Genomic DNA, 112,684 nt, shown 5'->3' with positions numbered 1-112,684 from the left:
TCCTCTTCTAGGACAATATAGCGCTTCTCCAAGTGAAACTTTTGAGGAATTTGTAGCCTCAATTCAGCTTGAAGGAATTTACATGTTTTAATACTCTAAATGTAATAACATATCTAAGAACTCTGTCAATGCGTTACTATTACTTCTGCTAAAATATACTGGAATGTAGACCTGGGACAAGTGAACTGGAACAAAGTTGGTGTTTGGCAAATATTGAATATCTAATAAGGTGAAAGAAGTATGATATAAACTCATTCAGAGTATACCCGGTAAAGACCTTTACTGTACACAGATTTAAAATTGTTATTGATGACAAATGTTTGTCGTGGTTGTGACCCGGAAACTGACTGCTCTCATGTCAGAAGGTTTGATTTAGAATCCTTTAAGGGAAACCTTCTAGGTGCTGCCAGGTGGGATCAGGATCTGCACGGGGCACGTCTGAATACTGAATGAATGGTGACAACTGTATAAGCATCTGCAATGTCTTGTTTATAACAGTATGATGCTGTTATAACATACAGTTCAAATCAAGAGTTAGCTACAAAATATCCTTATTATACATCTATTTAATAAAGACCCCAAACCAATACCCCGAACTGATCCATCATCAGTGTTGACTTTACTTCCTTTGGAAAGAATGAGAGCAGTTTCCTTTTTAGGGAAAAAACATCTTGTTCCCCCTCTAATTGGAGCCATATGTTGGGCAATACATCCTAAACATTATTCCATGACTCTATAGTAAGCTGCTGCTACAGCCTGCTCCACAGGACACCCAGGGCTTCATGTTCACCTGCTAAACTTCTGTTTAGATGGGTGGCGTGGACTAGTGTGTGAGTGAGAGAGAAAGAGAGAGAGAGGGGTGGTGTAGTGTGAGAGAGAGGGGTGGTGTAGTGTGAGAGAGAGGGGTGGTCTAGTGTGAGAGAGAGAGGGGTGGTCTAGTGTGAGAGAGAGAGGGGTGGTCTAGTGTGAGAGAGAGAGGGGTGGTCTAGTGTGAGAGAGAGAGGGGTGGTCTAGTGTGAGAGAGAGAGGGGTGGTCTAGTGTGAGAGAGAGAGGGGTGGTCTAGTGTGAGAGAGAGAGGGGTGGTCTAGTGTGAGAGAGAGAGGGGTGGTCTAGTGTGAGAGAGGGGTGGGTGGTCTAGTGTGAGAGAGGGGTGGTCTAGTGTGAGAGAGAGGGGTGGTCTAGTGAGAGAGAGAGGGGTGGTGTAGTGAGAGAGAGAGGGGTGGTGTAGTGAGAGAGAGAGAGAGAGGGGTGGTGTAGTGAGAGAGAGAGAGGGGTGGTGTAGCTAGCCAGTAGTGTAGTGAGAGAGAGAGGGGTGGTGTAGCTAGCCAGTAGTGTAGTGAGAGAGAGAGGGGTGAGGTAGTGAGAGAGAGAGAGAGAGGGGTGGTGTAGTGAGAGAGAGGGGTGGTGTAGCTAGCCAGTAGTGTAGTGAGAGAGAGAGGGGTGGTGTAGCTAGCCAGTAGTGTAGTGAGAGAGAGGGGTGAGGTAGTGAGAGAGAGAGAGAGGGGTGGTGTAGTGAGAGAGAGGGGTGGTGTAGCTAGCCAGTAGTGTCGTGTTTACTCACTGCAGCCTAACATTATACAGTGGGTACATTATGTCAACATTGTAGAGTAAGTTTTGCTTAACAAAAGCTAGAGGGGCTCCTTAATACCATGCATTCATTGGTCTGTTATGTGCTTCCACTCAAGGAAACCTAAAGGTCAATGGTCTGTGTAGTGTACCCAATGTAATGACTACTTTATACACTGGGTACATTGTATCAACATTGTATCAACATTGTGGAGTTAAGTTTTGCTTTAATGGCAGACGTTTGGAAACCATTCAAGAAAATGTGTAGGCTACACGTGCAGTATTTTAAATTATGCAACACACAAAACTAAAAACCAGACAGCATTGTATGAAATCCATGCTTCCTGCTTCAACTTCATACTTTTGTGCGGTGATGTAATACCATAGTTCAGACGGTTTAGCTGACCGTCAAAGGGGCAGAAGGTCGGACATCGTGGTTCTGATCAGATACCGTAGCTCGCAACAAATCACGAAAAGCTGCCATTGTAAGTGGCTTGTTTCAGGTCGTTTGATCTTGTTCTTGACACGTCTTGTTTTGACTGATGTCACGTCTATGCTAATATGGCAAAACAATTGCTCTAAAATGGCAAAATTTAGCTAAATCAACAACTGGAACTATGTATTTGAGAGACAAGTGCTCATTGTGCAACTTTGTTTTAAATAAACATTGGAGATTAAACATAGTTTACATGTTATCACCAATCTAAGCCAACCTCGTCTGTTTTTGCCCCATAGTTTTACACGCGGCAGTTTTGTTTCTAAACAACCAACCTGTCTATTGGTGCTTTGCTGCAGGTTTGTGCCAAGACTATTAGCTGGGTTTCCATCCAAACATGCACTCGCAAATACAGCGCAGGTATTATTGTGGACAAAAGAGCAAGATTATTTTTAATTGTCAAACAGCTGCCAAGCATAGGTGATCATGTCACCAGAATAAGACCCTCGATATTTATTGAAAAGATCAAACTCATCACCGTGCACTTTCACCTCTTTGTGAAGTTGAAAACGTATTTCATATGTAACCTGTGAACTGCGTGGTTTCCCAAGTCGTAGTGGTTCAACCACACAATATTATCGCGTGACGCCAATTTACATCAATATTTCTGCATAAGAGTTTCCACAGCCATTTCTTGCATAACTCATTTTGCAGACAAAAAGTATACCGAATTTTGTGTTGTCTGAATTTGGAAATTTTACCCACAGATTTGCTGTTTCCATCATGCCTGTTGCGTTTTTTTTTAATAAAGAAGGCTTGATGGAAACATGGTTCTAGATGGTTATGCTGATTAGACTGGGGTAATGCTGATTAGACTGGGGTAATGCTGATTAGACTGGGGTAATGCTGATTAGACTAGGGTAATGCTGCTAAGACTGGGGTAATGCTGATTAGACTAGGGTAATGCTGCTAAGACTGGGGTAATGCTGATTAGACTGGGGTAATGCTGAGGGCACATAGTGGAGACAGACTAACATAGCTACAGTGGGGGAAAAAAGTATTTGATGCCCTGCTGATTTTGTACGTTTGCCCACTGACAAAGAAAGGATCAGTCTATAATTTTAATGATATGTTTATTTGAACAGTGAGAGACAGAATAACAAAAATATCCAGAAAAACGCATGTCAAAAATTGATTTGCATTATAATGAGGGAAATAAGTATTTGACCCCCTCTCAATGAGAAATATTTCTGGCTCCCAGGGGTCTTTTATACAGGTAACGAGCTGAGATTAGAAGCACACTCTTAAAGGGAGTGCTCCTAACCGCAGCTTGTTACCTGTAAAAAAGACACCTGTCCACAGAAGCAATCAATCAGATTCCAAACTCTCCACCATGGCCAAGACCAAAGAGCTCTCCAAGGATGTCAGGGACAAGATTGTAGACCTACACAAGGCTGGAATGGGCTACAAGGCCATCGCCAAGCAGCTTGGTGAGAAGGTGACAACATTTGGTGTGATTATTCGCAAATGGAAGAAACACAAAAGAACTGTGAATATCCCTCGGCCTGGGGCTCCATGCAAGATCTCACCTCGTGGAGTTGCCAAACGTCAGCCTCGAAACCTTAATGACTTGGAGAAGATCTGCAAAGAGGAGTGGGACAAAATCCCTCCTGAGATGTGATGCAAACCTGGTGGCCAACTACAAGAAACGTCTGACCTCTGTGATTGCCAACAAGGGTTTTGCCACCAAGTACTAAGTCATGTTTTGCAGAGGGGTCAAATACTTATTTCCCTCATTAAAATTCAAATCATTTTATAACATTTTTGACATGCGTTTTTCTGGATTTTTTTGTTGTTATTCTGTCTCTCACTGTTCAAATAAACCTACTATTAAAATTATAGACTGATCATTTCTTTGTAAGTGGGCAAACGTACAAAATCAGCAGGGGATCAAATACTTTTTTCCCCCACTGTACATACATTAACCCAGTCAGAACATGCTGAGGCACCAGACTAGCAATCAGAACATGCATACCATAGTATAAGTACAGTTATGGGAGTCTTGATTTACATCTGAAAATGAAAGCCAGCCATCAGTAGCAAGTAGAGTACTCATTTCATTAAATCCTTTGATTTAAGAGAGCGAGGAAGATCATTTTGTTTTGTGTGTGTATATATTTAAAGTAATTACATGGTGAACTTGCTGTATATACACATGGCTTTCTGGCAGTTTGAAAATAGGGACCACATGAGGAAACAAACATGACTGAACAAGTTTAGGTTTTATACTTATTTTTATTTTGAACTTTGATACATTTCAGTTCCTCCTCCACAGGTAGACGCATGGAACAGCCTGTCCAACAGTCACCCCAACCTCTGACCTTTAACCTTATGCCAGGGTCAGACACGGTGACCCCTCATAGGCCCAGCAGACCCTCCAAAATCAAGCAGCAACTCTGCCGTCTTGACCAATCGCGCCGTCCCTGTATGTTTCATGTAAAATCTCGTACATTTCTCTCCTTTTAAAAAATACAAAGTACCGTACTCTTATGTACAAATCAAAAACCAACAAACACAAATGTATTGCTTCTTCCAACCTTGCAGATCAGACACTAATCTGCAACCATTGACGTTCTCCGCTTAATACACTGGTTCTAAAAAAAAACTAACACGGGGATCAACATATCCCCATTCTCTTTTTATTTTGGGGGTTTCCTCAACAAAAAGTTTTTAAAAAAGGAAGTTGAAGAAGGTGAATGTGACGCATGCTGGTAGTAAAGGACCAATCAGACGTCAGAACAGAAGATAAAACAGTTCTCTCCACAGGAGGCAATGAGCTGCTGCTCAGATGTCCATTTCAAACTGGCTGTCATCTACAGAGGGAGAGAGACAAAAGGAGAGAGCAGGGAGAGAGAGAGAGGGTGGGGAAGAGAAAAGAGAAACATTAACAAATCCGTCATTACTTGTATCAGTCCACTAAGTCCTAACCACACCCATAATAATGGATTGACGGGGAGCGTGACAGTGTTGTGTTCATCCTTCTTACAAATGTGTTTTTGTCAACTCCAGACAGGCGAGACAACAAATCTCCCAGAGCAGACACACAATCACCTAACCCTTGTTTGTTTCTGTCTGGGGGAGAGAAAAGAGGTCATCTTTAATCTCCATCATATTTAGCCTCACAGAGAGAGGAGGGACAGAGGAGGAGAGCGGAGGGAGAAAGGGGGAGAGATGGACAGAAAGAGGGGTGCCTTCTCCCCACAAAAACAGTCATCTCGTGACCAATAGAAGCAGCTAAAACTCAGACCACTCCCTCTCTGCTGTTGAAACACACTCCATTTAACTGTTTATCTAGTATCCATGTGCTGACCTGACCTCAACACACTAAGATAACCAACCTGACACAGTCTGCAACTAGCCCACAGCTCAACAGCAGAGTAGTGTGTCGTCAGCTGTAAAATAGAACCATGCCCTAGGACAACAGATCGCCAGCTGATACCTAGAGATATCTACAGTCAAGAACCAGATAAGATACACACTGATAAATGGATAGCTGCAGAGCTTTTGGTATGACAACATTACAATGTCCTATGGGCAATTCCACAGAGATGGAATTGCGCTGAGACTCAGATTTTTCACTTAAAATGTACACCAAACCAAAACGTTTAACAAACCAGAACATTTTACAAAAACAGATTTACTGGAAGAACTGTGCAGATGCAAAGTTTGGAAACAGAGTTCTGGTAAAAACATTTAAATATCTGCTCCGAATTAATTTTCAACAATGTCTGCAGAAATAAGTGTCAGCTAGGCCATGACACATTGAGTTTGAAAAAAAAAAAGTATTTTGATTATTGAACTACAGTAAGTGAAATGAATTTAAACCCGGTAACGGAATTGTGGTAAGAGAATTACATCATAAATCCCTGATCTGTACTACACAATTATGGATATGAATGTCATTCTATTCATGGTGATGTATCCTAAATAGGTACACAAAAAGGTAGAAATATGCACTATCCTCCTTTGCATATTTGGGTATTATTCTACACACGGACTCTTATTTTAAATGAGCTCTGCCCCCAAACGAGACCATATCTGAACTATACTACTTCTCCGTTACCGTACACTACTGTCCAAATTCGTGAACCCAACTGTTCTTTGTGACCACTATCATTTCCCCATTGTAACCAATTAAATTGCAGAAATTCCATTTACTGATTTGGTAACGGAATTTCAAGTTTTAAAATCACTCAATAAAAAACAAAATGTGATATCTGTAAAAACACTAACTAATTGATAGGTCTACCTTCACTTGTTACTTCTCTGAACTTTCATTATCCTCCCTTATGAGGGAGAGAAATTAGAAAATACCTTGAAGATGTGGGTTTTTGGTAATGGAATTTCAAAGCACAAGGCAAAGTCTCAAACTTACAACAGGCAGAAAAAAATGATCCAAAACGAAATAGAAGTGTTGATATTAGTTGGCAGACACACAACATTGTGTTTATAGGCATTTATAATATCTTAAGACTTTAATGGTAGATGTTTTCTAAGACCTCTTGTCCATCTGTTTTAGGATGGACAGTTTAAGACAATGTTTACTTGCCTTAATAACAAAAATAAAGACCCAGCTTTCATTTGACTATGAACTTCACATGTTGGTGCTCAGGGCTCCTTAACTAATGTGAATAGGCTACTTCTAGGAAGGAAGCCTTGTTCTATAGTAAATGAACAGGGCCCAGGACTTGGAAGGCTAAGTCCTGACTGACTACTATTACATAGGCTCATTATGTCACTTTGGGTCCAAGGCTGCAGTGGTCTCGCGTCACAGTACTGTCAAGGGGTTAAGACCTAGTAACGTTCCACATACACGCAACACAGACAGGAATAACAGCAGGTGATAATGCCTGTAAAAACGCTGCTCTGAACTTCTTCTCCCCCTCATCCACTTCTTAAAACACTAGGTTCCATGAAGACATGGAAAGAACAAAGCTAGGTGCATGTCAACACGATCATATAGGTGGTGGAATGGACATAAAGCTAGGTGCATGTCAACACGATCATATAGGTGGTGGAATGGACATAAAGCTAGGTGCATGTCAACACGATCATATAGGTGGTTGAATGGACACAAAGCTAGGTGCATGTCAACACGATCATATAGGTGGTTGAATGGACATAAAGCTAGGTGCATGTCAACACGATCATATAGGTGGTGGAATGGACATAAAGCTAGGTGCATGTCAACACGATCATATAGGTGGTTGAATGGACATAAAGCTAGGTGCATGTCAACACGATCATATAGGTGGTGGAATGGACATAAAGCTAGGTGCATGTCAACACGATCATATAGGTGGTGGAATGGACATAAAGCTAGGTGCATGTCAACACGATCATATAGGTGGTGGAATGGACATAAAGCTAGGTGCATGTCAACACGATCATATAGGTGGTGGAATGGACATAAAGCTAGGTGCATGTCAACACGATCATATAGGTGGTGGAATGGACATAAAGCTAGGTGCATGTCAACACGATCATATAGGTGGTGGAATGGACATAAAGCTAGGTGCATGTCAACACGATCATATAGGTGGTGGAATGGACATAAAGCTAGGTGCATGTCAACACGATCATATAGGTGGTGGAATGGACATAAAGCTAGGTGCATGTCAACACGATCATATAGGTGGTGGAATGGACATAAAGCTAGGTGCATGTCAACACGATCATATAGGTGGTGGAATGGACATAAAGCTAGGTGCATGTCAACACGATCATATAGGTGGTGGAATGGACATAAAGCTAGGTGCATGTCAACACGATCATATAGGTGGTGGAATGGACATAAAGCTAGGTGCATGTCAACACGATCATATAGGTGGTTGAATGGACATAAAGCTAGGTGCATGTCAACACGATCATATAGGTGGTGGAATGGACATAAAGCTAGGTGCATGTCAACACGATCATATAGGTGGTGGAATGGACATAAAGCTAGGTGCATGTCAACACGATCATATAGGTGGTGGAATGGACATAAAGCTAGGTGCATGTCAACACGATCATATAGGTGGTTGAATGGACATAAAGCTAGGTGCATGTCAACACGATCATATAGGTGGTTGAATGGACATAAAGCTAGGTGCATGTCAACACGATCATATAGGTGGTGGAATGGACATAAAGCTAGGTGCATGTCAACACGATCATATAGGTGGTGGAATGGACATAAAGCTAGGTGCATGTCAACACGATCATATAGGTGGTTGAATGGACACAAAGCTAGGTGCATGTCAACACGATCATATAGGTGGTTGAATGGACACAAAGCTAGGTGCATGTCAACACGATCATATAGGTGGTGGAATGGACATAAAGCTAGGTGCATGTCAACACGATCATATAGGTGGTGGAATGGACATAAAGCTAGGTGCATGTCAACACGATCATATAGGTGGTGGAATGGACATAAAGCTAGGTGCATGTCAACACGATCATATAGGTGGTGGAATGGACATAAAGCTAGGTGCATGTCAACACGATCATATAGGTGGTGGAATGGACATAAAGCTAGGTGCATGTCAACACGATCATATAGGTGGTGGAATGGACATAAAGCTAGGTGCATGTCAACACGATCATATAGGTGGTTGAATGGACATAAAGCTAGGTGCATGTCAACACGATCATATAGGTGGTGGAATGGACATAAAGCTAGGTGCATGTCAACACGATCATATAGGTGGTGGAATGGACATAAAGCTAGGTGCATGTCAACACGATCATATAGGTGGTGGAATGGACATAAAGCTAGGTGCATGTCAACACGATCATATAGGTGGTGGAATGGACATAAAGCTAGGTGCATGTCAACACGATCATATAGGTGGTGGAATGGACATAAAGCTAGGTGCATGTCAAACACGATCATATAGGTGGTTGAATGGACACAAAGCTAGGTGCATGTCAACACGATCATATAGGTGGTGGAATGGACATAAAGCTAGGTGCATGTCAACACGATCATATAGGTGGTGGAATGGACATAAAGCTAGGTGCATGTCAACACGATCATATAGGTGGTGGAATGGACATAAAGCTAGGTGCATGTCAACACGATCATATAGGTGGTGGAATGGACATAAAGCTAGGTGCATGTCAACACGATCATATAGGTGGTGGAATGGACATAAAGCTAGGTGCATGTCAACACGATCATATAGGTGGTGGAATGGACATAAAGCTAGGTGCATGTCAACACGATCATATAGGTGGTGGAATGGACATAAAGCTAGGTGCATGTCAACACGATCATATAGGTGGTGGAATGGACATAAAGCTAGGTGCATGTCAACACGATCATATAGGTGGTGGAATGGACATAAAGCTAGGTGCATGTCAACACGATCATATAGGTGGTGGAATGGACATAAAGCTAGGTGCATGTCAACACGATCATATAGGTGGTGGAATGGACATAAAGCTAGGTGCATGTCAACACGATCATATAGGTGGTGGAATGGACATAAAGCTAGGTGCATGTCAACACGATCATATAGGTGGTGGAATGGACATAAAGCTAGGTGCATGTCAACACGATCATATAGGTGGTGGAATGGACATAAAGCTAGGTGCATGTCAACACGATCATATAGGTGGTGGAATGGACATAAAGCTAGGTGCATGTCAACACGATCATATAGGTGGTGGAATGGACATAAAGCTAGGTGCATGTCAACACGATCATATAGGTGGTGGAATGGACATAAAGCTAGGTGCATGTCAACACGATCATATAGGTGGTGGAATGGACATAAAGCTAGGTGCATGTCAACACGATCATATAGGTGGTGGAATGGACATAAAGCTAGGTGCATGTCAACACGATCATATAGGTGGTGGAATGGACATAAAGCTAGGTGCATGTCAACACGATCATATAGGTGGTTGAATGGACACAAAGCTAGGTGCATGTCAACACGATCATATAGGTGGTGGAATGGACACAAAGCTAGGTGCATGTCAACAAGATCATATAGGTGGTTGAATGGACACAAAGCTAGGTGCATGTCAACACGATCATATAGGTGGTGGAATGGACACAAAGCTAGGTGCATGTCAACACGATCATATAGGTGGTGGAATGGACACAAAGCTAGGTGCATGTCAACACGATCATATAGGTGGTTGAATGGACACAAAGCTAGGTGCATGTCAACACGATCATATAGGTGGTGGAATGGACATAAAGCTAGGTGCATGTCAACACGATCATATAGGTGGTGGAATGGACATAAAGCTAGGTGCATGTCAACACGATCATATAGGTGGTGGAATGGACATAAAGCTAGGTGCATGTCAACACGATCATATAGGTGGTTGAATGGACACAAAGCTAGGTGCATGTCAACACGATCATATAGGTGGTTGAATGGACACAAAGCTAGGTGCATGTCAACACGATCATATAGGTGGTGGAATGGACATAAAGCTAGGTGCATGTCAACACGATCATATAGGTGGTGGAATGGACATAAAGCTAGGTGCATGTCAACACGATCATATAGGTGGTTGAATGGACATAAAGCTAGGTGCATGTCAACACGATCATATAGGTGGTTGAATGGACATAAAGCTAGGTGCATGTCAACACGATCATATAGGTGGTTGAATGGACATAAAGCTAGGTGCATGTCAACACGATCATATAGGTGGTGGAATGGACATAAAGCTAGGTGCATGTCAACACGATCATATAGGTGGTGGAATGGACATAAAGCTAGGTGCATGTCAACACGATCATATAGGTGGTGGAATGGACATAAAGCTAGGTGCATGTCAACACGATCATATAGGTGGTGGAATGGACATAAAGCTAGGTGCATGTCAACACGATCATATAGGTGGTGGAATGGACATAAAGCTAGGTGCATGTCAACACGATCATATAGGTGGTGGAATGGACATAAAGCTAGGTGCATGTCAACACGATCATATAGGTGGTGGAATGGACATAAAGCTAGGTGCATGTCAACACGATCATATAGGTGGTGGAATGGACATAAAGCTAGGTGCATGTCAACACGATCATATAGGTGGTGGAATGGACATAAAGCTAGGTGCATGTCAACACGATCATATAGGTGGTGGAATGGACATAAAGCTAGGTGCATGTCAACACGATCATATAGGTGGTGGAATGGACATAAAGCTAGGTGCATGTCAACACGATCATATAGGTGGTTGAATGGACAAAGGTAGGGTAGAGCTAGCAGGTTATACCAGTGTGTACCTACCATGTCCCCTTTGGCCTCCTCTGTGTGTACATGTTCACATGCACGTTTATGTCAGTGTGCACATCTGTACAGAACGTGTGTGTGTATACACAGTACGCTTGTCTAGTGTGTTAGGTGTGTGCGTATTCCTACCTCCCAGGTCCTTCTCCTCCTCCTCCTCCTCTTTAAGTTCCTGTAGTTTGCCCAGAGGGTGGAGAGCGGGCACCGTCACCCCAGGGATCTGGGGCAGGCAGCATGGAGGTGTACGGGCAATGGGAGAGTTCCGACAGTCCAGGAGGAACTTCCTGTCGTAGATGATGCGTGTTCCTGTCAGGGGGGAGGGATGATGTGTTAGCTTGGTGGTGCAGACTCTGGGGCCTTTCAGAACACACACATACACATATATATATATATACACACACCTAGATCATGTGACACTTAAAGTCCACCTGTGTGCAATCTAACTAATTATGTGACTTCTGACGGTAATTGGTTGCAACAGATCTTATTTAGGGGCTTCATAGCGAAGGGGATGAATACATACGCACGCACCACTTTCCCATTTTGATTTTTTTTTACCCAAAATGGAGTGGGACAAAATCCCCCCTGAGATGTGTGCAAACCTGGTGGCCAACTACAATAAACGTCTGACCTCTGATTGCCAACAAGGGTTTTGCCACCAAGTACTAAGTCATGTTTTGCAGAGGGGTCAAATACTTATTTCCCTCATTAAAATGCAAATCAATTTATAACATTTTTGGATTTTTTTGTTGTTATTCTGTCTCTCACTGTTCAAATAAACCTACCATTAAAATTATAGACTGATAATTAATTTGTCAGTGGGCAAACGTACAAAATCAGCAGGGGATCAAATACTTTTCCCCCTCACTGTTTAACAGTTTTCAGTGTCCCGTTGGTAGGATAGTCTTAATCGTAGATCGTCCAGTTTGTTTTCCATGATTGTTGGCCAACGTGCAGGTTAGTGGTGGTTTACCTACTTGTCAACGAATTCTTACAAGGCACCTGCCCTCCTCTCCCTTTTCTTCAAACAGATGACAGACGATTTGAGCCTTGGCTCGACAAAGCAATATATCCTTCGCTTCAGACTCATTAAAGAAAAAAAATCTCTGTCCAGTTTGAGGTGAGTAATCGCTGTTCTGATGTCCAGAAGATCTTTTCGGTCATAAGAGATGGTAGCAGCAACATTATGTACAAAATGAGTAACAGTTGAAGTGGGAAGTTTACATACACTTGGGTTTGAGTCATTAAAACTCATTTCAACCACTCCACAAATGTCTTGTTAACAAACTATAGTTTTGGCATGTCGGTTAGGACACCTACTTTGTGCATGAAACAAGTAATTTTTCCAACAATTGTTTACAGACCCTAACCCTATTTCACAGTATCACAATTCCAGTGGGTCAGACGTTTACATACACTAAGTCGACTGTGCCTTTAAACAGCTTGGAAAATTCCAGAAAAGGATGTCATGGCTTTAGAAGCTTCTGATAGGCTAATTGACATCAATAGAGTCAATTGAGATGTACCTGTAGATGTATTTGAAGGCCTACCTTCAAACTCAGTGCCTCTTTGCTTGACATCATGGGAAAAATCAAAAGAAAAATCAGCCAAGACCTCAGAAACCAAAAATTGTAGACATCCACAAGTGTGGTTAATCCTTGGGAGCAATTTCCAAACACCTGAAGGTACCACGTTCATCTGTACAAACAATAGTACGCAAGTATAAACACCATGGGACCACGCAGCCATCATACTGCTCAGGAAGGAGATGCGTTCTGTCTCCTAGAGATGAACGTACTTTGGTGCGAAAAGTGCAAATCAAGCCCAGAACAACAGCAAAGGACCTTGTGAAGATGCTGGAGGAAACTGGTACAAAAGTATCTATATCCACAGTAAAATGAGTCCTATATCGACATAACATGAAAGGCCTCAGCAAGGAAGAAGCCACTGCTCCAAAACCGCCATAAAAAGCCAGACTACAGTCTGCAACTGCACATGAGGACAAAGATCATACTTTTTGGAGAAATGTCCTCTGGTCTGAGAAGGATGGCAGCATCATGGGGGAGACAGCATCATGTTGTGGGGGTGCTTTGCTGCAGGAGGGACTGGTGCACTTCACAAAATAGATGGCATCATGGAGGTAGGAAAATTATGTGGATATATTGAAGCAACATCTCAAGACATGAGTCAGGAAGTTAAAGCTTGGTTGCAAATGGGTCTTCCAAATGGACAATGACCCCAAGCATACTTCCAAAGTTGTGGCAAAATGGCTTAAGGACAACAAAGTCAAGGTATTGGAGTGGCCATCACAAAGCCCTGACCTCAATCCTATAGAAAATGTGTGAGCAGAACTGAAAAAGCGTGTGCGAGCAAGGAGGCCTACAAACCTGACTCAGTTACACCAGCTCTGTTGGGAGGGATGGGCCAAAATTCACCCAACTTATTGTGGAAGACACGAAACATTTGACCCAAGTTAAACAATTTAAAGGCAATGCTACCAAATACTAATTGAGTATGTAAACTTCTGACCCACTGGGAATGTGATGAAAGAAATAAATAACTCTTATTCTGACATTTCACATTCTTAAAATAAAAGTGGTGATCCTAACTGACCTAAAACAGGGAATTTTTACTAGGATTAAATGTCAGGAATTGTGAAACTGAGTTTAAATGTATTTGGCTAAGGTGTATGTAAACTTCCCACTTCAACCGTAAAAACGCAGAATAAAATAAATAAATAGCACAGTTGGTTAGCAGTCGGTAAATGTCAGTCATCCCCTCCAGCGCCATTATAGCCAGTCAGGCCCTATTGGTCATCCCCTCCAGCGCCATTATAGCCAGTCAGGCCCTATTGGTCAGGTGCTCCAGAGCCATTATAGCCAGTCAGGCCCCATTGGTCAGGTGCTCCAGAGCCATTATAGCCAGTCAGGCCCCATTGGTCAGGTGCTCCAGCGCCATTATAGCCAGTCAGGCCCTATTGGTCAGGTGCTCCAGCGCCATTATAGCCAGTCAGACCCTATTGGTCAGGTGCTCCAGAGCCATTATAGCCAGTCAGGCTCTATTGGTCAGGTGCATGCGATACATAAATGAGTCACGAAGAGAGCACGGGTTGAGGGAATGGTTTTCCTCAACAAATTAGGGATTTGGGCAAAATGTTCAGCAACACGGACAGCGCGATAAACACTGTTCTGTTGATGTTGAGGTGGTCGCTGTAGCAGGGTAAGAGAACGACAACGGTTGCTAGTTACAGTCACTCTGTCAATTTGTTTTTTAACACAGCGCAGCAAGTCTGAGGCTCAGTGATTAAAACACAGGATGTATCAATAAACGTAAAATAAATGTTGACCAATCGATTGGTCTGAAGAACAGACCACATTCGGTCGACCAATATTTTTATTTTAGTCAGGGACATCCCTAAAACTGGCTCATGTACCTTAACATCTGTTGGAGAGATTAGTTATAAACTCAACCACATTATTCAGTGTACAAAAATGTATGATTTAGTTCCCGATTTATCCAATATGCTCCTTGAAAACCAGCCATGAATCTTTTGATGTCAAAACTGCACAAATACAAGAGTGTATCTGGAAGAAACTGGGACTGCACCCCTCCCTGGCCTTAGGGTCAGGGCTGTTGGATGCATGCCAAACACACATACGGTTTTCAGCCCAAGGAGAAGAGAGGGAGGAGGAGGGAGGGGAGAAGAGGGGTCATCAGTTGGCCATTGTGAGTCAGGGAAGAGAGGAAAACTGGAGGATACAGAGAGGAGAAAGGAGAGGTTGTGGGTTGGCAGTAGTGAGCCAGTTCTAGGAAAGTGGAGAACATAAACAATTTCTCCTAGAAACAGGAAGTGGTGACAGGAGGCAGACCAGAAATATGTGGTCACCACCAAACATACCGAGCACTCTGGGTCGCCTGCACCGGGCACTCTGTCGCACTATGTAGTACGCTACAGAGCTGTACTGTAGTCACCAGCAGAGTTTTCCCTACATTATGTTTGCTTAGGTGGGTTGACGAGGCCTCCTGTGGTGATACCCCATTCCTGAGGTTGCCTGGTTGAGTGGAGGTTATGTTGAGTCAAACCAGATGTCATCTCCTCCTCAACAGGCCTAGACCATTAGGAATACAGTATGTAAAAGGAAACTTGACTTGCCACTCCATACAAAGTTTGTCTGCATGTTTCACTTTGCATGTCTACAGTAGAGACTGTTTGGTAAACAACTAGGCTCCGACAGGTTGCTGACAGACTGATGTCATCCCTGAATTGCAACAGAACATTGATAAACAGCCGTTCTAGATATTATATACTGAATATCATGCTGATGAACTGAAGTTTCACCTGAACCACTGTATCGATCATAGATTAAAAAAGTCACTAGCAGGCTGACAGAACATTTGATAAACAGTCGTTAGATATGAAGTCTGCCCTGGACAGGGTTACACGGAGAGGACGGGGGGGGTGCTGCCGTGCAGTATTTAATATTAGCAGTGGTGTAAAGTAATTAAGTAAAAATACTTTAAAGTACTACTTAATTTTGGTGGCATCTGTATTTTACTTTTAATATTTTACTTCACTACATTCCTAAAAACAATTATGTACTTTCTATTAAGTTATCTTTACTTTTACTCAAGTATGACAATTGGGTACTTTTTCCACCACCGAGTAGTGGTGCAGCACGCTGGAGTCGCCACCGAGTAGTGGTGCAGCACGCTGGAGTCGCCACCGAGTAGTGGTGCAGCACGCTGGAGTCGCCACCGAGTAGTGGTGCAGCACGCTGGAGTCGCCTCCGAGTAGTGGCGCAGCACGCTGGAGTCGCCACCGAGTAGTGGCGCAGCACGCTGGAGTCGCCTCCGAGTAGTGGTGCAGCACGCTGGAGTCGCCTCCGAGTAGTGGTGCAGCACGCTGGAGTCGCCTCCGAGTAGTGGCGCAGCACGCTGGAGTCGCCTCCGAGTAGTGGCGCAGCACGCTGGAGTCGCCTCCGAGTAGTGGCGCAGCACGCTGGAGTCGCCTCCGAGTAGTGGCGCAGCACGCTGGAGTCGCCACCGAGTAGTGGTGCAGCACGCTGGAGTCACCTCCGTGTAGTGGTGCAGCACGCTGGAGTCGCCTCCGTGTAGTGGTGCAGCACGCTGGAGTCGCCTCCGAGTAGTGGTGCAGCACGCTGGAGTCGCCACCGAGTAGTGGTGCAGCACGCTGGAGTCACTACAGAGTAGTGGTGCAGCACGCTGGAGTCACTACAGAGTAGTGGTGCAGCACGCTGGAGTCGCCTCTGTGTAGTGGTGCAGCACGCTGGAGTCACTACAGAGTAGTGGTGCAGCACGCTGGAGTTACTTCAGAGTAGTGGTGCAGCACGCTGGAGTTACTACTGATACAGTGCAGAACAGTTACATTTCCACACACACTATGCAACCTCTGCCAGTTGAGCACCCTGTCCTGAACAAAAGGGGAGCGGAGGGAGTGTGTGTGTGTGTGGGTACATTGGGGTAGGAATTCAGGCAGAAGCTATGCAGAGAGCAGGACAGCCAGCAGCTAAACTATAGTGTCCTGGCCCTGAGTTATGCAGAAAAGGCCCTGCTAAGTCCAGCACTGTGGCCAATCTCTCTGTTAAAACCTGTTAGGGACAGATGTTCCGCTAGCGGAATGCCTCACCAATATCCAAAGGTAGAGCGTGGCGCGAAATACAAACACCTAAAAAATGCTATAACTTCAATTTCTCAAACATATGACTATTTTACACCATTTTAAAGACAAGACTCTCGTTAATCTAACCACATTGTCCGATTTCAAAAAGGCTTTACAGCGAAAGCAAAACATTAGATTATGTCAGGAGAGTACCCTGCCAAAAATAATCACAGCCATTTTCAAAGCAAGCATATATGTCACAAAACCCAAAACCACAGCTAAATGCAACACTAACCTTTGATGATCTTCATCAGATGACACTCCAAGGACATTATGTTATACAATGCATGCATGTTTTGTTCAATCAAGTTCATATTTATATCAAAAAACAGCTTTTTACATTAGCATGTGATGTTCAGAACTAGCAAACATACCGAAAACTTCTGGTGAATTTACTAAATTACTCACAATAAACGTTGACAAAAAACAATTATAGATACAGAAGTCCTTTATGCAATCGCGGTGTCAGATTTTAAAATAGCTTTTCGGCGAAAGCACATTTTGCAATATTCTGAGTACATAGCCCGGCCATCATGGCTAGCTATTTTGACACCCACCAAGTTTGGCACTCACCAAACTCAGATTTACTATAAGAAACATTTGATTACCTTTGCTGTTCTTTGTCAGAATGCACTCCCAGGACTTCTACAACAAAATGTTGTTTTGGTTCCAAATAATCCATAGTTATATCCAAATACCGACGTTTTGTTCTCGCGTTCAGGTCAGTATCCGAAGGGTGACGCGCGAACGCATTTCGTGACAAAAAATGTCAAAATATTCCATTACCGTACTTAGAAGCATGTCAAACGCTGTTTAAAATCAATTTTTATGCTATTTTTCTCGTAAAATAGTGATAATATTCCAACCGGGCGACGTTGTATTCATTCAAAGGCTTAAAGAAAGAAATTGAGTCGTCTCGTGGACGCGCATCTCCAGTGTCAGGCTGGGAACAGTGACCACTCACAAAAACTCCTGCTGTTTTTCACCCAGAGACTGCAGACACCCCATTCCACTTTCTGGCGCCTTCTGAGAGCCAATGGAAGCTTTAGAAAATGTCACGTTACAGCAAAGATGCAGTATTTTCAATAGAGATACCACAGAAGGAGAACAAATTGTCAGAGAGGGCGCTTCCTGTATGGAATCTTCTCAGGTTTTGGCCTGCCATATGAGTTCTGTTACACTCACAGACACCATTCAAACAGTTTTAGAAACTTTAGAGTGTTTTCTATCCAAATCGACTAATTATATGCATATTCTAGTTTCTGGGCAGGAGTAGTAACCAGATTAAATCGGGTACGTTTTATATCCGGCCGTGAAAATACTGCCCCCTATCCCAAACAGGTTAACATGAAACCTAGCCCATCCCATGTAATGCTACGCTCTGTCAGTGGCAATGGGATAACACACACCCACCCTCCCCTCATCACATTGCAGCAGGGAGAGACTGGCCGGGGGACCGGAGCAATCTCTCCACACCATGTGTATGCTTGTTGTGCTCACATCAGCAGTTAGTTGCAGAAAATTAACTTCTGGTTATAGAAGTCATGTAAAACTGCTCTAGGCCATCTGTTATTATTTAACTAGGCAAGTCAGTTAACAAATTCTTATTTACAATGACGGCCTACCCCGGCCAAACCCGGACGACGCTGGGCCAATGGTGCGCCGCCCTATGGGACTCCCAATCATGGCTGGTTGTCATACAGCCTGGAATCAAACCAGGGTCTGTAGTGACGCCTCTGGCACTGAGATGCAGTGCATTAGACCGCTGCGCCACTCGGGAGCCCCTGGTGTAAGGCATCAATGAAGAATCACCATAAGCACTGTAATGACAGTAACAGAGCTGTTATAGATAGCTATGTTATAACTACTCCTTAAAGCTCATAACTAATTTGTTCTGGTCTGGCCTGGCCATGCCTTCCACGACGCAAAAGTACCATGAAGGATCCATAGAGGACCTGAAACCCCACTGCTTTCTGCTCTCAGCCAAATCACACATTCCACCACTCCCTCGCGCCCTCCCACGTCTCCTCACTTCAACAATTCTTAGAAAGGCCTCTCGTTGCAGTCCATTTATGCTTCCCAATCCCTCCCCCTCTCACACTTTCCTCTCTCTCCAATTCAAGGGGCTTTATTGGCATGGGAAACATATGTTTACATTGCCAAAGCAAGTGAAATAGATAAAAGTTAAATACACAAGAGAAAATGAACAGTAAACTACACTCAGTAAACAAAAGTTCCAAAGGAATTGAGACATTAAAAATGTCATTGTGTGACAGTGATGTAACGATGTGCAAATAGTTAAAGTACAAAAGGGAAAATAAATAAACATAAAAATGGGTTATATTTATATTGGTGTTTGTTCTTCTCTAGTTGCCCTTTTCTTGTGGCAGCAGGTCACAAATCTTGCTGCTGTGATGGCACACTGTGGTATTTCACCCAGTAGATATGGAAATTGCAGGCAGTGTGCACATAGCCCGTCTTCCCTTGAGAGCCAGGTCTGCCTACGGCAGCCACTTTTCTTTCAATAGCAAGGCTATGCTCACCATGTCTGTACATAGTCAAACTCTCCTTAATTTTGGGTCAGTCAGTGGTCAGGTATTCTGCAATGCTGAACTCTGAACTCTGTTTATGGACAATTAGAATTCTAGTTTGGAAAGAACAAAAAAACTAAGCAATGTGTCAAGTAATAATTTTTGTTTTCTCATGATTTGGTTTGGTCTAACTGTGTTGCTGTCCTGGGGCTCTGTTTGTGTTTGTGAACAGAGCCCCGGGATCAGCTTGTTTAGGGGACTCTTCTCCAGGTTCATCTCTCTGTAGGTGATGGCTTTGTTATGGAAGTTTGGGAATCGCTTCCTTTTGGCTGTTTGTAGAATTTAACAGCTCTGTATTTTTCCGGCGTTCCCTCTCACTCAGCTAGAACAGAATGTTCCTACAGTATTCCTGAAATGCACCAGGGAAGCTGTGGTGGTGCCCAGAGGGCGTCTTCCTCTCTCCTCCCCAATCATCAGCCTGAATCTGGCCCGCCCACCAATAGGTCATAGGTTAAGAGGAGCTTGTTGTCCACCATTCGGCTTTTCTGCTCCAGAATGTTGTGCCAAATTTGACAACCATAACTCCCATCACTATGACTACTTAGCTTACATAATGTGGCATGTTTTCCATATTATGAGATCTGATATAGAGCAGATCTCAACTGACAAAACATAGCTGTAAGCTAAAACTACATTTCGCCCCAGCAAAGTTAATTGGCAATTGGTTCCCAACATAGCACTTTACATGAGTTTTTTTGAATGTGAATTTCAGCAGCCAGTTCTCTCAGCGAGTTTACACAGGTCTGAGCTGTGTAGTAAACAGCCAGTTTCTTATCCCACCTTCATACTGCTCTGCACAGACTGCACGTAAACAGCAGCCATGCAGTTGAACACGTGATCCCCGTTATTTTCCACATTGCTTAACTCATTTTCGTCTATCAATAATAATATTGCCGTAACATTACGGGAAGAGTGAGGTCCCGTATTAAAATGACTGGATGCAATAATATGAACACATTTTTTAAAGATGCATTGAATGCAGTTGCATTTAAAATATCACATAGCATTCCGTACGCAATTTCCAACAAACACAGTATGCTGCAAGTCAGTCAGACAGAAACGAACCTAGTTTTAGCTAGCTAACAAGCACGTGTCACATTAGCGCATGTATTATATCCGAGCCGAATAAACCGGAGTCACAAGACAGTGAGGGTTGAGTAACGTTGATGAGAGGTTGCAAGATTTGGGGAAGTAATGCACGTTTCAATACAGCTATAATTAACTTGTTATTTCCTTGGACAACCTTCGTCAAGTACCTAGCTAGTTTAGTTCCCCTTTTCCCACAATATAAACGTTAGTTTTCTATATAACATGTTTTGCTGGCTAACCTTAGCTAAACTACCACTGGTACAAAACGTGTTGTGCGTGCTACATGGTTGATCGTAAACATCCTGGCCAGGTGCTCTTACCTCCGGGCGTTGTGGAGAAGAGAGTACCCCCGGGAGTCTGACTGTAGCAGTCCGGGAGCTGAGACCAGTCTTTCAGGGTGAGAACCCGGGTAGGGATGGGGCAACTCTTCGCCTCCTGAGCGTTGGTCGTCATCCTGGGTTTATTTGACGTCTTCTGATCAACCGCAGACAGATGTTTAGTGTGAAGATCGGTTGATTTTGCAAATTGGATTGTTTACTAAACAACAAGTAATTTGCTAACAAGATAAACAACAAAACCTTAGCTACTGTAGTTCGTTTTAACTAACAAAATAAAAGACGGAATCGCCTGCAGAGCTGTTCAGGGCGGACGGTTTTGTTGCCAGATAAGTGGAGCTGTCAGCTCAGCAACAACCGCAGCTTGAGAGATCGAACTGCCTATTGAACATGTTAGCGTGCATTTAACAACTATGAGGGTGACTCCGGTCATGTGACGTGTTGTGATCGCTACAGCCATATATTATACATACAAAGGCACCAGCCGAACCTGATCTCCACGAAGAAGGGTGACTGGTTGGTCAATCAAATATTAGCTCCGCCTGTGAAGGGTGGAGCTGTCCAAAACGGGAGTGACATGGTCATTTCGATCCGGAAGTAATCTAGTGGATCTAATCTGAAGCGATGGTGTCGAACAGAAAGCAACACTGACCAGAAACAAGTCCCAACTTGTTTCACTTGACAACAATGACAAAGCAAATACATTATTCAGCAGAAACACCACCAAGACTCCAAATACAATAAATTCCATCAAAAAAAGAGAATCAACTGATCTACATAAATTCACCACATTCTGATAATGTACCTACCTGAACGTCACTAAATGGATCTGTCTGTGTATTGATACCACTCTGAACAACATATTCACATGTGATGTGTACACAGGCTAGATATATAATACATGTCATGGGAACAGGGAGTGTGCTAGTGTATGACGTTTCATTTTTAATTGACACGAATTTCTCCCAAATTTCGTGGTATCCAATACAACATTTTATCTAGAATCGGCTTCCTATTTCGCAACAAAGCATCCTTCACTCATGCTGCCAAACATACCCTCGTAAAACTGACCATCCTACCGATCCTCGACGATGTCATTTACAAAATAGCCTCCAACACTCTACTCAACAAATTGGCCAACCGTTTTGTCACCAAAGCCCCATATACTACCCACCACTGCGACCTGTACGCTCTCGTTGGCTGGCCCTCGCGTCATACTCGTCGCCAAACCCACTGGCTCCAGGTCATCTACAAGTCTTTGCTAGGTCAAGCCCCGCCTTTTCTCAGCTCACTGGTCATCATAGCAGCACCCACCCGTAGCACACGCTCCAGCAGGTATATCTCACTGTTCAACCCCAAAGCCAATTCGTCCTTTGGCCGCCTTTCCTTCCAGTTCTCTGCTGCCAATGACTGGAACAAACTGCAAAAATCACTGAAGCTTCATATCTCCCTCACTAGCTTTGAGTAGCTCACAGATCACTGCACCTGTAAATAGCCCATCCAACTACCTCATCCCCATACTGTATTTATTTATCTTACTCCTTGGCACCCCAGTATCTCTACTTGCACATTCATCTTCTGCACATCTATCACTCCATTGTTTAATTGGTATATTGCAATTCCTTTGCCACCATGGTCTATTTATTGCCTTACCTCCCTTGCACGTACTGCATATAGACTTTTTCTACTGTATTACTGACTGTTTATTCCATGTGTAACTCTTGTTGTATGAGTCGAACTGCTTTGCTTTATCTTGGCCAGGTCGCAGTTGTAAATGAGAACTTGTTCTCAACTGGCCTACCTGGTTAAATAAAGGTGAAATAAAAACAACTCAATGAGAAACAAGATTCTCTGGTCTGATGAAACCAAGATTGAACTCTTTGGCCTGAATGCCAACTGTCACATCTGGAGGAAACCTGGCACTATCCCAACAGTGAAGCGTGGTGGTGGCGGCATCATGCTTTGGGGATGTTTTCAGCGGCCTGGGACTAGTCAAGATCCAAGGAAAGATGAACGGAGCTAAGTACAGAGATCCTTGATGAAAACCTGCTCCAGCAGGACAACGACCCTAAGCACACAGCCAAGACAACACAGGAGTGGCTTCGTGACAAGTCTCTGAATGTCCTTGAAAGGTCCAGCCAGAGCCTGAACCTGATCGAACATCTCTGTAGAGACCTGAAAAGAGCTGTGCAGCAATGCTCCCCATCCAACCTGAACAGAGCAGGAGAGGATCTGCAGAGAATGGGAGAAACTCCCCAAATAAAGGTATGCCAAGCTTGTAGCGTCATACCCAAGACTCGAGGCTGTAAAGAGTCTGAATACTTACGTAAATGTGATGTTTTTTAATACATTTGCAAAAATAAAAATAATGTTTTTGCTTTGTCATGGGGTATTGTGTGGATTGATGAGGGGGAAAAAAACATGAATCCATTTTAGAATAAGGCTATAAAGTAACAGGTTCTGAATACACTAACTATTTAGCGGTCTTAAGGCTTGGGGATAGAAGCAGTTCAGGAGCCTGCTGGGCTGTCCGCACCACCCTCTGTGGCGCCATACCAAGCAGTGATGCAGCCAGTCAAGATGCTTTCAATGGTGCATTTGAGGGCCCATGCCAAATCTTTTCAACCTCCTATGGGTGAAGAGGCACTGTGTGCGTGGACCATTTTAAGTCCTTACTGATTTGGACATCGATTGTGGGAGAAGTCGGAGCTCAGGGATGATAGACGCGTTTCCCACTAGTAATCACCAGTTGGAGGGGCGTTGAAGTAGATTTTCCCCAGTCATATGTGGTAAATACCACCTTCCCACGTGGTTATGAGCATTAGCTGTCAATGTCAGTATTTATTCAAATGTAACGCATCAGAGCCATGAGTCGAGTGTGCAGATTCTATTTTGTAAGATGACAATACATAACAAATACATTGTGCTGTAACTAGTCAAACATGCTAGTCATTTTGGGGAAATGAAAACAACGCCCTACCTACACAAACAAAGTGCACCGCCACAAGTACATTTCAATATGTTTATTGAATATTAAGGTAAATATTTCACATTAATACAGGCTACGTAAAGTAGAGCTACTATACGACGTGAAATGTACTCTCATTTTAACCCTTTTTAGTATGTAAACAAGTATACATGTATTTACCACTAAAAGGTATTCTGATTTCTTTCTCTCTTTAGGTAATCATCATCATCATCCTCTAGTTGTTGGCTGAGTATCATTAGCTACGTCATCACCTTCATCAGCCCTCCCCCCGAGGAGAGTGACAACTCTGTACGTGGGTGGAAGTCCTAAATCTAAGCTACACAGAGCATGGAGCCGGTTGGACAGTTTGTTCATCAGACATCAACAGGACTTTAAACAGAACTAGGGCCCAGAGTTTTCCCTCCCGAACCCACAACAGCCATCGCTGAAATGGTAGTAGATTTCTTTATTTCTTATTTTGAGTTAGGCACATTAAAGAACGGTGTCAAGATCATTTCTCTCCATTTCTCCAAACTCTGCTTTGCTCTCCGTTCTCTACTAAAGTTAACACGTTTTACAATTCTGTTGGTTTTTGTTGTCAGTTGGAAATTAAATTCATGTTTGTGGTGTGTGTGTGTGTGTGCGTGTTTGATTTCTGTCGATGCCGGCCGGCTAGTTGACGTGGTTCAGGTGCACGTGAGGAGCCCAGGTACCAGGCCACACCTGAACGAGGAGGAAGAAGAGAAGAACAGGAACATGAGAGAGAAGGAGATTCCATTAGCAAAGATAACTGTGTGTGTGTGTGTGTGTGTGTGTGTGTGTGTGTGTGTGTGTGTAGAAAAAGTCTCACCTGCTGTGGGTCGGTGTTGTCTGCGTTGTTGGGGACCACCTTGATGATGGGGCTCCATGCAGGGTCAGCAGCGTGCAGTCCGTTGAACATGGCCCCCCCCGGACTCTCCCCCATAGAGGGGTGGGGGGGCAGTATGGTCCCTCCATACATCGACATGGCCATACCCTGGAGACAACCAGGTCCACACATCACAACCAGGTCCACTAACTACCGTATATTAACATGGTCCTACCCTGGAGACAACCAGGTCCACTAACTACAGTATATTAACATGGTCCTACCCTGGAGACAACCAGGTCCACTAACTACAGTATATTAACATGGTCCCACCCTGGAGACAACCAGGTCCACTAACTACAGTATATTAACATGGTCCCACCCTGGAGACAACCAGGTCCACTAACTACAGTATATTAACATGGTCCCACCCTGGAGACAACCAGGTCCACTAACTACAGTATATTAACATGGTCCTACCCTGGAGACAACCAGGTCCACTAACTACAGTATATTAACATGGTCCTACCCTGGAGACAACCAGGTCCACTAACTACAGTATATTAACATGGTCCCACCCTGGAGACAACCAGGTCCACTAACTACAGTATATTAACATGGTCCTACCCTGGAGACAACCAGGTCCACTAACTACAGTATATTAACATGGTCCCACCCTGGAGACAACCAGGTCCACTAACTACAGTATATTAACATGGTCCTACCCTGGAGACAACCAGGTCCACTAACTACAGTATATTAACATGGTCCCACCCTGGAGACAACCAGGTCCACTAACTACAGTATATTAACATGGTCCCACCCTGGAGACAACCAGGTCCACTAACTACAGTATATTAACATGGTCCCACCCTGGAGACAACCAGGTCCACTAACTACAGTATATTAACATGGTCCTACCCTGGAGCCAACCAGGTCCACTAACTACAGTATATTAACATGGTCCTACCCTGGAGACAACCAGGTCCACTAACTACAGTATATTAACATGGTCCCACCCTGGAGACAACCAGGTCCACTAACTACAGTATATTAACATGGTCCCACCCTGGAGACAACCAGGTCCACTAACTACAGTATATTAACATGGTCCCACCCTGGAGACAACCAGGTCCACTAACTACAGTATATTAACATGGTCCTACCCCGGAGACAACCAGGTCCACTAACTACAGTATATTAACATGGTCCCACCCTGGAGCCAACCAGGTCCACTAACTACAGTATATTAACATGGTCCTACCCTGGAGACAACCAGGTCCACTAACTACAGTATATTAACATGGTCCCACCCTGGAGACAACCAGGTCCACACATCACAACCAGGTCCACTAACATGGTCCTACCCTGGAGACAACCAGGTCCACTAACTACAGTATATTAACATGGTCCCCCCCTGGAGACAACCAGGTCCACTAACTACAGTATATTAACATGGTCCCACCCTGGAGACAACCAGGTCCACTAACTACAGTATATTAACATGGTCCCACCCTGGAGACAACCAGGTCCACTAACTACAGTATATTAACATGGTCCCACCTTGGAGACAACCAGGTCCACTAACTACAGTATATTAACATGGTCCCACCCTGGAGACAACCAGGTCCACTAACTACAGTATATTAACATGGTCCCACCCTGGAGACAACCAGGTCCACTAACTACAGTATATTAACATGGTCCTACCCTGGAGACAACCAGGTCCACTAACTACAGTATATTAACATGGTCCCACCCTGGAGACAACCAGGTCCACTAACTACAGTATATTAACATGGTCCCACCCTGGAGACAACCAGGTCCACTAACTACAGTATATTAACATGGTCCTACCCTGGAGACAACCAGGTCCACTAACTACAGTATATTAACATGGTCCCACCCTGGAGACAACCAGGTCCACTAACTACAGTATATTAACATGGTCCTACCCTGGAGACAACCAGGTCCACTAACTACAGTATATTAACATGGTCCCACCCTGGAGACAACCAGGTCCACTAACTACAGTATATTAACATGGTCCCACCCTGGAGACAACCAGGTCCACTAACTACAGTATATTAACATGGTCCCACCCTGGAGACAACCAGGTCCACTAACTACAGTATATTAACATGGTCCTACCCTGGAGACAACCAGGTCCACTAACTACAGTATATTAACATGGTCCTACCCTGGAGACAACCAGGTCCACTAACTACAGTATATTAACATGGTCCCACCCTGGAGACAACCAGGTCCACTAACTACAGTATATTAACATGGTCCTACCCTGGAGACAACCAGGTCCACTAACTACAGTATATTAACATGGTCCCACCCTGGAGACAACCAGGTCCACTAACTACAGTATATTAACATGGTCCTACCCTGGAGACAACCAGGTCCACTAACTACAGTATATTAACATGGTCCTACCCTGGAGACAACCAGGTCCACTAACTACAGTATATTAACATGGTCCCACCCTGGAGACAACCAGGTCCACTAACTACAGTATATTAACATGGTCCTACCCTGGAGACAACCAGGTCCACTAACTACAATATATTAACATGGTCCCACCCTGGAGACAACCAGGTCCACTAACTACAGTATATTAACATGGTCCTACCCTGGAGACAACCAGGTCCACTAACTACAGTATATTAACATGGTCCCACCCTGGAGACAACCAGGTCCACTAACTACAGTATATTAACATGGTCCCACCCTGGAGACAACCAGGTCCACTAACTACAGTATATTAACATGGTCCTACCCTGGAGACAACCAGGTCCACTAACTACAGTATATTAACATGGTCCTACCCTGGAGACAACCAGGTCCACTAACTACAGTATATTAACATGGTCCTACCCTGGAGACAACCAGGTCCACTAACTACAGTATATTAACATGGTCCTACCCTGGAGACAACCAGGTCCACTAACTACAGTATATTAACATGGTCCTACCCTGGAGACAACCAGGTCCACTAACTACAGTATATTAACATGGTCCCACCCTGGAGACAACCAGGTCCACTAACTACAGTATATTAACATGGTCCCACCCTGGAGACAACCAGGTCCACTAACTACAGTATATTAACATGGTCCTACCCTGGAGACAACCAGGTCCACTAACTACAGTATATTAACATGGTCCTACCCTGGAGCCAACCAGGTCCACTAACTACAGTATATTAACATGGTCCTACCCTGGAGCCACGGACCAGAAGAGGAACGGCCATTTGAAAGTATCATATCACCTTCTCAAATAGGCAAAGGTGTGTGTGTCAAAGCAAATACAAAATGCTCAGAATAAAACAGGTGTAGACCTTACTGTGAAATGCTTACTGACAAGCCCTTAACCAACAATACAGTTCAAGAAAGAGTTAAGAAAAGGTTTACTAAATAAACAAAAACAAAAATCTAAATGAATCACAAGGTAACAAGACATATACATAACAATAACAAGGCTATATACAGGGGGTACCGGTACCGAGCCAGTGTGCAGGGGTACAGGTTAGTCCAGGTCGTTTGTGTGTTACCTTGGGGAAGTCCATGTAGTTGTTGGGGTGGTTGATGTGTTGCTGGTGGTAGTTGTTAGCGGGGTTAGAGATGCCGGTGTCGTCCTGCTCCATAGGCTGGTACTGGGAAAAGGTGTGGTCCGCCTGCAGCCCAGGGTGGATCATGTGACTGCCCATCAGGGGCTGAGACCAACCTGACATGGCTTCTAGAGGAGGGGGAGATGGGAGGTAAGAGACCGAGAGATACCGTGTGTGTGAGAGTGAGGGAGGGCGGTGGTGTGTGTGTGTACACGAGGTGGGGTGTGTATATACCCATTAGCTGTTCATCAGGGTTGTAGACTTTGGGGATGGAGAGACCAGCGTGGGTTAGTAGTTGTGTGTGAACACATCGATCTGGTGTGTGTCCGTCTGGTTTGTGTGACTACTCACCCGAGGCGCTGCCGACTCCGAAGGACCATATGCCTCCCTGTCCTACAGGAGCGGTGTAGGAGGTCTGGAGGAGAGGAGGGTTGACGGTGGTCTGTCTGATCCTCGCCAGCCTCTCTGTCCCGATGGGAGGAGGCACCTTCCTGTCCTGCTGGCTGCTGCCCTGGCCCTGCTTGGCCTGGTGGGGAGGGGGGGCCGCGGGGCCAGACGACGACACCTTGGAGGGAGGGGGCACCGCCTGGGACTCGCCTGGGGAGAGGAGGGGTTGAAGATTAGGGGTTTTGAGTCTAAAAGACAGTTATAAAATTTAAGAGAGTTTTGCCTTAGTTAAATCATTTATTTTCTGTGTGCTGAATTCCTGGAAAATAATCTTTGTGGGCATTTTAGATACATTTTACACATGTGTGTCAGTACCTGATGTGGCAGCGCTCCAGGGGTGAGGGGAGAAGTGCTGTCTGCTAAAGGAGGGGGTGCCCACAGCTGCTGGGCCGTGGAGATAGACTGGACTACCAGACATACTGGTAGCATAGCTGGTCAGACTCAGAGCTGTAAGACAAGGAGAGAGTTTGGGACATATAGAATGTAAGGTCAAACAAAGTCGAATATAAAAATGAAATAACATCTAAATGTCCCTTTCTTTTACCAATAGGACTGTTGACCATCCTCTGTGAGGCAGAGCGGTACCCAGGGGCCTTGGAGCTGTCTGGAGGAGGGGCCATCATGCCATCCATCTGTCCCATGTAGGCAGGGGGGGCAGAATACTGCTGCTCAGGAGGGGAGCGGGCAGGGAAGTGGCACGCACCCCACACCTGGTTGTTACCCACCTAATAGAGAGACAAGTGGTTAGTGAGCAACTGGGCCACAGGTGTGACCCGAAATTAGTAGGCACTGAAGTTTAGGTCACAACATTTTCTACATTGAATCTTAACTGGACATAGGTAAAGTCGGGGCAGTCTCTTTGGATCTTACAAAAGGCCTTTGATACTGTGATTCATGAGGTCCTCCTATCCAAACCGTCCTCCCTTAATGTGTCCACTGAAGTTATTAGTTGGATGTATTCCTATCTGACGAACAGAAGTCAAAGGGTTTGTTTGGAGAGTCAGTCTCTTTACTTTACATTGGGGTCCCACAGCGGTCAATATTAGGCACCCTTCTGTTTACCATCTATATACAGTTGAAGTCATAAGTTTACATACACCTTAGCCAAATACATTTAAACTCAGTTTTTCACAATTCCTGACATTTAATCCTAGTAAAAATTCACTGTTTTAGGTCAGTTAGGATCACCACTTTATTTTAAGAATATTAAAATGTCAGAATAATAGAGTAATTTATTTCTTTCATCACATTCCCAGTGGGTCAGAAGTTTACATACACTCAATTAGTATTTGGTAGCATTGCCTTTAAATTGTTTACCTTGGGTCAAACGTTTTGGGGAGCCCTCCACAAGCTTCCCACAATAAGTTGGGTGAATTTTGGCCCATTCCTCCTGACAGAGCTGGTGTAACTGAGTCAGGTTTGTAGGCCTCCTTGCTCGCACACGCCTTTTCAGTTCTGCCGACAAATTCTCTATAGGATTGAGGTCAGGGCTTTGTGAGGGCCACTCCAATACCTTGACTTTGTTGTCCTTAAGCCATTTTGCCACAACTTTGGAAGTATGCTTAGGGTCATTGTCCATTTGGAAGACCCATTCGGCCAAGCTTTAACTTCCTGACTGATATGTTGAGATGTTGCTTTAATATATCCACATAATTTTCCTCCCTCAAGATGCCATCTATTTTGTGAAGTGCACCAGTCCCTCCTGCAGCAAAGCACCCCCACAGCATGATGCTGCCACCCCCGCTTCACGGTTGGGATGGTGTTCTTCGGCTTGCAAGCCTCCCCCTTTTTCCTCCAAACATAACAATGGTCAGTATGGCCAAACAGTTCTATTTTTGTTTCATCAGACCAGAGGACATTTCTCCAAAAAGTACGATCTTTGTCCCCATGTGCAGTTGCAAACCGTAGTCTGGCTTTTTTATGGCGGTTTTGGAGCAGTGGCTTCTTCCTTGCTGAGCGGCCTTTCAGGTTAAGTCGATATAGGACTCATTTTACTGTGGATATAGATACATTTGTACCCGTTTCCTCCAGCATCTTCACAAGGTCATTTGCTGTTGTTCTGGGATTGATTTGCACTTTTCGCACCAAAGTACGTTCATCTCATACATTACAAAGGAACGTCTTGATTAGTACTATGTTAGCTAGCTACATAGTTGCTTTTGTATCATGATAAGGTGTAGTACTGAAACTATCGAGGTTACCTAGCCAGCTACACGTTCAAACAAAGTCAACAACGCAGCCACTGCTAACTAGCCTACTTCACCAGCCAGCAGTACTGTATCATTTTCGTCATTTTAGTCAATAAGATTTTTGCAACGTAAGCTTAACTTTCTGAACATTCGAGACGTGTAGTCCACTTGTCATTCCAATCTCCTTTGCATTAGCGTAGCCTCTTCTGTAGCTTGTCAACTATGTGTCTGTCTATCCCTGTTTTCTCCCCTCTTCACATGCCATACAAACGCTTCACACCGCGTGGCCGCTGCCACTATAACCTAGTGGTCCCAGCGCGCACGACCCACGTGGAGTTCCAGGTCTCCGGCAGCCTCTGGAACTGCCGGTCTGCGGCCAACAAGGCTGAGTTCATCTCAGCCTATGCTACCCTCCAGTCCCTCGACTCCCTGGCGCTGACGGAAACATGGATTACCACAGATAACACTGCTACTCCTCTCTCCTCGTCTGCCCACATGTTCTCGCATACCCCGAGAGCATCTGGCCAGCGGGGTGGTGGCACTGGAATTCTCATCTCTCCCAAGTGGACATTCTCTCTTTCTCCCCTGACCCATCTGTCTATCTCCTCATTTGAATTCCATGCTGTCACAGTTACCAGCCCTTTCAAGCTTAACATCCTTATCATTTATCGCCCTCCAGGTTCCCTTGGAGAGTTCATCAATGAGCTTGACGCCTTGATAAGTTCCTTTCCTGAGGATGGCTCACCTCTCACAGTTCTGGGTGACTTTAACCTCCCCACGTCTACCTTTGACTCATTCCTCTCTGCCTCCTCCTTTCCACTCCTCTCCTCTTTTGACCTCACCCTCTCACCTTCCCCCCCTACTCACAAGGCAGGCAATACGCTTGACCTCATCTTTACTAGATGCCGTTCTTCCACTAATCTCATTGCAACTCCCCTCCAAGTGTCCGACCACTACCTTGTATCCTTTTCCCTCTCGCTCTCATCCAACACTTCTCACTCTGCCCCTACTCGGATGGTATTGCGTCGTCCCAACCTTCGCTCTCTCTCTCCCGCTACTCTTCCATCCTATCATCTCTTCCCTCTGCTCAAACCTTCTCCAACCTATCTCCTGATTCTGCCTCCTCAACCCTCCTCTCCTCCCTTTCTGCATCCTTTGATTTTCTCTGTCCCCTATCCTCCAGGTCGGCTCGGTCCTCCCCTCCTGCTCCGTGGCTCGACGACTCACTGCGAGCTCACAGAACAGGGCTCCGGGCAGCCGAGCGGAAATGAAGGAAAACTCGCCTCCCTGCGGACCTGGCATCCTTTCACTCCCTCCTCTCTACATTTTCCTCTTCTGTCTCTGCTGCTAAAGCCACTTTCTACCACTCTAAATTCCAAGCATCTGCCTCTAACCCTAGGAAGCTCTTTGCCACCTTCTCCTCCCTCCTGAATCCTCCCCCCACTCTCTGCGGATTACTTCGTCAACCATTTTGAAAAGGTTGACGACATCCGATCCTCGTTTGCTAAGTCAAACGACACCGCTGGTCCTGCTCACACTGCCCTACCCTGTGCTTTGACCTCTTTTTCCCCTCTCTCTCCAGATGAAATCTCGCGTCTTGTGACGGCCGGCCGCCCAACAACCTGCCCACTTGACCCTATCCCCTCCTCTCTTCTCCAGACCATTTCCGGAGACCTTCTCCCTTACCTCACCTCGCTCATCAACTCATCCTTGACCGCTGGCTACGTCCCTTCCGTCTTCAAGAGAGCGAGAGTTGCACCCCTTCTGAAAAAACCTACACTCGCTCCCTCCGATGTCAACAACTACAGACCAGTATCCCTTCTTTCTTTTCTCTCCAAAACTCTTGAACGTGCTGTCCTTGGCCAGCTCTCCTGCTATCTCTCTCAGAATGACCTTCTTGATCCAAATCAGTCAGGTTTCAAGACTGGTCATTCAACTGAGACTGCTCTTCTCTGTGTCACGGAGGCTCTCCGCACTGCTAAAGCTAACTCTCTCTCCTCTGCTCTCATCCTTCTAGACCTATCTGCTGCCTTTGATACTGTGAACCGTCAGATCCTCCTCTCCACCCTCTCCGAGTTGGGCATCTCCGGCGCGGCCCACGCTTGGATTGCGTCCTACCTGACAGGTCGCTCCTACCAGGTGGCGTGGCGAGAATCTGTCTCCGCACCACGTGCTCTCACCACTGGTGTCCCCCAGGGCTCTGTTCTAGGCCCTCTCATATTCTCGCTTTACACCAAGTCACTTGGCTCTGTCATATCCTCACATGGTCTCTCCTATCATTGCTATGCAGACGACACACATTTAATCTTCTCCTTTCCCCCTTCTGATAACCAGGTGGCGAATCGCATCTCTGCATGTCTGGCAGACATATCAGTGTGGATGACGGATCACCACCTCAAGCTGAACCTCGGCAAGACGGAGCTGCTCTTCCTCCCGGGGAAGGACTGCCCGTTCCATGATCTCGCCATCACGGTTGACAACTCCCTTGTTTCCTCCTCCCAGAGTGCTAAGAACCTTGGCGTGACCCTGGACAACACCCTGTCGTTCTCCACTAACATCAAGGCGGTGACCCGATCCTGTAGGTTCATGCTCTACAACATTCGCAGAGTACGACCCTGCCTCACACAGGAAGCGGCGCAGGTCCTAATCTAGGCACTTGTCATCTCCCGTCTGGATTACTGCAACTCGCTGTTGGCTGGGCTCCCTGCCTGTGCCATTAAACCCCTACAACTCATCCAGAACGCCGCAGCCCGTCTGGTGTTCAACCTTCCCAAGTTCTCTCACGTCACCCCGCTCCTCCGCTCTCTCCACTGGCTTCCAGTTGAACCTCGCATCCGCTACAAGACCATGGTGCTTGCCTACGGAGCTGTGAGGGGAACGGCACCTCCGTACCTTCAGGCTGGACTGCTCGCCTCCCTACCTCTGAGGAAGCACAGTTCCCGCTCAGCCCAGTCAAAACTGTTCGCTGCTCTGGCACCCCAATGGTGGAACAAGCTCCCTCACGACGCCAGGACAGCGGAGTCAATCACCACCTTCCGTAGACACCTGAAACCCCACCTCTTTAAGGAATCCTGGGATAGGATAAAGTAATCCTTCTACCCCCCCCCCCTTAAAAGATTTAGATGCACTATTGTAAAGTGGTTGTTCCACTGGATATCATAAGGTGAATGCACCAATTTGTAAGTCTCTCTGGATAAGAGCGTCTGCTAAATGACTTAAATGTAAATGTAATCTCTAGGAGACAGAACGCGTCTCCTTCCTGAGCGGTATGACAGCTGTGTGGTCCCATGGTGTTTATACTTGCGTACTATTGCTTATACAGATGAACGTGGTACCTTCAGGCATTTGGAAATTGCTCCCAAGGATGAACCAGACTTGTGGATGTCTACAATTTTTGTTTCTGAGGTCTTGGCTGATTTCTTTTGATTTTCCCATGATGTCAAGCAAAGAGGCACTGAGTTTGAAGGTAGACCTTGAAATACATCCACAGGTACACCTCCAATTGACTCAAATGATGTCAATTAGCCCATCAGAAGATTCTAAAGCCATGACATACTTTTCTGGAATTTTCCAAGCTGTTTAAAGACACAGTCAACTTAGTGTATGTAAACGTCTGACCCACTGAAACTGTGATACTGTGAATTAGAAGTGAAATAATCTGTCTGTAAACAATTGTTGGAAAAATGACTTGTGTCATGCACAAAGTAGATGTCCTAACCAACTTACCAAAACTATAGTTTGTTAACTTCTTATGGCTGGGTGGCAGTATTGAGTAGCTTGGATGAAGAAGGTGCCCAGAGTAAACTGCCTGCTACTCAGGCCCAGAAGCGAAGATATCTACTAATAATATGCATTTGGATAGAAAACACTCTGAAGTTTCGAAAACTGTTTGAATTATGTCTGTGAGTATAACAGAACTCATATGGCAGGCAAAAACCTGAGAAAAAATCCAACCAGGAAGTGGGAAATCTGAGGTTTGTAGTTTTTCAAGTCTTGGCCTATCCAATATACAGTGTCTGTAGGGTCATATTGCACTTCCTAAGGCTTCCACTAGATGTCAACAGTCTTTAGAACCTTGTTTGAGGCTTCTACTGTGAAGTGGAGGGGAATAAGAGCTGATTGTATCAGGTGTCTGCCAGATGGGCATGAGCTTCAGCCTTGCGCACGCCCACGTGAGAGGTAGCTCGGGTTCCATTGCATTTCTGAAGACAAAGGAATTCTCCGGTTGAAATCTTATTGAAGAGTTATGATAAAAACATCCCAAAGATTGATTCTTTACATCATTTGACATGTTTCTACGAACTGTAATGGAATTTTTTTTGTTTTTGTCTGGCCTGTGCGTTGTGAATTTGGATTTGTGAACTGAAGGCGTGAACAAAAAGGAGGTATTTGGACATAAAGGATGGACTTTATCGAACAAAACAAACATTTATTGTGGAACTGGGATTCCTGGGAGTGCATTCTGATGAAGATCATCAAAGGTAAGTGAATATTTATATTGCTATTTATGACTTCTGTTGACTCCAACATGGCGGATATATTTTTGGCTTGTTTTTGTGTCTGAGCGCCGTACTCAGATTATTGCATGGTGTGCTTTTTCGGTAAAGCTTTTTTGAAATCTGACACAGCAGTTGCATTAAAGCATTATTTTCATCAACATTTATGATGAGTATTTCTGTAAATTGATGTGGCTCTCTGCAAAATCACCGGTCGTTTTGGAGGCAAAGCATTACTGAACGTAACACGCCAATGTAAACTGAGATTTTTGGATATAAATATTAACTTTATTGAACAAAACATACATTATTGTGTAACGTGAAGTCCTATGAGTGTCATCTGATGAAGATCAAAGGTTAGTGATTCATTTTCTCTCTATTTCTGCTTTTTGTGACTCCCTTCTTTGGCTGGAAAAATGGCTGTGTTTTTCTGTGACTAGGTGCTGACCTAACATAATCGTTTGGTGTGCTTTCGCTGTAAAGCCTTTTTGAAATCGGACACTGTGGTTGGATTAACGAGAAGTTTATCTTTAAAATGGTGTAAAATACTTGTATGGTTGAGGAATTTTAATTATGAGATTTCTGTTGTTTGAATTTGGCGCTCTACACTTTCACTGGCTGTTGTCATATCGATCCCGTTAATGGGATTTCAGCCTTAAGAAGTTAACAATACATTTTTGGAGTGGTTGAAAAACTAGTTAATGATTCCAACCCAAGTGTATGTAAACTTCCGACTTCAACTGTAAATGATCTCCCACTTGCTTGCCCACAAGTTAACATGCAGATGTATGTAGACGATACAGTTCTGTATGTACACCAAAAATGAAAAATTATTAACAAGTTAACTGAAGCTGTAGTACAACATGAAACATATAAATGGACAACTAATTCTTGCCTGCATTTAAATAGACAAAACTATGTACTTCTCCAAGAAATCCATTGATTCCTCCCAACGAGCTGTTCTTGTTAATGAGGAGAATCTGAAAGTTGTGTCTAACTTCAGGTATCTCAGAGTTTTTTTGGGGGACTCCAACTTGACATTTAAGAAACATGTGAAGGTGGTTAACAAGGTCAAGTTTGGATTATCCAACTTTAGGTTAATAAGACCTTTCCTTCTTCTGGAGGCCACCAAACTCTACATGCTATGATCTTCTCACATCTGAGATATTGCCTCACATGCTGGTCACAAGCAGGACCTACTATTCTGAAACCAATTGAATCACTCTACAAACAAACACTTAACATTTTTGATAAACTAAACAGTTACCACCATTGTCATATAATTTACAAACAATTTATGTAGTCTGGATAGCTTAAGCAGTATGTAGATGCAAGCCTTTAAGCAAGTCTTTAAGATCCTGCATGTTCTTGGCCCTCCACTCCTATGCCGGCATATGATGCTCAAGGAAAGCACCTCCAGGATAACAAGGGCAGTAACTAGAGGTTGATTGCATTGTCCCTTTTTGACACAGTAATTTTGATCAATCGCCCTTCTCTGTTAGAGCTACAATATACTGGAATGCAATGCCCATGGACTTGAGAAGCTGCACTGATTATTGTATTTTTAAATTGAAATTGAAAACATGACTCAAAACCTACAGGAGGGTAGCTCTCCAGGAACAGGGTTGGAGTGTAAACCTACAGGAGGGTAGCTCTCCAGGAACATGGTTGGAGTGTAAACCTACAGGAGGGTAGCTCTCCAGGAACAGGGTTGGAGTGAAAACCGACAGGAGGGTAGCTCTCCAGGAACAGGGTTGGAGTGTAAACCTACAGGAGGGTAGCTCTCCAGGAACAGGGTTGGGGTGTAAACCGACAGGATGGTAGCTCTCCAGGAACAGGGTTGGAGTGTAAACCTACAGGAGGGTAGCTCTCCAGGAACAGGGTTGGAGTGTAAACCTACAGGAGGGTAGCTCTCCAGGAACAGGGTTGGAGTGTAAACCTACAGGAGGGTAGCTCTCCAGGAACATGGTTGGAGTGTAAACCTACAGGAGGGTAGCTCTCCAGGAACAGGGTTGGAGTGTAAACCTACAGGAGGGTAGCTCTCCAGGAACAGGGTTGGAGTGTAAACCTACAGGATGGTAGCTCTCCAGAAACAGGGTTGGAGTGTAAACCTACAGGAGGGTAGCTCTCCAGGAACAGGGTTGGGGTGTAAACCTACAGGAGGGTAGCTCTCCAGGAACAGGGTTGGAGTGAAAACCTACAGGAGCGTAGCTCTCCAGGAACAGGGTTGGAGTGTAAACCTACAGGAGGGTAGCTCTCCAGGAACAGGGTTGGAGTGTAAACCTACAGGAGGGTAGCTCTCCAGGAACAGGGTTGGAGTGTAAACCTACAGGAGGGTATCTCTCCAGGAACAGGGTTGGAGAGACCTGCTCTATTGAAATAAAAAAGGATTCTGTGGAGAACAGAATGTGTGGGGACACCCACCTGGTTGTTGTTGTCGAACATGCTGCTGAAATGGTTGAAGAGGGCTGCAGGGCCGAAGTTAGGGGGCATCTGCTGGGGCTTGGCCCCACCATGGACCTGCTGCTGCATCTGAGAGCCGTTCATCAGACCCATGGAGGGGGGCTGAGGGGGCATGGAGGGGGGCTGGGACGCCTGGGGCTGCTTCTGTTTGAGGTGCTCATGTTGTTGTGTGTTGTGGGGTAGGAACGTTTGTTGTTGCTGGTCGAGGTGTTGGTAGTAGGGCCCTGTCGGGGGCTGCATGCGGTGTGAGACACGGGGAGCGGGAGCTGAGAAGTGGGGTACGGTGCTGGAGGAGGATGGGGGGAGGTGGGAGCTGGACTGAAGAGGGAGGAGAGGTGGAGGGGGGTCTGATGAGGAGGAGGTGGAGGTTAGGAGAGGAGGGGGTTGGTGCTGCTGGCGGGGCTCAGGTTTGGAGGGGGCAGTCATGACAGGGGCGGTGAAACCACCTGAACTAACCACATTGTTGACTGAGATGGACATGGCCTCCTGAGAGAGGGAGGGGGTCAGCTTCTCCTTGCCTGGGGGAGCAGTGGGGACGCTGGGGGGTGACTTGGGGGGCTGAGAGATGGGGGTGACCTGGGGTTGAAGAGGGTTAGGGGCGTTTATAGCCGTTAAGCCCGTGTGTTGGTGGGCGGGAGACCCTGTACCTCTCACCGAGTGACTACTACTACTACTACTGACAGTGGTGGCAGTAACCATGGAGACAGAGTTGACCCCTATGTGCTTGGGGTCAGAGGTGAACAGCTGTTTCCTGACTGAGAAGGATGTGGGGGTGCTGGGCTGGGCCCCAGGGGGGGGGTTAGGGGTGTGGGGTGACCCTGTAGTCGTAGCTGTCTGACTGTTAGAGGCACTAGGGCTGGAGACCGAGGAGCCCGTGGATGATGTGTTAATGTGATCATTATGACTAGACATGTTGGATCTGGCCTGGTTGTTCCCACTAATACCACCGTTGTGTTTGGGGGAGCTGTTGGCACTACCGGGACTCAGCGGCCGCACCGGGAACGGGCCCCAGGTGCTGGCGGCAGGGGAGAAGGTCCCACCGAACTGGGCCATGGGCAGCATGGGGTGTCTGATCTGATGCATGGTCTGGGCTGCCAGGAGGGCCAGCTGGGGATGGGCGTAGGCCAGGGGGAGAGACACGGGGAAGGGCTGCCTCACCCCAGACAGACCCTTACCCATCTTACCCCCTGTCTGAGAGGAAGAGGACTGGAAGGAGACCCCAGAGGACGTGACCAGGGAGCCCAGGGCCTTGGCCCCGACGCTGAGGTTAAGGTTAGCCCCAGTGGGGGTGGGGAAGGGGGCTGAGGTGATCTTGGAGCCCGGGGCCCTGATGTGGTTCCTGGGGATCAGGTCCTCGAGTTCCTTGGCTGGGTCCTGGATCAGAGAATTGATCAGCTGGACTGCGTGGCGTGTTGACTCCGTGCCACCTCTGGAATGGACATCACAACACAGGGGTCAGAGGCCACACAATGTATACATTCCACGGACATGGTTCCAACCAATCACAGTATCTCAACTCTTCACTGATATCCTGGAGATACGGCAGGAGAATTGATAAATCAACACATCTATTACTCTGTTAAATACTTAGAATCCCTCAGATAAAACAACATCTATTACTCTGTTAAATACTTAGAATCCCTCAGATAAAACAACACATCTATTACTCTGTTAAATACTTAGAATCCCTCAGATAAATCAACACATCTATTACTCTTTTCTCTGCTTCCTCCTGTTCAGCTCTAGACTCTGCTGACTGGTGTAATAATGGGCTGCTGCCACCAGAGGTCATGCTCTCCATCTCTCAGGTCCTACCTGATGGTGATCATTCGCTCTCCGTTCTTGTCTTTCTGTTTGTCCACGTCAATGTGTGCTCCCGTGACGTCCTGTATAGCTGTGATGTTGCAGCCTCCTCTACCCATGATCCTCGACACCACCGAGGCCGGCACCGACAGCTTCTTAGACCTGCAGCCCGGAGAGAGAGGGGTTCATATGGGGTTTAGAACCGGACCAAAGGACAAGATCCATGAGGAGCCACAGGCCTGACAACTTACTTTTCCTCATTGCCTAAAACAGTGGTTCCCAACCAGGGAACCTGGGGGTACTCCGGGCACAGAAACATTCAGTTGGTGGTACAGTAACCAAAAAAGGTTGGGAACCACTGGCCTAAAATATCCTATAGATTTACTTGAAGCATTTCTAGATGGTGTGTGTGTGTGTGTGTGTGTGTGTGTGTGTGTGTGTGTGTGTCTACCCACCGTCTCACCACCTCCTTCCAACCCTCCTCTCTTTTCTGTCCCCTCTTGGGGCTGGTGAGGCTCTTGCTGTTGGGGGATGTGATGGGTAGAGACATGGTCTTAAACTGAGACGGTACAGAGCTGCTGGGGGTCAACTCACTCATGTCTGGAGCTCTGAGAGGTTGGGGGGAAGAAAGAGGGGGGAGAGAACAAGGGGGAGGAAGAGAGAGAAAGGGATAAAGGTTAGATTGACATTTAATAAGGTTCTGGTTTTATCTATGTATTTGTAATAGAAATGCACTGTTGATGGGGTTTGATGGTTTCTTTTAGGAAACCTACAGTTGTTAGTCTAAGTCAAACCAATGGCTCTCCTCTAAAGCGCTGCAGTTCACTCACTTATGTGTAGGCTTGGAGATGGAGACGGTGACCTGGTTGCCTGGATGTAGCTGAAGACAGAGTTTCTTCTCCGGGCCTGGCAGCAGGCTGTGAGTGGGACCCGAGGACGAAGAGGAGGAGGAGGAGGAAGAGGAGGATGAGGAAGAAGAGGGGAGGTCGGGGAGGAAGTTGAGCTCCTGGCTCTTGCCCCCGCTGCTGCTACTCTCACTGGCACAGTCAGTGCTGTCCAGGGGGTCTGAGTCGCTGGTGCCCCCCGCCCCTGTCGCCCCACCACCCCGTGGCTCCCCATGGATCCTGTTGGCCTTGTGCTGTACCAGCACCACCTGCTGGACAGAGATGGAATCATCACTGATTAGACACCTTGATTGACAGATTGACTTATAGCTGAGTGGGAAAAAGACAAGTGGACATGTGTACATATTTGTAGCCACCCAGAAAATAACAGCTTCACTCTCGTCCTTAAATTTAGCTCGGCTACATTATATTCTGCAGTCATGTCACATTATACATCATATGGGGAGGCAGGTAGCTTAGTGGTTAGAGCGTTGGACTAGTAACCGAAAGGTTACAAGATCGAATCCCCGAGCTGACAAGGTAAAAATCTGTCCTTCTGCCCCTGAACAAGGCAGTTAACCCACTGTTCCTAGGCCGTCATTGAAAATAAGAATTTGTTCTTAACTGACTTGCCTAGTTAAATAAAGGTTAAATAATACATTTTTAAAGAAATACAGTACCAGTCAAAAGTTTGGACACACCTACTCATTCAAGGGTTTTTATTTATTGTTACTATTTTCTACATTGTAGAATAATAGTGAAGACATCAACACTGTGAAATAACACATATGGAATCCTGTAGTAACAAAAAAAAAGTGTTAAACAAAACCAAATATATTTTAGATTCTTTGAAGTAACCACTCTTTGCCTTGATGACAGCTTGGCATTCTCTCAACCAGCTTGAAGGAGTTCCCACATATGCTGACCACTTGTTGGCTGCTTTTCCTTCACTCCACGGTCCAACTCATCCCAAACCATCTCAATTGGGTCTAAATAAATCACAAACAGTGTCACCAGCAAAGCACCACCACACCTCCTCATCCATGCTTCACTGTGAAACCACAGTCACAGTAGTTAGAACCAAAAATCTCACATTTGTACTCATCAGACCAAAGGACAGATTTCCACCAGTCTAATGTCCCACACTCGTGTTTCTTGGCCCAAGCAAGTCTCTTCTTCTTATTGGTGTCCTTTAGTAGTGGTTTCTTTGCAGCAATTCAACCATGAAGACCTGATTCACACGGTCTCCTCTGAACAGTTGATGTTGAGATGTGTCTGTTACTTGAACTCTGTGAAGCATTTATTTGGGCTGCAATCTGAGGCTGGTAACTCTAATGAACTTATCCTCTGCAGCAGAGTTAACTCTGGGTCTTCCTTTCCTGTGGCGGACTTCATGAGAGCCAGTTTCATCATAGCGCTTGATGGTTTTTGTGACTGCACTTGAAGAAACCTTCAAAGTTCTTGAAATTTCCGGATTGACTGACCTTCATGTCTTAAAATGATGGACTGTTGTTTCTCTTTGCTTATTTGAGCTGTTCTTGCCATAATATGGACTTGGTCTTTTACCAAATACAGCTATCTTCTGTATACCAACCCTACCTTGTCACAACACAACTGATTGGCTCAAACTTTTTTGGTTACTACATGATTCCATATGTGTTATTTCATAGTTTTGATGTCTTCACTATTATTCTACAATGTAGAAAATAGTAAAATAAAGAAAAACCCTTGAATGAGTAGGTGTGTCCAAACTTCTGACTGGTACAGTATAGATATATACACATTACAAAAATGAAATGAAATCTATATTTTAAATACACCAACCACTTGTGGGTCCTGCAGTATGATTGGTTAATACCTGTGGGTCCAGCAGTATGATTGGTTAATACCTGTGGGTCCTGACATATGATTGGTTTGCTGGGGGACGAGTCCTTGGTCTTGTTCTTCTTAATTTTGCGGCTGGCACTGGTCGTCGTGGCAACACTGGCCCTCTTCTTGCCGAACACACAGCTGAAGGTGGCGGGGATACCGATGGTGGTGGTGGTGGTCGCACTGGGGGGATCGATGGGGGGGTCCACTTCTGAATAGTTCCACAATATTACATATTACACATTTGTTTCCTTACCTTGAAAACTGTCTATGGACACGGAGTGACTACAATCTACACCTTGCTTTTGTTAAACTAGCCACCGCAAACACATTTTATTATCAGCATTTTGGGAACAAATGATTAGATATTGAAACCAAGATATAATTTACCCTCAGCGGAGTCGTCCTGCTTCTGCATCTCACTGTCTTCCTCCTCATCCTCCTCCTTGGTTGTCTTCTGCTCCTCTTCCTCCTCCTCCTGCTTTCTCTTCTGCTCCTCCTTCTTCTTCTTGCGTTTCTCCTTGCGTTTCTCTCTCTTGGCGGCCAGGGCCTGCTTCTTGCTCTCCTCTCTGGACTTCTCCAGGTCGAGCTCCTTGAGCAGAATGCTGGCGTTCTTGTTGGCCTCTGCAGCCTGCTGGTCTTTGGCTTTGACGATGGTCTCCATGCACTGATGGCACTTCTTCAACAACTCCTGAGAGAGAGGGAGGGATGGAGAGAGGAGGGAGAGAGAACCATTAGGGTTATGCTTTGACGATGGTCTGCATGCACTGGTGGCACTTCAACAACTCTGAGAGAGAGGGAGGGATGGAGAGAGTTAGTGGAAACTCAAATCTTTCTAACCCACCGTCATACTTATACAAGCTAAGGCGTATTTGACATTCAATGACATCCAGCCAACATACAAGCTCACAGAGTGATCATTCCAAACCGGTGGAGGTGTTACCTTGTCAGCGATGGTGGCAATGTACCTCATACACTCAATGTCTGAGGGGAACTGGTTGACCTCTTTTACCAGGTACTGAACCACCTTTACATGACCCTGAGAAACACAGACACAAAGGGGGGGAGCGCTAACTGTAAATAGGCAAACATTGTTTCAGGCTGGGGGCAACAGGTAAAGGCAGGGGGAAGACTGCAGGGCCTTATAGTGGAACCAGATAGTGAGGGGGCCAGGTGTTGCAGAGGGGAAGGGTCATCCTGCGACACAACCTACCTTGCGGAAGGCAGCCATGAGCGGTGTGATCTTGCGGTTGTCTGCAGCGTCTACGTCGGCCCCAGCCTGCACCAGCAGCTGAACCACGTCAAAATGGCCGCCGTTGGCCGCCAGCCACAGAGGCGTGTTCCCTTTCTTATTGCGCACGTCAATGTGAGCCCCTCTGGAGAACGGAGGAAAACAGAGACAACAGATAAACACAGGATAAAAAGATGAACGAGAGAGAAAACATGACCTTTTAGGGAAATTCCTGGTTTCAAAATGAATACCCACTCAGACAAACACTTTGATTCATTCAGATTGATTGATTGGTTGGTTGGTTTAACACCCACCTATTGATGAGCAGCTCACAGAACTTGTAGTGGCCCTTGTCTGCAGCGATGGTGAGGGCTGTGTCCCGGGACGAGGGGACAGGAGGGGCGTTGACGTCAGCCCCTTTATCCAGCAGCACCCGGCCCACCTCAGCATAGCCCCCCGACGCTGCCTCCATCAGCGGGGTCAGACCAGTCTACCAGAGGAGGGGCAGGTCAACATCACACGTACAATATCACACACTGATGTCAATGGGAGACGGAGTGACAATTCTCAAGTTAGGATTCACCAGAGCCTATATGTACCTTGGCTCTGGACTTCCTTGATATACTACTATAACATGGACTGTGAACGGTCCCGTCTCCTCACCTTGGCTCTGTGCTCTACGTTGGCCTTGCGGTCCAGCAGCAGACTGACCACCTCAGCGCGGCCCTGGAAGCAGGCCAGAGTCAGGGCCGTGTTCCTGTTGGTCTCGATCTGAGCGTTGATGTCTGAGCCCATGTCCAGCAGCAGCTTGACCGCTGGCACGTGACCGTTCATCGCTGCCAGCATCAGGGGAGAGATACCCAGCTTACTGCCCGTCCTAGAGAAGAGCCACACACAGAGAGCCGGGCGACAGACAAACCGAGCAAGACAGACAGAGACACAGACAGACCGAGCAATACAGACAGACCAAGACAGACAAAGACACAGACAGACAAAGACACAGACAGACAAAGACATACAAAGACACAGACATACAAAGACACAGACATACAAAGACACAGACATACAAAGACACAGACATACAAAGACAGACAGACAGAGGAAGAGAGATGGAGGATTTCATCAATGAATGAGATATATGAGGAGAGGTGCTTTCACTACCAAAAGGTGCAATTATCACTTATTTTAACAACCCAGTGGAAGTTTGATGAAGAAATGTATTTGATGAAGACCTGGAAAAGTGAAAGTAGGGGTATCAGTTAAAAGAGAAGAGAAGATGTGGTCTCGCCCTGTCCTGTCTCGCCCTGTCTAGTACCTGGAGTTGATCTCTGAGCCGGCGTTGAGGAGGATCTTGATGATGTTGACGTAGCCTCCGGACGCCGCCAGGCTCAAAGGGGTGTAGTCTGACACGTTACGATGCTCTTTATTGGCTCCTCGCAAGAGCAACAACTCCACCACCTAGGAGAGGAAATTACAGTTATCTGTAAGTACTGGCAAATAGTCTTTACTATGTTTTAAATATGCTATTTCAGTCAGTGAATGGTGAGTCGGTTCAGTGAGTCATTTCAGTGTGGTGATTCATAGAAGGGAAATGAGCGTGTACCATAGAATTATTAGAAATAATAAAGTCATTTCAATCAGACCTCTGTGGTGTGCAATCAGACCTCTGTGGTGTGCAATCAGACCTCTGTGGTGTGCAATCAGACCTCTGTGGTGTGCAATCAGACCTCTGTGGTGTGCAATCAGACCTCTGTGGTGTGTACCTCTTGTCGTCCCCCTGAGCAGGCCAGGGAGAGGGGCGTGTCTTTGGTTCTCTCTGACTGGGCCTCTATGTCGCCCCCTTTATCCAGAAGGACCTCCACCACCCCTGCGTGGCCCGCTGTCGCAGCCAGGATCAGAGGGGTGAACCCTGGGGAGAGGACGAGCAGAGGGGGTCACAACCAGATATACCCAATACAATGCGAAGCACTTTCAACACTGTATAAATCCTGCCTTGTGTAAAATAATAATATATATATATATATATATATATATTCCTGATTAATCAGAAATGAATATACAGACCCTAACACTGGACAGTAACGTTGTGTGTGTGTGTTACCTTTCTTGTCGCGGTGCTCGATGTTGGCTCCTCGTGCGATGAGAACAGACACCAGCTCCTCGTGTCCTCCAGCACATGCCAGCGTCAGCGCTGTGTCATGATTACTCTCCGTCTGAAAGGAGAGGGACACTTACAACAGCGCTGTGTCATGATTACTCTCCGTCTGAAAGGAGAGGGACACTTACAACAGCGCTGTGTCATGATTACTCTCCGTCTGAAAGGAGAGGGACACTTACAACAGCGCTTTGTCATGATTACTCTCCGTCTGAAAGGAGAGGGACACTTACAACAGCGCTGTGTCATGATTACTCTCCGTCTGAAAGGAGAGGGACACTTACAACAGCGCTGTGTCATGATTACTCTCCGTCTGAAAGGAGAGGGACACTTACAACAGCGCTGTGTCATGATTACTCTCCGTCTGAAAGGAGAGGGACACTTACAACAACGCTGTGTGTAGGTGTGTGTCTCAGCCTTGAATGGGCTTTACATGAGCACTGATAGCCAGTGTGTGTGTGTGTGTGTGTGTGTGTGTGTGTGTGTGTGAGGAGTGACTTACGTGTGCGTCAATGTCCACAGAGGGGTAGAGGGGCAGTGGGGAGGGGGGTGAGCCCATGTTGGAGGGGGTCTGTGAGAGGGGGTCAGACAGGGGGGTGGGAGACGTCGTAGTGTTTAACATGGGTACTCTGCTGCTCACCGCTGCTGGAACAGAGAAAGAAGGAGAGAACGGAGGGGGAGAGAGAGAGAGAAGAGTTAGTATTTGTTACTTTTCAGGCCTTTCTTCTGGGGATTTTGTTCATCAGTCCTGATCTTTCAAATCAGTACAGTTGAAGGAAAGGAGAATTCTAAGGAAATGAGTTAAGACTATTGAGATGCAGCCACCCACAACAGGCAGAACAGCTGTAAGACAACGCCACACTACACAAACTCACCTGCCATGATGTCATCCAGTGTGTCTGTAAGCGTCTGAGCAGGCGTAGCCACCATGAGTCCGTCTGGGGCCTGCTGCCCTACCATCCCTGGTCCTAACCCCTGACCTTGACCCAGCATCTGCCGGCCCACTAGTACCCTCTGCAGCTCAGGGCTGGTAGTGCCAGGGCATGGGTAGTCGGCTGGGCACGGGCTGTACTCAGGTAGGGGCTGGATGGGCACGAAGGCGGTCTGGAGGGGGGGAGGAGGAGGGTGGAGATGGGAGTGGGGTGAGGACAGGGGCTGGGGGGAGGGCGAGGGGGGCAGGGGGGGCTGCTGTCCGTCCCTGTAGAGGATAGTGTCCACCTGGGGTAGCTTAGGGTAATCTTCCACCTCATCGTCGTCATCATCATCATCGTCATCATCATCATCCTCCTCATCATCCTGGAATAGAAACGAGGTAAACTTCTAAAAATCAAACAAAGCTTTTAAATAAAACAGTTCACAAAACACAGCAGGGACGGACCAGCCCGCTTCTATTAGATACGAGGGGACGGATCAGTCAGCTTCTATTAGATACGAGGGGACGGACCAGTCCGCTTCTATTAGATACGAGGGGACGGATCAGTCAGCTTCTATTAGATACGAGGGGACGGACCAGTCAGCTTCTATTAGTTACGAGGGGACGGATCAGTCAGTTTCTATTAGTTACGAGGGGACGGATCAGTCAGTTTCTATTAGATACGAGGGGACGGATCAGTCCGCTTCTATTAGATACGAGGGGACGGATCAGTCAGTTTCTATTAGTTACGAGGGGACGGATCAGTCCGCTTCTATTAGATACGAGGGGACGGATCAGTCAGTTTCTATTAGTTACGAGGGGACGGATCAGTCCGCTTCTATTAGATACGAGGGGACGGATCAGTCAGTTTCTATTAGTTACGAGGGGACGGATCAGTCCGCTTCTATTAGATACGAGGGGACGGATCAGTCCGCTTCTATTAGATACGAGGGGACGGACCAGTCCGCTTCTATTAGATACGAGGGGACGGACCAGTCCGCTTCTATTAGATACGAGGGGACGGATCAGTCCGCTTCTATTAGACACGAGGGGACGGATCAGTCAGTTTCTATTAGATACGAGGGGACGGATCAGTCAGTTTCTATTAGATACGAGGGGACGGACCAGTCCGCTTCTATTAGATACGAGGGGACGGATCAGTCCGCTTCTATTAGATACGAGGGGACGGATCAGTCAGTTTCTATTAGTTACGAGGGGACGGATCAGTCAGCTTCTATTAGATACGAGGGGACGGATCAGTCCGCTTCTATTAGATACGAGGGGACGGATCAGTCCGCTTCTATTAGATACGAGGGGACGGATCAGTCAGTTTCTATTAGATACGAGGGGACGGACCAGTCCGCTTCTATTAGATACGAGGGGACGGATCAGTCAGTTTCTATTAGATACGAGGGGACGGATCAGTCCGCTTCTATTAGATACGAGGTGACGGATCAGTCAGTTTCTATTAGATACGAGGGGACGGATCAGTCAGTTTCTATTAGTTACGAGGGGACGGATCAGTCAGTTTCTATTAGATACGAGGGGACGGATGAGTCTGCTTCTATTAGATATGAATGGAGGATAACGCCAGAAAAGCAGAAACTCCTGATTACCCTTCAGACCAAAATGACAAAAAACAGACCAGCACCAACTCCTAACCTCTTCTTCCTCCTCTCTGTTCTCCTCCTCGTCAGACCCTGTGTCTGACCCAGGCTGCGTGTGCACATTAAGCCCTGGTGATGCTGTGAGGGCCCCAGGCATGGTAGTGTTGGCCCCTTCCCCCGGCCCCGAACCCTGGCCTGCCTCCTGCTCTTCCTTCAGGCCCTTAGCCTCCATGTACTCTTTGGTGAACTGCTGCTGGGTCTTCAGCTGCAGCTGGCGCTCCACCTTCTGCAGCTCCTTCAGGATCTTCTTCTTCTTCTGGACCTAAAAGACACGTCGCCACGGGGGGGAGAAATCAGACTCATAGATCTATGGTCAGACCTCGCACATCCATTCGTTGAAAGACTAGATGGGTGGAGCTTATCGATCTATCTGTCCCCTGTTCATTAGGCACCAAACTAAATAAATTAAACAGGATGGGACTACCTGGACTGCCTGGAATAAGAAACGCACATTTTCGCTTTGTGTTGCAAAAAGCTACAGGTTTCCGTTGTGTGCCTTATACTTGTATTGAGGGTCTATGACAGTGTTTCCCAAACTCGTTAATGGGGACCCCAAGGGTAATGAAGTCATCCAGATTTGATTATTTGAATCAGCTGTGTAGTGCTAGAGGAAAAACCCCTTGGATCCCCAGGACCGAGTTTGGGAAAGTAATTCAATAGGATCTCTGTGGTCCAATAACTATGAATGATCCTCTCTGTCTGCTTTCACCTGCTCCTCCCGGCTCTTCTTCAGCTCTTCGATCTTGTCTTTGGTGAGCGGCTCTCCCTGGATGAGTTCCAGAGACTGCAGCTGGGCCTTCTCTATGGCTGAGATCCTCTGGCCCAGCTCATTCAGCTTCCCCTCCGTCTCCTCCACGATACACTCCAGGGGCTGGCACAGGTGGAAGGGGGGCAAGGCCTCTGCATCCCCGGGACCCGGGCCGGGACGTACCCCCCCTGGACTGGAAGGGCTGGGAGGGAGGGCAGCCTGTCTCTGCTTGGATGAACCTGGAGAGGAGGGATGGAGGAAGAAGAGGGATGAAGAGGATGGAGAGAGATGGAGGGAACGAGGGAGAGAGGGATGATTTGCAGGATTAGGTCGCATTACAACAAAGCCGATATAGATAATATAAATAAATAAAACAGGCCAGGCCCCTCCGTTCATAACAGGCCAAGCCAAGCCCCTCCGTTCATAACAGGCCAAGCCAAGCCCCTCCGTTCATAACAGGCCAAGCCAAGCCCCTCCGTTCATAACAGGCCAAGCCAAGCCCCTCCGTTCATAACAGGCCAAGCCAAGCCCCTCCGTTCATAACAGGCCAAGCCAAGCCCCTCCGTTCATAACAGGCCAAGCCAAGCCCCTCCGTTCATAACAGGCCAAGCCAAGCCCCTCCGTTCATAACAGGCCAAGCCAAGCCCCTCCGTTCATAACAGGCCAAGCCAAGCCCCTCCGTTCATAACAGGCCAAGCCAAGGCTCTCCGTTCATAACAGGCCAAGCCAAGCCCCTCCGTTCATAACAGGCCAAGGCAAGCCCCTCCGTTCATAACAGGCCAAGCCAAGCCCCTCCGTTCATAACAGGCCAAGCCAAGCCCCTCCGTTCATAACAGGCCAAGCCAAGGCTCTCCGTTCATAACAGGCCAAGCCAAGCCACTCCGTTCATAACAGGCCAAGCCATGGCTCTCCGTTCATAACAGGCCAAGCCAAGCCCCTCCGTTCATAACAGGCCAAGGCAAGCCACTCCGTTCATAACAGGCCAAGCCAAGCCCCTCCGTTCATAACAGGCCAAGCCATGGCTCTCCGTTTCACCTTTGCTGGAGACGGGTGGTGGGGACGTGGTGATGTTGGAGGGGGTTCGGTCTGGCTCCTGGGGGGGAACCACCATGGCCAGGGCCTGGAATGGGACACGAGGAACCTGGGGATAGATGAGTGTCTTTAACTAGTTGTTTTACGACCAATGTCCATGCTGGCCATTTCCTGTTTCAATAGGGTAAAACAATTTCATCAAAAATGTCTAACCTGAGAGAGGTCTTGTGAGGGGGGTGTGAGTTGGCAGAGCTCGGACGCGTGGACAGACAGGATGTTGTTAGGGAAGTCTAGCAGGTAGGACACCACGTTGGTGTGGCCGCCCTTCGCAGCTTCAATCAGCATTGTCGAGCCGTCCTATTGGAGGAGAAACAGGAAGTGAGTAAGTCTGGATGAGGCTTCATTACAGTTAACTTTCTATTATGATACTCTTGTTCTTATGGCTGAGTTAAACAGCTTCCTCATGAGTTTCATGTGTGTTTTACCTAGAGTCTGTGTGTGTGTTCTACCTTCAGTCTGTGTGTGTGTGTGTGTGTGTGTGTGTTCTACCTTCAGTCTGTGTGTGGGGTCAGCTCCGTGCGCCAGCAGCAGCTCCACCACCGCCAGGTGTCCTCCAGCGCAGGCCAGAGACACCACCGTGTGGTCCTTGTTAGCTGTCGCTCTGTTCACATTAGCACCTGGACACAAAACACAGGAAGTCAAATCTAAAACGCAACAATATTACAGAGTTAAACTTTATAGAGGGAAATAAGTTGATTGAAATACATTCATTAGGCCCTAATCTATGGATTTCACGACTGGACAGGGGTGAAATGCAAAGCACTCACTTCAACTTCTCCTTCCAGTGTCTGCCATAGTAGGACTTAGTTATAAAGGGCATCGTAGTGGTTTAAAAAACTGTCTAACCTAACCCACCCTTGCTGATGAGGAACTGCACGGTACAGAGGTGTCCTGCTCTGGCTGCCTTCATCAGGGGTGTCCTCCCTCCCTCAGACTCATGCTCCTGGAAAACAGACAAACAGGACGTGGATTTTAGGAGAGGACATGGGCGGAAGGGAAGAAAGAAGGAAAGAAGATAAGGACAAGGACATAAGGAAAGGAAAGAAGGAAAGGACATAAGGAAACAAGTAAAGAAGAGAAGGAAAGACGGAAAGAAGAGAAGGAAAGAAAATAAGGACACAGGAAAGGAAAGAAGGAAAGAAAATAAGGAAAGAAGGAAAGAGAATAAGGAAAGGACATAAGGAAAGAAGAGAAGGAGAGAGATAACAGCTGTGTGTGTGTGTACCAGATCGGCTCCAGTCTGCAATAGAACGTCAGCCACGTCAGTGTGCCCGTTCTCACACGCGTACGTCAGCGCTGTGTCTCCCGTCGCCGTGGTAGCGTGCACGTTCGCCCCTACAGAGAGAGTTCAGAGGTGAGCCAAAAGAAAAACTAACAAGCCCTGTTAAAAGGCTGTCAACTTTACCTACAACATCCATCTAGTTATTAGGCTAAGGCCTGGAGTCTCACATAAGTTCCCTACAAAAATACTAAAGATCAAACTAAGAATCTTCAATATGATTCCCCATCCCACCTGCAGCCAGGAGGTACTTGACCAGCTCCAGGTGACCCTCCTGTGCAGCCTCCATGAGAGGAGTGGAGCAGCCCAGCTCGATGTCGGCCCCGGCCTTGATGAGGAAGTCAGCCACCTCCAGGAACCCTCCACAGCAGGACAGGGTCAGGGCTGTCTCCTGGGTCTCCTCCGTCTGGGCGTTGATGTTCGCACCTGGAGAGAGAGAAGAGAGAGAAAAGAGAGAAAAGAGAAAGAGAAAGAGAAAGAGAAAGAGAAAGAGAAAGAGAGAGAGAGAGAGAGAGAGAGAGAGAGAGAGAGAGAGAGAGAGAGAGAGAGAGAGAGAGAGAGAGAGAGAGAGAGAGAGAGAGAGAGAGAGAGAGAGAGAGAGAGAGAGAGAGAGAGAGAGAGAGAGAGAGAGAGAGAGAGAGAGAGAGAGGAGAGAGAGAGAGAGAGAGAGAGAGAGAGAGAGAGAGAGAGAGAAGAGAGAGAGAGAGAGAGGGGAGAGGGGGGGGGGAGGGGGAGAGAGAGAGAGAGGGAGAGGGAGAGATGGAGGGAGGGAGGAAGAGAGAGATGAGAGGTTAGGGTCTATATTAGGAGTGAGACTCTCCAACAGGCCTGACAAAGCACTTCATTAACCACAATAACATAGTATACATGCAACAGCATTGAACAGTGGGCAGATGTCCATGTATCTGCCAGGTGATTACCCTGAGCCAGTAGCAGGGCCACCATCTCTTCATGACCTTCTCTGGCTGCCTCCATCAGAGGGGTGTAACCTTCATCATTCACCTGGACACATTAAAACACACTGTTACAGGTCTCAGTGGCTGAATCCCAAAACCCCCCATTCCCCTGGCCCCTCCATTTCAGAGTTCACGCACACCTCTGTCATTTACACAACTGTCCCAAAGCTGAAGGAGTGAAAACGATCCAGGGCGTAGGGGCTAACTATCCCCTCTGGTAGGCACTTTGACTGAGCCTGCATTGCTACCGGCTTCATAGCGAAGTGGAATCCCATAAGGCACCATGTTATTTTAAAATGTGTACAATTTCACACAAAATAATGGAAAGGGGTGCTATGACCCGTGCATTGGTTTGTCTGATGTCGAGACTTGGCATGTAAAAGATAAAATAAACACCTTTCAAATGAAAGGTTACTGAGGTTTATATTATGTAAAACGACAGGGTTTTTTACTATTTAAAAGCAGAACATGAATTGCATGACGTAAGCCAGGTGCATGTCCTGAAGTTGATGGGTAGAATGGTCCCCTCGCCACTCTCTGGAAGTCACCCTCTGAGTGACAACCGAGGGCCCTTCAGGGGGGTTGGTAAGGGCGAGGTGGTGGTTTGGGATTCATCATGTCTCACTCTGTGTTGGACGCTAACCCATCAGAGGGCTGTGCCCTCATCCTTCACCTAAACACACATGAAAACAGACACTCCAATAGGACTGTGTTGCTGCTCACCTCCTCTAGGTTGGCCCCTCTCTCTATGAGCAGAGCTGCTAGACCTACATGCCCACCGCAGGCTGCCAGGGTGAGGGGCGACTCGAAGGAGTCAGCGGGCATGTTGACTTGCGCCCCGCTGTCCAACAGCAGCCGTGCCACCTCCACATGCCCATCCTGGGACAGGAAGCACACACACACAGGGACAACATAAGCACCTGAGTAGGTTATGACACAGGGTCACACACACACACACACACACACACACACACACACACACACACACACACACACTGGAGAGAGGAGAGAGGGGCTGTGTGTTGGGTCATATGCTCACCATGCAGGGAGAGAGGAGAGGGGCTGTGTGTTGGGTCATATGTTCACCATGCAGGGAGAGAGGAGAGAGGGGCTGTGTGTTGGGTCATATGTTCACCATGCAGGGAGAGAGGAGAGAGGGGCTGTGTGTTGGGTCATATGTTCACCATGCAGGGAGAGAGGAGAGAGGGGCTGTGTGTTGGGTCATATGCTCACCATGCAGGGAGAGAGGAGAGAGGGGCTGTGTGTTGGGTCATATATTCACCATGCAGGGAGAGAGGAGAGAGGGGCTGTGTGTTGGGTCATATGTTCACCATGCAGGGAGAGAGGAGAGAGGGGCTGTGTGTTGGGTCATATATTCACCATGCAGGGAGAGAGGAGAGAGGGGCTGTGTGTTGGGTCATATGTTCACCATGCAGGGAGAGAGGAGAGAGGGGCTGTGTGTTGGGTCATATGTTCACCATGCAGGGAGAGAGGAGAGAGGGGCTGTGTGTTGGGTCATATGTTCACCATGCAGGGAGAGAGGAGAGAGGGGCTGTGTGTTGGGTCATATGTTCACCATGCAGGGAGAGAGGAGAGGGGCTGTGTGTTGGGTCATATGTTCACCATGCAGGGAGAGAGGAGAGAGGGGCTGTGTGTTGGGTCATATGTTCACCATGCAGGGAGAGAGGGGCTGTGTGTTGGGTCATATGTTCACCATGCAGGGAGAGAGGAGAGAGGGGCTGTGTGTTGGGTCATATGTTCACCATGCAGGGAGAGAGGAGAGAGGGGCTGTGTGTTGGGTCATATGTTCACCATGCAGGGAGAGAGGAGAGAGGGGCTGTGTGTTGGGTCATATGCTCACCATGCAGGGAGAGAGGAGAGAGGGGCTGTGTGTTGGGTCATATGTTCACCATGCAGGGAGAGAGGGGCTGTGTGTTGGGTCATATGTTCACCATGCAGGGAGAGAGGAGAGAGGGGCTGTGTGTTGGGTCATATGTTCACCATGCAGGGAGAGAGGAGAGAGGGGCTGTGTGTTGGGTCATTTGTTCACCATGCAGGGAGAGAGGAGAGAGGGGCTGTGTGTTGGGTCATATGTTCACCATGCAGGCTTCCATCAGTGCTGTGTGCATCTCATCCGTCTTATGCTCCTGATCTGCCCCGGCTTCCAGCAGAAACCTCACCATGTCCAGATGACCTGGAGGGAGGGAAATCATTTCATTGAAATTGACATTTTGTTGTCTGAGACTATGAATGATGCTTGGGGGGGGCACCAGAAAACGTAAATAAACAAAGGGAACACTTGAATACGTAGACAACAAGTGAAGAAGACCTTTGTAGCAGGCGAGTGTGAGGGCGCTCTCCTTGAACTCGTTGGAGTGTGTGTTGATCCCGGCGCCGTACTCCAGCAGAACCCTGGCCACCTCCACGTGGCCCGCGCTCGCCCCCTCCATTAGAGGAGTGTGTCCGTTCTCGTTGTGGTCCTCGATGTTGGCCCCCTCCTTTAGGAGAACCTTCACCACATCTACAAACCCCCCAGCACACGCATACGTCAGGGCCGTGTTACCTACAGAGGGAGGGGGAGAGACCGTACGTCAGAGCCGCGTTACCTACAGAGGGAGGGGGAGAGACCGTACGTCAGAGCCGCGTTACCTACAGAGGGAGGGGGAGAGACCGTACGTCAGGGCCGCGTTACCTACAGAGGGAGGGGGAGAGACCGTACGTCAGGGCCGCGTTACCTACAGAGGGAGGGGGAGAGACCGTACGTCAGAGCCGCGTTACCTACAGGGAGAGAGAGACCGTACGTCAGAGCCGCGTTACCTACAGGGAGAGAGAGACCGTACGTCAGGGCCGCGTTACCTACAGGGAGAGAGAGACCGTACGTCAGGGCCGCGTTACCTACAGAGGGAGGGGGAGAGACCGTACGTCAGAGCCGCGTTACCTACAGAGGGAGGGGGAGAGACCATACGTCAGGGCCGCGTTACCTACAGAGGGAGGGGGAGAGACCGTACGTCAGGGCCGTGTTACCTACAGAGGGAGGGGGAGAGACCGTACGTCAGGGCCGCGTTACCTACAGGGAGAGAGAGGACCGTACGTCAGGGCCGTGTTACCTACAGAGGGAGGGGGAGAGACCGTACGTCAGGGCCGTGTTACCTACAGAGGGAGAGAGAGACCGTACGTCAGGGCCGTGTTACCTACAGAGGGAGGGGGAGAGACCGTACGTCAGGGCCGCGTTACCTACAGAGGGAGGGGGAGAGACCGTACGTCAGGGCCGCGTTACCTACAGAGGGAGGGGGAGAGACCGTACGTCAGGGCCGTGTTACCTACAGAGGGAGAGAGATACCGTACGTCAGGGCCGCGTTACCTACAGAGGGAGAGAGAGAGACCGTACGTCAGAGCCGCGTTACCTACAGGGAGAGAGAGACCGTACGTCAGGGCCGCGTTACCTACAGAGGGAGGGGGAGAGACCGTACGTCAGAGCCGCATTACCTACAGAGGGAGGGGGAGAGACCGTACGTCAAGGCCGCGTTACCTACAGAGGGAGAGGGAGAGACCGTACGTCAGGGCCGCGTTACCTACAGAGGGAGGGGGAGAGACCGTACGTCAGGGCCGCGTTACCTACAGAGGGAGGGGGAGAGACCGTACGTCAGGGCCGCGTTACCTACAGAGGGAGGGGGAGAGACCGTACGTCAGAGCCGCGTTACCTACAGGGAGAGAGAGACCGTACGTCAGAGCCGCGTTACCTACAGGGAGAGAGAGACCGTACGTCAGGGGCCGCGTTACCTACAGGGAGAGAGAGACCGTACGTCAGGGCCGCGTTACCTACAGAGGGAGGGGGAGAGACCGTACGTCAGAGCCGCGTTACCTACAGAGGGAGGGGGAGAGACCATACGTCAGGGCCGCGTTACCTACAGAGGGAGGGGGAGAGACCGTACGTCAGGGCCGTGTTACCTACAGAGGGAGGGGGAGAGACCGTACGTCAGGGCCGCGTTACCTACAGGGAGAGAGAGACCGTACGTCAGGGCCGTGTTACCTACAGAGGGAGGGGGAGAGACCGTACGTCAGGGCCGTGTTACCTACAGAGGGAGAGAGAGACCGTACGTCAGGGCCGTGTTACCTACAGAGGGAGGGGGGAGAGACCGTACGTCAGGGCCGCGTTACCTACAGAGGGAGGGGGAGAGACCGTACGTCAGGGCCGCGTTACCTACAGAGGGAGGGGGAGAGACCGTACGTCAGGGCCGCGTTACCTACAGAGGGAGAGAGATACCGTACGTCAGGGCCGCGTTACCTACAGAGGGAGAGAGAGACCGTACGTCAGAGCCGCGTTACCTACAGGGAGAGAGAGACCGTACGTCAGGGCCGCGTTACCTACAGAGGGAGGGGGAGAGACCGTACGTCAGAGCCGCATTACCTACAGAGGGAGGGGGAGAGACCGTACGTCAAGGCCGCGTTACCTACAGAGGGAGAGGGAGAGACCGTACGTCAGGGCCGCGTTACCTACAGAGGGAGGGGGAGAGACCGTACGTCAGGGCCGCGTTACCTACAGAGGGAGAGAGAGACCGTACGTCAGGGCCGCGTTACCTACAGAGGGAGGGGGAGAGACCGTACGACAGGGCCGCGTTACCTACAGAGGGAGGGGGAGAGACCGTACGTCAGGGCCGTGTTACCTACAGAGGGAGGGGGAGAGACCGTACGTCAGGGCCGCGTTACCTACAGAGGGAGGGGGAGAGACCGTACGTCAGGGCCGCGTTACCTACAGAGGGAGGGAGAGAGACCGTACGTCAGAGCCGCGTTACCTACAGGGAGAGAGAGACCGTACGTCAGGGCCGCGTTACCTACAGAGGGAGGGGGAGAGACCGTACGTTAGGGCCGCGTTACCTACAGAGGGAGGGAGAGAGACCGTACGTCAGAGCCGCGTTACCTACAGGGAGAGAGAGACCGTACGTCAGGGCCGCGTTACCTACAGAGGGAGGGGGAGAGACCGTACGACAGGGCCGCGTTACCTACAGAGGGAGGGGGAGAGACCGTACGTCAGGGCCGTGTTACCTACAGAGGGAGGGGGAGAGACCGTACGTCAGGGCCGCGTTACCTACAGAGGGAGGGGGAGAGACCGTACGTCAGGGCCGCGTTACCTACAGAGGGAGGGAGAGAGACCGTACGTCAGAGCCGCGTTACCTACAGGGAGAGAGAGACCGTACGTCAGGGCCGCGTTACCTACAGAGGGAGGGGGAGAGACCGTACGTTAGGGCCGCGTTACCTACAGAGGGAGGGAGAGAGACCGCACGTCAGAGCCGCGTTACCTACAGGGAGAGAGAGACCGTACGTCAGGGCCGCGTTACCTACAGAGGGAGGGGGAGAGACCGTACGTCAGGGCCGCGTTACCTACAGAGGGAGGGGGAGAGACCGTACGTCAGGGCCGCGTTACCTACAGAGGGAGGGGGAGAGACCGTACGTCAGGGCCGCGTTACCTACAGAGGGAGGGGGAGAGACCGTACGTCAGAGCCGCGTTACCTACAGGGAGAGAGAGACCGTACGTCAGAGCCGCGTTACCTACAGGGAGAGAGAGACCGTACGTCAGGGCCGCGTTACCTACAGGGAGAGAGAGACCGTACGTCAGGGCCGCGTTACCTACAGGGAGAGAGAGACCATACGTCAGGGCCGCGTTACCTACAGAGGGAGGGGGAGAGACCGTACGTCAGAGCCGCGTTACCTACAGAGGGAGGGGGGAGAGACCATACGTCAGGGCCGCGTTACCTACAGAGGGAGGGGGAGAGACCGTACGTCAGGGCCGTGTTACCTACAGAGGGAGGGGGAGAGACCGTACGTCAGGGCCGCGTTACCTACAGGGAGAGAGAGACCGTACGTCAGGGCCGTGTTACCTACAGAGGGAGGGGGAGAGACCGTACGTCAGGGCCGTGTTACCTACAGAGGGAGAGAGAGACCGTACGTCAGGGCCGTGTTACCTACAGAGGGAGGGGGAGAGACCGTACGTCAGGGCCGCGTTACCTACAGAGGGAGGGGGAGAGACCGTACGTCAGGGCCGCGTTACCTACAGAGGGAGGGGGAGAGACCGTACGTCAGGGCCGTGTTACCTACAGAGGGAGAGAGATACCGTACGTCAGGGCCGCGTTACCTACAGAGGGAGAGAGAGACCGTACGTCAGAGCCGCGTTACCTACAGGGAGAGAGAGACCGTACGTCAGGGCCGCGTTACCTACAGAGGGAGGGGGAGAGACCGTACGTCAGAGCCGCATTACCTACAGAGGGAGGGGGAGAGACCGTACGTCAGGGCCGCGTTACCTACAGAGGGAGGGGGAGAGACCGTACGTCAGGGCCGCGTTACCTACAGAGGGAGGGGGAGAGACCGTACGTCAGGGCCGCGTTACCTACAGAGGGAGAGAGAGACCGTACGTCAGGGCCGTGTTACCTACAGAGGGAGAGAGAGACCGTACGTCAGGGCCGTGTTACCTACAGAGGGAGAGAGAGACCGTACGTCAGGGCCGCGTTACCTACAGAGGGAGGGGGAGAGACCATACGTCAGGGCCGCGTTACCTACAGGGAGAGAGAGACCGTACGTCAGGGCCGTGTTACCTACAGAGGGAGGGGGAGACCGTACGTCAGGGCCGTGTTACCTACAGAGGGAGAGAGAGACCGTACGTCAGGGCCGCGTTACCTACAGAGGGAGGGGGAGAGACCGTACGTCAGGGCCGTGTTACCTACAGAGGGAGAGAGAGACCGTACGTCAGGGCCGCGTTACCTACAGAGGGAGGGGGAGAGACCGTACGTCAGGGCCGCGTTACCTACAGAGGGAGGGGGAGAGACCGTACGTCAGGGCCGCGTTACCTACAGAGGGAGGGGGAGAGACCGTACGTCAGGGCCGCGTTACCTACAGAGGGAGGGGGAGAGACCGTACGTCAGGGCCGCGTTACCTACAGAGGGAGAGAGAGACCGTACGTCAGGGCCGTGTTACCTACAGAGGGAGAGAGAGACCGTACGTCAGGGCCGTGTTACCTACAGAGGGAGAGAGAGACCGTACGTCAGGGCCGCGTTACCTACAGAGGGAGGGGGAGAGACCATACGTCAGGGCCGCGTTACCTACAGGGAGAGAGAGACCGTACGTCAGGGCCGTGTTACCTACAGAGGGAGAGAGAGACCGTACGTCAGGGCCGTGTTACCTACAGAGGGAGGGGGAGACCGTACGTCAGGGCCGTGTTACCTACAGAGGGAGAGAGAGACCGTACGTCAGGGCCGCGTTACCTACAGAGGGAGGGGGAGAGACCGTACGTCAGGGCCGCGTTACCTACAGAGGGAGAGAGATACCGTACGTCAGGGCCGTGTTACCTACAGAGGGAGGGGGAGAGACCGTACGTCAGGGCCGCGTTACCTACAGAGGGAGGGGGAGAGACCGTACGTCAGGGCCGTGTTACCTACAGAGGGAGGGGGAGAGACCGTACGTCAGGGCCGCGTTACCTACAGAGGGAGGGGGAGAGACCGTACGTCAGGGCCGTGTTACCTACAGAGGGAGAGAGAGACCGTACGTCAGGGCCGCGTTACCTACAGAGGGAGGGGGAGAGAAGGAGTATGTTTGTGATGTTGTGACTTAATTCAACTCGATGGGGCTCGATGATTTAATTCAACTCAATGGGGCTAGATGATTTAATTCAACTCAATGGGGCTCGATGATTTAATTCAACTCGATGGGGCTCGATGATTTAATTCAACTCGATGGGGCTCGATGATTTAATTCAACTCAATGGGGCTAGATGATTTAATTCAACTCAATGGGGCTCGATGATTTAATTCAACTCAATGGGGCTCGATGATTTAATTCAACTCGATGGGGCTCGATGATTTAATTCAACTCGATGGGGCTAGATGATTTAATTCAACTCGATGGGGCTAGATGATTTAATTCAACTCGATGGGGCTAGATGATTTAATTCAACTCAATGGGGCTAGATGATTTAATTCAACTCAATGGGGCTAGATGATTTAATTCAACTCAATGGGGCTAGATGATTTAATTCAACTCAATGGGGCTAGATGATTTAATTCAACTCAATGGGGCTAGATGATTTAATTCAACTCAATAGGGCTAGATGGATGGAGCATAGAGACATATTATCCAAGCAGAAATCTAAACACTTTGGTTTGGACATAAAATTATGACAATAAATAACCACACACAAGCAAGGTGTGGAAAAGGAGTGTGTATTCGTACCGGTGGAGGACTGTGCGTTGGCATCAGCCCCGTGGACCAGGAGCAGCTTGACGATGTCGACGTACCCGCCGCTCGCCGCCGCCATCAGGGGTGTGATGTCACCTTTAATCCCCCGGTCCTCCACGTTGGCATGCATGGCCAGCAGCACCTAACAACCAATCACAGCAAGGGTCGGGGATCAGAGGTCATATTATGTAAATGTATGGTGTAGACACCAAAGTTACTAAAATTACTTTTTTCAAGGACCATTAGCTCTCTCTCTCTCACACACACACACACACACACACACACACACACACACACACACACACACACACACACACACCTGTGCGAGCTCATAGTATCCAGCAGAGCAGGCGAGGCAGAGAAGACTCTCTCCTTCCTCAGTGTGTTCGTTGACGCTCCGGCCCTCGTCTAGCAGCTTCCTCACGGCGTTCACGTCTCCGTCCGAACACGCCTCCGCTAGACTCCGGCTGAAAATAACCAGACTGCTACAATTACTGCCCCTGTGACAGCAGAACACACACGGCCCTTACATACTGTACACACACTGTACACACACGGCCCTTACACTGTACACACACTGTACACACACGGCCCTTACACACTGTACACACACCTCAATCACACTACTATTATTTTGAAAGAAAAACTACCAGACATATTGATCAGAGGTAACACACTGACAGATTGATCAGAGGTAACACACTGACTGATTGATCAGAGGTAACACACTGACTGATTGATCAGAGGTAACACACTGACTGATTGATCAGAGGTAACACACTGACTGATTGATCAGAGGTAACACACTGACATATTGAAATGCAGATATTGCTATATTCAGTGGGTCTCACATACTTGTCATCCTGGCCAGCGTTGAGTGGGTTTTCTGCTCTTGTGTATTGATAGATATATTGATGTTGCCTGTTTGATTCCCTCCGTAAGGCAATCAAACAGGCAAAACGTAAGTATAGAGTAAGTAGAATCGCAATTCAACGGCTCAGACATATGTGGCAGGGTCTACAGACAATCACAGACTACAAAGAGGTCTCGGACCCGGACGTTTTGCTCCCGGACAAGCTAAACATCTTCACCCGCTTTGAGGATAACAGTGCCACCGACGCGGCCCGCTACCAAGGACTGTGGGCTCTCCTTCTCCGTGGCCGCCGGAAGACATTAAAGCGTGCTAACCCTCGCAAGGCTGCCGGCCCAGACGGCATCCCTAGCCGCGTCCTCAGAGCATGCACAGACCAGCTGGCTGGTGTGTTTACGGACATATTCAATCAATCCTTATCCCAGTCTGCTGTCCCCACATGCTTCAAGATGTCCACCATTGTTCCTGTACCCAAGAAAGCGAAGTTAACTGAACTAAATTACAATCGCCCCGTAGCACTCACTTCTGTCATCATGAAGTGCTTTGAGAAACTAGTTAAGGATCATATCACCTCCACCTTACCCGTCACCATAGACCCACTTCAATTTGCTTTCCGCCCCAATAGATCCACAGACGATGCAATCGCCATCACTCTGCACACTGCCCTATCCCATCTGGACAAGAGGAATACCTATGTAAGAATGTTGTTCATTGACTACAGCTCAACATTTAACACCGTAGTACCCTCCAAGCTCATCATTAAGCTCGGACCCTGGGTCTCAACCCCGCCCTCTACAACTGGGTCTTGGACTTCCTGACGAGCCACCCCCAGGTGGTGAAGCTGACCCTCAACACTGGGGACCAACAAGGGTGCGTGCTCAGCCCTCTCCTGTACTCCCTGTTCACCCATGACTGCGTGGCCATGCACTCCTCCAACTCAATCAAGTTTTCAGACGACACTACAGTGGTAGGCTTGATTACCAACCACGACGAGACAGCCTACGTGGAGGAGGTGAGGGCCCTCGGAGTGTGGTGTCTGGAAAATAACCTCACACTCAATGTCAACAAAACTCGGGAGTGTGGACGTCAGGAAACAGCAGAGGGAGCACCCCCCATCCACATCGACGGGACAGCCTACAGGGAGGAAGTGAGGGCCCTCGGAGTGTGGACGTCAGGAAACAGCAGAGGGAGCACCCCCCATCCACATCGACGGGACAGTAGTGGAGCAGGTGGAAAACTTCAAGTTCCTCGGCGTAAACATCACTGACAAACTGAAATGATCCACCCACACAGACAGTGTGGTGTAGAAGGGGCAACAGCGTCTCTTTAATATCAGGAGGCTGATGAAATTTGGCTTGGCACCAAAAACCCTCAAACTTTTACAGATGCACAATCGAGAGCATCCTGTCGGGCTGTATCACCGCCTGGTACGGCAGCTGCTCTGCCCATAACCGGAAGGCTCTCCAGAGGGTAGAGGTCTGCACAACGCATCACCGGGTGCAAACTACCTCCCCTCCAGGACACCTACACCACCCGATGTCACAGGAAGGACAAAAAGATCATCAAGGACAGCAACCACCCGAGCCACTGCCTGTTCACCCCACTAACATCCAGAAGGCGAGGTCAGTACAGGTGCATCAAAGCGGGGACCGAGAGACTGAAAAACAGCTTCTATCTCAAGGCCATCAGACTGTTAAATAGCCATCACTAGGTATGTGATGGCTATGTAACCCTGCACCTTAGAGGCTTCTGCCCTACATAAATAGACTTGAAATCACTGGCCACTTTAATAATGGAACACTAGTCACTTAATAATGTTTACATATTTTCGCTTTACTCATCTCATATGTATATACACTGTATTCTATTCTACTGTATTCTAGTCAATGCCACGCCAACATTGCTCGTCCTAATATTTATATATTCTTTAATTCCATTCTTTTACTTTTAAGTTTGTGTGTATTGTTAGATATTACTTCACTGTTGGAGCTAGAAACACAAGCATTTTGCTACACCCGCAATAACATCTGCTGAACATGTGTATTTGAGCAATAAACTGATTTCATTTACAGACTGGGGTAGATACATACTTGTCGGCCTGGCCAGCGTTGAGTGTGTTCTCTGCTCTCATGCGCGTCAGGGCGGCAGCCGCCTCGTCCAGGGCACAGCTCACTGACGACGTCAGTCTCCGCAGCACCTCGGGATCTGCGAACGCTTTACCATCCGCAGTTGACAGTTTACCAATGCCTTCCAGGTTAAAGGTCATCACAGGAAACACAGGCATGGGGGCAAAACCACACCAATGAAGCCAGGCAGTTGATCGTAGAGGCAAGTCCAGCCACAGCCAATCCATGGTTAGTAGAGGCATTCATAAAAAAACACAGAAAACACAAGCATGGGTTAGATCCAAGTCAGGAAAACTGATTTGACAAGCTTCACTGTCTTGGGTGTATACACTGAGCGTACAAAACATTAGGAACCCCTGCTCTTTCCATGACAGACTGACCAGGTGAATCCAGGTGAAAGCTATGATCGCTTATTGATGTCACTTGTTAAATCCACTTCAACCAGTGTAGATGAAGGGGAGGAGACCGGTTAAAGAAGGATAAGCCTGGAGACAATTGAGACATGGATTGTGTAACATACAGAGTGTGAACGGGCAAGACAACAGACTGAAGTGCCTTTGAACAGGCTATGGTAGTAGGTGCCAGCGTATGGTCCACCACTCAAGTTGACAACTGTGGGAAGCATTGTAGTCAACATGGGCCAGCATCCCTGTGGAACGCTTTCGACACCTTGTAGAGTCCATGCCCCGATGAATTGAGGCTGTTCTGAGAGGGGGTGCAACTCAATATTAGGAAGGCGTTCCTAATGTTTTGTACTAGAGGTCGACAGATTAATCGGCATGGCCGATTACTTTGCATTCCACGAGGAGACTGGGTGGCAGGCTGACCACCTGTTATGCGAGTGCAGCAAGAAGCCAAGGTAAGTTGCTAGCTAGCATTAAACTTATCTTATAAAAAACAATCAATCAATCTCAACATAATCACTAGTTAACTACACATGGTTGATGATATTACTAGGTTAACTAGCTTGTCCTGCGTTGCATATAATCAATGCGGTGCCTGTTAATTTATCATCGAATCACAGCCTACTTCGCCAAACGGGTGTTGATTTAACAAAAGCACAATCGTTGCACGAATGTACCTAACCATAAACATCAATGCCTTTTCCCCCGTGTTTACGATGCTCTTATGTCAGGATTACCCCTGCCTGAGATAGATAAACCCAGACTTAGATGGGAAAAAGATCTGGGTATTCATCTTGATGAGGGACTATGGAGTGACCTATGCAGGGATGGTGTTACTTCCACATTGAAGTCCAGATACAGACTGATCCAGTTTCATTTCCTCCATGAGCTCTATATCACCCCATCTAGACTGCAGTTCAACCCTGATATCTCCTCCCTATGTTTTAGATGTGGCTCAGATGAAGGAACATTCCTCCATTCCACTTGGCAGTGTTCAAAACTACACAGTTTCTGGCAGGGGGTCTGCGATACCATATCCTCAATTCATGGGGTGGCATTCCCTTTAGACCTGGACGTCTGTCTACTGGGTAACTTTACTAACACCAATCTTAGGCAAAGTCATACTATAAAGCTAACAGAAATATTTCTAGCGATTGCCAAGAAATGTATTGCCTTGAAATGGAAATCGGATTCCCTCTGCCAGTTGCAATGTGGCTATCGGAAGTTAATAGTTGTATCCCACTGGAGAAAATCACTTACTGCTAAAGGATTAAGTTAGAGACATTTTACTGAATTTGGCAACCTTTTATTAACTACATGGAGAATCTCCCCTCCCATCACACCGATATGGAGAATCTCCCCTCCCATCACACCGATATGGAGAATCTCCCCTCCCATCACACCGATATGGAGAATCTCCCCTCCCATCACACCGATATGGAGAATCTCCCCTCCCATCACACCGATATGGAGAATCTCCCCTCCCATCACACCGATATGGAGAATCTCCCCTCCCATCACACCGATATGGAGAATCTCCCCTCCCATCACACCGATATGGAGAATCTCCCCTCCCATCACACCGATATGGAGAATCTCCCCTCCCATCACACCGATATGGAGAATCTCCCCTCCCATCACACCGATATGGAGAATCTCCCCTCCCATCACACCGATATGGAGAATCTCCCCTCCCATCACACCGATATGGAGAATCTCCCCTCCCATCACACCGATATGGAGAATCTCCCCTCCCATCACACCGTTATGGAGAATCTCCCCTCCCATCACACCGTTATGGAGAATCTCCCCTCCCATCACATGGATATGGAGAATCTCCCCTCCCATCACATGGATATGGAGAATCTCCCCTCCCATCACATGGATATGGAGAATCTCCCCTCCCATCACATGGATATGGAGAATCTCCCCTCCCATCACATGGATATGGAGAATCTCCCCTCCCATCACATGGATATGGAGAATCTCCCCTCCCATCACATGGATATGGAGAATCTCCCCTCCCATCACATGGATATGGAGAATCTCCCCTCCCATCACATGGATATGGAGAATCTCCCCTCACATCACATGGATACGGAGAATCTCCCCTCACATCACATCGATATGGAGAATCTCCCCTCACATCACATTGATTGAATCTCTATATAATCCTCACAATGTTTCACACGTAATGTATAATATGTAGCCTACGGCAGGTGACCATATGATCCAATGTCTCATTCTTTTTTATTATGACTTTTATTTATTGTATTTTTGTATAAACATTTACACTCGTCTGTTACTGTCACTCATATTGTTGTCTAATATCTTTTCATTTTTGTTTTGAATGTTCTAAATTGGAAAATGAAAAAATAAAATATGCAAAAAAAACAATGCCTTTCTTAAAACCTGTTTGGGATAGGGGGCAGTATTTTCACGGCCGGATATAAAACGTACCCGATTTAATCTGGTTACTACTCCTGCCCAGAAACTAGAATATGCATATAATTAGTCGATTTGGATAGAAAACACTGTAAAGTTTCTAAAACTGTTTGAATGGTATCTGTGAGTATAACAGAACTCATATGGCAGGCCAAAACCTGAGAAGATTCCATACAGGAAGTGCCCTGTCTGACAATTTGTTCTCCTTCTGTGGTATCTCTATCAAAAATACAGCATCTGTGCTGTAACGTGACATTTTCTAAGGCTTCCATTGTCTCTCAGAAGGCGCCAGAAAGTGTAATGGGGTGTCTGCAGTCTCTGGGCGAAAAACTGCAGGAGTTTTTGTGAGTGGTCAGGCAGGGAACAATGACACTGGAGATGCGCGTCCACGAGACGACTCAATTTTTTTTCTTTCAGCCTTTGAATGAATACAACATCGCCCGGTTATAATATTATCGCTATTTTACGAGAAAAACAGCATAAAAATTGATTTTAAACAGCGTTTGACATGCTTCTAAGTACGGTAATGGAATATTTGGAATTATTTTGTCACGAAATGCGCTCGCTCGTCACCCTTCGGATAGTGACTTGAACGCACAAACAAAACGGAGGTATTTGAATATAACTATGGATTATTTGGAACCAAAACAACATTTGTTGTTGAAGTAGAAGTCTTGTGAGTGCATTCTGACGAACAGCAAAGGTAATCAAATTTTTCTTATAGTAAATCTGAGTTTGGTGAGGGCCAAACTTGGTGGGTGTCAAATTAGCTTTCCATGATGGCCGGGCTATGTACTCAGAATATTGCAAAATGTGCTTTCGCCGAAAAGCTATTTTAAAATCTGACACCGCGATTGCATAAAGGAGTTCTGTATCTATAATTCTTAAAATAATTGTTGTTTTTTTGTCAAAGTTTATCGTGAGTAATTTAGTAAATTCACTGGAAGTTTGCGGTGGGTATGCTAGTTCTGAACAGCACATGCTAATGTAAAAAGCTGGTTTTTGATATAAATATTAACTTGATTGAACAAAACATGCATGTATTGTATAACATAATGTCCTAGGAGTGTCATCTGATGAAGATCATCAAAGGTTAGTGCTGCATTTAGCTGTGGTTTTGGTTTTTGTGACATATATGCTTGCTTTGAAAATGGCTGTGTGATTATTTTTGGCAGGGTACTCTCCTGACATAATCTAATGTTTTGCTTTCGCTGTAAAGCCTTTTTGAAATCGGACAATGTGGTTAGATTAACGAGAGTCTTGTCTTTAAAATGATGTAAAATAGTCATATGTTTGAGAAATTGAAGTTATAGCATTTGAGGTATTTGTATTTCAATACACAGAAGTATATATTTTTAAACATGCATATTTAGTTTAAATAAAATCATGTTAGCAGGCAATATTAACTTTGGAAATTGTGTCACTTCTCTTGCGTTCATTGCACGCAGAGTCAGGGTTTGGGCCGCCTGGCTCGTTGCGAAACAATTTGCCAGAATTGTACATAATTATAACATAACATCAAAGGTTGTGCAATGTAACAGTAATATTTAGACTTAGGGATGCCACCCGTTCAATAAAATACGGAACGGTTCCGTATTTCACTGAAAGAATAAACGTTTTCGAAATGAGAAGGATTTGACCATATTAAATGACCAAAGGCTCGTAGTGTTTATTATATAATAATTAAGTCGATGATTTGATATTTGATAGAGCAGTCTGACTGAGCGGTGGTAGGCAGCAGCAGGCTCGTAAACATTCATTCAAACTTTACTGCGTTTGCCAGCAGCTCTTCGCAATGCTTGAAGCACAGCGCTGTTCAACTCCTGAGATTAGGCTGGCAATACTATAGTGCCTATTAGAACATCCAATAGTCAAAGGTATATGAAATACAAATGGTATAGAGAGAAATAGTCCTATAATAACTACAACCTAAAACTTCTTAACTGGGAATATTGAATCACCAGCTTTCATATGTTCTCATGTTCTGAGCAAGGAACTTAAACCTTAGCTTTTTTACATGGCACATATTGCACTTTTACTTTCTTCTACAACACTTTGTTTTTGCATTATTTAAACCAAATTGAACATGTTTCATTATTTATTTGAGACTAAATAGATGTTATTTATGTATTATATTAAGTTAAAATATAAGTGTTCATTCAGTATTGTTGTAATTGTCATTATTACAAATATTTATCAATAACTAAATAAATAAATAGGCTGATTAAATCGGTATCGTTTTTTTGGTCCTCCAGTAAATCGGTATTTGTATCGCCGTTAAAATCCTAATCGGTCTACCTATATTTTGTACAGTGTATGTGTACATGTTAAAAAGGTCTTCACACTGTAAGAGCTGCTCCATCTTTCCCCCTGAGAGGCTAGAAGGAAATGTAGACATATTGCCTAAACCGACTGACCCAGTCCTCACAGATCTAACCCCTAGTGTCTGGGGTCTAGACTAGTCTAAGATAGGGATGAGGGTGCTACCTAAAGGGCCAGGGGCCAGCTGGCGTCTAGGGGGCCAGCTGGCGTCTAGGGCACGGTTAGGCAACTCCAGTCCTCGAGGGCCTGATTGGTGTAAAACTTTCTCCATCCCTAGCAAACACAGCTGATTAATCACATTGCTGAAGATCATGATTAGGTGATTATTGGGGTCAGGTGTGTTAGCTGGGGCAAAACTTTGGCACCAATCAGGCCCTCAAGGACTGGAATTACCCACCCCTGGTCTAGGGGGCTAGCTAGTGTCGAGGGGGCTAGCTAGTGGTGAATTATAGATGGGGCCTACAGGGTGGCAGGGAGGGAGAGGACCGAGACGCGGGGAGGGAGAGGACCGAGACGCGGGGAGGGAGAGGACCGAGACGCGGGGAGGGAGAGGACCGAGACGCGGGGAGGGAGAGGACCGAGACGCGGGGAACAGGAAAAAGACAAGACTGCTTGTTCTGTTAGCCTAGACTTTAGGACCTATTTAACAAGGAGCAAGACCAACTTCCCATCCAGGGAGGCCATCCAAGCCAAAATACTGTGTGTGCGTTGAGACCAGAGATGTGGGAGAAAGTGAGTGCAAGCTAGAATGATCCCAACTCTCCCCCTGATGTTTGCCTCTAACCTACATTAGTGGAAGTAGAAGTTTGAAGTTGTAGTTGCCACATGCATAAGTACAGTGAAATTGTTAACTTGCAAGCCCTACACAACAGTGAAGTAAAGATGAAATCACTCACAAGCAAAGCTGGATCAGAGTTCACAAGACACAGCCATACAGAACGGAACCATCTTTGCAACAGAAAAGTTTACAAGTAAAACTGTGTGTTAGTGGGTGGATCGTGCCAGTCAGTGTTTCCATCACCACTACCCTCTGCCTGTGTGACTGAGTCAAACCTTAGCCTACACCTGGCTGTCAGAAGGATTTCACAACGTTGCCCCAGGCGGGCAGGCAGGCCAAGGGAAGTAGTGGAGGGCTAAGGTCTGGGGGGTTGATGGTTGTATTTCCTGTCTAAACAACATCACATGGGCTTTTGACAACAAGCAGAATTAAGAGGCTGTTTATATTCATCTGGCTAAAGCCTTCTGTTAACCAGCGCATCTTGTTCAACAGTCAGCGATCTAGGGTTCTCAGAGGATTGTTCAGGCTGGTCTGAAAACCACTCACAACATGCCTTCTCTGACCTTACCAACACCAACAAAACTAACTCAACCTGCCTGCCCTCCTAACATTTCATCCTGAATGGGTCAGAGCTGGAGTATGTCGACTAGGGCTGTCCATGACACCCAAAAAAATATCGGTCGACCGAGAGTCGTTAGCTCTTTCGAACCGATCAGACAACATTTTCTAACTTGTATTTTTCCATATATAGACATCCTATGCATTTTAATAAAATCAACTACATGCACTGAGCGTGTCTGATGCTTTAAGCACACTGTCTGATGAAATCATTAAGGGGCAATTGATTTGATTGTGCGGGGCCGGGCTCAGACGTAGTGCGCTGTGTAAAACAAATGACAGCGAGTGACTGACTAGCACCCGTCGTCTCTCTCTCCTCCCTGCTGCAGCGACCACCACAGAACAGTGTTTATCACCCTGTCCGTATTGCTGAAGCTGGAACATAATTACAGCCATTTCTGACTGGAAACCTCAGTTACCGAAAACACTCATTTGTTTAGGAAAGAAACATTCGCTCAACTCTCTTTATGGGACTCATGTAAGCATTGCATGCAGGTGACCAATATGGCCAGACATATAGCATATCATCATCATATCAATAAATTGGTTATAAACTACCAACACATGACAGCAAAATGGACGCAGAGGATGTGACAAATAAAACTCAAAATGGGGGAATGTTTACTGGTTGCACAGGGGGTTAAGGGGAAGTTGGAGGTGTGGGATAAATGTGACTAGTTGTAGATAATTTGTGGAGAAGAAGAAAACACTACGTGTATATTATGTTGCCAAACAGCTGCTGTTAGATTACAATATCACTTCTCTGACCGTTTGGAACAATGGAAACACTAATTATAAGCATACCAGAGTGTTGTAACATTTTAAATATATATTTTTTAAGCCTTTGCGTAATAACAACTAAAACCAGTCGAATACATTCATGAATGTCATTTCTAAAATAGAACGGTTTATATGTTCACGCTAATTATTCAAGGGGTGCTTTGTTATTTTATAAATAAAATACTTGATTGCATTTCAAATCATGACTCGTATGCTGTGTGATGACATGAATGAATGATTGATACAATACCGTAGCATACATAAGTATTTACATATACAGTGCCTTAGGGAAGTATTCAGTATATAGAGTATTCATATGCTCACCATGCAGGGAGAGAGGAGAGAGGGGCTGTGTGTTGGGTCATATGTTCACCATGCAGGGAGAGAGGAGAGAGGGGCTGTGTGTTGGGTCATATATTCACCATGCAGGGAGAGAGGAGAGAGGGGCTGTGTGTTGGGTCATATGTTCACCATGCAGGGAGAGAGGAGAGAGGGGCTGTGTGTTGGGTCATATGTTCACCATGCAGGGAGAGAGGAGAGAGGGGCTGTGTGTTGGGTCATATGTTCACCATGCAGGGAGAGAGGAGAGAGGGGCTGTGTGTTGGGTCATATGTTCACCATGCAGGGAGAGAAGGGCTGTGTGTTGGGTCATATGTTCACCATGCAGGGAGAGAGGAGAGAGGGGCTGTGTGTTGGGTCATATGTTCACCATGCAGGGAGAGAGGAGAGAGGGGCTGTGTGTTGGGTCATATGTTCACCATGCAGGGAGAGAGGAGAGAGGGGCTGTGTGTTGGGTCATATGTTCACCATGCAGGGAGAGAGGAGAGAGGGGCTGTGTGTTGGGTCATATGTTCACCATGCAGGGAGAGAAGGGCTGTGTGTTGGGTCATATGTTCACCATGCAGGGAGAGAGGAGAGAGGGGCTGTGTGTTGGGTCATATGTTCACCATGCAGGGAGAGAGGAGAGAGGGGCTGTGTGTTGGGTCATATGTTCACCATGCAGGGAGAGAGGAGAGAGGGGCTGTGTGTTGGGTCATATGTTCACCATGCAGGGAGAGAGGAGAGAGGGGCTGTGTGTTGGGTCATATGTTCACCATGCAGGGAGAGAAGGGCTGTGTGTTGGGTCATATGTTCACCATGCAGGGAGAGAAGGGCTGTGTGTTGGGTCATATGCTCACCATGCAGGGAGAGAAGGGCTGTGTGTTGGGTCATATGTTCACCATGCAGGGAGAGAAGGGCTGTGTGTTGGGTCATATGTTCACCATGCAGGGAGAGAGGAGAGGGGCTGTGTGTTGGGTCATATGTAAGCGAGTTACAGTATTAAGACTAAACAGGATGTCCTCTAAGGTCTTCAGCTCCATGGTGGTTATAGGAGGCTTCTATACTAATAACCTACTAATGGTAATTACATGACTTATTATTATAATGAGGATCATAACAATAAGGAGATGGAGGGTTATTTTTATAAATATAATTTGACAATCTGGAAGTGTAAACCGTAAATAAATGATATATAATACCTGAGAGGAGGTTGTTCCAGTGGAACATGTACATGCCTTATCAGAGCAGAGAAAAGATTAAAACTGACTTGGTAAAACAGAAATATCCAGCATGTTGTGCTTGGTGCTCACTGAATCAGTACTCTACTGAACACACAGTCAAACAGGCAACAGAAGCAGGATGGGTCTTATTTCTGGAGATGTTTGTATGTATATGGATGATTTATAAAGCCAGGCCCATTTAACAGTTGGGCTACTGACTATAGACCTCATTTAAGTTGGTTTACTCTCTCCTCACTTTTCTTGGACGTGTAATTAAGGCATGGGCTGCTTTCTCCTCATTCTGCTGCCTCCACAGCATTGTTCCCTACACCAATATGCTGATTAACTTTGCACATAGAAACATGGTCTAGGAAAAAGGTGACGCGTTTCAGAACTATCCAAGGCGAGAGGAAGGGCATCAGTTGTGTAAGCCTATATATTCTATTAGTGTGACACCCTTGTGCCGACGTAATATAACCATATACAATTTCAGTAGCACATTACTTAGAGTGATGGACTGTACCATTCCCACGGCCTCCACAACGGACTAGTCCACTCAGACAGGTAATTATTATTTATTTATTTTTGCCGCTGATCGACAAAATAAAATGTTGGTCGACCAACAGCCCATCAACCAGCGGACTAAATGGGCTCAGCCTTAATGTTGACACCTATAAATATCTTGGTACGGCTGTCCCGGTCACTGTCATTCCATACCCACCTCACCCAGCTTCAGAGTAAAGTTACACCGCAGCTAAAACATCCCTCACCCACTCTGCCAAGCACAACCCTGGAACAATCAACATACTGCCAATCCTGGACAACGGCAATGTGGTTTAAAGGCCCCAAAACCTCCCTCAAACTAGATGTACTTTACCACACTGCCATCCGCTTTGTTACCAGCGCCCCCTTCATCACTGACCTTTACAGCCTGGTCAACAGGCTCTCTTTACATACGCAACACTAGACCTAGGGCTGGGCGATATGGACCAAAAGTCATATCCCAATATATTTAGGCTGAATATCGATATAAGATAGATATCCCAATATTTTTTCCGCAAAGTGAGAGCAAATGTTCAGTCAAAGTCAAAGCCAGATATGACATGTCTCAAGTAGTTTTATTGAAACCGGCTATTTCAGTGAACAGTTGAAAAATCAAATGAATAAATAATAAACAGGGCTCTTCACCTGGTTCAGATGAAATGCTCAGCTGTTCAAATAACAATAACATGTAAACATAAACACTGTATAACAACAGGAGTACCTTTTTGAAATCAAAGCTCCATAAGGTGCACATTTAAATAAATAAAAATATCTTAAACAAAAATAGCCTATAAAATAAAATAGGCCTATCTTTTTCTGAAATAAATATTATATATATTTATGAGAAAAGTCAACTTTTTTTTAGTTTGACAACTTTAAATGGCTTATTAAAATCAAATGACAGATTTCTTCTCCTTTCTAACAAATCCACAGATGCAAATAACGAACATTACAAAATAATAAAATATGACAAACCCTAGTAAGGGCAGCAATTATATATAAATAAAGAACAAAATAAAGTGCTCAGTTTGAGAAAATGTTTTTTAAACATCAGCCTGAGATTACCATTTTTTGCTTTTTGTTAACTCAATTTCTTATCTGAACAGCCTCAACCAGTTGCACAAGAAACAGACCATCAACTCAAACATTTCCCCCTCTTTTACTTTGATAAACATTAATGCTGTCTTGAGGTAGACATTAGGCACACTGCGGGAAAATGAAGTTTGCAGTGAGCTTTGTTTCGGGGCTGGAGCTTTTTCGGGTTGTCGACGGCTTGCGGCTGGGGCTTCTGCAGCGCGCAGTTTCACACACTCTTCGTATTGCAGTTTGTGCTTCCACCCCTGGCTGGAACTTTTTTATGGCACTGCCTACATATAACGTGATTTTGTTGCTCATCTGATACTTTGAATCCAAACCATCTCCAAATTACTGAGCCAATGCTTTTTCTTTTACTAACCAATTCCTCCTCAAAACGCTCCGCAGACGCTGTTGCTTCCTCCATGTTTGTTGAAGTGTCTGTTCCTGCCCCTCCCCCCTCTGTGCATGAAAGAGGAGGGGCGGGGAGCAGCGCAGAGAGCTCCGGGTCTGCAGCTTGCTTGGAGCAAGGACCAAAGCGCAAATTTGAACTATATCGATATATGCGAAATGGTCTAATTTCATATCACATTTAAAATATATCGATATATTTTTTATATCGATATATCGCCCAGCCCTAACTAGACCCCTCCACCAACAGCAACCTGCTCTCTGCTACATGTGGGGCTGGTTATTCTAAAGACAGCACTTCCTGTGGACATCAGTCATTCCAGTGTTCTGCCGTCAACAACTGGAATGAGCTGCAAAAGACCTTCAAAACTTGACATTCATCCCACCACACTCCTTCAAAAACACATTACCTGATCAATATACACCTGCTGATCAGTCAGTCTGACACCACACTCCTTCAAAAACACATTACCTGATCAATATACACCTGCTGATCAGTCAGTCACCACACTCCTTCAAAAACATGACCTGATCAATATACACCTGCTGATCAGTCAGACAGACACCACACTCCTTCAAAAACACATTACCTGATCAATATACACCTGCTGATCAGTCAGTCACCACACTCCTTCAAAAACACATTACCTGATCAATATACACCTGCTGATCAGTCAGTCAGACACCACACTCCTTCAAAAACACATTACCTGATCAATATACACCTGCTGATCAGTCAGTCTGACACCACACTCCTTCAAAAACACATTACCTGATCAATATACACCTGCTGATCAGTCAGTCACCACACTCCTTCAAAAACATGACCTGATCAATATACACCTGCTGATCAGTCAGACAGACACCACACTCCTTCAAAAACACATTACCTGATCAATATACACCTGCTGATCAGTCAGTCACCACACTCCTTCAAAAACACATTACCTGATCAATATACACCTGCTGATCAGTCAGTCAGACACCACACTCCTTCAAAAACACATTACCTGATCAATATACACCTGCTGATCAGTCAGTCTGACACCACACTCCAAAAACACATTACCTGATCAATATACACCTGCTGATCAGTCAGTCACCACACTCCTTCAAAAACATGACCTGATCTGCTGACTGATCAATGCATACCTTCTGATCATTCAGTCTGATGCGTTTTCATTTTTGCTGCCTGTTGTGGTATTTCTGCTCTAACCCAGTGTTAATGTTTCTCATTAGGGTGGCAGCTAGCCTAGCAGTTAAAGTGGTGGGCCAGTAACCTAAAGGTTGCTGGATCGAATACACGAGCAAGTCAAGGTAGAATATCTTGTCGATGTTTCCTTGAGCACTTAACCCCAATAAAATGGGGCCAATGTGTGAGAAAATGGTTTGAAACAAAAATAAAAGGACTTTCATGCAGTTCCACATGTATACTTCTAGGAATACAAGTGAATCGCAGAGTACGACCCTGCCTCACACAGGAAGCGGCGCAGGTCCTAATCCAGGCACTTGTCATCTCCCATCTGGATTACGGCAACTCGCTGTTGGCGGGGCTCCCTGCCTGTGCCATTAAATCCCTACAACTCATCCAGAACGTCGCAGCCCGTCTGGTGTTCAACCTTCCCAAGTTCTCTCACGTCACCCCGCTCCTCCGCTCTCTCCACTGGCTTCCAGTTGAACCTCGCATCCGCTACAAGACCATGGTGCTTGCCTACGGAGCTGTGAGGGGAACGGCACCTCTGTACCTTCAGGCTCTGATCAGGCCCTACACCCAAACAAGGGCACTGCGTTTATCCACCTCTGCCCTGCTGGCCTCCCTACCTCTGAGGAAGCACAGTTCCCGCTCAGCCCAGTCAAAACTGTTCGCTGCTCTGGCACCCCAATGGTGGAACAAGCTCCCTCACGACGCCAGGACAGCGGAGTCAATCACCACCTTCCGGAGACACCTGAAACCCCACCTCTTTAAGGAATACCTGGGATAGGATAAAGTAATCCTTCTAACCCCCCCCAAAAAAAGATATAGATGTACTATTGTAAAGTGGTTGTTCCACTGGATATCATAAGGTGAATGCACCAATTTGTAAGTCGCTCTGGATAAGAGCGTCTGCTAAATGACTTAAATGTAAATGAATCTATGCAAATTGTCCTTCTACTCCACCTACTGTATACAAAAACATAGGACTATACACACTAACCAGCAGAGGGAGCACCACGCTGTCTGTGTGGGTGGACCATTTCAGTTTGTCAGTGATGTGTACGCCGAGGAACTTAACTCTCCACCCTCTCCACTACTGTCCCGTCAATGTAGATAGGGGGCTGCTCCCTCTGCTGTTTCCTGAAGTCCACGATCATCTCTTTTGTTTTGTCGACATTGAGTGCGAGGTTATTTTCCAGACACCACACTCCGAGGGCCCTCACCTCCTCCATGTAGGCCGTCTCATCGTTGTTGGTAACCAAGCCTACCACTGTAGTGTCGTCTGCAAACTTGATGATTGAGTTGGAGGAGTGCATGGCCACGCAGTCATGGGTGAACAGGGAGTACAGGAGAGGGCTGAGAACGCACACTTGTGGGGACCCAGTGTTGAGGATCAGCGGGGTGGAGATGTTACCTACCCTCACCACCTGGGGACGGCCCTTGTCACCAAAAACACAGACTTTTACAGATGCACAATCGAGAGCATCCTGTCGGGCTGTATCACCGCCTGGTACGGCAGCTGCTCCGCCCATAACCGGAAGGCTCTCCAGAGGGTACTGAGGTCTGCACAACGCATCACCGGGTGCAAACTACCTGCCCTCCAGGACACCTACAACACCCGATGTCACAGGAAGGCCAAAAAGATCATCAAGGACATCAACCACCCGAGCCACTGCCTGTTCACCCCACTAACATCCAGAAGGCGAGGTCAGTACAGGTGCATCATAGCGGGGACCGAGAGACTGAAAAACAGCTTCTATCTCAAGGCCATCAGACTGTTAAACAGCCATCACTAACATTGAGTGGCTGCTGCCAACATACTGACTCAACTCAAGCCACTTTAATAATGGGAAAATTGATGTAATCAATTTATCACTTGCCACTTTATATTAGATAATGTTTACATAACCTACATTATTAATCTCATATGTATATACTGTACGCCATACCATTTACAGCATCTTGCCATCTTGATGTAATTAGATGTATCACTAGCCACTTTAAACAATGCCACTTTATATAATGTTTTCATAATCTACATCACTCATCTCATATGTATATACTGTACTCTATACCATCTAATGCATCTTGCCATCCTGATGTAATGTATCACTAGCCACCTTAAACAATGCTGCTTTATATGTTTTCATACCCTACAATACTCATCTCATATGTATATACTGTATTCTATACCATCTACTGCATCTTGTCTATGCTGTTCAGCCATCGCTCATTTATATATTTTTATGTACATATTCGTATTCATTCCTTTACACTTGTGTGTACAAGGTAGTTGTTGTGGAATTGTTAGGTTATATTACTTGTTAGATATTACTGCATGGTTGGAACTAGAAGCACAAGCATTTCGCTACACTTGCATTAACACCTGCTAACCATGTGTATGTGACAAATACATTTGATATTACAGACTGGGTCAGGGAGAGGTTGAAAATGTCAGTAAAGACACTTGCCAGCTGGTCAGCGCATGCTCGTAGTACACGTCCTGGTAATCCGTCTGGCCCGGTGGCCTTGTGAACGTTAACCTGTTTAAAGGTCTTACTCACATCGGCTGCGGAGAGTGTGATCACAGTCTTTCATTACAGCTGGTGTTCTCATGCCTGTTTCAGTGTTATTTGCCTTGAAGCGAGCATAGAAGTAGATTAGCTCGTCTGGTTCGCTCGTGTCACAGGGCAGCTCTCGGCTGTGCTTCCCTTTGTAGTCTGTAATAGTTTTCAAGCCCTGCCACATCCGACGAGCGTCAGAGCCGGTGTAGTACGATTCAATCTTAATCCTGTATTGATGCTTTGACTGTTTGATGGTTCGTCGGAGGGCATCTCGGGATTATTTATACGTTTCCGGGTTAGAGTCCCGCTCCTTGAAAGCGGCAGCTCTAGCCTTTAGCTCAGTGCGGATGTTGCCTGTAATCCATGGCTTCTGGTTGGGGTATGTATGTACAGTCACTGTGGGGACGACGTCATCGATACACTTATTGATGAAGCCAATGACAGATGTGATGTACTCCTCAATGCCATTGGAGGAATCCCGGAACATATTCCAGTCTGTGCAAGCAGAACAGTCCTGTAGTTTAACATCTGCTTCATCCGACCACTTTTTTTATTGATCTAGTCACTGGTGCTTCCAATGGAATTATGGTCAGATTTGTCAAATGGAGGGCGAGGGAGAGCTTTGTATGCATCTGTGTGTGGAGTATAGATGGTCCAGAGTTCTTGTCCCTCTGGTTGTACATTTAACATGTTGATAGAAATTTGGTAAAACTGACTTAAGTTTCCCTGCATTAAAGTCCCCGTCTACTAGGAGCGCCGCCTCTGGGTGAGCGTTTTCTTGTTTGCTTATGGCGGAATACAGCTTTTTCAATGCTATCTTGGTGCCAGCCTCTGACTGTGGTGGTATGTAAACAGCTACAAAGAATATAGATAAACTCTCAGCAGCTTATCATGAGAAACTCTTAGATATCGTGCACCAGCTGTTTACAAAATACATAGACTGCCACCCCTCGTCTTACCAGACGCCGCTGTTCTATCCTGTACATCGTATAACCAGCCAGCTGTACGTTGATATTGTCGTCGTTCAGCCACGACTCCGTGAAGCATAAGATGTTACAGTTTTTAATGTCCCGTTGGTAGTCTTTATTCGAGCGCCTCCGACTCCTCAGAAGGCAGCCCGCCCTCCGGCCTCTCTTTCTCCGCCTCCTCTTCACGCAGATCACTGGGGTCGGGGGAGGGAGCTGTATATCCTCCGCCTTGGGCTTGTCAGAGTCGAGAAGAAAAAGGATTTTGCTAGTCTGTGGTGAGTAATCACAGTCCTGATCTCTAGAACTTCTTTTCGGTCATAAGAGACGGTAGCGGCAACATTAAGTACAAAAACTGTAAAAAAAAAAAAAAATAGAAAATTACAAACAACGTAAATAAACAGTTGGGGGCACGTAAAACGTCTGGCTTCTGCTCCGGCGCCATCTTACACACAATGTCTCTATGTTCTCAAACTTACAAATGAAGTATTAAAGTAACTATATATAAAGCATTCGGAAAGAATTCAGACCCCTTTACTTTTTCCACAATTTGTTACATTACAGCCTTATTCTAAAATTAACAAAGTTATTTCCCCCCCTCAATCTGAACACAACACCCCATAATGACAAATGACCTGAAATACCACATTTACATAAGTATTCAGACGCTTTACTCAGTACTTTGTTGAAGCACGTGTGGCAGTGACTACAGCATTGAGTCTTCTTGGGTACGGAGCTACAAGCTTGGCACTACTGTAATTGGAGAGTTTTTCCGCAATCTTTTCTGCAGATCCTCTCAAGCTCTTTCAGGTTAGATGGGGAGCGTAGCTGCACAGCTATTTCCAGGTCTATCCAGAGATGTTCGATAAGGTTCAAGTCCAGGCTCTGGCTGGGCCACTCAAGGACATTCAGAGACTGGTCCCGAAGCCACTCCTGTGTTGTCTTGGCTGTGTGCTTAGGGTCGTTGTACTGTTGGAAGGTGAACCTTGGCCCCAGTCGGAGGTCCTGAGCATTCTAGAGTAGGTTTTCATCAAGGATCTCTGTACTTTGCTCCGTTCATATTTCCCTTGATCCTGACTAGTCTCCCAGTCCCTGCCGCTGAAAAACATCCCCACAGCATAATGCTGCCAACGCCATGAGTCACCATAGGGAAGGTGCCAGATTTCCTCCAGACGTGACACAGGCCAAAGAGTTCAATCTTTCTATTTTCTTTCTTTAAGGGGTGGATCAGATTTAATATTGCGGAAAGATTGTTGCTTCCATCAATGCAATAGTCTTCATTTCAAATCCCCCATATATTTTCTTGGTACATAGACATAAATAACCTGTTTTTTTTATATACCTTTATTATTCCCCGCAAACTCAACCACCCCTCTCCCAATTTGAGTAAACTAAAACAATAACTCTTAGGCTTCTACCTTGAGTTTATACATAATCTACTTTATGATCGTTATATTTTGTTTGTTTTTAGTCCTTCCTCTATTTCTGATGTCCATCCAGTTTGATTTCTATTTGCAACTGTACCATTTCACACCATTTATGAACCTATATACATTTTACAGACCCCGTATGTTTTACATTGGTTATCTTGTTATTAGTCGCACCCTTCAGCGCCATCCATTTTGGATTTCTATTTTACATATTTTTTCAACTGTGCTGTGATGCTTCACAAAAGTACTGAACCGTTCTATTCTCATAGCTTCTACAGATTGTAAATTAAAGAAACATTTTTGCAAAAATAATTGTATTATTGATTGACTATAACTTTTCAAATCACTCAGTAGTGCTATCTGCAGTGTTAGTTCTAGGCAAATGTTGTAATTCTTCATCCATTCCTGAACCTGTGACCAAAAACAAGCTACATATGAACAGTACCAAAATAAATGATCTAATGATTGTCTCTTCACAGCAAAATCTGCAGAGCTGGGAAGATTGTATCCCCCATATATATGACATTATTTTGGTTGCAAGAATTGTGTATAATAATCGAAAATTGAAAAATTAGAAGTTTTGAATCCGGCGTTGTTTTGCGTGTCAATTCATAAACCATGTGCCATGGAATAGGTACATGGAAAATCTCGTCAACTCTTTTCCAATTTATATGGCACATTCTTTTGGTAATGAAATTGGTATACGTTTTTATTTATCACAATTTCTTTATCCAATTATGGTCTTTAATGCAGGGCCGACACAAGTTCAATCTTGGTTTCATCAGACCCGAGAATCTTGTTTCTCATTGTCAGAGTTCTCCAACTCCAAGCGGAGTGTCATGTGCCTTTTACCGAGGAGTGGCTTCCGTCTGGCCATTCAACCATAAAGGCCTGGTTGGTGGAGTGCTGCAGAGATGGTTGTCCTTCTGGAAGGTTCTCCCATCTCCACAGAGGAACTCTGGAGCTCTGTCAGAGTGACCATCGGGTTCTTGGTCACCTCCGACCAAGGCCCATCTCCCCCGATTACTGAGTTTGGCCGGGCGGCCAGCTCTAAGATGAGTCTTGGTGATTCCAAACTTCATCCATTTAAGAACGATGGAGGCCACTGTTCTTGGGGCCCTTCAATGCAGCAGAATTGTTTATGTACCCTACCGCAGATCTGTGCCTCGACACAATCCTGTCTCGGAGCTCTACGGACAATTCCTTCAACCTCATGGCTTGGTTTTTTCTGACATGCACTGTCAACTGTGAGCCCTTATATAGACAGGTGTGTGCCTTTCCAAACCATGTCCAATCAACTGAATTAACCACAGGTTTCTACAACTTGATTGGAATCCACATCTCAAGGACAATAAATGGAAACAAGATGGACCTGAGCTCAATTTCGAGTCTCATAGCAAAGGGTCTGAGTACTTAGGTAAATAAGGTATCCGTTTTATATTTATTTATATATATATATATATATATATAAAAAAATTGCAAACATTTCTAAAAAGGTTTTTGCTTCGTCATAATGGGATGTTGTGTCTAGATTGATAACGACATGTTTTTATATAATACATTTTAGAATAAGTCCGTAAGGTAACAAAATGTGGAAGTCCAGGGGTCTGAACAATTTCCGAATGTACAGTACCAGTCGAAAGTTTGGACACACCTACTCATTCAAGTTGTATTGATTTTCTACGTTGTAGAATAGTAGTTTAGGCAGCAAAACTATGAAATAACACATGAAATCAAAATATATTTTAGATTCCTCAAAGTAGCCACCTTTTGCCTTGACAGCTTTGCACATTCTTGGCATTCTCAAAACAAGCGTCACTTGGAATGCTTTTACAACAGTCTTGAAGGAGTTCCCACATATGCTGAGCAATTATTGGCTGCTTTTCCTTTACTTTTCCAACTCATCCCAAACCATCTCAATTGGGTTGAGGTCAGATGATTGTGGAGTAGAGGTCATCTGATGCAGCACTCCATCACTCTCCTTCTTGGTAAAATAGCCCTTACATAGCCTGGAGGTGTGTTGGGTCAATGTCCTGTTGAAAAACAAATTATAGTACCACTAAGCGCAAAGCAGTTGGGATGGCGTATAGCTGCAGAATACTGTGGTAGCCATGCTGGTTAAGTGTGCCTTGAATTAAAAATAAGACAGCGTCACCAGCAAAGAACCCCCACACACCCTCCTTCTTGCTTCACGGTGGGAACCACACATACAGATATCATCCCCTCACCTACTCTGTGTCTCACAAAGACACGGTGGTTGAAACCAAGAATCTCAAATTTGGACTCAGAGCGAAGGACAGATTTCCACCGGTCTAATGTCCAACGCTCCTGTTTCTTGGCCCAAGCAAGTCTCTTCTTCTTATTGGTGTCCTTTAGTAGTGGTTTCTTTGCAGCAATTCAACCATGAAGACCTGATTCACACGGTCTCCTCTGAACAGTTGATGTTGAGATGTGTCTGTTACTTGAACTCTGTGAAGCATTTATTTGGGCTGCAATCTGAGGCTGGTAACTCTAATGAACTTATCCTCTGCAGCAGAGTTAACTCTGGGTCTTCCTTTCCTGTGGCGGTCATCATGAGAGCCAGTTTCATCATAGCGCTTGATGGTTTTTGTACTTGAAGAGTACAGTTTCTCTTTGCTTATTTGAGCTGTTCTTGCCATAATATGGACTTGGTCTTTTACCAAATAGGACTATCTTCTGTATACCACCCCTACCTTGTCACAACACAACTGACTGGCTCAAACGCATTAAGACGGAAAGGAATTCCACAAATGAACTTTTAACAAGGCACACCTGTTAATTGAACTGCATTCCAGGTGACTACCTCATGAAGCTGGTTGAGAGAATGCCAAGAGTGTGCAAAGCTGTCATCAAGGCAAACTGTGGCTACTTTGAAGAATCTCAAATCAAAAATAGATTTTGATTTGTTTAACACTTTTTGGGTTACTACATGATTCCGTATGTGTTATTTCATAGTTCTGACATCTTAACTATTATTCTACAATGTAGAAAATAGTAAAAAACCATGGAATGAGTAGCTGTCTAAACTTTAGACTGGTACTGTACATACATTAAAAAAAATATTTTGGATTTTTGTGCCCATGAAAGCTTCTCACCCCGTAACAGAGGCAAAATGTTAGGTAGTTACACTGCAATTCTGAGATCTCTATATAAATAAAGCTATCCGACAGCTAGTGCTTTCAGAAAGTATTCATCCCCCTTGAACAACATAACGCTTTGTATTCAGGACAAAAAGTTCATTTCTTGGCCACATTTTTTGCAGTATTCGTTAAGTGCCTTGTAAACAGAATGCATGTTTTAGAATATGTTTTATTCTATACAGGCTACCATCTTTTCACTCTGTCATTTAGGTTAGTATTGTGGAGTAACTACAATGTTGTTGATCCATCCTAATTTCTCTCATATCACAGCCATTCAATGCTGTAACTGTTTTAAAATCAACATTGGCCTCATGGTGAAATCTCTGAGCAGTTTCCTTCCTCTCCTTACAGATAATGGTATTTGTGGGGTAGTCATTCGAAAATCATGTTAACCACTATTATTGAACACGGACTGAGTCTTTGCAACTTATGTGATATGTTAAGCACATTTTTACTCCTGAACTCATTTAGGCTTGTCATAACAATGGGTTTTAAATACTTTTTCGCTTTTCATGTTTTGTTCATTTCTCAAATGTTCTATAAACAAAATTCCACTTTGACATGATAGGGTATTGTGTATAGATCAGTGACACAAAATGCACATTTTAATCTATTTCAATTCAGGCTGTAACATGTGGAAAAAGTAAAAGGGGTGTAAACATAATTAGTTTTAAATGATATGTTTGATGAACCTTCTCTGTATATAGTGTGTTATATGTTTAGTAGTATTGTGTGTTCTGTTCTCCGTTATACCTCTTGGCCAGGTCGTCATTGTAAATGAGAATAGGTTCTCAATTGACTTGATTAAATAAAGGTGAAATAAATCATTAAGGCAGCACAGAAACTTCGTCCGAAATGGCAGCCTATTCCCTATAGAGTGCACTACTTTTGATTAAGACCCATAGGCCTCTGAGATAGGGAATAGGGTGCCATTTTGGATGCGGGCCTGTGTGTGTGTGTGTGTGTGTGTGTGTGTGTGTGTGTGTGAGTGAGAGAGTGAAGACTACATTGACGTTTTCCTGTCATTTGCATTTTCTGTTGATATTTATGCTGAAAAATATTTTTACAGTAACATTTACATTCTTGAATACTGTAAAACCTAGAAACACACCCTGGTCCATATAACACACACAGAGAATGTTAACCCATAAGCACCTGCTCTAACACTACAACACTGAAGAGCCGGACACACGAAGGCTATGCACGCACACGTTGACATTAGAAACACGGACATCTCTCTTTCTAGCTTTCCAGGAGGCTGACGATCCCCTGTTTGAAATGCCTCCTTCCTTCCCCTGAAGTAATCAGTGCTGGTCAGATGATGGGTGAAAGCTATGCTGTTAGCTGCAGATAACCACATGTTCACTTCAACAAATCAAGCAGAACTGCAACAGACAGCAAGACAAGGTGGCAGGTATGGGGGCGGTACTAGATGGGGAGGGTTGGGGTCTGGTTGGGTAGAATGGGGTTGCTGGTGGGGTCCTTTTCGGTCAAGTAGGGTTGGATGGAATTGGTTTGGATGGGGGTACTAGGCCGAAGTCTTAGGGTGAGATGAGTTTGAATTGAGTTGAATTAAATAGAGGAAGGTTAGGGAAAGGGCTGAACCATGGGATCAGGCAGAGCTGGGTTCTGAATGACAGCGGCCAGGGTTAGGGCCCAGTGATGGATTCAGTGTCATACCTGCAGTCTCTAGCAGGGCCTTGAAGGCGGGCCCGTGTCTAGGTGATGGTTTAGAGGTCGTACCTGCAGCCTCTAGCAGGGCCTCGAGGCGGGCCTATGTCTAGGTGAGGGGTTAGAGGTGAGGGTTTAGAGCGCGTACCTGCAGCCTCTAGCAGGGCCTCGAGGCAGGCCTGTGTCTAGGTGAGGGGTAGGGTTAGAGGTGAGGGTTTAGAGCTCGTACCTGCAGCCTCTAGCAGGGCCTCGAGGAAGGCCTGTCTAGGTGAGGGGTTAGAGGTGAGGGTTTAGAGGTCGTACCTGCAGCCTCTAGCAGGGCCTCGAGACGGGCCTGTGTTTCTGGGTCGACAGTGCGGAGGTCCACTCCGTCTGTGGCGCTGGACAAAAGCAGCTCTGAGGCCGTCTTCATGATGGGGTTCTCCAAGTCCTCCTGGTCCAAGATAAATGACTCCACCTGGGGTAAGAAGTAGAGGGACAGAGACAAGTGTAAGCAACGCATAACATTAAAGCACATAACAGCAGAAGGGGAAATCTCACTTGATGTTGCATCTTGATCTGCAGCCGACCCCCAAAATGTGTAATATTATATTGCTTATATCTGTATCCATAGGTCCTATTCAACTCTGTCCATCAACAACTATGAGTCTAACGTAAACGAGCACAGCTCTTCAGGATGACTGGTGTCCTGAACAGCTCCACTCTTATTTCCATGACTGGATGTTTTTCTCCAACACCTCTTCATGAGTGAGTAAAACCATGTGGCTCAGATAACCAGCTGCAGCTGAAACGTATTGGCCGTGGCGTGTTGCGGGTAGAAAGGATCCGTCATCTACTCTGGACAATTGACCAATCAAATGAGGTGTGGTTCCATATTTATAACATATTTTCTAGAGAATTATGTCAGAGATTTTTATTGTTTATAAAAAGGGGAGGTTCAGTTACATGTCTCGCCATTTTGGTCCAAAGTTGTGTCTGTATGAGACTTAAGGCATCCGCATGCTTCCCATCCGGAACAGTTCAACAATATATTAGGAGCACATTGTGAAGTTTTTGTTCGTTTTGGTCTTCGGCAAGGGTTATTTTGGCCGAAGTCGGTAGCCGAAGTGTACGCCCCTTCGCCGGTGATTGGTCAACAGTAGGGATTCTTCAATTAAGTCTTTGTTGTCATTCAATGAGAGACTAATCATTTTCATGTACATTTTTTCACTTGAGAAACACTGAACCAAACATCTTAGTTAGATGTAACATTGTGCAAATAAGATCACCTCGGCAAAAATGTCAATTAATGAAAGATTTTAGCTATCGTAGATTAATTCAGACTATTTTGAGGAAGTGTATGAGTCGCTATGACATCTCGAAATGGACAAACAGTACTATTGCTGCTTTCTCGTTTTTCAAGCGAATGTCTTAAGGGAGTATGCGAGCCCTCGTTCGGAGCACACTCGCCAGCCGAACCGAAGCATGCGGAAGGCTTTAGTCCGAGCCTCAAGTTTTCCTGAACATGTGACCTGACCAGGAAAAAGACAGAAGCCACTCCTCAGTAAAAGGCACATGACAGCCCGCTTGTCCATTACGTGGCCCACCAAGCCCAGAGGTACAGCTGTAGGGTTCGCATGGGACAGCTAGAAGGCAGGCAGGAACAGTGAAAACTAGACCTCCCTCTGTCATTTCTCAAGGAGCCCCTGTCCAATATGTGAGTCTCAGGCCTGTGTTGGTTTTTCCATTTGTTGACCTAGACATTCAGTACACACCCAGATGTCTCTTAAGGTCGGAGTCCCTCCCTCCACCTGTAGCCTCTGCCTCTAGGGCAGCAATGCAGCCTGACACATTCACATTGGCCCAGAGGCCTCATTAATGACACGGTCTGGGCATTGAGGAAGATTCCGCCAAGCCAAGGCTTCAGATACATAAACCACAGTCTTATTTGAGGAAAAAGAAACAAAAACATTCTTAAAGAAGGTATGCATACACTGTGCTGTGACGCGCTTTAGATCAGGGATGGACAACTCCTGTCCTCAGGGGCCTGATTAGTGGCACACTTTTGTTCCAGCACCAGCTAACATGCCTGACTCCAATAAACAACTAAATATAATCGTCAGTTTAGAATGCAATTTTACTGAACAAAAACCATGAACGCAACATGTAAAGTGTTGGTCCCATGTTTCATGAGCTGAAATGAAAGATTGCAGAAATGTCTCAAATTTTGTGCACAAATGTGTTTACATCCATGTTAGTGAGCATTTTTCCTTTGCCAAGATAATCCATCCAGCTAACAAGTGTGGCATATTAAGAAGCTATGATCAATACAGCATGATAAATACACAGGTGCACCTTGTGCTGGGGATAATAAAAGGTTACTAAAATGTGCAGTTGTGTCACGCAACAATGCCACAGATTTCTCAAGTTGAGGGAGTGTACAATTGGCATGCTGACTGCAGGAATGTCCACCAGAACTCTTGCCAGAGAATGTAATGTTCATTTCTCTAGCATAAGCCGCCTCAAACTTAATCTTTGAGAATTTGGCAGTATGTCCAACCGGCCTCACAACCGCAGAACACGTGTCGGGCAGCAGGTAGCATAGTGGCTAGAGCGTTGGGCCAGTAACCAAAAGGTTGCTAGATCGAAGGTAAAATCTGTCCTTCTGCCCCTGAACAAGGCAGTTAACCCACTGTTCCGAGGCCATCATTGTAAATAAGAATTTGTTCTTAACTGACTTGCCTAGTTAAATAAAGGTTGAATAAAAAGTTATAAATTAATTTAAATTGACTAATTTCCTCATATGAACTGTACCTCAGTAAAATCATTGAAATTATTGCATGTTGTGTTTGTATTTTGTTCATTATAGTCTAAATCATCTGTGTGACTCCAGAGCATGTGAGTGGAGTGGAGCGAAGCAAGCCCACTTTGACTGGAGCGCTGAATGAGTTCCCGAAAGTTCCCAATTTCACTCCAGTATCGCTTCAGTGGCACTCAATTCATGAGCTCAGGGCATGCCCGGCCCAGCATGCATTTTGTAGGTTACTTGCGTGCTGCTATAGCCCTTTGCTTTAGCTACGTTCATGGAGTTAGCTAAATATTTTCATAAAGAAACTGAAAACACACAGGTGCAAAATCAAGGTGACTTAAAAAGATGAGGAAGACCAAGAGCAAGGCAGGGAGTGCAGTGAGTGTCCACAACTAAATAATCATTGTGGAATCAGAAAAGACACGTATCCCGAAAGCATGGTGGTGTACTGTGTGTACATGTTAACAGGAAGGAACGAGGTGGGTAGCTAGCTAAGTGTCATTCTAGCAAAGTATTTATAAACAAAAAAAATCTGATATCTTAAAAGTTTGGTTCATTTTTGTTCTGTTAGCTATAAAATAGGCCATCACTGATTTTGGTCCAATAGGCCTGACATATTAGTTCTTCCAAGGAGCTTTCAGTTTTGATAGAGTTATTTTGCCTAAAAACCTTTAGGCCTACCTATTAGGGCGGTCCCCGACAAAAAAATAAATATTGGTCGACCGAAAGTTGTCTGTTCTTTCGACCAAATCGATTGGTGTAAATGTTTAAACATCCTTTTCCATATATAGACAAGCCATATGTTTTAATTAAATCATCTAATATACACACACACACACACACACACACACACACACACACACACTACCGTTTAAAAGTTTGGCCTCACTACCGGCAGCTTCATTAAATAGTAGCCGCAAAACACCAGTCTCAAAAGTGAAGAGGCGACTCCGGGATGCTGGCCTTCTAGGCAGAGTTACAAAGAAAAAGCCACATCTCAGACTGGCCCATAAAAAAAAAAATGAAGATTAAGATAGGAAAAAGAACACTTGACAGAAGAACTCTGCCTAAAAGGCCAGCATCCCGGAGTCGCCTCTTCACTGTTGACGTTGAGGCTGGTGTTTTGCGGCTATTTAATGAAGCTGCCAGTTGAGGACTTGTGAGGCATCTGTCTAGTTTAGATTGTTTCTCAATGTACTTATCCTCTTGCTCAGTTGTGCACCGGGGCCACCCCTCTTTCTATCTTGGTTAGAGAACCAGTTTGCGCTGTTCTGTGAAGGAAGTAGTACAAGATCATCAGTTTCTTGGCAATTTCTTGCATGGAATAGCCTTAATTTCTCAGAACAAGAACAGACTGACGAGTTTCAAAAGAAAGGTCTTTGTTTCTGGCCATTTTGAGCCTGTAATCAAAACCACAAATGCTGATTCACCAGATACTCAACTAGTCTAAAGGCAAGTTTTATTGCTTCTTTAAATCAGAACAGTTTTCAGCTGTGCTAACATAATTACAAAAGGGTTCTCTGATCAATTAGCCTTTTAAAATGATAAACTTGGATTAGCCAACACAACATGCCATTGGAACACAGGAGTGATGGTTGCTGATAATGGGCCTCTGTACACATGTCGATATTCCATCATTTGTATTTATTTTTTATTAAAAATCAGCCATTTCCAGCTACAATAGTCATTTACAACATTAAGAATGTCTACACTGTATTTCTGATCAATTTCATGTTATTTTAAAATTGACAAAATAAATGTGCTTTTCTTTCAAAAACAAGGACACTCCTAAGTGACCCCAAACTTTTGAACGGTAGTGTATATTCATTGAGCTTGTCTGATGGTATAAGCGCACTATTTCATGAATTAAGCCACAAATGACTCGAGGGAGCCGGAGATTAAGATAACCAGAAGAAGAAAAAAATAAATACCTGACCATCCTTCCCGCTCTCCTCCTGGATTTCACAGATTCTGCCAGTAATAGGCTACACAAGGAGAAGGCAACCTTTCATGTGGACCGACAATTTATATCTTACCATTTCAACCGATCTGCCTGCCAGCTATGGTTTTCATCTGCACATTTTTATTTATAATAACATCTTGTAAAAATTGCCAATAAAGCCAACAAATAAAAACATTGCAGCCTGCAGGAAGAAAATATCCTGATAAATATCCTATAAATCATGTTGACTTAACATGGCCTGTCTGCAACGAACTTGAAACATTGTGTCAAGGATTAAGTTGGGTCCAGCCTGAAGCTCCTGCTAGCAAACTTGCAACACTGTATACAATATTCTGGACCCTCAGTTTCCTGGCTGCCAGCGAGCTCAGGACAGACACAGCTGTAGGCTATTTGCACAATGGATAAGAAGTAGTCAGGTAGGCCTATTTTATGACGTTTCCACTGGGTCAGAGTGTGACATTTTTTCCCTTTCACACTGAGTGGTTATCGAAAAGGAGAGGGCTGGAAAGATTTTTCAAAAACATTGAGGAACTAGTGTAATTCTCAGTGGATGTAAAAACAGACATTTGCTTGCTGTTTGAGGTGAAGAAAACAGTACTTTGACAGGATACACAGCTCATTAGTGGAACGTGAAGCTAAATCAGAAATACTATCAGATCCCCAAATGGGCACATAAAGTGCATTCGGAAAGTATTCAGACCGCTCCTTCCACATTTTGTTATGTTACAGCCTTATTCTAAAATGGATTAAAAAAAGAGAAAGAAAAAAGACGGAAGCCACTCGGAAGCCACTCCTGAGTAAAAGGCACATGACAGCCCGCTTGGAGTTTTCCAAAAGGCACCTAAAGACTCTCAGACCGATCAAACCAAGATTGAACTCTTTGTCCTGAATGCCAAGCGTCATATCTGGAGGAAACTTGGCACCATCCCTATGGTGAAGCATGGTGGTGGCAGCATCATGCTGTAGGGATGTTTTTTCAGCAGCAGGAACTGGGAGACTAGTCAGGATCGAGGGAAAGATGAATGCAAAAAAACAGAGAGATCCTTGATGAAAACCTGCTCAGGACCTCAGACTGGGACGAAGGTTCACCTTCCAACAGGACAACGACCCTAAGCACACAGCCAAGACAACACAGGAATGGCTTCGGGACAAGTCTCTGAATGTCCTTGAATGGCCCAGCCAGAGCCTGGACTTGAACCCAATCTAACATCTCTGGAGAGACCTGAAAATAGCTGTGCAGCGACGCTCCCCATCCAACCTGACAGAGTTAAGAGGATCTGCAACAAAAAAAAAAATGGGAGAAACTCCCCAAATACAAGTGTGCCAAGCTTGTAGCATCATACCCAATAAGATTCAACACTGTAATCGCTGCCAAAAGGCTCTTCAACAAAGTACTGAGTAAAGGGTCTGAATATTTTAAATTTGCTAACATTTCTAAAAACCTGTTTTTGTTTTGTCATTATGGGGTATTGTGTGTAGATTGATGAGGGGAAAAAACAATTTAATCTATTTTAGAAGGCTGTAACATAAATCGTAGAAAAAGTCAAAGGGTCTGAATACTTTCCGAATGCACTGTGTCTGTGTGTATATATATATATTTTTTTTTAACTACTGCTTGAGTAAAAAAAAATATTGGTCAACCAACAGCCTATCGACCAAACAAACGACTAATTTGGGTCAGCCATACTGCCAATAAAAAAATAAGTGTTTTAAAATTTAGTTCCATGATCTAGCCCTCTTAGAATAATTGAAAAGGCCATCATAATTCATGTTTTGTGGAGTTCATATGACTTTACATGTCTGACTGGGCATCTATCCATGGCTTTACATGTCTAGGCTTATTTTGATGTTATTTAATTAAGGTAGGCTATCATTAGGCTAATTAAACTTTAATTTGTATTTATAGAGAAGGAAACACAGCAGCAACGAACTTTGCAGAAGAAAGACACATTCCAAGCTTACTTTTCTGAACATAAAGCCCCGGCAGTGTCGCAGGAGAGAAAGAGGTAATTAGATGATGCCTTCTTTAAAAATGGTTTACTTTGACTATGAGCCCTAAACTAATGGATAATGGGAAAGGATGCTGTACTTTGTAAGCACAGCACAATCAGGCTACACACCGCCTTGCTATGGTACGGTCCGAGACACCCTCATGCCCTCCAAGACCTGGAAGCCAATCTGAGAGGCCTATTGCAATTAGTTGAAGGTTTTAATATCAAGGCCTCACAATGTTGATTAATTGCGAGCACATACAATGACACCAAACAGCAGGAGCCATTTAGTATTCATTTTTATTTACCTTTATTTAACTAGACAAGTCAGTTAAGAACAAATTCTTATTTACACTGACAGTCGACCGGGGAACAGTGGGTTAACTGCCTTGTTCAGGGGCAGAACAGATTTACCTTGTCAGCTTGGGGATTCAATCCATCAACCTTTCGGTGACTGGCCCGCCCCATTTAGCTTAAACCGGAAGTCAGCCGCACCAATGTGTCAGAGGAAACACCGTACACCTGGTGAGTGTCAGCGTGTACGCGCCTGGCCCGCCAAAGCAGTCGCTAGAGCGCGATGGGACAAGGATATGCCGGCCGGCCAAACCCTCCCCTAACCCAGACGACGCTGGGCCAATTGTGTGCCGCCTCATGGGTCTCCCGGTCGCGGCTGGCTGCGACACAGCCTGGGATCGAACCAGGATCTGTAGTGACACAGCTAGCACTGCAGTATCTTATACAGTGAGGGAAAAAAGTATTTGATCCCCTGCTGATTTTGTACGTTTGCCCACTGAAAAAGAAATGATCAGTCTATAATTTTAATGGTAGGTTTATTTGAACAGTGAGACAGAATAACAACCAAAAAAATCCAGAAAAACACATGTCAAAAATGTTATAAAATTATTTGCATTTTAATAAGGGAAATAAGTATTTGACCCTTCTGCAAAACATGACTTAGTACTTGGTGGCAAAACCCTTGTTGGCAATCACAGAGGTCAGACGTTTCTTGTAGTTGGCCACCAGGTTTGCACACATCTCAGGAGGGATTTTGTCCCGCTCCTCTTTGCAGATCTTCTCCAAGTCATTAAGGTTGAGGCTGACGTTTGGCTGTGCTTCTTCTTGAGCCACTCCTTTGTTGCCTTGGCCGTGTGTTTTGGGTCATTGTCATGCTGGAATACCCATCCACGACCCATTTTCAATGCCCTGGTTGAGGGATGGAGGTTCTCACCCAAGATTTGACGGTACATGGCCCCATCCATCATCCCTTTGATGCGGTGAAGTTGTCCTGTCCCCTTAGCAGAAAAACACCCCCAAAGCATAATGTTTCCACCTCCATGTTTGACGGTGGAGCTGGTGTTCTTGTGGTCATAGGCAGCATTCCTCCTCCTCCAAACACGGCGATTTGAGTTGATGTCAAAGAGCTCCATTTTGGTCTCATCTGACCACAACAGTTTCACCAGTTGTCCTCTGAGTAATTCAGATGTTCATTGGCAAACTTCAGACGGGCCTGTATATGTATTCTTGAGCAGGGGGACCTTGCGGGCACTGCAGGATTTCAGTCCTTCACGGCGTAGTGTGTTACCAATTGTTTTCTTGGTGACTATGGTCCCAGCTGCCTTGAGATCATTGACAAGATCCTCCCGTGTAGTTCTGGGCTGATTCCTCACCATTCTCATGATCATAGCAACTCCACGAGGTGAGATCTTGCATGGAGCCCCAGGCCGAGGGATATTGACAGTTATTTTGTGTTTCTTCCATTTGCGAATAATCGCACCAAATGGTGTCACCTTCTCACCAAGTTGCTTGGTGATGGTCTTGTAGCCCATTCCAGCCTTGTGTAGGTCTACAATCTTGTCCCTGACATCCTTGGAGAGCTCTTTGGTCTTGGCCATGGTGGAGAGTTTGGAATCTGATTGATTGATTCTGTGGACAGGTGTCTTTTATACAGGTAACAAGGTGAGATTAGGAGCACTCCCTTTAAGAGTGTGCTCCTAATCTCAGCTCGTTACCTGTATAAAAGACACCTGGGAGCCAGAATCTTTCTGATTGAGAGGGGGTCAAATACTTATTTCCCTCATTAAAATGCAAATCAATTTGTAACATTTTTGACATGCGTTTTTCTGGATTTGTTTGTTGTTATTCTGTCTCTCACTGTTCAAATAAACCCATCATTAAAAAACGTACAAAATCAGCAGGGGATCAAATACTTTTTTCCCTCACTGTACCGCTGCACCACTTGGGAGGCCCCATAGCTGACCCTTTAACACAACAACACACCAGGATTGACGAGGAAAAAAGCATGCAGCAAATTCAGTACATACAGCATGGGCCCCCTCGCGCAGCTCCAAGGTCAGGGCCAGAGAGAGGGACTTGTGTCTGTCTGTGTACCCAACAACATTCCGACTAACCTGTCCCAGTTCCAAACTAGCGTAGTGTTTACTAACATTGCTTGGCAAAGATTTCTGAGGAAAGTGATGCAAGTGCTTATGAGGAAGTACAGATAAAATGAGGGAATACATACTGTGAATTCAACACTAGCAATATTCAAAAGAGCATGAATTACGTGGTAAAACTTCAGACAATAGGTAATAAAGTTTCAAATTCACTAAAACATTTAAATTGTGACAAAATGTTCACATTCCTAGTAGTACAGGATGCTAAGATATGTAACGAAACAATGTGCCACCTGCAACTGTCAAACAGCATTCAAAATAAAAAGAGTTGACTGAGCTAACTCAGCTACTGGGAGTCCACAGACAGACTCAGTAACAGTCTGTGTGAAGGAATGTAGCGATACACTTGGAATGCAGAACCAAGTTACCTTTGGGGGATGTAGTTCCAAGATGACCAACAAAACAACAATGGCCATCAGTCCTGCCCATCAATGAACTACAGTTCCCACCACTGTGTGGCATCCGGAGAGCTGGAAAGGCCTGGAAAGGCATCTGCTTAATCCTGGAGCTCAGAGTTCAGCTGTAGCCCACAGGAGTGAGCTCTCCACCAGGCTAACGTTTCACAACAATACCTCCCTTTCAGCCAGATCCTCATGGAGGGGTGCCAGGTAGTCTAGTGGTTAAGAGCATTGTAACCGAAAGGGCGCTGGTTCGAATCCCCGAGCCAACTAGGTGAAAAATCTGTCAATGTGCCCTTGTGCAAGGCACTTAACCCTAATTGCTTCTGTAAGTCACTCTGGATAAGAGTGTCTTGCTAAATGACAAATGTAAAAAAAAAAAAATACAATTCCTTTAAGGCCACAAAACATGAAAGGTATCAGACATACACCGTACATTCAGCCTCAATGAATTCCTTACAGACACAAGAGCCATATCTGCCGGCTCTCGTCTCCTATCCCTGGAACCATGCTCCAAATGAAACATAAGTTAACATCCATTCCAGACGTAAAGCTCACAGTTTACTGATGGTATGGTCAGGTAGTGTCTGCACCATGTTAACATGCCAGGCTCCACAGCTTCCATCAACACCATGACATGTGAAAGTGCTCTCTGTAGGTGCACATGTTACGACAGACAGACTTGTAAGATGACAGAAGAAAATGTCAATGCCTCATTAACAAATACAATTATTTGTTGAAATATATGGGACACTTCTTAGTGGATTGGTTTTCTAGTATAATCTGGGTTTGGGCCCCCTAGCCCTGAGCCACTATCAGGCTATTGTCTGGGCTGACAGTTCCAACACGCATCACACATGACCCTTGCCTGGAAACCCGATTGCATTGAATTCTATGTCAAGCTGAAACGAGCGGGTGAGCCAGGAACATTTCCTCTCACGACCTCTACAAGCCAGAATATTGAAAAAAATCCTATTTTAATGGTTGTCTGTGTGGTTGGTCCTGTCGCAGGTAGGAATGAGATGCATTGTATCCACAGGAAAGTATAATTACGTCAACTTTTCAAAGAGCTGGCAGTGCATTCAGATGGATCACCTGAAGCATGGGCACAATATGAAAAGCATGCATTCTTGCAGAGCTCGTGCAGGATTGACATGGTTCTGCCCATGCTTCATGTGATAGAAATCTCAACGCACTACCAGAGCCTTGATAAGATGATTTAATTATACTTTCCTGTGGATAGATTGTCTCACATTCCTACCGTCAAAAGGAACAGCAGTAACATCCGGTAGTGTTTAAAATGTAATTTTATTCAACATGCTGGGTTGTACAGGTCGTGAGAGAACGCTTTCTTGATCCAAACACTCATTTTTGCCCGACGTATAAATAATTGCAAAGTCTGGTTTCCAGGAAAACATGATCCTAGACTGTTCCTAGAATGGGATTCTATACTGTCACATCACGCCATATCACATATAATTAGCAAGCCTAATTACTTTTCAACAGTTTGAATGACAAGGCAGGCATGGTGCCTTTGTAGCCCATGTAGGAAGTGGACAGAATAGCCAGACAGGTAGCGATGTGTCAGTCAGACAACCAACTTGATAGTGTCATGGTTGGCTGCCACAAATCCACAGACAGGTTAGAGTAGGGTAGGTTAGAGTAGGGTTAAGGGTATGGTATGGTAAGGCAGGGCAACCACTGCTGTGTCTTCAAAAGTCACACCTTCACCTGACCTGGAAATGGATGTTGATTGGTTGGTGGTGAGGGCAAACGGTGTCAGGGAACCAATCCACATTTGAACGATTTGAGAGTTGAACCCATTAAAAGATGACAGAACAGGAGATCGTGGTTTGTGTGATTATGTTGTAGATCGCGATATCAGCTCAACAGACGTGTTTCAACCTCAACTATGGTGTCCTGTGAGCCTGCCAACAAATGGAAAGTTGGCCACAACTCTGAAAAGGGACGGCTATGAATTGTAACAACGCAGGACAGTGATACAGAGTTGGCATTGCCTTGCGAGGCTGAGACAAATGTCATCTGATCATTCTGTGTTATTTATGACAACCCGATGATCCCTCACACAACTAGTTAGGGCAGTTTAACGTTAGCTAGCTAACTGTCTAAAACCTGTGTTGAGGAATTTCAGGACAGTCGGATTTAAAATGTATATAATTTAGAAAGGTGACGTAATTGCACCATTACGATAAAATGGTAGCTAGTTTTAATATTGGCAAGATTGACAACCCTTGCTTGTTCTGGCCGTGTGTGAATACGTGCTCTCCCACCAATGTGTACAGTGTGCGAAGTCGAGAATGTGTGTCTGTGCTGTGAGACGATTGCTAACTTACTAGCTAGCTAAAGTTAGCTAGCTAATACTGTCGATGGCATGATCGCTTCCACCTGAACTAGGCCGTGGTCACAGCCTACGCCGCATAAATAAAACATTCCATCGATTATCGTGCAATTATGTCGGTGTCTTGCACTATTCTCCTTGTCTGACAACCCATGAGAAATTGAGTTTGCTGGAGACATGTTTCGCGCAAATTCGTAGTTGTTTTTTTAGGTTATTTCGTCAGCCTAGGAGGGGGTGGCTGCGGACAGCTAGCTAGCTGGCCAGGCAAGGAGATGAACGTTTGCTAGCTAACGTTAGCTGGCTAACTAGCATATCTAGCAAACGTTACCTCTGATACCTCGTCTTCGTCGCTGTTGGATCCGGGACCAGAGGAAAGGACTGCAGCAGCAGCCAGTTTGAAATCCAGTCTGTCTGTAGGAGGCCCACCGGGCTCGCCGAATAATCGTACTTTCTTTCCGCCCACACCAATCCCTATGCCCCGGAGTCCAACTCCTGGTGTTCCTCCGACCCCCATCCCTACCGCTGGGGTGCGAGGAGTCACCGAGTCAATCTCGTCCTCGAAGCCGTCCGTCAGCATTCTCGTCCCGGCTACAGCATCCTGCATACTTATATTGGCAATGCGTATATTAGCGTTCTTATTGTTGACCTTAACTTCCTTTAGGGGTATCTCTTGTGGAATAGTCGGGTGTTTTTACTTTAGGAAATCCTGAAACTCTCCCAAAGCGAGGGTTGAGGAGGATCTCTTTCCCCCAGCCATTAGCTAACTTTCTAGCTAACAACCCAACACACTGCGCACCGTTTCTCAGAAACCCCGCCTCTAAACAAAATACTGAAATCGCCATTGGCTGATGTAAAACATTGACTGACAATGATTGGTTTATATTGGTGCTTGTCAAGTGAAAGCACGCGACGTCACGTTAGGTTTACCGATATCACGAGTCTCTCAGAACGAACGTCAAGACGTGCTGTGGCCTCACTGGCCCTGGCATTTCACAGGTATTAAAAGTAAATTGGTATAAACTGGAATATTCCATAATTTACTTTCATGTCAACGTGATATTTGGAACGCCATAAACAGGGACATCAAAAGGGAAGTAACTGAACTGAATGACTACCGACCTGTAGCACTCACTCCTATCGTCATGAAGTGCTCAGAGAGCCTAGTCAAAGACCACATCACCTCCTCCCTCCCCAAATCGCCTACAGGCCCCGACAGATCCACAGACGAAGCAATCACCATTGCACTGCACACTGCCCTCACCTACCTGGACAAAAGGAATGCATATGTGAGGAATGAATGCTGTTCATTGAATGCAGTTCGAACTTCAATACCATAGTGCCCTCTAAGCTCACCACAAAGCCAAGGGACTGAACTCCCTATGCAACTGGGTCCTGGACTTCCTGATCAGCCGTCTCCATGGTGAAATTAGGCAACATTACCTCCTCCACACTGATCCTCAACACAGGGCCCCACAAGGGTGCGTCCTCAGTCCCCTCCTGTACTCCCTGTATGCCCACAACTTCGTGGCCTCACACAGTTACAACTCCATCATCAAGATGGCTGACAATAGGACAGTAGTAGGCCTGATTACCAACAACGACGAGACAGCCTACAGAAAGGAGGTAGGCACTCTGACGGCATAGTGCCAGCTAAACAACCTGTTACTCAATGTCAGCGAAACAAAGGAGCTGATTGTGGACTTCAGGAGGAACCAGGCTGGGCCAGCCCCCCTCCTCATCAACAGGGCCACCGTGGAGATGGTCAAAAATATCAGGATCCTCTGGGTACACATCTCCAAAGAGCTGAAAGGGTCAAACCACACAGACACTATGGTGAAGAAGGCACGACAGCGACTCTTCAACCTCAAGAGGCTGAAGAAATTTGCCCTGTCCATGAGGGCCCTTGCAGTGTTCTACAGGAGTACCATCGAGAGTATACTGTCGGGCTTCATCATGGCCTGGTACGGCAACTCCACCACCGCTGACCGCAAGGCTCGACAGAGGGTGGTACGCTCAGCTGAACGCACCATTGGATGCACACTGCCTGCCCTCCAGGTGCAGGAAGGCCAAGAAGATCATCAATTACCTCAGCCACCCAAGCCATGCCCTGTTCTCCAAGCTTCCATCACTAATACGCAGGCAGTATAGGAGCATCATGGCAAAAACTGTCAGACTGGCCAATAGCTTCTACCCCCAGACCATCAGTCAGATCCAACAGCAGATCTCTTTGTTTCTTGGGACCTAGAACTAGCTTCTCTGTTTTGTCTGAGTTTAAAAGTGATACATTTTCCACCATCCACTTCCTTATGTCTAAAACACAGGCTTCCAGGGTAGGCAATTTTGGGGCTTCACCATGTTTCATTGAAATGTACAGCTGTGTGTCGTCTGCATAGCAGTGAAAGTTGACATTGTTTTTCCGAATGACATCACCAAGAGGTAGAATATATAGTGAAAACAATAGTGGTCCTAAGACGGAACCTTGAGCAACGCTGAAACTTGCAATTGATTTGTCAGAGGACAAACCATTCACAGAGACAAACTGATATCTTTCTGACAGAGAAGAACTAAACCAGGCCATAACTTGTCCGTGTAGACCAATTAGGGTTTCTAATCTCTCCAAAAGAATGTGGTGATCGATGGTGCCAAAAGCAGCACTAAGGTCTAGGAGCACAAAGACAGATGCAGAGCCTTGGTCTGACACCATTAAAAGGTAATTTACCACGTTCACAAGTGCAGTCTCAGTGCTATGATGGGGTCTAAAACCAGACTGAAGAATTTCGTATACATTATTTGTCTTCAGGAAAGCAGTGAGTTTCTGTGCAACAGATTTTTCCGTTTTTTTTGAGAGGAATGGGAGATTCGATATAGGCCGATATTTTTTACATTTTCCGGGCCAAGGTTTAAGAGAGGCTTTATTACTGCCACTTATAGAGGGTTTGGTCCACATCCGGTGGATAGGGATATGTTATACTTAGCTTCGGCTGGTGGATGTCCTGTAGAACCATGTCCAGATAAAGCGTCCAGGTTGAAAAAGTTGAGCGAGGGGAAAGAACTAAGACGTTGGTAAATGTATTAAAAGAAAAAAACGAGTAACAGCACAACAGCACTGAGACAAGTCCGGAAGTTGTTACAGTTGTAAATATGTATATATTTACTTTTCTTTTTGACCTGCACTGTTGGAGCGTAAGAATTTCACTGTACCCTGCAATTACATCTGCGACAGTGTACATGTGACTAATAAAATCATCTAATCATCTCAAATCTAATAATCTAATAACACCAAGAGGAAAGTAGAAAGATTGACCCTCACTAAAGTGTACAGTAGATTACAGTATTGTATGTGGTTAGCATAAACCCATTCTGCAATTAGGTTACTTGTTAAGCTGCTGTACTGACTGTAATCCCATGTGAATATTAGCGAGAGGTGATGGACGGAGTACTTCAATGCAGAGGTCTTCACGGGTCCACCCAAACCGGATACCTGAGACCCTTTCGGATTCAGGTCCAAAATGTAAACTTGTAACTCAGGTCCAGGTCTGTTCCTGTTTGATTGTCACATGTCCTAGGTCTATGGAACTACCGCTTATATATCCGGGTGGACCCAACCGGACCAGGTCACGGCTCTGCATAGCCTATTTATTTGATGCTAAGGCAAAGTTGTTGGTGTATACGGGGCCTACTAGTTCTTTGGACTGAAATAGGTGCCGGCACTCATTTTGGATTCTGGTACTGTTTATATTTAGGTGCAGGAACTCTGCATTACTTTTGAGCTAATATTCTATAAGAGGTGCAGGAACTCAAGCAGTAGAACATTTGAGGTGCCGGTACCTACAGTGAGGGAAAAAAGTATTTGATCCCCTGCTGATTTTGTGCGTTTGCCCACTGACAAAGAAATGATCAGTCTATAATTTTATTGGTAGGTTTATTTGAACAGTGAGAGACAGAATAACAACAAAAAAATCCAGAAAAACGCATGTCAAAAATGTTAGAAATTGATTTGCATTTTAATGAGGGAAATAAGTATTTGACCCCTCTGCAAAACATGACTTGGTACTTGGTGGCAAAACCCTTGTTGGAGATGGTCCCTGGGGTCTGCAATGAATGCTTACGCCGTTGGGTTACTGTAATGGTACCCAGGAGTAAAGAGACCCTATAATACACTTGTCCACTTACTTATACATGTAGTTCTATGCCAAGGAGTACCAACCATCATTCCTGTTCCCAAGAACTCTAAGGCTTCATGCCACGATGACAATCGCTCTGTAGAACTCACATCTGTAATCATGAAGTGCTTTGAAAGGCTGGTTATGGCACACATTAACTCCATCATCCCAGACACCGTAGACCCACTCCAAATTGCATACTGCCCCGACAGATCCATACACACACCCATCTAGACAAGAGGAACACCTATGTGAGAATGTTGTTCATTGACAACAGCTCAACGTTCATCACCATTGTCCCCTCCAAGCTCGTCACCAAGCTTAGGACCCTGGTACTGAACACTGGATCCTGGACTTCCTGACAGGCCGACCCCAGGTGGTGAGGGTAGGCAACATCACCTCCGCCACGTGGACCCTCAACATGGGGCCCCACAGGGATGAGTGATTAGTCCCCTCCTGTACTTCCTGTTCACCGACGACTGCATGGCCACGCACAACTCCAACACCATCATCATCAAGTTTGCTGACAACACAACGGTGGTAGGCCTGATCACCAGCCATGAGGAGACAGCCTACAGGGAGGAGGTCAGTGACCTGGCAGTGTGGTGCCGGCACAATAGCCTCTCCCTCAACGTCAGTAAGTGTCACGTCCTGACCAGTAAAAGGGGTTAATTGTCATTGTAGTTTGGTCAGGGTGTGGCAGGGGGTGTTTGTTTTGTGTGTTTCGGGGTTTTTGATTTATGTTCTATATTTTCTATTTCGATGTTTAATTCTAGTTTTCTAATTCTATGTTGTGTTTTTCAATGACCTCCAATTAGAGGCAGCTGGTTGTCGTACCCGCTGCATTTTGGTCCACTCCTTACGACGACCATGACAGAACCACCCACCAAAGAAGGACCAAACAGCGGAGGAAGGAGCAGCAGGAGAGCTACTTGGAGTCATGGACATGGGGAGAGATCCTCGATGGTAGGGTCCATGGAGCCAGGCTGGGGAGTACCAGCACCCGAAGGAGGAACTGGAGGAAGCTACGAGGGAACGACGGAGGTATGAGGCATTATATCCTCCATTTCAGGAGGAGAGGAGGCAGCCCCCCCAATTTTTTTTGCTAGAGCCAGCATCGAGCCTGGACCAGTGATGCAAGTTGCAAGCATCAGACCGCCGGTGAGGGTTCATGGCCCAGTGTATCCTGTTCCTGCTCCTCGTACTCTTCCTCCAGTGCGTCAGCCCAGTCCGGTACGTCCTGTTCCTGCTCCTCGCACTAGCCCTAAGGTGCGTGTTACTAGTTTGGCGCCTCCAAAACCAGCCCCACGCATCAGGCCTCTAGTGCGCCTGCCCAGTCCAGTACGTCCTGTTCCTGCTCCTCGCACTAGCCCTGAGGTGCGTGTCACTAGTCTGGCACCCCCAAAGCCAGCCCCACACATCAGGTCTCTAGTGCGCCTGCCCAGTCCAGTACGTCCTGTTCCTGCTCCTTGCACTAGCCCTGTGGTGCGTGTTACTAGTCTGCCGCCTCCTAAGCCTGCCCCACGCATCAGGCCTTCAGTGTGTAGTCCCAGTCCAGAGCTTCCGGCGACAGTTCCCTGTCCAGAGCTTCCAGCGACAGTTTCCTGTCCAGAGCTTCCGGCGACAGACAGTTCCCCGTCCAGAGCTTCCGGCGACAGTTCCCCGTCCAGAGCTTCTGGCGACAGTTCCCCGTCCAGAGCTTCCGGCGACTGTTCCCCGTCCAGAGCTTCCGGCGATGTCCTACAGTCCGGAACCAACAGAGAGGACCTACAGTCCGGAACCGACAGAGACGGCCTACAGTCCAGAACCGACAGAGACGGCCCACAGTCTGGAACCGACAGAGACGGCCTACAGTCCGGAACCGACAGAGACGGCCCACAGTCCGGAACCGACTGAGACGGCCCACAGTCCGGCACCGGCAGAGACGGCCCACAGTCCGGAGCCTGCAGAGACGGCCCACAGTCCGGAGCCTGCAGAGACGGCCCACAGTCCGAGGTCTCCGGCGACGCTCCTCAGCCCTGAGTCTCCAGCGACGCTCCTCAGCCCTGAGTCTCCAGCGACGCTCCTCAGCCCTGAGTCTCCAGCGACGCACCTCAGCCCTGAGTCTCCAGCGACGCTCCTCAGCCCTGAGTCTCCAGCGACGCTCCTCAGCCCTGGGTCTCCAGCGACGCTCCTCAGCCCGGGGTCTCCAGCGACACACCTCAGCCCGGGGTCTCCAGCGACGCACCTCAGCCCGAGGTGTCCAGCGACGCACCTCAGCCCGAGGTCTCCAGCGACGCACCTCAGCCCGAAGTCTCCAGCGACGCACCTCAGCCCGAGGTCTCCAGCGACGCACCTCAGCCCGAGGTCTCCAGCGACGCACCTCAGCCCGAGGTCTCCAGCGACGCACCTCAGCCCGAGGTCTCCAGCGACACACCTCAGCCCGGGGTCTCCAGCGACGCACCTCAGCCCGAGGTGTCCAGCGACGCACCTCAGCCCGAGGTGTCCAGCGACGCACCTCAGCCCGAGGTCTCCAGCGACGCACCTCAGCCCGAGGTGTCCAGCGACGCACCTCAGCCCGAGGTGTCCAGCGACGCACCTCAGCCCGAGGTCTCCAGCGACGCACCTCAGCCCGAGGTCTCCAGCGACGCACCTCAGCCCGAGGTCTCCAGCGACGCACCTCAGCCCGAGGTCTCCAGCGACGCACCTCAGCCCGAGGTCTCCAGCGACGCACCTCAGCCCAGAGCCTTCAGCAGTGGTCTACAGCCCTGAGCCTTCAGCGGGGGTGGGCAGGTTAGAATGGGGACTAAGCCCGGAGCCAGAGCCACCTCCGTAGTTGGAGGATTGGGGGGGGGTGTAGCACGGGAGCCGTCGTTGACGGTGGCCACCCTCCCTTCCCTCCCTTTAAGTTTGGGGTTATTTTTGTGGGTTTTTGTGTTTGAGGTGCATTCGGGGTCTGCACCTTTTGGGGGGGGGGTGTGTTTTGGGGTTTTTGATTTATGTTCTATATTTTCTATTTCTATGTTTAATTCTAGTTTTCTAATTCTATGTTGTGTTTTTCAATGACCTCCAATTAGAGGCAGCTGGTTGTCGTTGTCTCTAATTGAAGGCCATATTTAAGTGTGTTCGTTTTCATTTGTGTTTGTGGGTGGTTGTTTCCAGTATAGTCTGTGCACCTTATTGGACTGTTTTCGTCGTTTGTTCTGTTTAAGTGTTTTTCCTTTAATAAATAAGAAGATGAGCACTTTACCCGCTGCATTTTGGTCCACTCCTTACAACGACCGTTACAGTAAGACCAAGGAGCTGATCGTGGACTACAGGAAATGGGGGGGCGAGCACACTCACATTGTAACGCCCTAGCCATAGAGAGGGGTTTTTGTTCTTTATTTTTGGTTAGGCCAGGGTGTTACATTGGGTGGGCATTCTATGTTCATTTTTCTATGTTTTTGTATTTCTTTGTTTTGGGCCGTGTGTGGCTCCCAATCAGGCACAGCTGAAGTTCGTTGTTGCTGATTGGGAGTCACACATAAGTAGCCTATTTTTCCTTTGGGTTTTGTGGGTGATTGTTTTCTGTCTCGTTCGTTTTTGACCAGACAGGACTGTTTGCTATCGTTGCTGTTTTATGTTTTGTTTATAGTGGTTCATTTTATTAAATATTCATAATGAATCCACAACTTCCGCTGCATCTTGGTTTTCTTGCGACGACAGCCCTTACACCCATCCACATTAATGGCGCTGCATTGGAGAGGGTCGAGAGCTTCAAGTTCCTCAGTGTCCAAATCACTAAGGACTTATAATGGTCCACTCACACACCGTCTTCAAGAAGGCTCGATAACGCATCTTCCCCCTAAGGAAGTTGAAAAAGTGTGGCATGGGCCCTCAAATCCTCAAAGTTCTACAGCTGTACCATTGAGAGCATCTTGACAGGCTGCATTATTTTATTTATTTATTTATTTCATCTTTATTTAACCAGGTAGGCAAGTTGAGAACAAGTTCTCATTTACAATTGCGACCTGGCCAAGATAAAGCAAAGCAGTTCGACACATACAACAACACAGAGTTACACATGGAGTAAAACAAACATACACTCAATAATACAGTAGAAAAAAAAGTCTATATACAATGTGAGCAAATGAGGTGAAATAAGGGAGGTAAAGGCAAAAAAAGGCCATGGTGGCAAAGTAAATACAATATAGCAAGTAAAACACTGTAATGGTATATTTGTAGTGGAAGAAAGTGCAAAGTAGAAATAGAAATAATGGGGTTACTGCTTACTGTATGGCAACAGCACCGCCCTCAGTCGCATCGCGTTACATAGGGTGGTGTGGACAGCCCAGTACATCACTAGGTCCCGGCTCCCTGCCATCCCTGACCTCTATATCAGGCAAGGAAGGCCCGGAAAATTGTTAAAGACTCCAGCCACCCAAGCCATTGACTGTTCTCTCTGTTTCCGCATGGCAAGTGGTACCGGTGCATCAAGTCTGACACCAACAGGCTCCTGAACAGTTTCTATTCTCAAGCCATAAGACTGCTAAATAGCTAACAGAATGGCTACATGGACTATTTTTGCACTCTATGCACCCTCACAGGACTACACACTCACACACACTGAAACTCAAACACACACATAACATGCATTGCACACACATTTATACTGATTCTACAAACACGCACACACACAATCCTCATTTACACTGCTTCTACTCTGTTTATCATATATCCTGATGCCTAGTCACCTTACCCCTATGCATATCTACCTCTGTCACTCCAGTATCCCTGCACATTGTAAATATGGTATTGGAACTGAGCCTGTATATAGCTTCTTACTTTCTCGTGTTCTTCTTATTTCTTATTTTTATTTCTTGTGTTTTTTTTACCTTATGTTATTTGTAGTGCTACAGTAGCTAGGTTTCCTTCCAGTTGGCCACAGAACTAAAGAAAATAAAGAAAATGTGCTAATTTTACCACCAGCGGTATGTTCCCACCAGCGGTATGTTCCCACCAGCGGTATGTTCCCACCAGCGGTATGTTTCCAATAGCGGTATGTTCCCACCAGCGGTATGTTCCCACCAGAGGTATGTTCCCACCAGAGGTATGTTCCCACCAGCGGTATGTTCCCACCAGCGGTATGTTTCCAACCAGCGGTATGTTCCCACCAGCGGTATGTTCCCACCAGCGGTATGTTCCCACCAGCGGTATGTTCCCACCAGCGGTATGTTTCCAATAGCGGTATGTTCCCACCAGCGGTATGTTCCCACCAGCGGTATGTTTCCAATAGCGGTATGTTCCCACCAGCGGTATGTTCCCACCAGAGGTATGTTCCCACCAGAGGTATGTTCCCACCAGAGGTATGTTCCCACCAGAGGTATGTTCCCACCAGCGGTATGTTTCCAATAGCGGTATGTTTCCACCAGAGGTATGTTCCCACCAGCGGTATGTTCCCACCAGAGGTATGTTCCCACCAGCGGTATGTTCCCACCAGCGGTATGTTTCCCACCAGCGGTATGTTCCCACCAGCGGTATGTTCCCACCAGCGGTATGTTCCCACCAGCGGTATGTTCCCACCAGAGGTATGTTCCCACCAGAGGTATGTTCCCACCAGAGGTATGTTCCCACCAGAGGTATGTTCCCACCAAACTGACTTGTTGTGGATAAAAATCATTGCGTGATGATGGAGTTCACACAAAATGTACTTTTCCCGTAAGTTTCTGAGTAAAAATCGAAAGTTCAATGTGTTTCCATTGCATTTTCAACTCTATCGACAGTTGTCACAAAAACTGTTATGTTAAATAGCAAATGTGACTACTCTGGTCTTGGTACCTGCACTCTAACCAACAGCTGGCAGATACAGTGTACAGTGCGGGTAGGCTGTGAGGACCACACCATACACACCAAATTGACTTCGATATGATGGTTATTATATCAATATTTGAGCATAAAGGTGTTTCCACTGCCATTTCCCAGATAATTTATTTTACCGACACAAAAAGAACCCACCATGTTGAACTAACAAATGATCTGTCAGCAATTATGTAGCTGGCATTTATGCAAGATTTTGTTTCTGGGTTGCTGAGATTACCCATTTGATAATGGAGGAGGTAAGGGATAAATGTAGAATTTTATAATCATTTGGTAGGCGCTTACATTTGTCCTATATGTTTATTATCTATGCCTTTTACCCCTACCTACATGTACAAATTACCTTGACTAACCTGTACTCCTGCACATTGACATTAACTACACTGCTCAAAAAAATAAAGGGAACACTAAAATAACACATCCTAGATCTGAATGAATTAAATATTCTTATTAAATACTTTTTCTTTACATAGTTGAATGTGCTGACAACAAAATCACACAAAAATAATCAATGGAAATCCAATTTATCAACCCATGGAGGTCTGGATTTGGAATCACACTCAAAATTAAAGTGGAAAACCACACTACAGGCTGATCCAACTTTGATGTAATGTCCTTAAAACAAGTCAAAATGAGGCTCAGTAGTGTGTGTGGCCTCCACGTGCCTGTATGACCTCCCTACAACACCTGGGCATGCTCCTGATGAGGTGGTGGATGGTCTCCTGAGGGATCTCCTCCCAGACCTGGACTAAAGCATCCTCCAACTCCTGGACAGTCTGTGGTGCAACGTGGCATTGGTGGATGGAGCGAGACATGATGTCCCAGATGTGCTCAATTGGATTCAGGTCTGGGGAACGGGTGGGCCAGTCCATAGCATCAATGCCTTCCTCTTGCAGGAACTGCTGACACACTCCAGCCACATGAGGTCTAGCATTGTCTTGCATTAGGAGGAACCCAGGGCCAACCGCACCAGCATATGGTCTCACAAGGGGTCTGAGGATCTCATCTCGGTACCTAATGGCAGTCAGGCTACCTCTGGCGAGCACATGGAGGGCTGTGCGGCCCCCCAAAGAAATGCCACCCCACACCATGACTGACCCACCGCCAAACCGGTCATGCTGGAGGATGTTGCAGGCAGCAGAACGTTCTCCACGGCGTCTCCAGACTCTGTCATGTCTGTCACGTGCTCAGTGTGAACCTGCTTTCATCTGTGAAGAGAACAGGGCGCCAGTGGCGAATTTGCCAATCTTGGTGTTCTCTGGCAAATGCCAAACATCCTGCACGGTGTTGGGCTGTAAGCACAACCCCCACCTGTGGACGTCGGGCCCTCATATACCACCCTCATGGAGTCTGTTTCTAACCGTTTGAGCAGACACATGCACATTTGTGGCCTGCTGGAGGTCATTTTGTAGGGCTCTGGCAGTGCTCCCCCTGTTCCTCCTTGCACAAAGGCGGAGGTAGCGGTCCTGCTGCTGGGTTGTTGCCCTCCTACTGCCTCCTCCACATCTCCTGATGTACTGGCCTGTCTCCTGGTAGCGCCTCCATGCTCTGGACACTACGCTGACAAACACAGCAAACCTTCTTGCCACAGCTCGCATTGATGTGCCATCCTGGATGAGCTGCACTACCTGAGCCACTTGTGTGGGTTGTAGACTCCGTCTCATGCTACCACTAGAGTGAAAGCACCGCCAGCATTCAAAAGTGACCAAAACATCAGCCAGGAAGCATAGGAACTGAGAAGTGGTCTGTGGTACCACCTGCTGAACCACTCCTTTATTGGGGGTGTCTTGCTAATTGCCTATAATTTCCACCTGTTGTCTATTCCATTTGCACAACAGCATGTGCAATTTATTGTCAATCAGTGTTGCTTCCTAAGTGGACAGTTTGATTTCACAGAAGTGTGTTTGATTTGGAGTTACATTGTGTTGTTTAAGTGTTCCCTTTATTTTTTTGAGCAGTATATATACCGGTACCCCCTGTATATAGCCTCGTTATTGTTGTTTTATTGTGTTACTTTTTATTTTATTTTTTACTTTATTTGATTTAGTAAATATTTTCTTAACTCTATTTCTTCAACTGCATTGTTGGTTAAGGGCTTGTAACTAAGCGTTTCTGTTGTGTTCGGCGCATGTCACAAATACAATTTGATTTGATTTGATCATTCAGGATAATTTAAGGTAAAATAATTAATCTTAAGGTTCCTGTAGGATCCTTTAAGATAATATAAGGTTAAAAAATAACCTTAAGGTTCATTTAAGAACCTATAGTCTGCCATCAGTTCGTTGTTGAACCTTTGTAGACTTAAGGGGTGCTTTGAAGAACCCTTTCCAAAAGAGGGGTTCAATTTGGAACCATCAGTGTGCTCGTGAATAAAGGACGCTGGTGCATATTTAAGTGATAATGCCCGAGAAGCCGGTGTTTGGAGGATATATTGGTTTGTCTCTGGCGGCCAACCGTGCCAATATATCCTCCAAATTTATTCATACTACTGTATTTCATCCTTCCACAAAATATAGTCCCGACACAAATCTAGGCTTGCTACCCAAGCCAGCTGGTCGTTCGATCTGTTGGTTCGGTCAACAGAGATGTGTCCCAGTTGTTCAGTCTTTTTTTTCCTGTTTCTATGGACGTTCGTTCTAAATGTTCCATTGCCATACTGGCTGGCAACGTTCTTATCCCTTGCTTGCCAACTACCGCTAACTTACAGTCACACATCTTTTAGCCAGCATAACAACAAAGTAGGTGCATTTTCATTTGTTTAAGCTGTTTTCTAGTGACATTTAAAAATATATATATATATAAATACATTTTTTATTTGTACTTTTACCCCTTTTTCTCCCCAATTTCGTGCTATGCAATTGGTAGTTACAGTCTCGTCTCATCGCTGCAACTCCCGTACGGACTCGGGAGAGGCAAAGGTCAAGAGCCGTGCATCCTCCGAAACACAACCCAGCCAAGCCGCACTGCTTCTTGACACAATGCCCACTTTAACACCGAAGCCAGCCGCACCAATGTGTTGGAGGAAACACCGTACACCTGGTGAACGTGTCAGCGTGCATTGCGCCCGACCCGCCACAGTAGTTGCTAGAGCGCGATGGGACAAGTACATCCTTGCCGGCCAAACCCTCCGCTAACCCAGACACAGGAGTCGCTAGAGCGCAATGAGACAAGAACATCCCTGCCGGCCAAACCCTCCCCTAACCCAGACGATGCTGGGCCAATTGTTCGCCGCCCCATGTGTCTCCCGGTCACGGCCGGCTGCGACAGAGTCTTGACTCAAACCAGGATCTCTAGTGGCACAGCTAGCACTGCGATGCAGTGCCTTAGACCACTGCACCACTCAGGAAGCCCCCTAGTGATATTTATCTGGATACATCCATAACAATGAGCTGAGGTGCGATTTCGCCTGGCATAGCAAATGTGCTCACTTGTCAGTACACTGTTGTTCAGAGGAGCTAGCCAACAACACCGCTAACACAATCACTTCAAACTGAAGCTGGATGTATATATCCATAAAAATGATGCCAGCTGATTCATGATTTCGACTGGCTGAGAAACGCTGTCTGCCTGTCGGTCTAAAAGAAATGTGAGACAATGTCTAGATGCTTTTTACAGTGGAGATCAAGTTTATAAATTGCTTGGCTGGGCTAATGAGACAGTGGATTGTGCTGTCAGATGGAACAGAGTAAATAAGCATTTTAATGTCATAGATTTAGCTGGTGGTAACTTGTGGAATAAGCACCGGCTGGAATGTGGTTTTAACCAATATATATTCAGGATTAAACCCCCCATTGTATAAAATTAAAATTGCAAACATTGGTCAAAAGACAACTGGAAGTGGGAAGCAAGCGGATGGTTGAAGAGACGTGACAAATATGAGATGACTTGCAGCAAATTGACGTGAAAGGTGAGTGAATCTAGCTATTTTCTAGCTAAGATAATACTTAATCAAACTGCTAATGTAATGTACTCTTTGTATTTCATCATCTAGCCATGCTAAATGGCCTGTAATGTTATCTGGTAATTGTTGTTTACGTGTTGGTACGTTTTAGCTAACATTAGCTAGCTAGTAAAGTTACTCAATATTGAGAAATGTTAGTCCTCATTTCAACCCATGATACACTCCCACCATCTCCTTCCATCCTCCCCCCTTTTATCCCTCCCTTTAGTACCTGGCTTATCATGGCCCTGTCCAGTTAATTGGTGGAGGGTTTGGGAGCTGTGAGTTCTGATAGAGGAATGCATCAACCTACATGAATAGGTAAGACACACACACACACACACACACACACACACACACACACACACACACACACACACACACACACACACACACACACACACACGATGGCCCAATGAAGGTTATGTTACATTTGACAAAAAGAAGAATACATAAAACAGATCTGATTAGTTAGATGCATTTGATATTGAATACTCATGTTGTTTATGTTGTGTTTGTGTCTAATTGATGTCTTTCAGGTTGGTGTATTGGGGTGGCCTGTTATGTCCTCTGTATTTCAGACCAAGGAAAGACAATGTTTAAAGCTTACTATGGATTTACAAACAGGTTAGCCTCTATAACATCTTTGGATGTATTTGCAGTGTGATTATAGTGTGTTCTGTGTAATTCCGTTGTCTTTTCCTATACTAACTGAACGGTGAATGTCTGGTGTCATTTTGTCTTCTTGTTGTATGTGAGAAGAGAAGTTGTTTCTTAGGGGAAGGGAAATGTTTCTTTCACATTCTGTATATTTTAACCAAATTAAACTCCAGTTTAAGAACTGGGATAAGCTGCAAATCTCATTGTGGGGTAGGCCACGTTATAAATATGGTTATAGCTCCTAAACTGAATACGTTATCAGCATGTTTCCACTGTCCATACCTGCCTTCAACAAAATGATGACTCGGTTTATTTGGACTAGTAAAAGAGCAATAATTAACCTAGCTAGATTACAGACAAGGATTTATAAGGGAGGATTA

At 46.3% G+C, this 112,684-nt stretch overlaps 2 protein-coding genes across 15 annotated transcripts; both read right to left on the bottom strand.

The window, feature by feature from the left end:
• Positions 1–4,278: 4,278 nt before the first annotated feature.
• On the bottom strand, positions 4,279–21,455 carry LOC115168399 (eukaryotic translation initiation factor 4E-binding protein 3-like). The gene is made up of 3 exons (XM_029723640.1): positions 20,989–21,455; positions 11,441–11,614; positions 4,279–4,876 (listed from the first exon to the last, which is right to left on the bottom strand). The coding sequence occupies exons 1-3, from the start codon at positions 21,119–21,121 to the stop codon at positions 4,848–4,850; spliced, it is 336 nt and encodes a 111-aa protein (XP_029579500.1). The 5' UTR covers positions 21,122–21,455; the 3' UTR covers positions 4,279–4,847.
• A 2,556-nt stretch (positions 21,456–24,011) lies between these two features.
• Positions 24,012–98,498, bottom strand: LOC115168344 (ankyrin repeat and KH domain-containing protein 1). Of its 14 annotated transcripts, none has more exons than XM_029723509.1 (38): positions 98,032–98,498; positions 86,055–86,208; positions 63,814–63,970; positions 61,172–61,334; positions 60,847–60,994; positions 54,959–55,192; positions 54,729–54,823; positions 53,353–53,514; positions 52,594–52,675; positions 51,908–52,099; positions 51,620–51,729; positions 51,241–51,337; positions 50,884–51,011; positions 50,548–50,691; positions 50,338–50,443; positions 49,264–49,541; positions 48,550–48,816; positions 46,850–47,270; positions 46,477–46,619; positions 45,921–46,032; positions 45,583–45,728; positions 45,135–45,277; positions 44,483–44,696; positions 44,134–44,309; positions 43,802–43,964; positions 43,532–43,627; positions 42,979–43,279; positions 42,609–42,799; positions 40,666–40,991; positions 40,291–40,443; positions 39,848–39,997; positions 37,994–39,461; positions 29,429–29,609; positions 29,200–29,331; positions 28,789–29,034; positions 28,381–28,565; positions 24,822–24,986; positions 24,012–24,694 (listed from the first exon to the last, which is right to left on the bottom strand). In XM_029723509.1, the coding sequence occupies exons 1-38, from the start codon at positions 98,305–98,307 to the stop codon at positions 24,644–24,646; spliced, it is 7,956 nt and encodes a 2,651-aa protein (XP_029579369.1). In that variant the 5' UTR covers positions 98,308–98,498; the 3' UTR covers positions 24,012–24,643. The 14 variants fall into 14 exon arrangements, with proteins under 14 accessions (XP_029579369.1, XP_029579395.1, XP_029579379.1 ...); XM_029723535.1 differs by having other exon boundaries at positions 28,381–28,562; XM_029723519.1 differs by having other exon boundaries at positions 40,666–40,988.
• Positions 98,499–112,684: the final 14,186 nt, after the last annotated feature.

This window comes from Salmo trutta, chromosome 3 (genome assembly GCF_901001165.1).
Source record: "Salmo trutta chromosome 3, fSalTru1.1, whole genome shotgun sequence".
Lineage (NCBI taxonomy): Eukaryota > Metazoa > Chordata > Actinopteri > Salmoniformes > Salmonidae > Salmo > Salmo trutta.
Note: the sequence above shows the minus strand (reverse complement) of the source record. Positions and strands in the feature narration are given on the sequence as shown.

Bases quoted from the DNA above. Each gene is read 5' to 3' on its own strand.
- LOC115168399 (XM_029723640.1), bottom strand. From the start codon at position 21,121: ATGACGACCAACGCTCAGGAGGCGAAGAGTTGCCCCATCCCTACCCGG. The intron at 11,615-20,988 runs GTAAGAGCACCT...CCCCCCTGACAG, and splicing joins CTTCTCCACAACGCCCGGAG to GAACACGCATCATCTACGAC. The intron at 4,877-11,440 runs GTAGGAATACGC...CTCCCTCTGTAG, and splicing joins GGAGGAGAAGGACCTGGGAG to ATGACAGCCAGTTTGAAATG.
- LOC115168344 (XM_029723509.1), bottom strand. From the start codon at position 98,307: ATGCAGGATGCTGTAGCCGGGACGAGAATGCTGACGGACGGCTTCGAG. The intron at 54,824-54,958 runs GTCTTCTTCACT...CCCTCCCTCCAG, and splicing joins CACACTCGCCTGCTACAAAG to GTCATCTGGACATGGTGAGG. The intron at 44,697-45,134 runs GTACTAGACAGG...GCTCTTCTCTAG, and splicing joins GGCTCAGAGATCAACTCCAG to GACGGGCAGTAAGCTGGGTA.